This window comes from Melospiza georgiana, chromosome Z, assembly GCF_028018845.1.
Source record: "Melospiza georgiana isolate bMelGeo1 chromosome Z, bMelGeo1.pri, whole genome shotgun sequence".
NCBI lineage: Eukaryota > Metazoa > Chordata > Aves > Passeriformes > Passerellidae > Melospiza > Melospiza georgiana.
The window spans coordinates 29,257,572-29,382,209 of NC_080465.1; the positions used below are offsets into that span (position 1 = coordinate 29,257,572).

Here is a 124,638-nt window from a genome sequence, read left to right on the forward strand (position 1 = left end):
GTACTATGTACATTTTCCATTCATAAGTGATTATGGGACCTGGATTCACCTGAAACCAGATGTAGGAAAAGCAAGAGATCTCCCCATAACAATCACTTTGCCCCCTATGCTACTTAACTGCCGTAACAGAACCACAGCAGAGCCCAGACTGACTTCCTTTCCCAGGTAGCTGTTGAATTCCCATGCATCTTGCTTCCCTCCCTTCATCCTTTTCTACTCTGATCATTCTATGGCTTTACAGAAGCACTCTTCCCATCTTGCTTTCTGTAACCTGTTAATTTTGATCGCCTTTATTTTGATTTCACACACCACCACGGGAATGTTGGAATTTTTCCTTTGTTGGGTCACTAGATGGCAGAAGACACCCAGTAAAACCTCTTCCCCAGAAAATAGGTAGGGATACATGTCGCCTTTTTACTTATTGGGTGGTCCCCTTGGGGTTTTTGTTGCTCAAAATGTAATGTTAAATCCTTTTTTTACCCTGCTTTCAGGATTTTTTTTTCATATAAAAATGCGATATGCTTTGCCTAATGCAGTTTGCTTTTAAGGGGCCATTCTGGGCACCTTACAGCTCCACTTCCTGGACTGCCACATAGGCATTCCTGAAGATCATCTTTTCCTAAAATGATGTGTGCTGATTGCCCTACATTTCTTATTACCATTATAGGTTCTGTTTAGTGCCTGTCTGTAGTAACCTTAGAGAAAGTAGTAGAATGAATTATGGAATACATAAAATTTAAATGCTGAAAGAACTCACAGAAGATGGAGGTGTGAAGAGGGTGGTTGTGTCCTGCTAAAAAAATCCTCATTCTCTTTACCTGCAGGGCTAAATAATAATACAGGGCTAAAGGTTTCTAAAAATTTTGCATGGCCTAGAATAGCAACAGCAATAATTGTTCTAAAGTCTATTTTATTATAATCCCCACCACCAGTGCACCTCTTAGCTTGTCCTCTGCCTTCAGGATTGCTGGACACAATAAGGCTTTTTGCAAGCTGATATTGATGCCTGAAGATTTTAGCATTTTGTGTATATCTGTAGTTTTACAGATTTTAATGTGTAGCTGTATAGTTCCTAACTCTTTGTCACTTTAACCTAGTAACTGCACTTTCCAAGATACTATGGAATTCTTCTTGGAATTCTGCTTAGTCTTGTTTTTTAGACTAGCAAGGACACTTTGTTTTCCACTAGAACTTAAAAGACAAAACAAGAAAGCCCCTGCAACAACTCTATTGGGGCAGAATGCAGGGGAAATTACCTAGTGAAATGTTCTTCTAATTGGACAATATTTGATAGGTATACAAATCAACTAGGCCTAAAAAAATTGCAGAAGCACTATGTATGCATATTGCCGTATTGTGCACCTTGAAAGCCTTTCAATTAAGGATTTGCTTATATATAATCATTTTAATGCTGTTTGGGAAAGATACGTGTTTTATTCCAGGCAACAATAAAGTTCTCCTTAGTTGCCTTGTAGAGGTAAGGGGGAGCAGGAGCAATCATCTCACTGTGGGAGAGAGGGTTCAGACAAACATACTAGTAATGACAAAACCTTGAGTAGAAGTCCTAGAAAATGGTACCCTTGGAAAGGAGAGGGAAACCCATTGTGGAGAAAACAATGACAAGGCATCCTTATGAGATGTACTCATTTACTCAAGTAAATGGTTTGTTTCTGGAGTATTGATTGTTGCAGTGTCTGGCAAACTCTTTGTTTACAAGGAAGAGGGAAGAACAATGAGCCTTCCTTGCCTTCCAGAGGTACTAGAGCCACTGTTCAAGAGCTTAAATACTTCTAAATACAGCAAAGTAATCCACTTTTCAGAGCAGTAACCTGTTCACAGTGCATTGCAAGAGCTTCAACAGAATTTAAAAGGCTCCTTAAAAGATATTGGATGGGTATAGTATTCTCAATACCTAAATAAGAATGTCTCACCATTACTTTCACTCCAACTGTGAAAGGTTTCATCTAACAGGAGAGAGCAGCTACTGACTTTGGGCTGTTCTTCATCTCTCAGATCTATGACTGTTAATGGGAACTTCAAGAAAGGCATATAGAAGATAAGGGCACATATTCCTCAGGAACCATGCAAAAAACACTCTCAAAAAACTTGAAGGGCTCAAAGTCCTTCAACAACAATGTACTGTTAAGAGCCTAGATGGGTTTGGCTTTCTTGCATTAGCTTTTCTTCATATTTCCTTATGTCATTCTATAAAGCCTGGTGTGTATGTTTGTCAACAGAATGAACTGAAGCCCTTGGGAGCAGTGCAGGATGGGTGGTGGATTTGCTCTTACTAGTGATGCCTTAGGAGGCTGACCTGGAATGAAGACTAGACAGAGCTAAAAGAATATAGTAGGTTTTTATTAAAAGGCCTCAATGGATACACCTTGGGCAGTGCAAGAGCCTGACCAAGACTACACCCAAGATGGACCCAACATGGTCACAAAATGGACAACTGGTCACGGGGTCTCACACTTTTATAGGTTTTGATTCATTTACATATTGGAGTTAATTATTCAATTACAGCTTCAGGTTATGAAGTCCCATCCTCATCTGATCTCTTCAATTCACTGTTTATGCTTTTGTTTATGCTTTTTGAGCTTGAGGCTTGTAGCAGTTGTCCTTGGTCTCAGCCTGGAAAAGGATTGTTTTGTCTGCCTACCCTGTGAAAAGAACCTGCTAACACTTAATATGAAGTTCAGAGTTACGCACCAAGGCAACACAGAATCTGAAAAATAGGAAAGATAAAACTTAAGGTATCACAAGCATCACCCAGATTTGGTCCTTTTTTTTTCCTGGTAACCTCAACCTGACTGATTCCAAAGAAGATTTTTTCAAATAATGGTCAAAAGGAAACAAACCTAAAATGTTGATATTATCCACCACAGTATTTTCTCTATTTTTTTAATAGGGAAATTCTAGACTTTAAATAGAAGTAGATTTACTTTCCATAAGTCTGCTCCCTAAGGTTCCTTCAAACTATTCATGCCAAGGGGAAGAATTCCTTTTCCATACCTGAGTATATTGCAATAACTATAAAAATATAATTTTCTATCTAGCCATTGCTATTCTGATCTATACAGACTTTGTAGATCTTTAAGGATTCAATAGAATGCTAAAAACATACCAAATTTGTTTCTGCATTACAAGTTACCTTTACCCCCTCCTTATTCTTTAAACAGTCCCTAAATAGCAATAGGTGTTTCAGCTGCATCTAGATTTATTTCTTCTCTGAGACAAGTTCCTTGGTCTGCGTAAACATCTCCCAAAATCATAGAACACAGAAATCAGGCAAAAATGGCTTCTGCACTACGCTCATTTGCATGTGCTTAGGCAAAATATATTTTTCAAAGTCTTTGACTACCAACTAAAACTGCATTAGGTGACCACAACTGGTGAATTGCATTCTTTTCATGCTTTATGCTTTCCCAGACACATTTGTTATAGTTCTACACAAATCCAGTCAGGTAGTTTACTCATTAGCCATCAAAGAGAGAGAGAGCCTAATACCTGAGAACTATTTGACTTAGCTGCTCTAGTAGTCTATTAAAAAAAAAAAACCCAAAAAAAAAAAAAAAAAAAAAAAAACCAAACCAAAAAAACCTCCACATTATCTGACAAGCATGAATCTACCAAAGAAAGCTTCCATTGAACCAGATTTGATAATGCTGTCCAAAACAGAGGAGAATGTTAATTCTTCTCTTGGTTTATTTTGGTAGGGGAGATGGTTTTAAAAATAGAAGAAATCTTCCATTTGCAGCGTATCTTTGTAAATATAGACATTTCAGAGAAAGAAAGTTGAATCCTAAGGTGCTGATACAAGTGACTGAGGAACAATTATAGTGACTCTGGGAACCCTTACTGTTGTCTTTGTAAAACTGATCTCATTTATAATTCTTGGAAGATTCTCTTATGCTTACATGCCTGACATGGCTTCAGCTAGGGTGGAGCTAATTTGCTCTCAGCAGCTGTTACAGTGCTGTGTTTTGGATTCAGACTAAGAGTGGTGTAGATAACACACTGATGCTTTGGGTTTCTGCTAAGTCATGCTTATCCTGAGTCAAGGGCTTTTTGTTTCTTCTCTCATGCAAAGCCACTTAGGCCATACACAAAAGAAACTGAGAGGGAGCACAGCTGGTACAGGTGGCCTGAATTCACCAAAGGGATATTCCACACCAGTATACAAACTGGAGGAGTCGCCAGGAGTCTGTGTGTGAAACAGGGTCTGGCATCCATCATAGGGAGAGATTAGGGGTTGAGCATGCAAGTGGCTCCATGTTGCTTAATTTCCATCCAGGATTAAACTACAACAATGCCACAGAAAATAATGAAAAAACAAAAATCAAAAGACCTGCTACTAAGTGTCTTTTTCCTGATTATGACAAAATAAGACTATGTTGATGGTACCTGTTCTGTCTGATGGCACTGTTTCTGGCAAAACATGTTCTAATACACAGTTGGTATAATTCTGAGCATATTACTTTATCAGGGACCCTAAACAGGCACTAACCTCCTTTTTAGTCTACAGTATGGAAGGAAATAGACCAAACTACAGAGACCTTTTGATCCGATTTTTATGGAGCAAACAGAAGAACATGTGCCAAGCTAAAGGCATCAACAGACACTTGGGCATGCAATGGTGATCATAGAAGCACTAGCATAAAGTCAGTACAAATTAAGCAGCCACTAATGATATAATAGAGAGCACAATACAAATATGACAGGCCTCTTTCCCTAAGCAAGAGTATGAATGTGTTACACTTGTATATTACTTGTGCAGTGTAGTCCTCAACTGCTGGTAAAACCATATGCTGCAATCAGATAATCTCCTGCTTTTGACAAGATTTATTGGCCCACTGCTAGGTCTGTATCAGTCAGATCCATTGCTGGCAATCCAGAAGTTACAAAGGTCTCTTTTATTATTAGAGATGGGCTCGTGGGGCTTTGTTCACATTACAGAAAAACACTGCCTCTCGGTGGGTTGAAACTTGAGTTTTATATACATGTGTCTTCTGAATACACTCATATATAGCTGTAGAATCAGTAAGATTATTCAGGGTGAGTATTTTGTTTTAACCAGTCTTAGCTTGGTCACTTCCCCACAAGTATAGGTAGACCAGGATTGAGCACATATGACTCCCATGGTGCTGCTGGCATCATCTGTGGGGCCTAAAAACTGTCAATGAAGGCAAACTTTTCATAAGTGTTTGTAAAGGGAGAGGATGGGAGGCAATTTTGTTTGGAGGTTTTGTTTGCTTAATTTATAACTAGTCAGCTTGATAATGACCAAAAGTGAAAGAATATATTGATTTTGCACTATCTTGTTCAGCTCTGTGCTACATTGGTCCTATGACTGGTCAAAGAGGTGTAGATGGCTCTGTGCTAGATCTCCACTGTAAACCAATATAGGTGTTGCCGTTAGAGCTCTTCCGAAATCAATGTCAGAAGTTATGGAGCTGCCCTTGCTGGAGCACTTCAGCACACAAGCACAAAGGAAGTGGTATATTCTTTTTATGTGGCAAGGTTTTGGTAGTGAGGGGCTGCTTGTTTGACCTTTGCAAGAAAAGACAAGAGCTGTCCACATGTCAGACAGCAAGGTCCAAAATGGACTCACCACTGAAGTCCACATATTTTGTATATGAAAATACCTCCACAGAATGTCTATGTGCAGCTATGGAAAACATCTGGGTTATGAAATTGGTCTGAATGCCCCAGCAGACTGGACATGAAAAAAACCCCAGTAAATGAATTCCAAGTGATGTCTATTAATAAAGACTTAGAAATAACATAAACAAATCTAATGGAAATATTACACTTTATACTATCCCTCTGTCTCACTAACAATACAGAACAGGCCAGTTTAACAATATTATTTTACAATAAAAGGGGCTACATTAACGTCTGACCCTTCTAATTAGTGTGATCATAATCTATGCTATTTTTTCTTGTATAAACTTTAACAGTCTTTAAGGATAAAGTTCATTTTTTTTTCATTTCCACTACTTGAGTTGCAATGTGTTCTTGAACAGCTAAAACCTGCCTAAAACCTGGTAAAGTTTAAAGAAGGAAAAGGACATCTGCAGAGGCAGGCTTTTTTTCTATTCCTGTACGCATTTCTACAGAGCTCACAGAATTGTTAGGATTGGAAGGGACCTCTGAAGATCACCCATTCCAACACTCCTGCTTAGGCATTTCAATCATGCTGGCACCAGGGCTGCCCTGTGGTTCCACCCCCAAAAATTTTGGGTGCAACCACAATGGAAGTGACCAAGCTCAGAGCTGCCATGCTGCTGTGCACGTTTAGAAGAGTTTGGGGACAGCTTTTCAAGCATGTCTCACTTTTTACAGGCAACTTTTACATGCTCATCATCAAGCACTTTGCACACTGGCCAGAATGGCCAGAGAGGTCAGAATCCAGTCTTGTACATCTGATGCTGAAATGGGATTTGCACCTCTCCCAAACTGTGTACCAACAGTGTTCCCTGGGTGAGCTTGTCAGAAGGCTTTCCACAGGGTTTAGGCTTGTGAGCTGTGGTGATCTCTGTCATCAGCCAAGGGTTTTTTTCAAATGTACCTTCCTCATCAGCATTCTTCTGCTTAAAAATGGCTTTAAGGTTGCTTCAGTCTGTCAGAGCATTGGAATGCTGTGATTATTCCACAAACATATGCCAGGAAAGAAAATAATTTTAGAAAACAGCAAACAACCAGCAAGGATGGCATGGGGCATGCAGGATTGAACGAGAAACATTCCCCGGGTTGAGAATTTTGTAGGGCTCATCCATCAGTAGTATCCTAAAGTATCCTGAAGTATGCCTACTATTCTAGGTAGAGAGTACTGCCTATTCCTCTGGATTTCAGCTCTAACCAAGGACAAAGCAGCAATTCACAGGATTTCTGGAGGAAATGTAAAGCTTTATGCCATGGAATTTATGGTAATTATATGCTCTTAATAGATGAATGCTACAATTGAAAAGAAGTCTGAAATTTTCAGATTGAAGGATCCTAACCACTAACCCATCATGTGTATGCTTTTAAGCCGTTTCTAGTCATCATTTACTACTCAGATCTGAAAAATCTCCTCCATGCTGTTTACACTGTGAGATTGCAATGATCCATATGGCATTGGTGACATACTGACATATGTTGTAGCACATGTTGTGAAGGCTTCTGAGCATCAGTCTTTTCCTGAGGAGTAAGAAGGTGGGGATGCAGGAAAGAATGTGCATCTCCAAGCACAGAAAGTATGGACACCTCCTCCTACTTTAGAGTTTGTGGTTTTGGCAGATATTTCTTTAAGTCTGTGTAATATTTTTAAGATTTTCAAATCTCTTTTCTGTCCTTCATGTCTGCTCTGACCCTTTTGGGAAGGAGCTTCCCAAAGGTCAGTGAACTCACTCCCCACCATCCATGGAATAGGGACTTCCCTGCTCCTCTCTCCATTCTCCCTCTGACACTTGTCTGTTTCTTTTCTGTTCTCCCCTCTGTGATTCCCTGCGTTTCCTTGCCTCTCTTTTCAGAGGGCAGAGTGTGTTGCTGCCTCCCAGTTGACTGCTTTCCCTCTGGAGGACAAGAAGGAGGGCAAAGGGTGACACAAGGAGGAACGGGTGTAAGGAAAGGAGCTGTGGGACACATGGTGTGGGGTGGAATGGAGATGAGGGCTTTGACCACATGAGGAGCACCCAATTTCAAATTTTTCGGTTTTTCTTTGCAAAACAAGAACCTAAACACTGCTCATGAGCTGAGGACTGTCATACTCCAGTAGGATTTTCAGTACTCTGGAAAAACGCAGAAATACCTTAAATTTCACACCAGCCCAAAGGTAAAAGATGGCAGCAGTTAAGAAACCCTGGGAAGTGGACCTAAAGTAAAAAATTCAAAATAGTAGGAAATTAAAACCTCTGTATATTTTCCATGCAACCATTATTTTCTGAGACAGATTTTTCAGAACACACTTTGGTTTTCCATATGATGGCTGAGACCATCACTCAATTTTGTTAGTGTTCTGTGTTTGGACTTCCCAACCTGCCAAAATTATTATGTGTTTCACAAGTGACATATGACATATGCTGCTAATCAACCAATTTGTTTAAAGCTATATTTTTTCTGACACAGATGGTGGCAAAGGCTTAAATTTAAAATTAGCTTTCAGACAACATTTTAACAATGTGCATGTCCAGAAAAATGTGTAATAACTCCCATCAATGTTGAAAATTTGACACCTCCATCTCTTATTTGTGAATCTCATTGTGAATGTATATATTTAATTTTGTTGTCTGATATTTTCCACAGTTCTTGTGTCACCTGGTTTCCAAAAAATAATTTTAAATTTTCAATAATTAAAAACAGAGGGGTGACTGGAAATGTTTTTCAGAGCTGGAATTAATTTTTACTTTGTCAACTTCTTTATTTCCTGGATGAGTGTTTGTCTGTTTGTTTATTTGTTTTGTCTACCACAACACCTCTTCACACAGCTAGAGTGTATTTACTGTGATGAGAAACACTCTAGAAAGAAAGGCTTGAAACTGGCTTGTATCCACGGGCCAACCACTTTGTGGGAATGACTGCTCTCACTTTGAGCTTCCTGTTATTTAATTGTAAGTTTTCTGAGCTCGGGTTTGCAAAGCATCAGAGAAGTGACAAGGACAATATTTGAGAGAAGATGACAGAATAGTAAGTACACTCACTTTTCATCAAGTGTGTTTTCTGCAGTCATCATTCTCAAGCCCAAAGAGACCTATTACTTAAAACACCCATCTCTGGAAAACCCTAAGCTTCAATGTGAAAATGGAATATTCCAACACTCCAAATTTTGTGTATACTTTCACAGAGGCATGTTTGCTCTTTTGTCACCTCATCATCTCTGGCTGATAGAAAACTCATCTCTAACCTCTTCATTCTCTGAGAATAATGGGAATTTCATCTACTCTAGAAACTTCTGCCAACTTCTAAAATATCCTCTTTTTTAAACTATTGCTTCCTTGCTTCTTTTCGCTGGTTTAAGCTGGCTTTGTTCCACTTATGTGCTATGGATTCAGTTGTGTGCTGTTTCTGTAGTTCTCCACTTTTAAAAATACTTTTCTGAGCCCAGCAGCTACACTGCATTCTATTTTCTAGTCCCTTCTCACAAACCTGTTGAACAGTTCAGCCTTTCTGACAATTAAGCATATTAGGACCATCCAGTCACAGTCATTCCTAGGTTCTTGGCTTCCCTCACTCATTGTTGGATTTCATCCTTCTCCTGTTTTTCTAGTCTATTTTTGAATAGGGAACAGCTGTAAATATATGTAATTAAATGTCCGTGTAACTAATATCTGACCATAAAAGGGGGGGAATACCATGCCAAGCATTAGGAAGTTTTTCTGTCTACTGCTCTGGGAAAGAGTCACACAGTGTAGGGCCTGTTTCAAATGCAAGCAGAGTCAGACGAAGTCACAATAATTTCAGAGTACTTTTGAGTTTGACAGTAGCTGAGGATGTTGTTATATGTTGTAATATGTTATTGTAAAATGATGAACTAATAGATCTGTATATGTAAAACGTTGATTAAGTTACCTGTCATTTTATAACCTGAAGCACATGAATGGAAAAAACATAACGTATGTGAGTTCTTGAGATGCCACTGTCAGGGGAAACTGATGGGAAGGAGATTGCATGTAACAGATACTGTGTAGGCTTAGATATTTGACACAGTCTTTTCAAGGTCACTGTAAAGTGAGATTGAAAATACCCACAGTAAATATGTGTTCCTACAGGACTAAGCAGCTAACAAGTTCTCTTATATGATTTACATCTGAATTAATGAATGAAACCCTTGGATTTTTCCTCTTTTTCCCTGAAGAAACTTGGAAGAATGATATAAATATCTGAACAATGAATCTTTTAAAGCTTAAGAGATGCCTATCTAAGGATTTTCAAATGGAATTTTTTCAGAGCACTAGTTATATCTTATTGAAAGAGAAAAAATCATTACTGGGAGCTAAAGAGAAAAATCATTATTGGGAGCTGTAGTAATGTAAAATTATACTGAGGAGTTGATTACATGGCAATCATGACTGACTCTCAAGTGGTTTGCCACATTGGAACCCTGAGGGGCTGAATGCTTGTTACTACCCTCAGTGGCTGTGCAGTTCATGGATTTATGGGTTTTGTAATCTCTGAAAAAGAAATACTTCTCTGTTTTAGTTTCAGCTGGGATAGAGTTAATTTATTTTCAGCAGCTGTTACAATGCTGTGTTTTGGATTCAGAATGAGAATGGTGTCAATAACACACTGATGTTTTGGTTTTCTACTAAGTTGTGTTCATCCTGATTCAAGGAATTATTCAGTCTCATGCTCTGGTAGTGAGTAGGAGCACAAAAGAAACTGGGAGGGAGCGCAGCTGAAATAGATAACTTAAACTGGCAAAAGGGAACATCATGCCCAGTGTATAAACTGGGGGGACAGAGTATAACTGAGTTATCAGGAAGGGCAGCAGATCTGGGCGTGGGAACAGGGTCTGGATCCTTCAGTGGTCAGTGAGCAATTGCATTGTTTTTTTCCTTTTTACTACTACTATTATTAAATATTATTACTGTATTTTATTTTCAATTTATTAAATTTCTACTCAATTAATTAACTGTTCTTATCTCAACCTATAAATCTTACCTTGATTCTCCTCTCCATTTTACAGGGGGAGAGCGAGGAGGAGAGAGTGGAGGCTGAGCAAGTATCTGTGCAGTTCTTAATTTTCAGCAGGGCCTGAAACCACATCTCCCCTCTTCCCTCTAAAATGAGATTGTGAGCTGTAGATATAATTTCCACAGGTTGATTCATTTATCTTATTGTAATTTGCTTCTGCTTTCATTTTTAACTCCACTTGCCAAAGAAACTGAACAGTCTGCTGTCATTTGGGCTGAGATTAGAAAGAAAGGGGTGAATGGAAAAAAGAAAGTAGATGGAGTGAAAGAAAGGTTGCAGAACTGAGTAGGAGCATTGAATTTATAGAACCAGGATGACAAAGTGAAAATAAAAATCAGAGAAGACCCTATTAGGACATTAAATAATTCAAAACCCCAGGAAAGCAAGCAAATGCAAGTCACAATTAGAGATACCAATTTTTTCCTTATGCATTAAACCTCTTTCTATGGCTTATTTCCCTGTGAAGAAAAATAATTACAAAAGGATAGCAGATGATCCAGATTAAGAAAATACTGGGCCAGTTCTGGCCTACACAAAGTGGATGAAAACCTTCAGTCCCTTGCTAAGAGCAATCTGTAGATCTGCTAAGTAAGAAGGCCAGAAGGAGCTGCTTGTCTCAGAGTAACAGAAGTATCTTTCTAAACTATTAACTGGGAAATACAGTGAAGGGGTTCAGTGTTGATGCCCTGCCCTTCAACTTGGGGACATATTGATTATGGTCGATTAAAGTATTTCTTTGGCATACTTCCAACAATCTATTAAAAATGCCACTATAAATAGTATTTTTCACACTCAAGAAAAAGACTCAATTTTGCATCTTGAAGAGATAGTTCTGAAACTTCTCCAAACATTTTTTGAGCTCAAGAATTTGTTGAAATTATTGTTTCCTCAAAAACATTTTTTTTGTTTGAGAAACTTGCATTTTATGGGAGGAAAAGAATGCTTTGAATAATTCCAGGCTCTGTTTAAGGAACAAAAGAAGCTCTTTTGAAAAATCTAGTGCAATTTGCTAAAATGGATGTAGAACCTATTTACCACTGTTTCAAAGTTAAGACTTTGTAACCAAATATTCATGAGTAATGATTCTTGTTACTCACTTTGACTAATATAGGAAAGCCATAAATATGTTTATTATTAAATAAATAATGTCTGTTTAAAAAAATTATCTACTTGTGGTTTTCAGTAATGGCGAAACACAGATTTAAGTCCTCTGGAAATGCCTTTGCAGATAGATGACAAGATGTTAGATATGTACAGCCTCAACAAGGATCATGCCAAATGTCTTGGCTTGTCACCATGTTCAGGACCATGGTGAATGTTGCACAGTAAATGGAACTCAGATTTTCTTTAAATATTTTATAGAATTTATATGGGAAAACATCCAATCCAACTATTTTCCTATGATTCAGTGAATAATTGGTCTCCTCAACTAATGCTCCTCAACGTCAGCCCTTTGTGCATGTAGGCATGTGGGGCACTTGGAGGCTATTAAGGAATGCATTAATTTTATTTTTATGTGCATCAGAGTAGTGATTTTTCAAGTATATATCACCAGAGACCTGCTTAAAGGCTTTATCTTTTTGATTACTTCAAGTTATTTCTTTTATCTTGAATTTAAATGGACCTTGCTTTATTATCGCTGCTTTGTTTTCTAAGTGCTGCTGTTTTAACTGCTAATGTACAGCATATTCTACATTGGGACTGGAGACAATTTTTCTGTAAAAGCTATAAAATGGGAGATTTGTCCCTCCACTACAATAATTTGTCCTTGTGTTTTACAGTTCACAAATCACAATTTGAGATAGATCAATAATTGTTAGCATTTCTATAACATCCTACATTTCAGGAACTTAAAGCACTTAAAAAATCCCCACGACCAGAGGCCTGAGAATGCCCTGCAAATGTTACTAATACTGTGGTGTGTTATTTTCTCCCACATGCAGGGCTACATGAATTTACTTTAAAACTGGAAGCAGAACAATCAACTCTTTGTACTTTGGCTGCAGTACTAGAACTGGAACAGAAAATGCAGATGTGGTTGTCCACAGCCCCTGAACATAACCTAAAGAAGACTGAAGAGGTTCATTTGTGAGATTCAAGGGGAGAAGGGATTTACCTGGGTCAGATGAAGAGTTTTTGGATCAGGTTTATTACAGAAGAGTAGCAGGGTAAGGAAAAGCAGTTATAGGGGAAAAAATGCTTGTTATTTGTTTGAACAATACTATTGCAGGAAAAATCCTTGGATTAGACCTTTCTCATTATGTCTATAGGTTATCAATGCAATATGTATGTCATTTTCTAAGGCTCATCTCTGTTAACTATTTTTTGGATGCAGCTTCAAGTTACCTGGCATTTCTATTTACTTATTTAAGCTCCAAATGTTTCATTGAAAGCTTTCAAATGAAAGCTGATCCACTGACAAAAAAAAAATATGGCTGGAAAAAATCCCAAAAAAAACCCCCAAAAAAAACCCCAAAAAAACCCCAAAAAACAAAAGTAAAGGGAGGAAAAGGTTTTCTGGTTTTTTTTTTTCTTTAAATCCTTGATTTGAAACCAGCTGCTGAAAATATGAGTAATAGGGTCCAGAGACCCCAAAAACAAAAGTCCTTTTTTGAAGTCTGAGAGACTTGGAAAATCCAGCTGGAATAATTTATTTCATGGTCGCATTTCTTTTCTTTGAATGATTTAACATATCTGGAATGGAAAGCAGTTGATGAGAAATGTCAGCCCTAGATATGGCAAAAAAAAAAAAAATGAGGGTGTTTGCTAAACTGAACTTAGTGATTATGTTCAGGAAATTCACACTTTTGCACTCAAATATATATATTTGCTTCACCCCAATACAAACTATCCTCAATATCTGTTGCTAAGGCTTCTAGGGCAATAATTTCTGCAGCCCTTCTGCTGAACTGAGTTTTCCCTGGAGAATTTACTTGCCTTTGGGACTTGTGCTCCTGCTACTTTGCTGCAGGATGTAAATCAAACAGAACAAAGAGCAAATCTCCAAATATTTCCTGTGGGTCCAGTGCTTATACACTCCCTGATTTTCTTCTCTTTCAAATAGTACTCTAAGCTGCATCCATTATTAATACTGACATTGTTCATTCCCTCCTATGAGAACTGTAAGACTGAAGGTTTATCCTCTGTGTATTTGTTTATTTGTCAAACAGGGAGAGCATTCTCTCTGAAATATATTTTGTAACAATCATGCAGGCGAAGCTCTATTTAATGAACCTGCAACTGAGGGGGGACTGAGAAATAGATTACTAAACAAATAGCATCTTGCAAAAATAAAATTTAAAAAAAGGGAGGAAATTACCACTTTCAAATACTACACTTCCCAGGAAAATTCCAGCTTTTGATGACTCTTTGTCCAGTAAAATCCATTTACTAAGCCGAGAAAGAGTCTCTCTGCATGCTGTGGCTGTCTATTCCAAATGGCTGACTGCCAGCAGTTTTGCCATCTGATATAACAGCACAGAGAAAAAGACTGAGTGCATCAGCAGGACATGGGGATCAGAGAACCAAATGGCATCCAGAGCACAGTCTGTGTTTTCTGTGCAGTTTGAGAGACAGCACAAGTTGAACGAAAGCATGATTTCATTGGTAACCAAAGCATGATTTCATTGGTAACCATCTTTTATCCAATGGGCTATTTTTAAGCGCTAAAAAGGTAAAAGATGCGCTTGTTAGTTATAGCTTGTTAAATAAGGGCTTGAACAGCTCCAATCTTGGTCAAATAGTCCTTCAACACAAGAGTGAAGGAAGAAGACACAGAACTAACTAGGTTGGAAAATCACTGCATCCTATCAACCAACACCACCTTGTCACATAGACTGTAGCACAAAATGCCACATCCAGTCTTTCCTTAAACACCTCCAGGGATGATGACTCCACCTCCCTGGGCAGCCCATTCCAATGTCCAGCCACCCTCTCTGTGAAGAAGCTTTTCATAATGTCCAACCTAAAGTTCTCCTGATGCAGCTTAAGACTATGTCCTCTTGTCCTGTAAGTGATTCCCTGGGAGGAGAGACCACTCTTGACCTGGTCGCACCCTCCTTTCTCTAAAGAGACCTTACACATCTTTCTGATGAGGGCCTGTGACACTGTGTGTCAGCCCCATGTTGCACTTGCCTCAGAGCCAGACTTCAGCACAACGTGCCCACAACACTTCACAATTTTTGACCTAAATGTACTTTCCAAGTCCTTTTGTCTCCATCTGAACAGTAGCACAAAAGCCAGCAGAAACTTCAGCCCTACAAACATTATTTGCCATCACAAGAATTGCCCCTGGTAGGCAGTTAGTACCACACAACTGTTTTCTCACTTTGCACCCTGCCCCAGTGGAATGGGGCAGGAGCAAAGGAAGTGCATTGGCAAAAAACCTTTCAGATCCAGCTAAAAATTGTTCAGTAAGTGAAGGAGTGGAAGAAGAAAGGAATACATTGAAACAAAACAAGTGCTGCAAAACCACTCACCACCTCTCACAGGTAGACTGAAGAAAAATATGGCCAGTGTCTCTAAACCCTCTCCTCTTTATTTCATTGCTGCCTGTGGTGTGACACGGTGTGGAATATCTTCTTGGTAAACCAGCTTATCTGCCTTGTGTCCCATCTCAACATCCTGCACACCCCCAGTCCCCTCACTGGGGTGGCAGAGGGAGAAACAGAGAAGCCCTGGGTGCTGGGAAAACACTGCTCACCAACACAGCTGTGCTATCAGTATTGTATTGGCCACAAATCTAGAACCCAGCACTGTGCAAGCTGCTACAAGACCATTAACTATACCCCAAACAGACTCAGTAGTCTTGCAGTTTTTTTGTATTATCTCCACTGCAAATTTCCTTGACTGATTTTCCATAGCTGAAAAGGGAGACATCAACATGTGTTCTCTGACTATAATGGGATTGCAGTACAAACTGCTTTGGTTCCTCTGGAAGTATGGTACAAGTCCTGCAGCAGCCACAGGACCAAGGCCATGAACAGTAAAACCCATATCATACTCAGAGCTACTTACAGTTCCACAGAGAGTGAGGGATTGGAGTGCAGCGAATAAACCCACAGGTGGTCCCAATCAGCTCAAAAAAAATTAAACTGAAATGTGCTTTCTGCTGATAATAGCATCTCTAGACTCAGAAAGCACCATGTCATTCCCTGGAGGAGGTAGGCCCTGACATAAGGCAGACATTGCTGAACAGTCAGTCTCTAACAGGCAGCAAGCACATCTATTTTCTGTTTAACATAGTATCTTTTCTGAGATCACGCCAAGCTGCCAATGTCTGCACACTTTATCAGTGTCGTCCCCACACTGTTTTCCAAACAAGACAAAACCCAGAAGAGAGCATAGTTGCTGACTGGCGGTCCTACACAGGCATGGGTGGAAACATGTTTAAACATTAGAGCTGTTTCTCATGAGGAAAGCATCCTTGCAAGAAGGGCCCCAGTAATCTGGACCATTGAGGTGTTTTGAAAGGGCATTCAAGGTTACAAAATTTTGTGCCAAATACTAGCCTGTATCTTCACCGTACTGTTGGTCTAATTTTGTTTTCTTTTCATATTTGGTACGAATTTGCATTTTTTTTAGTGAGACATGACCATTTAAGGAGTTTCTGGAATGAAAGCTGAAATTACATATTATGAGGTGGCACTAATAAATGAAAGATGACCCATCACTAATAAATGAAAGATCACCTATCACTGAAGCAAGGCAATGCAGGAATATTCAGGCTCTAGAAATATGTGCTCAGGTAACAAATAATAATACTACTAATAATTACAGTTTGAGAACTTTTGTTGACATTCATCTTAAGTTTTATTTATGTGTCTGAGTTAATAGGACATAAATCAGTAAGAGTGGCATAATTCTGTCTTCAAATGATTGAATTTGTGTACGTATATTCTGCTGAAAGAGACAGAGACAACAAACTTTAAAAAAAATGAGCTGGTTTAAATATTGCTTTCAAATTCACTCAAATAATGCCTAGGCATCAATTATTTTATTTGTGACTGCCAGGTAGGTGCTTGTAGACAGTTTTGAATTTGTTTTCTCTTCTTAATCAATGAAAAATCATGTTAAAGGCAGAAGAAAGAGGATAATTTCAATGTTTCCATTGACCTAAAAAGCTAGCACCTGCTGATAAGAGAAAAAAATGGGAGTCTGATTTCTTAAGTACATCAACACAAATCACTTAAGATTGGGCCATCAAACACCTTATCAAGTTTCCATACTTTATACTTATGAACACTATTTCTTGTTAGTATGATACAAGACAGGTTTTCTAAAACTGACCAGTAGGCTATACTAAGGTTTTTCTATTTTGCAAAACAAATTGCTAACATCAACTATTCAAAATGTACAAGCCACTTCATAGTGTCACAGTTATAGTGGGATTTGTGACTTCAAAATGACAGATTTATAAACATAAATTCTCCCAATTTCAAACATGTCAAAATGGTTAAGTTCTTTGGTTAACTCTGGGAAATGCTTAGTTTTTCTTCAATCAAAGCCTAATTCTAATTAGTATCTGATCTTGGTTTTGTTTTTCTTGCAGATGTTTCAATCTGACAAGGAAAGGCAGTTAGTGCCTAACCTTCTATTCAATTATGATGCTTATCCCCAGTTACCTTTTCCTATTTATGCTACAAAACAAAATCCTAGTAATAGTTTTTGAAGCATTATTATATTCCTAAGAGCCAAAGTGAGGTCTATTTGAGTTTACTTTGCTCCTTTTTATTTGAGAGCATGTGTACATGCTGCATAATGTTGAAACACAACTACTGAAAGAAAGATCATCAGCCTGGGGTTGAAATGGTCTAAAAACTCCAAGTTAGCAATGTGTCTTGTATTTTCATCTTCATTGGCATATATTAAAAGCTATGCATACAAAACAAATTCCCCTTTGTGGAGAATGAACAATGTAAATGCAATTTATATCTTAAATTTGGAGTTGAAAATGTAATACAATCAAACATAAAAAGGTTTTCGTGAACTGAATATTCCTGAGGTGGTTTAAAATGCTTAAAATAAATATTGAGCAGATGACAGAAAAACTTGTCCTCCATATCACAAAAGCTGTTTTAAACAATAATTTAAGTGCCTAATGAATATTGACTACTCTGGGATTCTAAATTATTAATTGTGCAATCTATATCAGTGGCAAGCATTGGTGGAAATAGAATGCAAATGGGCAAGGCAAACATACATTATAAATTTTGCTGTATTAAGAAGTACTTGCCATGAAACAAAAGAAATTGATACAAAAGAGAGTTTGTTCTGGGTCTTCGGATTCCAAGTTTCCTGAAGACAAAGGTTGTGTAATTTGCTCAAAAAACCTTTCGTTTGAAAGGATTGTGTCAGTCGTACATGGTCAAATGCTTGTTCTCCAAGAGACAAACAGACTGTTTGGTTGTGAGGTTGCCACACTGTAGCTGTTTGGGATTGTGCCTTTCTTTTGACCATTAGCTGTTTCAGCTTCCAGGCTGACCCAAACATCAGAACTTGTTCAACTCTACCAGAGAGAACGAACCTGTCTCTATATTTTGTTTTAAAGTTAAAAAAAAAAAAAAAAAAAAAAAAAAAAAAAAAAAAAAGCTGGAGTGGGTGAAATAAGGTAAACATCTCAAACAAAATGTATACCAATTTGTTTTCTAGATAAATGAGGCAGAAAGAAGGAAAAAACCTCCTATCTCTGTAATTACAAGTTCTCCATGATTTTCTGAAGTGCACTTTAGTGTATCTCAGAGATTATAACATGCTCTTATGCAATTGTTCATCTTGCCTTGTTTTGGCCATTAATCCTTATTCTCAGTAATGGATTAGTTTTCATCTAGACTATAATCAAAACCCTCATGTTATTTTTCTGTGCACTGTACTTACTAAAAAATTGTGTTTTGCAACTTCAGCTTAATGCAAAGCTAGTAGCTGCATAAGGTTTAATCTTATTATGTGTCCATCCAACTGAATGTGAGTCCGAGGAAATCAAGACCAGAAACATGAGATCTGGGCTTAATTAAATTTAACCAAGCTACTGGTGGGATGACTTTTGTAACCTGATGATGATGCTTTCCAGGCTGAAGGTGCTGGGTCTACTCATAAAGGAAATTAATTTATTTGAACCGAGGGTTCTGCCATGACCACTGAAAAGATTAAATATAAGAGCTAGAGTGTGGGTAGAAGGTCTGTTAGGTGTTTGACCATCTGGCATTAGAATTTAGTGATGTCAGGGCTTGAAGAGAAGAAAACAATGCTTTTGAAACTCCTTCTGACCTGAAGGAGTGGTCCCCAAGGACATGGTGTATCAGCATCAGTTTGTCTGTATTTATGTACATAACTGGTGTTTCAAGCCAGGCTGTGTGGCATGCACTACCAAAAGCTAACAGCCAAGAGAGTTCTCACATTCTCAAGGTATTGATTATTGATTAGTATTGATTGGCCTGACAGTCAGGCTACTATTAAAAATAGGAAAGTGTTGAAAGCAATCAGTGATTTTTAAATAAATACCTTAGTAATTACCTATATTCAGTATGTTCACCCGAGTGTATTCATTTAAAAGAATTAATCTAATATTTTTATTGCACATTATAATCACAGAAGGTGCATGTGATCTGAAGGTGAAATCATTCATAAACTCTTAATCTCTCTTATTTATAATGGAAGACAAAAATTACCTGCAGAGGTAATTTTTGTACATTGGCAGCATGTTCTTATTTTCATGCACTCTTGCCAGGAAGCATAATGTTCCTGTTCCCATATTATGAAGTCTAGATTTGTTTCAGATTTCTTGTAGACATAGAAGTTATATAAGTAAACTGCAATGACAAACTACTCAATAGCTGTTTAGACTTCTAACACATCCAAGTCAAATCCTGGATTTTATGTAATCTGTGAAAAAGGAAGAGAAGTATTTTCTTTTGAAATGTTTAAAATTTTTAGCAGAAGGCTGTTCCTCATGGCTCACTGAAATAATTTAAGGCTTACTAACTTACTCTTCTGGTAAAACTAAAGCAGAACTTTGTGATTTCTCATATTGAGTTTGGATAAGAGCTATAGCAGCTTTTGAAAGAGCCTTTTAGTGCTCCAGCAGTGAATTAATTAATTGATTAATTAATAATTTTGGAATAGGGAATCTGCTTCTTGTTGAAGTTTTTTTCTGAATCACTGTTGGCTATCTTTTAAGTGGGATTCTTGTTGTACAGGTCACAGTATTTAGGAAAGTTCTGAAAATTCTAGCAAAGAGTATTTTCGAGGACTTTGTAAGTTTACTAACTCTCAATATTTTTAACTACTATTATGTTATGGTAACCATATACTTCTTCTGTACAGTCTGTAGCCAGACTGTAATACAGGAAAACTGAGGGAAATTAATTCTAGCAAAGCAGTTTTGTATGCAGCCTACCTTATTTCACTGGTACAAAAATAAATGGTAATGATAGAATGGCAACCAAGTGCAGTGAAACACAACTCAAGAAATATTACCAGCTGGGTCTTGAAAGAGTTTCTAGAGTATACATTTCTCCAGGTTTTCTCTTTCTGTCTCTGACCTCAAAGCCAATTTTCACAAAGGAGGTTATGTGGTGTAGCTCAGCAGCCTTTGGTAGCTCAGACCCTTTCTTCTCCAAAGAGCCTGAGAAGGCTTTTGCTGATAATCAAGAAGACTCTGGTATCCCCTTGTGGCTTTTTCAGTTAAGCATGGAAATAACTGATAGTGGCTCTAAAGATGCCTAGGACTGAGCCTTTTAAGATAATGACTATGAGGAGATGCCACGTGTTATAAAAATGATCCAGAGTGGCACTACAGAAGGTATCACATGGAGAGAAAGCTGGAGTATTAGTATTAGTCCTCAGTGTTGACCTCTAATCCTGCTGGGCTATTTCTTCTTGAGGTGAGAAAAGGGAGGGCCGAGATCACACAGGTCTGTGGCAAACAGGGTCATAATCAGGAGCTCTTGGTGACAGGAGGGCAGGATGCAGTGGGGGATACCAAAGAGCAAGAGCTCATCTCGGAGTTACAGCCTGTCATGAGAGAAGAGGACACTGAGGGTAGGGTGGAGGATGAACACCAGCAGTGTCACAGCAACTAAGTGGAGACTGGCAGACTATTCAAGGGTGAGAGCCCACTCTTTGACCCAGGGAGGGGGGCATGCTCACAGAAGGAGTGTGTGGAGGGAGAAAGAAGGGGATGTCATCATGTTTCTTTTAACTATTACAAAGCTGACAATTTTCCTTGTGCAAGAAGGAAACAGATTCTTTCACAGAACAGGACCACTAAGAATTAAGAGGAGTGTGGAAGATCAGACAGCTACAGAAGAGCTGAGCTGGGTAGAGATGCTGACCTCCTGGGCCTGGCACAGTGGAAGCCATGGGAGAGATAAGCTCGAGGCAAGAACAAGAAATGAAGACGTCATGTCTGGTCACTCTGACTGCTCTGAGAAGAGAAGATATAAGTAGGACAGTGATGGCACAAAAGAATGTAACCATGACTTGATAACCATAAAGATTGTGTTGCTAAGGGAACAGGGGCAAAGGGACCCAAGCGGAAAATTTTGTATGTAAGTTAGAGAACTAAAAATACTGGTGATTAGTGTAATAAAGTGAGTTTGCTTGCACAGCATGGTCTGTGTCCTTCAATCACTGCAGAAGTGCAAGAAAAATTCTCATGTGTCAGTTCAGCCACAGACTACATATTTCTTGCCCAAAAACCTGACAGGAAATCTAGTAATATTCTAGCGAACTATCCTAACCACTCCTCTGTGGCATGAGTGGCCTAGTAACCCAGCAGAGAGTGGCCTGATGCTAGGTTAAAGTGGCTCCTGTGAAGCAGCTGAAAAATGAGGCCATACAGGACCTCACTGGACCATATCCATGTAAGTTACATTCTTCCTCTCATCCCTACTCTTCACAAGGACCCTTGACCCTCTTTGCCTATAGAGAGCAGCCAGCCTTCTCCATCCCTACCTTCACTCATAGGACATGCCTATGGTGTCCTGGCAAATCACCCTTAGTGTGGGGACTGTTGGGACTGTCAGGATTACAGTTCATGGCCTAAAAAAAAAAAAAACAAAAACAAAAACAAAAAACTCAGAACCTTCAGAAAACAGAAATCCAAAGTTGCAGCACTACATTTCAGCTATAACTAACTATATATAATTTTGACATTGATTGTTCCCAGATATTTTTTGTATAAAAGATTGATTTGGAAGATGACTAATACAACTTCTCTCCTTTAGCTGCAGGATTTGTAATTTAATCACAAAATTCTCATGTCATTACTATTACTGTGTCTGTTCAAATTAAAAATTATTGTCTTTTATATAGTATGTAAATTTTTCCTGCTATATAATAAGAACTCTCTTTAAATCTTACAAATTCAAGCACAAAATTCCCGGCCAGCTTGATTTTCATTTCTTTTAGCTATAAGATATTACCCCAAATATATTACAAATATATTACCTGTAAGAGAGATGAAAATTTGAAAGTTGACACAGTGGTCTTTCAGCATAAATCATTATTAGAAATTAATTAGAGTTTACCTGAAGTAGAAAAGCTATATATTTATTGCTGACAGTGTTTAGCAATTACATCTTGGTTATTTACAACAACAACAACCCCCTTTTTCTGCCTTGGGACATGACATTGTGATTCAGAGTGTCTAACTGTTGAGGTATAGCTTTGGAATAAAAAATTAAGAATTTTTCTGTCATATCAATAATCCCTTACCCACAGGGAGAGCTGGGTAGCAGCAGGATAGACAGAATCCATAATGCAGCTAAATAATTTTATCATTATTTCCAAAATTGTTTACATGTAAGGAAGTTATACAGGATTGTGAATGACAGAAAAGGAGAGTTTCTCCCCATGGATAGGATCTGCTCTAGCCATGGCAAAACCCACAGGACCCTGCCTGATGCTGCACAAACGTGGGGTGCCCAACACCTAAGGGGATGTAAGGTTCTTCTCACTACCTATAATCCTCTTCTTATTCGTTTTATTAAATGCCTGTTTTATTAGATGCCTTAATATGTTGGGTTTTTCTCACTGAGATTCAGAAATATCCCTTCACTGACTCACTCTCACCTCACTCCACTTTCTACCCCTGTGCAGGACAACTCCTTGAGTAGCCAGCCAATATCTCTAGAGAAGATGGCTTGCTACTTCTAAAAGGTATATTTGTCATAAGAACTTATCAAATAAGACTGCCTCAGTTTTTCCCATCAGACAGCCACCCACAAGTTCAGCTCCTGACAGGCTGTACCAGATCCAGCACACATACGGAGGGGAACAGATCTACATCCCATCACAGAGCGCTTAATCTAGCCACTTCTTTTGCACATAAACATTTGTGAGTGCAACAAACCACCTTGCCCTCAAAGTTACCAGATGTGCTATATCCTCACTGTGCTGGATGCTTCAAAAGAAGGTAGAAATTGCCCAAATAGGGGTGTCCAATATTTTTGAGGGCAGTGATATTTTGGGAGCAGTCTTTGGCTCAGTAAATCTGTATGCACTCAAATGCATACAGATTTAGAAATAGATCTTCAGGTTTAGTAGTAGTTTAAATGCTGATTAGTAATACTTAAAAGAGCACATCTTCAGAAAAAGGGAACCAAAATTATTTTTTTCTTCTACATTTTCATGGGCTCTCTTGCTTTCCTGGCTTTCATTTAAGTAATTTATTTGGACGGTGCCAGGGTATGGTGGAAACCAGCTCAGCAGCCATTTCTAGTTTGGGCACTTCAGATGGCCAAGTACTGGCCTTCTAAACTGAGCTCTGTTGCTCTGAAATACTTGAGTGACTACATGAATAATGCTTTTCTTTAGAAGCTTAGCATTTACGTATGCAAGAAATTATGAAATTCCCACTCCAAAGCTGGTGAAAAAAAGCTTGCCTTGCATAGCATCTGTTGTGGTGCTATTTTGAAGCTAGAAGCCAGAAAGCAGTTAATAGTTATTGTTATTTTCAGATTGTTCTTCAGCTGGCATGATTTGGGCATTATAGGATGGGAGAAAGACATCAAAACAAAGTTAAATATGGGTGTGTTTGACTCTGTCTTCAAAAAAAAGAAAGATTTCCTGTAAGGTGTCTTTTTGTCAGGTCCTCAGGACCACAGCAAACGAGTAAACTAAGAACACATCAGTCTTGCTGACACAACTTCCAAGATTCGTGCTTGAGCTGAGAAATCCACTTTAGTTTGAAATTTGAAGGCACAGATCACCAGCTATCTTACAGTATATGATTTGCTAATTTTACAGGAACCAAAATCTGCCAATAAAATCCAATAGAATAATTATGTTGGAAGAGACCTACAGCTATCATCTAGTCCCCTTGCCTGACCACTTCAGGGCTGACTAACAGTTAAAACATATTTTATAAGGACATTGCCCAAATGTCTTCTAAATATTGAGTTTTGGGGCATCAACCATCTCTTCAAGAGCCTGTTTCAATGTTTGCCTACCTTCTTGGTAAATAAACATTTTCTAATGTCCAGACTAACTATTCTGAACCTGAACCTACCCTGACATGGCTTCCCATGCATCTTGTCACTAGATCCCAGGCAGAAGAGGTCAGCATCTCCCTCTCCACGTCCCCATGTTAGGAAGCTGTACAAATCAATGAGGCCACCCCTCAGCCTCGTCTCTCCAAACCCAGAGCCCCCAGCTGCTCCTCACAGGACATGCCTTCCAGCCTTTTTTTGGCTGGCTGGTGATGCTGTGTCTGCTGCTCCCCGGGATGGGGTTTGCCCTCCTGGCTGCCCGGGCACACACTGCTGGCTCACCCTGAGCTGCTGCCCACCAGCACCCCCAGAGCCCTTTGGCAGGGCTGCTCCACACACACTCCTCTCCCAGCTTATACTCGTGCCCAGCCTTACTGCATGCCAGGGGCAGAATCTGGATTTGTTCTTGTTTAATTTCATGCCACTGATAATTACACATTGCTCCAATGTCTTCAGATCCCTCTCTGAAAGTCACGCTAGGTTCTTCAGCCTGGTGGTCCCAGGGAGGCCACATATTGCCATCAATAGAGGATCTGGTCTGCAAACAGGTATTTCCATTCCACACCACAAGGAACTTCCTATACCACACCTTCCTGTTGTTTCTGCTTGCATTGGTCTTAGTGCAGGTCATGTTATATATCTTTAATAAACACAATATCACAGCATAGCTGGGGGGCTGTCAGGCAGCTCAGCAAACTGTGCTGCCTAATCCCCTGCTGAAAGAGGGGAGCTGGACTGCTAGAGCAGATTGCCCAACACCTCTGTCCAGTTGAGATTTGAATGAAGCCAGGGACACAAATGCTACAATATTTCTCAAAACCTCTTCCCTTATTGAAAAAAAAAAAAAAAAAAAAAAAGGCAGCATTTTCTTTTGCCCATTGTCCTTTTGCTGTATGCCACTGAGAAGACTGCTCCCTAATATTTGCTCCTCCCTCACCCATTGAGCTAGTCATTTAGCTTTAGAAGGTCATCAGGCTGGTCACATATGGTTCCCCTTCATAAATGGTGAACTGACTACTTCTAATAGTCATGCTGACTACTCCAAGTCAGCTTCTTGTCCTTCATATACACAGAAGTTACTTCCAGGATTATGTTCTCCATCAGATTTCCAAGGACTGAGGTGAGGCTGAGAGTCCTCTAGTGCCCTTCGTCCTCCGTTTTGCCCTTTTTTAAGACAGGAATGACACTTTCTCTTTTCCAGTCCCCAGCAATCTCTCCCACTTGCCACACCCTCTAAAAGGGAATGGAGAGTGGTCTTATAATGACACCTGCCAGCTCTCACCACAGTTGTGGGTGCAACCACCAGGCCTCATGGATTTGCATGTGTCTGCTCTGTTCAAACACCCCCTAAGATGATCCTCTGCAATACTGGAAGTCTTCCTCACTTCCAATATTCCCACAGGTCTCTGGTCCTGGTATTCCTGAAGGAAGCCTTAGTTCCAAAGCCAAGGAACAGGTGGATTTTGGCTTTCCTAATTTCATTCCTGCACATTTGGGCAGTGTCTTCATCCTCTTGAATTCTTCCCTATGTCCAAGTTCTGTTAATGAGTTCCTCGTTCATCTTTGTAGGTATCCTGCCATCTGTGCTTTAATTCCTGTCTATTCTTGAGGTCCTTGGGCATCAGCCAATATAGCTGTTGTAGTAATCTTGCATATTGTTAGTCTTCATTGCAGGCATTAGGGTTTTTTCATTTTAAATAAAGGAAAAAAGAGAAAATGATCATGGCATTTCAACACCAACAAAATTGTTATCCATATCACTATTAAAACAGAAAAAAAAAGTCTGCATTTCAGGTTTTTTTTTCTTTTTCTTTTTTTACTTAATGCAGTCTTGATTGCTCTTGGCTAAACTTTTTTACATATTTTTAAAATTTAAAGGTTTGTAGGATTGTAAGGTTTCATCTTTTAAGTTTGTGCAGTATTTTGAGCCTTGTAAAGTTGCCATTTACTAGTAAAATATATTAATCAAGCAGTAAATAAATAAAAAGTTTCCTTCCTGAGTCCTAGTTTTCCCCAAAACTCAGTCTTGGGCCAACTCTGTTTAGTATCGTCATCAACAACATGGGTGAGAGGATTGAGTGTACCCTCAGCAAGCTTACAAGTGACACCAAGTTGGGTGGGATTGTTGATCTGCTGAAGGGCAGGAAGGCTCTGCAGAGGGACCTGGACAGGCAGGATTGATGGGCTAAGGTCAGATGTTTGAGGTTCTACAAGTGGAAGTGTGGGCTCCTGCCTTGGGGTCACAACTCCCCCAGGCAGTGCTACAGGCCTGGGGCAGAGGGGCTGGACAGTGCCCGGTGGAAAAGGACCTGGAGCTGCTGATCAGCAGTGGCTGAACATGATCCAGCTGTGCCCAGGAGGCCAAGAAGGCCACTGGATCTTGGCTTGTATCAGCAACAGTGTGGCCAGCAGGACCAGAGAAGGGGCTTTTCCCCTGAACTCGGCACTGGTGAGGCCACACCTTGAATGCTGTGTCCAGTTCTGGACCCATCACTTCAGGAAGGTCATTGAGAAGCTGGAGTGACTCCAGGGAAGGGCAACAAGGCTAGTGAAGGGTCTGGAGCACAAATCCTGTGAGGAAGAGCAGCTGGGGGAGCTGGAGTTGTTTTAGCCCAGAGAAAGGAGTTTCAGGGAAAGCTTATCCCTCCAACTCAGAATATTCTGTGATCTGAAAAGATATTAAATTAAATGTTTAAATTCTCTACAACTGCCTGAAAGGAGGGTGTAGTCAGGTGGGGGTTTGTCTTGGTTTGGAAAGACAGGAGTCTGCTAAGGAAGGCAGGAGCGTCTCCTGAAACAGGGATTGTAAACCCTCCCCACTGCTCCGAATTGCTATAAATTTTAAATTAAGGGGCTCTCAGACAAAAATATGGGAGCAGGAAATAATAGTTCCTTAGTAGGGAAGGAAAAATTAAAAAGGATAAAATAAACAATGCAGTTTAGAACAACACTGATAGAGTCAGAACCCAACCTGACACTCTGTGGGTCAGGGTGTTGGTGGCAGTCCAATTGGAAATGTGGCCGCAGTCCTCCTGAAGTATCAGGTGTGGTTCTGTTGGAGCAAGGGGGTTCTGTAGAGAAGGATGGCTCTGTAGAGAAGGATGTATTCTTCCTCTGAAGATCCAGTGGAAGAAGAGGCAGCTGCCATTCCTCTGAGGAATCCAGTGGAGAAAGCCGGGCTGGTGTCTCGAAAACCTCTGGATTATATCTGTGTAGGAATGCTTGGCTCCTCCCTCTGGGCGGAGCATCTCACAATGGGATGCTATAGTTCTTATCAGCCATGCAGGGACATTCAATAGCCTGTTATCAGCAGATGTCCCCTCCCGAGGGAGGTGTGAATGTGGTCACTCAAAGGGAGAGATAAGGCAAACTGCTCACTTGACAAAAGACAATCTGCCATACAGGTGGTAATAGAATACATCTTGCATTGCAATCTGGAACAGGGTTACTACCTTTTCCCAGAACAAAAGGAAATTACCTCAAGTTAAACCAATGGAGGTTTAGATTGAATATTGAGAAAATGTTGTCAAGCATTGTAACAGACTGCTCATGGAAGTGCTGAGTTACCACACCTAGAAGTGTTTAAAAGATGTGTGGACATAGTTTAGCAGTGAACGTGGTAGTGTTGCTGAGTTGGCAGTTGAACTTAATGGTCTTAGAAGTCTTTTCCAACTTTAACAATTCAATGATTCATTATGCAGTATCAAATAAAAGAACAAGAAATGGAGAGATAGATGAGGTTTTTACGTCACTCCTAATTGAATTTAAATACTAAAAAATGTGATGTTGAAAAAAAATTGTAAACAGGAAAAGACAATATGTGAAATTTTAGATTTAAACCAATACTTAATGATGTAACTATATTTTTAAGGCATCTTGAAGTATCAATTTACATTTTTATCTTTTGTGCTGTAAGTACAACTCACACATTGAATTGATATTATTATCTTTGGAAGTATTGTTTTGAAGAACATCTGATGAGCAACAAAATCTTTAAGAGAAATTTACATTGTGCATGAAGAAACAAATTATTTACAATTAAGGATTAGGATTTGCTAACCTCTCTGCTTCCACGAGCTCAGAAATACCACAGAAAAATCTGCTGTTGCATAAGAGTATTACTCATTCTGGCCACCTGCTTTAAAGATTCTTTGCCAAATCTCTTTATGGTCAGTTTTGAACCTTGAAATAGGCAGGGATTAAGAAGCATCACTTCTTCAAAGGATTTTCATTAAAAAGGCGAGGAAAACAGTGTTTACAACTTCATCTCTTGATTTTCACTGTTTAATATCACATAGCACTTGCAGCTCTTTTTCTGTTCACTCATATAATACCTCCACATATTTAGAACTTCTTCAACCCAGGCCATCTTTACTTTTACAGAAGGGAAAAGAACCCAACTATTTGAGCACTCCCCAGAAACCCAGACTTGAGGTCATTGACCACACTAAAATGATTTAAAAGTTTTTAATGTTATAATGGCAATACCTTGCCCAAATGGTTTATCTGAAGTGTTTAATCTTTTTACCAGACAGGGACACAGCTGTGTTTCATGACGCAGATAGGCATAGCTCTAAAAATCTTTGGAAAAGAAAGAAAGACAAAAAAGACTTTCTGAGTATTTACTTATTTGTGCCTAATCTCTGTGTATATGACAGCAAGATAGATCCGTTTTCAGTGCTTGCACACCACCTTTGATATCAGCTGCCTTTCTGCTCCTATGATGAGGACAGAAAGGTGCTAGAGTTACAATCTACTGTTCTGCTCAGCAACAGAAACTGCAGTGCTACCAGTTCCTCTTCTTGTGAAAGTCAGAATTATTTTATCAGGAACTGAAGTGACAGCAGTACTTTGCCCCTTGCAAAGAAAAATGCTGCAAGGCAAGAAAGAGATCTAATAATGGAAAAGAATCAAAGAGTTAACAGATAATGATCAATCTTTCAGTTACTTAATCAGCTATACAATATACCATATGGGGATTCTCCTTCCCTTTCCAGTACAGTGCATTAATAAAGAGCAAACTTCAAACAAATACAACTAAGATGCACTCCAAGTGCACTCCAGGACTAAGTGGATCTTGTTAATGGAAGACAATGTAGTATAACATATGCTTGAGAAGGTTCTCTGTGCTTCTTTACAGTGGTTGTCTGGTTAACCTGTATGTGCATATATTTTAAATGTCATTGGCAAAAAAGTTGATTAAATGTAATGCTATAGTAAACAGGAGGCCACAGCACATAGGTCTACAGTGAAACAACAGATGGCTCAGGTTAAATCTATTTATTAGCAGTCACTTGGCAAGGAGACTGGAAAAGAGAAACAAAAGAGACAAACAGATGCCAGGTGTAATATAATAACACTTGATATAACAGTTCCACCAAAACATGTTTAATTTTCTTGTCTCTCTTAGCTTCCCACCAGAAATTCTAAGAGTCTACTGTTTCTAAATAGGAATCTTTAAAAATATGCAAAATGCTTACTCCAGGATATGCTAAATAGCTGGTTTTCTACTGCTGAAAAACAGGAACACTTTTGTTATTTGAGTGGAAAACCAAGGACAAGAAGCAGTGCAAAGTCATCAAACAGTGATGGACAGCTAGTTTGCCATGGCAAAGCTGGACAGCTTCACTGCGTTTCTGTCTGTTAACTGCTTTCATACTAAACTCCCTCCCCTCTTTGATTACTGTAACATTGCACTGTAGTTCCTTCAGAATTCAGATTCCATTTTCCACAGGCATTATTCTAGTTTTTGCTGTGAAGTTTCTGAAGGGATTAAAAATGGTTTTAGTGTTTTAATTTTGGCTTTAACCTTGAAGACCTAATGAGCAATACAGTCGTTTATGTGTTCTGAAGAAAATTATCCTGGTTTTGTTCCCTTTAAAGATATCTAAAATGTCAGTGCATTTGCTTTCTGGCAATAAAGCTGTTAACTGGGGTGTTGACAATATGGTGACCATCTCACTGTTTTTTCCCTCCTCTTCTTTCAAAGGTTTGGAGTTCATGAGAAACAAGCTAGCTTGGTTACTGTTAAATCAAACTCACCTCATATCCTTTTGTAAGTGTAACTTTAATTCTGAGTGATAATGAAGATAGTAACTGTATCCCAGCCATTGTCAAAGTGAATTTCTACGGCGTGTGGTATCACACTCTGTTATTGCTTCCAGGTAACGTGGCCTCTCTTTCACATGGCAGCCTTTTCAGACAGCTCCTTGTCAGTGCATAGCAAGAGCTGAAAAAACCCACAAAAGTCTCAGATTACCTCTTTTGCATTGTAAAAAAGATACATGGAATAATAAAGACATTAGGATGTGTTACTATCCATTATTCAGTTCTGCAGTTATTGAACATCTGGCATGGGGAAGATGAGATGCTTATTTACTTGCCATCTGTATTAATATTGATTTCCAGCAGGCAACACAAGCACTCCACTTTCATCTGTTTAAAGGAGGCAAGTGTGAAACAAAAATAATTTAACTAATATTAAGAGATACATGTTTAAATGTTATTTTTAATGATTGTGTATTACATACCTTTTCCTAAAGTATCATTTGTACAACATTTTTTATGGATTCGAAACAAGACTAACAAGGATTGTGAAAGGTCAGTTTATCTCAAGTTTACAAAATAACAAGAAGTATAACACTGCCGGTGAGTATAGCAAGATAAAAATAATTTTGTTTTGTCTATCTGATATTATCCAGTAGAGCTGAATCATGCTGATTTTCAAATATAATTAGGAAAAAAACCCAAAACACACAAGCAGCCTCTTCTGTAAATTATGAAAGCCTGATTAGCCAGAGGTTTCTTTGACCTCTGTTGGCTGTTGATTTGTTCTGTCTTTGGCCTCCAAAATTAACACCTTTCCATTTTAATGTGCACATTAGAGGTTTGAAAGAAACATATGGACATGTCATGTTTGGAAATCACCAGTAACTTATAAAGAAATCAAATGTTGAACAGAATTAAGAGGAATAGACAATGTTAAGAACAGCCATAAGAACCTCCATAAATTCCCATTTAAGACTGCAAATGAAATAAGTGGCACAGATGAAAATACTAAGTAGTAACGATTAGTTAGACTACTATTCATGAAATAAAGGAAGATTATGCATAAATTAGTGGATTATTTTTCTTTAATGTGCACAGGAGTGTGTTTTTCTCAGCATTTAATGAACTTATGGATGGTTTACTAAAAACAATGTAACCTTTACATACCAAGTAGCATATTTATCAAGAACATTGAACTTTTGACCCATTTAAGTCAAAGTAACCCATAATACTTTTCAAAAAGGAATGGGCAGAGAAGGCAACTAAAAGAAATTCTTACTAGAAACTACTGAGAAAGAAAAAAGAAAGACGTCTAAAGGAATATGTTTTAAATGCAAATAAAATTATGAAACCATCCTTGTTCTGTATCACATGAAAGAGAGGGATTACAATATAACTGGGTGGGGAAGTTGGCTGTAGTTGTCCATCATGAGATGCACATGTGCCCAAGAGTTGGGCTGCTGAAGAACGTTCCAACAATGGACAGGTGGATTTATCTGCCAAGATTGAAATGTTTCAGGATGAGCAGGACTGGCAACAAAAGGGTAAATTATCTCTCACTTGGTGTATATTTATATAAATGTATGCGCATATAGTTGGAGGGTGCAGGATCTGGACATGATGTAAATGGTATAGAATACAGGATGGATTAAATGATGGAGTTAATTTCTGCCATAACCATGAGGGAGTGGAGCCCTGTCATGACCAGAAGGTTGTTCTATGCCACCTCACATCATTGCTAGCAGTGGGGCAAGGGGGCCCTCCAGCTTCTGGGAAGAAGGGCGTGCTTTCCAGAGGGAGGAAAGCAGATGTTCCACTGGCAGATGTTTCATTGTCTTGGACTTTGTGAGCATATTACATGTAAATCATTGTCTCTTTGTACATTTTTCCCATTAATATTGTTGCTGTTACCGCTCATTTTCTTGTCTCATTGCTCCTTCCAGTAAATTGTTCTTAATCTCAATCCATGATCTCTGCCTTTTGTGCATTCTTTTGGGGTGTAGGGAGGGGAAGTGAGAGGTGGTGTGGTTTTAGCACAATTACTAAATTGGGGAACACTATTCCTAAACCACAACAGTCTTATTGTCCTGCATCCCAATTCCTATGTTCCTGTCCCCATGTTGAGGATCCCTCATAGAGGAAGATCCTGATGCCATATAAAGTTGTATTTGCACAGAAAAATCACATTATCACATTCTGGCCACCTTAGTTTTCCATTCCCAGTAGATAAACCTCTGCTTTTAATAAGCCATCACAATATTCAGTCTGTGCCCAGTGCCTGGGACCATGTTGCTTTCTGCAGTTCTCATCCTTTCAGTTCAATTTCTCATCCTACTTCACACAAGGTAGTGACAGCTGTGATTGCTCAGTTACTTTCTGCTGGGCTCATATTGGTAAAAAAAAAGCGTCACATGACCCTGAAGGACTAACAAATATAATCAGAGTCTGAGTTCTTTGTCACAGATCTGCCAGAGACTTCTGCTGCCTGACCATAAGCTGAATTATTTATACTTTTTAAGGTAAAAGAGTAGCTTACAGGGAATTCCAGACCTTTTTTCAGAAAAGTCTGTCGACTTCATTATTTGGAGAAATAATTTCCTGAGGGCAGGATTTACCAATATGTTCCTCCTCTGCTCTTCTGTGTAAGAGAGAGAGATGGGAAAATACAGTCCTTTTTGATTCCTACTTTTTCAGGAATCCCCAGGAAGATGTAAACCTGACAAGGATTGTTATACTTCTGCCTGTGAGACCAGTGAAGAAGACTAGAGGTGTATGGCTACAGTTCAAACATCAGCTTGAATCTCCAGCCAAGCCCTAGTTAGTTTTGGGGTTTGGGAAACAGATGAGACAGAATCACTTTGGCAGTCACTTCTGAGTGGAAGCTACATGGGCGGTAGCTTGGTCTCTGGGACAGTATATTGAAGCTCATGGAAAAAAAACCTGTTGATTCTGTTTACAAGGTGGTATTAACTTAGGGTTGTGGCTGCAGTCTTTAAGAAACAAAATATGTCACACTTCTCAGAGTCACCTATCAATAAAGAGGTAAAAAAATCAGTTCCACACCTCTCCTGGTTTTCTGCAAAAATTTAAAAAAGTACATATCTATATTCTTATGAGAATCTCTACACCTATGTACCTTCACATTTTCATCTACAGAAACCAACACTTTCATGATTGTCTTGGTTTTAAGGCCAGGTGTCTGCTAAGGAAGGCAGGAGCCTCCCTTGGAATGGAAAATGTAAACCTCCTCCCTCTGAATTATTAGAATTTTGAAATTAAGGGGGTCTCAGGCGAAGAGATGAGGATAGGAATAACATTTTTTTTTACTGGCGTTTATGATAAAGCAAACAAGCACCCACGGCTGCGGCACCGACACCAAACAGGCCCCGGGCCCAGTCCCGGCCTGCTCGGCCGCGGGCCCTTTCCCTGCGCTGCAGTTCCGGGCACGGCCGGCAGGGGCGCTGCTGCTCCCGGGGCGGGGCGGGGGCGGGGATTCCCCGCGCCTGCAGGGGGCGCTGTGGCGCGGGCTGGGCAGCGCGCGGGGATGGCGGCTCGGCCCGGCCGGGAAGGGAGGGAGGAGCGGCTTCGCCTCACAGCCCTGGGGCAGCCGATCCCGGTGCCCCAGCAGGGCTCTGAGGAGCACCAAGCCGGGACGGCAGGGTCTCGGCAGGCAGGCAGGGAGGGAGGGAGGAGCGGCTTCGCCTCACGGCCCTGGGGCAGCCGATCCCGGTGCCCCAGCAGGGCTCTGAGGAGCACCAAGCCGGGACGGCAGGGTCTCGGCGGGCAGGGGGAGCGGGGCTGCAGAGCAGCGAAAACTCGGAGCGGTGCTGAAGAAGCGGCAGGGGCAGTTATTTCCGTTGAGAGAAGATGAGATTGAAAATCTGAATAATTTTTCCATAAAATGCTATAACTATAATGCAATTTTCCTTGTGAAAATTCTTAAAAAGTTTTGGTTTTACTCCAGCAGAGAAACAAACTTGAGAAGTGTGACTGCTATAATGACATGGAATTCTAGCTTTTTACCAGCTGTAATAATATCATTGTTTTCCAGAGGATTACAAAACTAGATTCAAAATATTTATTCAGACTACAGTACTTTTTAGAAGCTCTTCTGCCAGGGCATCTCAAGAGCAATTTATTAAGCCTTGCAATATTCCAGCCATGAACAGCACACCTGCATACTACAGAAAAGACAGAGATTTAATAATTTCCTGACAAACTAGTAGCCTACCATCATGTATGCTGTTGTTTGACCTAAACACAATGAATATTATATTCTACAAGCTAATGACTATCATTAAGCACACAAAATACTACTGTTCACAAAAGAAATCTCTGCAAGTCTCAGAGGAATGTAAGTCAAAAAGAACCTTTATTTAGTAAGAGACATGCTATCTGTAAGTAGGAAAGTTCAAAATAATTTAGTTTCTTTTTTAAAAAAATAAGACACTTCAGTGTTGAATCATCACCTTGGATGATTGGTTCAAGGATCAGGAACACAGGTTGTGTTTTTCGTGGTCATTCCAGTAGCAAGAAAGAACAACAAAAGGAATAGGCAGTGATCAGTCCAACACATGGATAGGAGTCTGATGTAACTGGAAAAATGAGCTTTTTGACTGTGGGATGGTGTTTTTAACATCTGGTCTACCAACATCTGATGGGTTGCACCTTTCACAGAGAGGTAAATGAGTTCCAACACAGGAACTATCAGCACTAATTGGTAGAATCTGAAACAAGTCTTGAAGCAGGTAAGGGACAAAACCAGGCTGGCCAGTGGTAAGGAATGTGATGGCATGCCAAAACTTGAGGAACTGAGTGCTAGAGGCGTCCTTCAGTCTGCTCCAGGAGGTGTAACTACAATGAATCACACGTGAAATGCTTCTACACAATATATGCAGCATAAAGAGTGAGCAAAAAGAGATCAAAGCCTTGGTCCAGTCCCATCACTGGCATAAGTGAATGCCAGCTTGATGAGCGCTGTGAGTGTTGTGCCATGTCGGATGGTTACAGGATCTTTAGGAGGGATAGGTAAGTGGTGAAGGTGGGTGACATTGTACGTAATGGAGGACTGGGATTTATGGATCTTGTAGTTGTCACTGGCCCAGCTGAGAGCCTTTGGGAAAGGATTAGGGGACAAACAAATAATGTGATAATGTGGATGTCAGAGTGAGAATCTACTATACACCTAGCCATCATGATAATCCAGTGAATTACTCTTCTAGGAACTAACAGACGCCTGTAAATCAACTGTCCTTGTCCTGACAGGTGACTTCAGCTTGCCAGATGTTAACTGGGGAAACCACACAGATGGCACAAACAGGTCCAGAAGACTCCTGAACACCTGAATGATTGTTATGCATTGTGTGAGAGCTTTAGACAAGCCCCGCCTTAGGATCAGATTTTTGGCAGCAACTCTACATCCCTGTATCTAAATCACTCTGTTTTGCAAGTTCTTAAGGATGCCCAATCAGGACTATTATAAAATAAGTTATTTACTGAATAGAAAGGAGATTAGCAGATAAAAGGCCTAATTTACAGTTACCTACTAGACAGGATAAAGCAAAAAGAACTACTAGGGGATTACGTAAAACAGCACATGACATAAAGAAACCTGTGTTATAGCTAGCAAAAAAAATAACACAGATTAGGAGTCAATGTAACTTACCACTAGATTGACAATAGGGTACAATAGTGATGATAGTCCTTTCTCTCAGCCCCCAGGAGAATAATCACAAAGTAGGCATCCTGACTTCGGGAGAAAGCTCCACACATTTCAGGGAATGTATGGACTTCTGCTTTGTGAAAGTTTGCTGTAGCTTTTACAGTTTTTGAAGTGAAATGTCTGTCAGTCAGAAATTCCAGCTCATCTTTCCACATCTGCTTCCACAGCAAGATGTGTACTGTCAGCTGAAATACCTCACGACAAGGCACTGAAATAACTCACTACATGGAAACTGTCCTGATCGAGTTGTTTCACCAAGGCTCATCTTACGTGAGAGAAAGATGTCCTGAGTTATTGCACCAGCTAATAAGAGATAAGCTCTCCTGTGGTGGAGGGAGAAGCCCTGCTACTATGATAACTTCATGGTACATGTACTAAAGGAGCTGGTCAAAGCTCCTTGATGTGTTGCTTGTTAACAGAGAAGGTCTCATGAGTGAAGCACTGATTGGTGCTGTTCTTGGCCACAGAGGTCATAAAGCAATCAAGTTTAAAATCTCTGTTGTCAATTGGAGCAAAACTTCAGCTCTGGACAGGGGTGGAGCAGACATCAGGCTGCTCAGAATAGTAGTGAGGAAGGTCTTATGGGGAAAAAGTTTTTGAAGGTGCAGGGGCCCATCAGTGCTGGTCACCTTTTAAGCATCTCCTCTGAAGGGCACAGGAGATGACCAAAGAAAGCCATTGTTGTGATGTTTCTTGATTTCAGTAAAGCCTTCAATGTTGTCTCTCACAGGATCCTTCTGAAAAAAAATTGGGCAGCCCACAGCTGGATAAACACATCATGGCGTGGGTGAACAGCTGGGTCACGGGTCAGGCACAAGGGTGACAGTGAATGGGGCGACATCAGACTGGGGACCTGTCACTAGTGGTGTTCCACAGGGCCCCATCCTCAACCCTCTGCTCTTCAACATCTTCATAAATGACCTGGACACGGTACTGGAAGGGATACTGAGCACGTTTGCAGATGATACAGAAATGGGAGGAGCTGTTGACTCCTCCAGGGCAGGGAGAGGCCCTGCAGAGACATCTCCACAAACTGGGGGTCTGGGCAATCACCAGCTATGTGAAGCTCAACAGGGGAAAGTGCTGGATTCTGCATCTGGGATGGGGCAGCCCTGGATGTATGGACAGACTGGGAATGAGATGCTGTAAGCAGGGCCATGGAAAGGGACCTAGGGGTCCTGGCAAGTTGAACATGGGTCAGCAGTGCCCTGGCAGCCAGGAGGGCCAACCCTGTCCTGGGGTGCATCAGGCACAGCATCACAGCTGGGCAAGGGAGGGGATTGTCCTGCCCTGCTCTGAGCTGGGGCAGCCTCACCTCCAGTGCTGGGAAGAGTTTTGAATGCCATAATATGAGAAGGATCTAAATCTATTAGACTGTGTCCAAAGGAGCCTGCAAAGATGGTGGAGGGCCTTGAGGGGAAGCTGTACGAGGAGCAGATGAAGCCACTTGTTCTGTTCAGCCCAGAGGTGACAGAGGACAGACCTCACTGCAGTTACAACTTCCTTGTGAGGGGAAGAGGAGGGGCAGGTACTGATCTGTTTTCTGTGACAATCAGTGACAGGACCCAAGGCAATGGCCTGAAGTTGTGTCAGGATATTTGGAAAGGTTTTTTACCCCAATAGTAGCTGGGCACTGGAACAGGCTCCCCAGGGAGCTACGACCCATGCATCAGGGTTGTAGCACCAGCCTGACAGAGTTCAGAAAGCTTTTGGACAATACTTTCAGGCACATGGTGTGACTCTTGGGAATCGTGCTGTGCAGGGCCAGGAGTTGAATTCAATGAACCTTCTGGGTCCCTTCCAACTCAGGGTGTTTTTTGATTCTATTCTATGAGTCTATTATTGCAATCAAGAGATGCATCTTTTATTTATTAAATAAGAGACCACTATTACATCTGAAATGTGGACTAATTATTCTAAATGCATTGATCAATTTGTTAAGAGCTTTTAGGTAAAAATGTAGAGTCTTTGTTGCTGCCACAGTAAGATTTACCTCACATAGCCATATTCTGCTCACTGATAAAAATACCACCTCCTTTTACTTAATTTCAGGAAAACATCTCAGAAGTACTCTAGGCCAAAAAGGGATGATAAATGATTTGAGATAGAAAATTGAAGTCCATTGATTAGAAGCATTTTTTTATGTTTTACAATAAAAAGATGAACAACATGATTCATGGAGACAATTTGCAGACCAACTTCTTCTCTCTAATTGCTGCTGGTCTAATGTAGGAGCACACTACTAGAAAGTAGAGAAATCCATTTACCCAATAATATAATTGAAGCAGTAAAGAGAAATAGTGGATTTTTCCATTACCTTTTATATTAGCTTTGCTACATTCCACCTGTGACCCTTATTTTGAGAGTGCTATGCTCCTTTAAACAATTCTGTTAGCATAATAAAGTTCCACTTCAAAATTTTTCAAAGTAGACTAAGGACATTTCAAAAAAATCCATAATTAAGGACATAACCAATCTCACTAATTCCTGATAATCTACTGTAAAACTAAATTATCTGCTAAGAGGTCTAATAAATTCTCATCTTCAGGAGCAGGAAAGAACATTTTCTGTATTTCCTTTGGAACAAAAACTAGATGCTATTCTCTTCTGACTACTTACTCTGTGGTTGTCCCAGGGTCTGCAAATTTTGTTTTTAGTATTGTTTGAGGCTTTGGGGTTTTGTAACAGGAAATAGAGAGTCCTATTTAAATCAAGATAGGATTTCTTTTCTTTTAGTCCTGTTCATGGGATAATAGATGGCTTTTTGCTGCTGGAGAGATAGAAAGCATATCCTTAACTCCACTCATTGCATCAAGTCACAGTACACAAAATAATTATCTTTGTGTTCCAGATGTCTGCACTCAGAACCATTTCTATTAATTACTGGAACTGCATTAAAACAAATAACATTAGTAAAAACAACCCTGGTTCAGAAGTAGATTCTGTGCAATGCTTTTAAGTTTTTTTTTTTATTGAAATAAGAACTTTTGAAAGATATTTTCAAAAACACCCAGAAGGAAAATGCAAACACATTTGAAGTAAGTATTCTTCATTATTTCATATTGAAAACAAACAACATCAGTAGCAGCTTCCCTAGGAAGCTGAAATATTTTTATACATTGATTTCTGATCATCCCAATGAATGTGTGCAGTAAATGCAACGTGTTGTGACACTTTAAAATATTTTCTGTGTTATAGCAATACCAAATTATTTATGCAGGAATAACAGCTTGAATTCTGCATTATGCATAGAAAGGCCCCAGAAATGTGAAAAAAATGTTGCATCTTTTATGGTAAGATGTGTACAGAGAAAATAGGAGAACTGAAAATGCCAGCTTATTTCTTTTAATTGCAGCAGCTCTATTTATGAACATTAATATAACTAATAAAACTCTCGTTGCACAATGCTCTGTTTTAAAACATCAGAGAAACCTGCAACTTCCTGAAATCTGTATTAATGCTAACTGCAGTAATTCAAAACCAGTGTTAAATATCAGCTACTTTTCTAAATACTGATTTGAACACATATTTAGCTACTGTAAGAGCATGGCTAGCATAGATACATCAGTGTTATAGTATTTGCTGATATTTCAGCAGTACCTAGGGTTTTAAAACAGGCCTCACAATTACCCGATTGGGATGTTAGGGAAAAAGAAAGGAGTTCATAAATGTAAATTTTGCAAAGACACATTTTAATTAATATATTACACATACCTAAACACAGGAAGTAATTTTTTATAAGTGGTTAGTATCTCAAAAAGGGGTCAGTAGTTTTGATCTGTCTGTCTGCTGATAATCCCACTACATATAAAGGATTTACTGATGATTTAGACAAAATGAGCTAAGTAAATCGTTCTTGAAAGGACTTCTCCAAACCAAACAGAGCTCATTACCTGCTCCAGGAAAACCAAGGAAAAAGTGAAAAATAGGCTATGATGTCCTTTTTTAATAGCAGGAACTGGATTAACAAAAACTGTCAAGCAAGAACAAACTTGAATTTTAATGTCAGAAGACATTATGAGAAGTAATTTTCAGATTTCGACAATATAGGCATATACATCGAGCTGGATATATATCAGTATATATTGATACTTTAAGCAAATTTACTAAAGAAACAACTTTTGCAAACTAAGAGATACTGTATTTTAAAATTAGATGGTGACTTTGAAGACCGCAAAACCCACATTTTTTTAGTACTGGAGGTAGTTGTCAGCACTTAATGTCTTTGTGGATTCAGTTGTGGATTTCATAAAGTATTACTGCGCCCTGTGTGGGTCGCTGCTGGTGATAGAGAGATGGTGAATCTTGTTTCTAGATCAGAAGGCTGGATTTATTGATATATGATATATAATACATTATGACTATACCAAAAAGAATAAAGAGAGAGAAGTTTGCAGAGCTGCTAGGCTAAGCTAAGCTAAGCTAAGCTAAGAATAGAAAGAAAGAAAAAAAATCTATAACAAAGTTGTGGCCAAGGACTCAGTCCCCGGCTTACACTTTGTGATTGGCCCTTAATTATAAACAAGAAGCATGAGCCAATCAAGGTGCCCCTGTTACATTCCACAGCAGCTGATAATAATTGTTTACCTTGTCTTCTGAGGCCTTTGCCCTCCAGAAGATGCAGAAATCTGAAAGAAAGGATTTCTGTGAAGAAATGTCTGCGACAATAAAGGTTTCCCTTTCTGCTACTGTGATCATATCTTCTTTTCCATTTCTTGCTAATGAATTGTACAGGTTGCAGGCCTGAATTTAGAACCATGCAAAGAAGCTCATTTTTTATCAGAGATGCCTTAAGATACCATTGCTAAGGGACAGAAGATGGGCCAGAAGAAGTTCCCAGCATAAATAGGGCTCCACTGGCAAAAAGTGCTTTGGTGATTCTACATGATAGATACAGAAATTACACAGCTGTGGATAAGCAAAATTAGCACATCTATAGGTCATAGTCCACTTTTGTTAGGGTAAAAAATGCCTTTCAAATAAACCCAATTTTTTTGGGTCTAACTGCATCCACCCTGGGATGGCTTTAGGAATATCTCAAGTGTTGTTATTCCTCAAAAGGAAAACATTCTGTATTTTGACCCTTAAAAAAAGCTTTATAGCTGCTTCTAATTTTACAGTCATGGGAAAATGCATTTGAAGGGATCTATGTTTTTTATCTTTCTTCTCACTTATCTCTATGCTCATAGGCGCTGCACGTCCAGCCTGGATGCCTGTCCCTTTCTGCTATACCATCAAACTTCCATTTATTTTCAGCCCTGCCAGTTTCTAGAGTTTCAACTTTTAGCATCCGCCCATTTATCACCATCTTACAGTTCATGCTCAGACCCTTTCTCATAGCTGTACAAGTTTCTCACCTTAGTTATTCTTCCCTTTTTCTTTTGCAGGCTTCCACATAACCAAAAGATTTATTGTAGCATTCATGCTTTCAGTAAAGTATCTATAACGTAGTGTATACCTGAGTAAGATGGTAGTGCTCCTCTCTTCCAGCTGTTATGTGGTTACCTGAAATCAAATAAAACCCCAAATCCTTGACTTATGTAGGAAAGTGAGCATGGAGAAAAATTTTGAGAGTATACATCCTCAGGCTTGCATATCAGGAACAAAAACTTAATATTTTTGGGTTGCAATATAAAAAAGTAGTTACACAAGTAGTTACTTCTGCTTCTTGGGGCAGAAAGACCTCTTCCTGCTATTGTTTTTCTATTGACTTCTTATTCATCACTGAGAATACTAGAACAAGAAGGAAACATAAGAGAAAGCTGCTGCATTCTGATAATCTTCATCTTGTAAAATAATCACCCAAAATTTTCTTCAGGATTGTGAACCAAAAGTAGAAAACCAGATTTTTCTGGACAAAGCATTTATTCTACTTGATTTCCTGTGTTCTGAAAGGGCAATAAGTTGGAGACAGCAATAAGTTACTGGGGTAGCCAACCCCCTGAGGTGGAAGACAGAGATAGAGAACAGAATGAACCTCCCACAGTCCAAGGAGATATGGTCAGTGACTTTTCTAGAATACTTAGAACCACACAAATCTATGTGGCCAGATGGAATCCACCTGAGGATACTGAGGGAGCTTTTGAAAGTGCTGTCTGAGCCACATTCTATCCTTTATTATTAGCCCTTGTCAAATGAGGCATCTTAGATGACTGAAGGCTGGCCAATGTGATGTTCATCTACAGAAGGGTCATAAGAAGGATCCAGGCAACTTTGGGCCTGTTAGTCTGACCTGGGTCCCCAGGAAAGGCATTGAGCAGATCATCCTGAGTGTCATTGCATGGCATTTGCAGGACAACCCATCAGGAGGCAGGTCCTGCTTGAACAACCTGATCTCACCCTATGAAGTGGGTGATCCACTTAACAAATGAGGGAAAGGCTCTGAACATTGTCTGCTTTTTCAACATTTTTCACAGCATTCTCCTGGAGAATCTGGATGTTCATGTCTTGGATGGGTCCACGGCTCACTGGGTTAAAAATTGCCTGGATGACTGGTCTGAGGGCATTGTTGAATGGAATTACATCCAGCTGGTGGCCAGTAACTACAGGTGTTCCCCAGGGATCAGTATTGGGACCATGCCCTTTTCTGTCTTGATCAAGGATCTGGATGAAGGGGGTTAAGCACATTTAGTAAGTCTGCAGATGAATTAATTTGGGTAGGAGTGTTGATCTGCTGCAGTTTAGGAAGGCCCTGCAGAGGGATCTGGACTGAGGCTGAGAACAGCAGTATGAGATTCAACAAGTATGACAGTGGTGTGATCAGCAGAACCAGGAAAGAGATTGTTTCCCTGTATATTGCCCTGATGAAGCTGCACCCTTGTTTTGGGCACCTCACAACAAGAAGAACATTAAGGGGCTGGAGTGTGTCCAGAGAAGGGCAGCAGAGCTGGTAAAGGGTCCGGAACATAAGTCTAGAACCTGAGGAGTGGCTGAGAGAGCTGAGGGTGTTTAGCCTGAAGAAAAGGGTAAAAGAGAGAAAAGAGAGAAAGCAGGGGAAACCTTATCACTCTCTACAGCTCCCTGACAGGAGGGTGCAGCCAGGTGGGTGTCAGCCTCTTCTCACAGCCCACCAGTGACAGGACGAAAGGTAATGGTCTCAAATTGCTCCAGGAGAAGTTCAGATTGGATGTCAGTAAAAATTCCTTCACTGAACAGGCTGTCAGTTGAAACAAATTACCCAAAGAAGTGGTTGAGTCACCATCCTTGGATGCATTTAAAACATGTGTAGATGTGGAACTTAGGGAAATGGTTTAGTGGTAGATTTGGCAATGCTGGATGCATGGTTGAACCCAATGATCTTGAAGGATCTTTTCCAACTGGAATGAGTCTATTATACCAAGTAAAGCATTATTTCATATCTTAGGGTTAGAATTAAGGGTTAGGGATTATGGAGTTTGGTTTAGGGTGTTACAGTTTTGTGTTGGGTGTTATTCAGTTTGGTTAATGTTTCCTTGTATTATGTTTTATGTTTTTACTATTACTTACTTAGAAGTTCCAAGTGGGTGTAGAGAAACAGTATAAGACCCTTCGGCTGAAAAAACACAATTACTAAAATAGTACAAATGATAATGAATTTACAATTCAAGAACAAAAACTGGAAAGAATATGAGAAAAAGTAGTATAAGCTGTGCACAGAATGGTAAAGTCAGAAACTGGAGGACAGGATTACATTATTGTAAGGTTTCTGTGCGATTGAGGTACTTGTTTTTAACAATATACTAGTTCTGTGTATTTATTTCTCTAACCTAGTGAAGATTTTCCTTAGCTAGCTCTATCTATCCTCGCTGAATTTATCAGTTATCAAAAAGATATTTCAAACAATACTGTAATAGGCATTTCATGTAGCTTTGCTATGAATTCCAAATTATTATTAATTAATATTGTGATGATTAATGTTACTTATAAATGTTCAATAAGTGTTTTAAATCAGTTTTCATACTTTGATTAACTTGTGTGGAGATTTTTGTTTGCTGGGTTTTTTGGTGTTGTTTTTACAGTTTAAGTAATACTAATGATGTGTGGATTGTGGCATAAACTGTACTTGTATTAGATTGTGCACTTACCAGGTTTTTTAGAAACAACTTGACTAAGCTTTGTGTGGTAACTGAAAGATGTAAGAATTTCAGAAAACTAGGAATAGATCTTATATTCATAAAATAGTTTTTCTTTGCACATAAGCGTTGCAGTACCTGAATCAGTGATGATAGACAAGAAGTACATTTTAACAACATTTTATATTCACTAAAACCTCTGATTATCTGTGTCTGATTGTCTCATTTTCTTGATTTCCAACTGTTGAGTGCAAAGATACAACCTGTGGCTGAGGATGCCCACAAGCCTAAGATTGCTGAAAGAATCCAGGAGATAACTTTCCTCTTGCCATGCTACCCTCCATGCCTAGTACTAGACATTTTCAGATAAAATACTCTACTACATGGGTTATTGATATAAATCTTTACAGGCTTTCTTTATTGCTGGTTATTTATTTAAAAAGTAATAAAATTTTCATGTGGCTGCTCTACTATTCCACCATAAGTTAATATTTGAATTCTTGTGTATATGTTGTTTACAAATGGTTTTCTATACACCAGAAGTGTGGAAAATCCCATTTTGTATTTACTGTATCATTGATATACTTTAGTAATGTATTCTGAGAACTCATTGGGATACATGGATTGAAAATTCTCATTTAAAGTTGAATAGTTGTTTAGCAACTTTAAAATTTAATTAGAACCCTTTCCTGCATTTCATTATGAGGTTATTTCATAATTACTCAGTAAATAGGTCCTACCTGTTTACTAATGCAGAAATGACAACTCATGACACAGCTGAATTACAACTGCACAGCTGGAGAAGGTACTAAGAGAAATAACAGATAAATGCATTATTTAAAAAACATCGGGGAAAAGTCAGCATCAAGAATCCTTCCTCAACCTTCACCCATTCTGCCCTTCACTGTTGTAAATAGTGCTACAAAATTCAGCATGGTTGTCTATATTCTAATTAGAACCAGTTCATTATTTACTTACGCAGCTTAGAGGAACTGGGATATTGGTACCTAGAAGAAAGCCATGCTTCTAACCAATGGAAGGATGGGTGAAATGCTGCAACAGACCCTGTACTCACTGCAGTAAGTTTAGTCCAGTGAGTGAACAGGATGGTGTAGAATTGGGTTCAAAACATACAATTTCCTTTGCTTGCGTGATACCTGCATTGCATGCTCCTCTGAATTCTGACAGGAAAAAAGAAGTTAGCACCATGATTCAAGACTGTTTAAAGGTTTATTACAGGTAATGTTTTATTAGGATAACAGTTGGACTGATGATCTTAGTGATGTTTTCCAGCGTAAGCAATTCAATGATTCTGTGTTACTACCTCTCAAAAAGACTGTTGAAAGCGAAGGAAGCCAACCCACCTTGTCGTTGATCAGCATTGACTTCGATTTATTGATTAAATCAGCCACTTTATATAACAGTGTTAATTAACTTCATGCATATTGCAAAATCCAAGCTCACGATAGGTTAACAGAGAAAACTCTAACCCCTCCTTTTGTTTACAATACCTGTGGTTTGTCTATTGAAAACAGGATCAGTGTTCTCAGAGAGCCCAAGGACAGAATGTTTGCCTGTTATGGGAAAACTGTCTGAGAATCTTATTGTTTATAAAGTGGTGCTTGAGAGAGCCTAATTGTTTATAGAATCAAGCCTGGGAAATGCTTTACAACTACCTTTTACTTTTCCCTCTGCTCTATACCTTCATGGCCTCTTTCTTTAAGCCATGCTAGAACCAGACTCTCCACAAAAGACAAGCATTTTGTTATTACTGTAACCTTATTTTTGTACTCATTCAAAAAACTACAGTATATACTTTAACACTTCTGAGAAATTAGAGTTCAGTGGAATACTTATGAGAAAATAATGATTCACTGTGCCTTCCTTTCTCTTTCGGTAGGAAAATTTCAACAAGAAACATACTGTAGATACTAAGCCCTGTCAAATTAAGCAATTTATTCCAATTATTTTGTATACCTTCACTAATAGCTTTAATCATTATTACCATGATTTTCTCTTTTCCCCTTCTTTATTATTCTTTTTTGCTCCTAATAAAGACATTCTTTGTTTCATGAAAGAAAACAAAGGATACAGTAAGCTCTTTCCCATTTTGATATTCATAGCTCTACCTCTTAGCTTCCTTCTCTTCAGTTCTTGACTTCCCTCTTCATATATTTTCATCCTGTTTTCTTCCTGCTGACTCCAAAGGCTGCCTGTCGCTATCCTTCAGCAGAACAGTGGTTATGGCTCCACACACAAAAAACTGGCACATGCATTCTCTATGTCCCTCCCCTGCTTCTTTCCACCCCTGCAGCATTTCCTCCTTTTTACCTCAGGGAACTAATTCAAGCTAAAATCCAGCCCAACACCTGCAGAGAACTTTTAACCCAGCAGCTAATGGTGATGGTTTTGATTGTTTTTAATGCAGACATAGAAGATGGCATGCAAGCATGAAAACTGGGCCAGGAAGGATTTAATACCTTCTTTTAGTGGCCGGTATGGTTTATACAGATCTAAAGCAAATGCAGAACTAAGCTATGAAGTGATCAGGTCATTTTTTTAGTCAGCCAAATTCTACCTAAAATTTTAGGTGCAACATGGGGCATTTTTTTATTAACTAGGGTTATTACGCAACTTACTCTAAAAATGACACAAATTATATCGGCTTACACATCTTCATGCCAATACCACCATGTCCAACAGTTCTCAATCTGTGTCAATTGTACCACAAATAATTAATTGCACTAAACCTGTTCCCCATAAAACCCAAACATGTTCACTTCCTGTGCCTGAAAAGCATGAGGTTACCCAAAGCATCTGAGAGGTTCACAGGCTTCTTCTGTAGAAACAATATACAAATTTTTGATTTAAACAACGTTCCAAATGGGTTAAAAGACCCATAGAGCAGCATGAAGCTTTTGGCAGATAAGTTCTGCCACAAGAGTGTCCAATAAAAGTTTTGGTACTGTTATTGGACACTCAGTGCACACCACTACAGCAGCATCAAGCACACCATATGTGTAAAGCACATTGTTTCCTTGCCTAGGACAGCAACCTTAGTTTATTTAAATAGACTTTTCTACAGAAACCAAATAAAATTAAAACCAATATATGATGTTTAGGCTTTTTTAATGTTGCTTTATTTAAGCTTTTGTTTTTCTTCCCTCCAATCAAGTACAGAAGAATCTTGCTAAAATACACTTTCTTTAAGAGACCTGACTTTCTTTCCAACCACCTTTCCTTTTTCACTAAAAAATTCTCCTCCTCTAACAATCCCTTTCACTCCCAAAATGAAGTCAGAAACAGACACACCATTTCCCACTACCAGAATATACTTCTGTCATGATAAAAATTTGTTTTGCTTACTTCCATCACAAAACATCTTTCTTAAACATTTAAATGCTTATTATAATACATTATGAAAGTATTTCTCAGGAAGATGTAAATTACACTGAAGACATACTACTGGATTCTTAGATTCAAAACTATTCACAAAATAATGAGTCTTCATAAATAACATAAACTGTGGATTTAAGTCAGTTTGTTAAGATTATCATAAGATTAATATTTTTTCTTAGCACATATTTTCTTGTATGTACTATTCAAATTTTCATGTAGATGAGAAAGACGCTTCTGTAAAGAAAGCTTCCCACTACAAAGAAGCAGCAACAGAGGCTTTAATATTTAATTTCTATCTACAAGCTAATGGTTTTGTAAAAGTTCCATCAATACATAGCATATGGTTGAAACATGTCAGATTCGGTGTCACATGGATAAATTACTAGCAAAAATATGGAAAACGTATAAATATGTACACATGCTGTGTTTTGTATACTTGTTTCTGTCTTTGCAATGTGATTAACAATCACTACTTATGTATGGAGAAATAGCACTGAGCTGTCAATACTTACATTTATGCTACCTCTTTATTTTTGTACATGTACCCAGGGCCTAATTTACTGATTCATTACTATAAAGGCCATTATGAAGATATCATTAGATCAAACTAACTCCCAATTCTATTTTTCAAATAATAGAAATGGAAGAATGCTCACTGAATCAGGAATTTTAAATGCATTTGGGAAAATGACAGTCGCCTAACCTTCTATCAAATGTCACTTGATAGAAGTAAACCAGACTTTTAGGGCTTTTTGGTCTCTTGATTAGTCATCACCCATCACCAATATTAGACAGTAGAAAAAGAACTTGGCTGGAGATTGAGGATTATTTCACACTGCCTTTTCTTATTTTACATTAAAAGATTATAATTCATATTTTACAACACTGGTATTAGAAAATAAGGTCATAGATAAAACATCATGTTGATTTTTAAAATATCATGAGCATCAGCCTCATGTTCTTTCATGAACAGGCCCTGTAAGTAAGACACCTACTTTTCTCCTATTTTGTCCTTGCCTACACTACCCAATGTGATCCCATAGCACTGAACGGCTGATGCTTGCCTTTGTATCCGACCACCTCTAAAACAAAAAGTAACATCTATGTGGAAGTGCTCTTCCATATACTAACATTTATTTTAAAGTAATATATTATTTATACAGGCCCTTACTGCACATAAGCTTGTCAGAACATTCTCAGCAGCTCAAACAAATTTTTCAGTATTTGCATTTGAGTCACCCATTTGAAAATAAAAGGTTTAAGACAAAAGACATGTTTTCATAAAAAGGTATCTAATGAAAGATAATTTGAATGTTTTAATTTGCAAGTAGATCCTTATTTACACTTTCTACTTAATTGGACTTTCTAGTTTGGAGAAAATGTATGAGGGAATTACACTAACAGTTGGTACAAGGGTGTAAATTACCTAAACATATGCTTAGGCAGTCAGCAGCATTAGAGGCTGCTGTATTTTTTTATGATAAATGATAGATTTTTATTTAATTGCAATAATACTTGCCCAAATTTTATATATAGTACACATGTGTTAAATTATGATTGTACAGTAATTATAAATATAACAAGAGATTGTCCTAGGAGCAGGAAAGTCAGTTGTGAATATTTAGGTTGAAATTACATTTATTTCCTAAATCCCATTAGTGGAGCACAACGCTTTAATTATCACAAATCACAATCTTTTCCATCACAGATTCTTTCAATATAGGTATATTTTCACCTTAGCATTTATATGTTTATTTTAATTTGAAGAAATAAAATAAGTTTGTGAAGGTTGTTATTCTGTCAATAATTTGAAACTGAGAAAAGACTTTAATCTTCTGCAGTTAGTGCTACTATTGCATCATTCTTGGACTGTGATTATCAACATCAATAAAATAATTCCTTGACTCTTTAAGCAGAAATAATAAATCTGCTTTTCATAGAATAATCATAGAATTGCCAAGGTTGCAAGAACCCTTTAAGATCATCCAGTCCCACCATCCAGCATTACCCCTGCAATAACCTCTAAATCACAAAACCACACCACCTTGAGTATCTCCAGGGAAACCTATTTCCTGACCACCCTAACAGTGAAAAAGAATTTTTCTAATATCTGATCTGAATCTCTCCTGTCTCATCTTAAAGCCATTTCCCCTGCTCCTCTCCCTGCTGGCACAGTAGAGGAAACCAGCCCCCACCTCACTACACCCTCCTTTCAGGGCATGAGGTCCCCCCTGAGCCTCCTCTCCTCCAGACTAAACAAACCCAGATCCCCCAGCCATTCCTCATAAGACAGGTTTTCTAGTCCTTTCACGAACCTTGTTGCTCTTCTCTGGACACTCTCCAGCACCTTTTTAAAGTGAAGGTCCCAGAACTGAATACAGGACTCAAGGTGTGGCCTCACCGGTGCCAAGTGCAGGGGGACAATCACTGCCCTGCTCCTGCAGGTCACACTATTCTTGATGGAGGCCAGGGTGCCACAGGGCTTCTTGGCCACCTGGGCACACTGTTGGCTTATATTGAGCTGGCTTCAACCAGCACCCCCAAGCCCCCTGCTGCTGAACAGCTCTGCAGCCACCAGCCACTCCTCCCCCAGCGTGTAACACTGCATGGGGTGGTTGTGACCCGAGTGCAGGATGCAGCACTTTGCCTTATTGAGCCTCATGAAGCTGTCCTTAGCTTGAGTCTCTCCAGGTCTCTCTGTAGAGCTTTTTCCCCCCTACAGAAAAGACTATGCTCATCCTAGAAGAAAATTCCAACCTACCAAGTATGCAAACAAAAGTTGTTTAACATATCAAGGTGGAATATACCAGCTTAATTAACTGTATTGGATATCTCTGAAGTTTATACAAGGAATTAAGTGAAAAATCTAAGTCAGTGTGCAGGGAGATGCTCATTCAGCTTCGAAGAAGCATTAGCTATGGAGCATTAGCTATGCTCCCAGCTCCAATCTCCACTTACCATAAGGTGTTCAATGAGGCTGAGGACTAGATGCTCTCTCTCAGTCAATTGGTTTGGAATTCCTACTGCTTTTTGAATAGTCACAGAATTGAGGCAAATTTTCTTTACCACAATGACTCTGTGAGAGCTCCCCTGGTACACAGGGAAATGGCCTTATCCTGAAAAGTCTCTAGTCTCTTACTCCTTCTAGGAATATCTCTCTCAGTTCACCCAGCTCAGCTCATCTCTCTGGTTTCTGTTGTATTACCAATTCAGATGGTTTTTGGAGCCTGCATTTTGCCCTTTTTTATATTAACTGAACTTTGTTGAAGTCAATGTTTGTTTTGTCCATGAAGATAATGTAAAAGATGTTTTGGAATTCACTTGCCACAAAGCAGTAGGTTATATATTACCATGGCTTTTTAAGTAGTATCATCTAGCCAAAAATGTTCTTCTGGCATCTGCAGTGCCACTACAGTAAAACTATTTTAAAGCTAGCATTAATTGTGACTTGTATTACAGTATGAAACCTGTAATACAGCCTAAATAACTTACAGCTTACAAAGGCAACACAGATACTGGAAGAAGCAGGTGATGCATGAGCAGATGACAAGAAGCCTAACCTTCCCAAGCCTACTAACAGTGTCTGTTGAAAGGTATTACAACTTACTGTGAGTAATGGGACAGGGAATGTGGCGATGCTGACCAGATGTTGAGGGCTCAGTGACCCACATCATGTCGTGGCTAACCTGAGCAGGCAAGGTCTGTCCTCTGCACAGCCAGTGTGGCCTTCAGGCTGTTGGGCTGTGCAAATCTCTTGGTGGTGGGACAAGCTCAGGCAGCACATTGGTGGAGGAGCCAGTAGGCAGCTCTTGTCTTCACAAAACTCTCGTACCAGAGCTTATGCCACCTGCACGGCCTTGCCTTCATCTGAAATTATTAGTTCTAATAACTAGTTATTGGGATATTAGGACACAAGACAGATGATGGACTTTGGACCTGGTTAGCATAAGAGATTTGATAACAGGATGCCTTGGCAAGAGCAAACAGAACTTTGAGAATTAAATCAAGATTGCAAGAAGATCAAATCAGACAGATTTACTGAAAAAAAGAAAATTACATCAGACTTCTGCAAGCAAGAGATGTTTAAAATGCATAAGTTTGTTTATGTGACTTTTTACCCAATCATGGTAGTAAAACATTACTTGTGTTCCTAAAATACTATATGAGCAGTTGTACTCCACAATAAATTCAGACTCTTTGACCACCTCAGAGTCTTCCCTGTCTGTCCTTATTGCTGATAACTTTTGTTTTAAATTGTATTTTAGAGTCAAAGCATCTTTCTTACTGAAATAATATGTATCAGCACCTCCTTGTAGCAACTGACAACTCTACCCTGCAAACACATAAAACTCCCCAAGGGACGAGAGGGGGTGCTTGTATTCCACAAGGACATTCTGGATGACACTGGAAAGATTACAGCAGTACTTGATGAGTGGTAAAAGGCAAGTGCCACACCCATGTACCAGGAGGAGGATGCAGGGAATTACTAACTTGACAGTCTGACCTCAGTCCCAGCAGTTAGAGCAAATCTTCTCTGAATCCATACCTAGGCACATGAAGGTGATGGTATTTTGAAACAGTCAGCCTATGTCAGGCCTACAATGTCATGTCAAGCCTACAATGTCATGTCTGCCCAAACAAATTCCCTCTAGAAAGAGTTGTCTGGTTGTGTAAATAATGGGAAAGTGGTAGAGAAGCTTCCACACATGGCAGGGAGGACCAAGAAGAGAAAAGAAAGCAATGAGATATAGAGAACTAGTACAGCACATGGACACATGGACTTGTAGAAATATAAGTGCAACAAAGACAAATACAAATTACTTCATCCTTGCAGAAAAAACTCCATGCAACAGTATGGGCTGGGAAACAGCCACTTAAGGAGCTCTAGAGTAAGAGCTGTGTACACCTGTGTGCAGCTTAACAGAAGTCAGCTGTGTGACCTTGCAGTGGCAATAACCATCAGAGGCAGCAAGCAGGTCTCAGAAAGAAGCTGCCTTCTGCTTTCAGCACTCGTGAGGCTGCATGTGGAGTGTTGTGTCCTATTTAGCATTCACCAGCACAAGAACACTGCTAACAGTGAAGCAGGTGACCAGCAGACACTGCCAAGGTGGTCAGGGAGATGGAGCACATGCCATTTCCTGGGAAGGATGATAGCCAAGTTTTTTTAGCCTTAAGAAAAGAATCAGAGGCTGAACAAATTCTAACAGCCACACGCTGCAATTTCACCCTGTTAGAAAACCCAGTACAATAAGTTGTTTTTAAGGAAAAAAGTGACAGACTGTGCAATATACATTTAGATGAGCTGGTGATCTGCAAGGAACTTACAAACTCTTCTGTGGAATTCACCAGTTGCAATGTCAGTTTACCTTCATCCTCTCATTTGCTGTTATTACTACTGATATTCTGTTCCTTCTAGGAGCATAACACCAAAGAATTGGATCTAAAATGAAAGGTGTTACCTACATGTTAAAGTCCTTTCTGCCTTTCCCCCTCAGATAAATACCATTTAATTTCCCTTGCCACCAGATAATTCAGAAACATTGTACTATAAATCATTCTTTCCTCCCTATAGCAAAAAGCTTAAAGTTATTACCTTTTTATTCAAAACAGGAATGTCTGAGATTATTACAGCAAAACATCAAGAAATAGATCTTTATATTTAGAATCAAATGTTATGTTTATGGTTCCATCTAAAAATGTTGCATTACCATGAAAATTTCTGCTTTTGACATGACCTGAAATATATAATTCTTCTACTGTGAACTTGCATTACTGATCAGTCCAGAATTTCTTTTAGGAAACCCCTTAACATTCTTCACTCATACTTTGAAATTACATTATGTCAACTAGCTGATGCTTCCTGAGAGTGCTGCCTGCATTCAACAAGGAGGTTGCTGGGTTATAATAACATGCACATTTGTGGCCAAACTAATATCCAGTAGGATTAGACTAGTTCTCAAGCTGTTTTTTCCAGCCTACTCTATTTGAAAACCTGCCACATTTCTTGGTCCAGCCATGGCCTTGTTCTACAGTTTGAGTGAATACTTTGAAAAGAACTAGGGCACAGCAAAGTTTCTGAGAGCTTTCTGTGTTCTACTAGCTTCCCTTAGTGACAGAGCTTTTAGAGGACATTCTGATGCAGGTACCTGGCACTGCCATAGCACATTCATTGGTTTCATTTTCTTGAATAACGATAAGGCAAGAATTGACTTTCATTGTTAACAGGGTAACATCCATGTCTCTGTGTGAGAATATATATTGACACTGAATTAATTGGATATTTTTACTGTGACCTGTGACTGGCGTTTTTCAACAAAAAAAGGAGCTTATTTTCACCATTAAAAGGAAAACATTCTTGAAGAACACAGACTCTGAAACTGCAGTCAGATATGCTGCAAGTGCAGAAGTCTACTTAACACCTGAAACAAAGATAACAAGAAGAAGTTAGTTGGTGACACGCTGTAAACAAGAGATGACAAAGTGCAAAGGCTGCCTTCTGCCAGAAGGCTACATGTAACTTGTGAGAGCAGCTGCCATGACAAATGCCTTCAGCAGCTGCTACAGGAGTGCTGTTGCACTTTACAGAAATGTGGCTGTTCCTCTTCTGGGGTGGCAACGTGTGTTGTGAATTCAGCCTGTAAGAACAGTCGTTATGTGAAGGGCTCTGACACACACCACTGCCAGGTACAGTGAGGCAATATAAGCACACCATGCAATACACACAGCACCAAATCATTATGAATGTTAAGAGAAAAGTTGATTCTGAGAGTGGACAAAGTGGATAAGGCAAGAACCAATGACTGCTATGCAGAGCTACACAAACCATTTTCTGTTTGACATCAGCTCTTAAATAAGCATGCTCTCTCAATATAACTAATTGAATTCCTTTTCTTGTTGGTAAAAACTATGCAATATTTCTCATTAATTCTAAAAGCTTGAACACAGATCTGGAAGCCTTATACAACAGAAAACTGTAGTGAACTATCTGCAAAGCAGTCATGCTGTAAACAGCTTTATTGAGATCTTCTTGCTTGCACTGGACCACAGGCATGACAGTGGCTTTCCAGAGAGCACATGTTGCAAATGAAGACAAGGACAATGGAGGAGAGGGAGAAGGTCATACAAGTAACATTGCCTTTAAGGTGGGAAGGTGGGGGAGGGAGGAAGATAACAGAAGGCACAAGCAGTTATTGTAGCAGAGATGGCTAAATATTAATGCAAATGCAAAAAAAGAGGGGCAGGTGTGACTTCATCACCTAAACCAAACACAACACGTAATTTGATTTTGCAGTTTGAATAACATGACTCTTGCTTTGCACAAGCAGAATAAAATCTGTGGATAATTTGTGCCATCTGAAGTCTGAAGACTTCTATCCTCTTGTGTGCTAAAACAAAAACTTCACAGGAAGTTTCCTAACTCATTATAGGAGAAATATTTCCACAAAACAGCACTGAAGGTTTACAGTCAGCTCTATTAACTTCTGCAAGGTTTACATGAAATGGAACTTGGTCAGTTTCCTACTAACAAGCAATTTTTTTCTGAAACTGTGACTCAAGATCCAGTAATGTAGGTTCCAGACAGGCAAAAGCTTTTGCTGTTACAGTTTTAAACAATGTACTGCTCCCAAAATCCTCAGAAAATAAACCCAGAGGTGGCTCATGTGGTTTTTAATTTCCTCAGGTTCTCTTCAAAGTGGGAGGGACAAGGAAAGAAAGGGACACAGGGATGGTTGTTTTTATAAAAAAAAAGCCTAAACCGCCTTACACCTCAAGCATAAAAACCCTCAAGATGTCCCATGCTCTACCTTCCTCCATTTTTACCTTACTTGGCAAATCATCTCTAGTTTTCCTTGGAGTCTTCAAGCATGGTTCTCAATTTGGGATTGAGCAGTAAGCTATACTGACAACTTGTCACAGCAAATCTCAATGGCCTAACAAACATTGTTCAGAGAAAGAAAAGGCTTTGAAAAAATATAATGACAGGTCAATAAAAAAAAAATCCCTCTCCCAGCCACCAATTTTACATTCTTTGCAAACACTGCCAATGCTGGGCAGACTGCTCCAGTTACTGGTTCCCCTATTCCTGCCAGAATATGAATTCTTCAGAATCTACACGGAAAGAACCCAACTCAAGCCAATCAACCAAAGGAAAAAACAAACAAACAAAAAACCCCAAAACAAAACAAACTAAAAAATGGGTGAAGGGGAAAGAATAGGAAGAAGCTAACAGAAGAACGAAAAACTTACTAAAATAATTTCTTATACTCTATACACTCAATAAAATATTTCTTTTTCTTTCAAAGTGAATAAGCAGCATCCACCAAAATTTAAATGAAAACTTTAATATATTATTTTAGAAGCAGAAATTTTAAAAAATCAATCAAAATTAAAACCAGCAATAAGTATACTATACAACATGTGCACAGCAAAATATTTGACTACACGGTAAAGGTTAGTCAAGTGTTGTAGTGCATTTTTAAGTTTCTCTTATGTTCTCCCATTTTATGTATTGTTCCCCCTTTGTACCTTGTAAAATGGTTCTTCCCTCCCCAGTTTTCCCGCCACAGTTCTCCTTACAGTTATGTTGCTATGGTTACCCCTGCCCCCCCTCAGTCGTCAATCGCTCAAGTTATGTAACTTTCCCTCCCCTATTCTACCATATAACCAAGTTTTTCCTCCTCCCTGGGCCCAGTCAATCACCCCCCACTCCTCCCAGCTTTCGAGAACCTTCTTCTCTTTGGGGGTTGTGGTTGGCTGGGGTCCCGGGGCTCCTCCTTAACTTTGTGTTTATTGGATATGTTTGTTTGTCAGTTATGTTATGCACCTCCCTATATGTTTTCCCATTGGCTAGCTGGGCTTCCCTCCCTTCTCCACCCCTTCCCTTTAAAACCCTGCCTCTCCCTTTGTTCCTGGCCATTTGCTGGTCGGTACCCTACCTCCTTTGGTACCTGCCATCCTTCAATAAACCGACGTTAACCCCCAGCAAGTGGTCGCTCCCTTTCCTCGTCTGGTCCAGCGCAAATAACCCAGTCCGCGATCCGGCCCAGCCCGAGGCCACGACGCCAAGGGGGGCTGGCCTCAGATGCAGCGGGGGCGTCGGCCGATACCCCTCCAGCTAGCCGGACTTTGGGCCTCATACGCCCTCGCGCAGTCAAGTAACTATAAGAGTTAATGAATGAGTTCCCTCTGGTTTCAAAACTACTAGCAATGATTAACATTAATGTGACAAAAATAAAATCCCCATATGTTATGGTAATTTTCTGCTAATAAACACCTTAAAACACCTGGCTTTCTTTTAAGTTATTTGTAAAAAAATAGAGGGTTTTTAAATCTCCTTTTTGCATAGGACTGGATTTTTTCTCTCACACCTGAATATTTAGAAGACAATCTTTCTTTTCTCTGTACTTTAGGTTTTTGCACAATGAATATAGATTTGAGTCTAAAGATTGGCATAGGCGGAAGGGATTGTACTTGATTTAAATTTATTAAAACTGAGAGTCTCCTGCACCTTTCTTTTAAAAATCAGGTAAGTGCCTGCAAAAGTAAAATAACAGTAAAAATAAAAAAATAACAGTAAAATAAAAAGATGGTTTGTTCGTTGTTATACATTTAGTGACAAATTCTGCTACTCAAGATTGCCAGTCTAGAATGCGCAGGATTTTGCAGAATGAGAAAGTCAAGACACAAATATTCAAAATCTTTTTCCAATACTGTCACCACACAAAGCAATCTGCCCAGCTTTGCTCCCATGAGTCATCTCTTTGTCACTTTTACATTATAATTCCTGATAAAAGACACACCACTTAACTCCAAGTTTAACTTCCAAGAGTTCTTCAAGGGAAATCTGACTTTAACATTTCCTAATCTATAGTCTGGAATTTTGCACATATTATTTATTCAAACGTTTCTTCAATTGTTCTAGATGCCTAGCATCAGGATCCTGGAGAATTAATACAGTAGCTTTAGACTGAAATGGATTAAACTCAATGGTCATCAAACAACAAAGATCTATCAGCTGTTTTTGACATTTCTCTAAACCATCCTTAAGTTTTAGACGTAAAGCAGGATCCTTTTTCAGCTTATTAATTTCAGGCACTGAAAAGCCAATGAAACTTGTTAGAATATCATCAGCAAAATCTACTTCAAGATAAGCAGAACCATCAGAAATTTTTGCCTTTATACCCCAGGACCCATTGCTTTTTGTGAGGTTTCCGGTGAGAGTGACAATAAAACATTTAACTTTCAGAATTGTAACAGTTTCTGGGTTTTTTGCAAGGAGAAGGGAAATATATGTGAAAGGTGGAGAATCTAAATCTAAATGTGTCTCTACTGCCTTGCAAGGAAAGGTCTGTGAATCATGTCTTTGCTGATCTCCTTCTGGATCCATTTTTAAGGAAAATACAGGATCATCATTTAATACCCTGCTGTCAGAAGTGTGTTGGTGTTTACATCTGCTCTCATCTAGGTCTGTATAATTCTGCTCCTCTTCAGGAGGAGTTTCCAGAGAAAATGCTGATGAACTGCAGGTCTGATGTAAGCCCTTGTGCGGCAAAATGTTACTAACGTTATTTCCATCTTCATCAAATGTCGTTCTTTTCATGTTCTTTTCATTGCCGATAGCTTCCCTGGGCTTATCTCTTTCATTCACATGGTCTTCTTCACCAGTGCTATTTAAAGATGAACTGCAGGAGTTTCTAGATGTATGTGGAAGTCTGCCAGTAATTAAACCCATGTTTCCGTTCATCTCCACTGGTGGCACATCTTCCATCTCTCTTTGCATCTCTTCTTCCAGAAGAAAGTCATCTTCTAAAGGAAAGTCATTTAAAAAGCCATCAGCATATTCCATGGGAGGTGAAACTTGTTCATTTGACTGAGGCAAAGGACTCCCAGATTTTTGTAGCAAAACATTTCCATTATGTGCACTCAGTGAACCTGAGGCAGTATTAAAATTGTTGCTTCTACTACAGTATCCACTTTCTAAAGATGTTCTGTTGTTTAAAGTAAATTCATTATTTTCATCAAGGCTGGCTAAAAGCTCTTCATCTGAAGGGCCAAGAGTTTGTTCTAACTCATCCACAGGCCTTGAAAAAATCTGTTCATGTCCAGCTTGTCCAACAGAATTAGGATTTTCAGCTTCTCCAATTAATCTAGCAAGGACTCTTTCCTGACAATAATCCTCAAGAAGACTATCAACTTCACCGCCCAACAGTTTCACATTTTCTGGTTTAAGCAGAAGAACTCCGAGACGATATACAATATTGCCCTGTACAGTGATTTTTGTTCCAGGAGGAAGACTACTGCAGAGAACGGGCACTGGTTGATACTCCATGCCCTGAATTTGATGTACGCCATCTGTTAATTGTAGCATCAGCATTCGAGTCGGCTTTGCTTCCCAGGGCTTCTGAAATGTCTGAGTACTGGCTGTCACTTCTTCATTTACAGTGCTTTTCCCTCTTAGCTTCTGCAACTGAGAATATGCTGGCTGGCTAACATCCACCAGTGAATCAATCTGTACCGAGAAGCAGCCTGATAACTCTCCCTTGGGAGTATTCAAGATGCAGTTAGGCAAAATGGGATATTCCAAGTCTCTCAGATCAGTAAGAAGCCATTGCTCAAATACCTGCTTGTTAATCTGAGCTTGACTTAAATTACTACCACTGTTTTCTTCCTGGATCCAATTAATACATGCTTCCAGCCATGTTAAAGGAACTTTCACGTGCCATGTGGATGAAAGCCAGGTTTCCACTCTTGCTACAATGCTAGATGTAGACATTTTCTTTTATGGTCAGAAACTGAATTCCCTAAAATTGAATCCAAAAAGACATATTTAATCTTTTGACAAAAATTGAAATTATTACAAGTTTCATGTTTATATTGCATAAAAAAATTAAATTAAAACACTTCTACAGACAAGGAAATTCATAGGCATTTCCAACATTTAACGTTTCAATCAGCATAAAACGTATGTGCAATTATCAGCATAAAAGTTATGTGCAAAATATAAGAAAAGCATGGAGACTTATACAAGCAACCACACTTCTTTTCTCTTTATTAAACTAGAAACATATAAATTAAACTATTTTCTTATAGATTGAAAGTGAATGGACAAAAAACCCAAACCATAAGAGCAGTAGGTTTGAAAATATATCTCCTCTTCTTTTATGGTTTTCTTTCTGTTAACACACAGCATACTTTAGAAATTGACCTGAGATGTTACTCTCCCACTTCACCAGCACTGTTAGGAACAGAAGAGGATCTATAGAACCAAGCTGAGGTCTATCAACACCTATGTCACCGGAGTGACTGACAACAGAAAGCTGGCTTTGAAACATTGTTATCTGGAGACCCAGTGCAGGACTTGGCTGCATAAGCACCAAGCCTTGGCAGCCATCAAGGACATCAGTGGCTAACTAACTCCTTGTTAGTTTAGGAAGTAGTTCTGCACAAACAGAGTAGAACAGAAGTATTTCAGTTGGAAGGGACTCTGATACATCATTTAGTCCAACCACCTGACAAATTCAGAGCTGACCAAAAGTAAAAGCACGTTAGTAAGGTTATTGTCCAGATACATCTTAAAAACTAACAGGTTCAGGGCACCAGCCACTTCTACAGGAAGTCTGTTTCAGTGTTTGATCATGCTCTTAGAACTAGAATCATTCAAATTGGAAAAGACTTCCAAGATCATCGAGTCCAACCTCTGAACACTACCACCATGCCAACTAGATCATGGCACCAAGTGCCATGTCCAATCACTTCTTGAACAATTTCAGGGATGGTGAGTCCATCATTGCTTAAACACCCATTCTGTGAAAAATTCCTGATGTCCAACCTGAAATTCTCTTGGTACAACCTGAGGTCTATTTTAAAGACTGACTCCCAGATTACAACAATTTCTTTTCAAGTAAATTGTGGAGACCAGTAACGTCTCCCCTGAGCCTCCATTTCTCCACCCCTGCTCCCTCAATCACTCCTAACACCACTTACTCTCTAGACCTTTCACCAGCTTTATTGTCCTTAGTAAAGAAATTATTCCTATTGTCAAGACTGAACTTCCCTGATGCAGCTTTGAATCATTCCCACATCTGTTGCTGGATGCCAGGAACTCAGCAGCATTCCCTCTCCAGGTCCCCTGCCCAGGGAGCTGTACAGAGCAATGAGGTCACCCCTGAGCCTCCTTCTCTCCAGCCCAGACAGACCCAGAGCCCGCAGCCCCTCCTCACAGGATGTGCCTTCCAGCCTTCCTCCAGCTCTGTTGTCCTCCTCCAGACCATTCCAGGACCTCCTTCCCACCCTTCTCAGAGCGTGGGGCCCAGCCCTGCACACAGGACTCAGGGTGAGGGCAGCAGGGCTGAATCCAGCAGGATGATCCCAATCCCAGCTGGTGATGCTGTGTCTGCTGCCCCCCGGGATGGGGTTTGCCCTCCTGGCTGCCCGGGCACACACTGCTGGCTCACCCTGAGCTGCTGCCCACCAGCACCCCCAGAGCCCTTTGGCAGGCTGCTCCACACACACTCCTCTCCCAGCTTATACTCGTGCCCAGCCTTACTGCATGCCAGGGGCAGAATCTGGATTTGTTCTTGTTTAATTTCATGCCACTGATAATTACCCAGTGCTCCAATCTATTTCAGATCCCTCTGCAAGGCTCCTCTCCATCGAGAATGTCAGCAGCACCTCCCAACCCGGTATCGCTAGCACACCTGCTAATGGTGCATTCAAACCCTGCATCCATGTCAGTACTACAAATATTGAAAAGATACCAAGTTGCCTAAAAGCGCATGTATCGTGTTGAATCCCTCAGAAAGGGCGACCGAGTAGCTCAATCCCTCTACAGGATACAAAGAAAACAGAACCTACACTAAGAATATTTAAGAAACACCAGGTATGGGTTCTAATGTGTTTATTGGGGTATTTTTGGCATTTTGACCTTTAGAATGAACAAAAGAACACCCTGCCTCCAAGCTCTCCCCAAAAGATTCACCATTCGGAAGATACCGCCCAGTTAGTCCAAGCAAAGCGCCAGCTTTCAACAAAGGAGGTGAAAGGGCTGAGGGAGGAAGGGAAGCAGAGGCGGAGGGAGGAGGAAGACCTGAGTGAGGTTAGGCCGCACCTTGCAGCTCCTCGGAGGGGCCGGGAGCTCCAACTCACCGGGGCGGGCGAGCGAGCGAGCGGTGGTGGTAGTGGCGGGGCGGCCGCGGCTGCCGCCGGCCTGAGGGACGGGGCTGCGCCCAAGCCCGCGCTCCCCGAATCCGCCGCGAGCACCCAATAGCCAATGGGAGGCGGGCGTCGAATCATCGCGAGAGTCTCGCCACAGCCGGCGCCGGGCGGCACGCACAAGGCGGGGTTTTAGGGGACGCCATTTTCTCGCCTCTCGGCCTCAGCCGCTCCCGCTTTTCTGGGCCGCCCCCTCGCTGCCCGCGCCGCTCCCAGCGCGGCTCCCGCAACCCAGGTAGGAAAGGCAGGCCGGCCGGCCGCAGCACGCGTCTAGCGGCGCCACCAGTTCCCCGGGCCCGTCTCGTCCTTTTCCTCACGGAGGGCGGTGCGGGTCGCGGCGCCGCCTCCTGTGCTGACGGGCAGCGGCTTCACCCAACGAGGCGGCGGCGGTGCTGCACGGGGGGCGGTGGCAGGGCCAATCGCGGGTGGCGCTGGTGGATGTGCGCGTCGGAGTCCGAGGCTGCTCCCCTTTCTTTCCCGTACGCGGCGGGGCCGGCGGCCGGCGCAGGTACACGCAGCCCGCGGCGCCGTGCGGCCGGGGCCGACGAGAAGGGGAGGGGGGTGGGAGAAGGACACAGGCCGGGTAGGGCCTTGCCTGGGCCGGTAGAGCCGCCGATGGACTCCGCTCTGCGGCGCGGCGTGACACAGCGGTGCGAGACGGCCTGTATCTCCTGTCGTGGGGCCTCAACCGCCGAGGGCTGCCGTGGCCACAGGGCTTTCGTGGGGTTTGCGGTAGAACGAGGAAAACACTGCATGGAGGACAGTGGTGTTGGGCCACTTCGGCTGTTGCTGAGGGGCTTAAGGTGGCCTCTGTCCCCGTTGCCCCGCAAGGACAGCGCGCGTTTCGCAGCACCAGCGGGTGCGCTCCAAGGGCAGGGGCGCGGCGGCCGCTGCCGGCTTCCCGCGCCCACCCCAGGCAATTGTGCCCAGGGAGAGCTTCTGCGGGGATTATGTCGAGCGCAGCGAGGGCGCTCCGGGCCGCGGCCTGCGCGGAAGCGGCCCCAGAGGCCGATGGGGGGGGGCAGAGGCTTCGCATCTCGGCCGCGCCGCTCTAGGGGGAGGGCGGAGTGCCCGTGGCGCTCGGACTGATCCTGCTCCGCCCGCTGCGCCGCGCTTGGAGCCGCCGGGCACCTCCTTTGTGTCCGCTCGGGCCGGGCTGGGTAACGCTCCCCGCGGCCGCGTGGTGGTGGTGGCGGCGGCCCTTCCGCTCCCGGCTCCGCCTCGCAGCGGGCCGGCGGGCGCCATTTCGGAGGGCGCCATTTCCGTTGTTCCTCCGCGGGGGTGCCGCAGCAGCGCCGCCGCGCTCGCCCCGTTCCCCCCGCGCTGGGCGGGCGGCTGGAGGGGGGGAAGAGAGGGGCAGGCGAGAAGCGCCGCTGCGCCTTGCTCTGACGTTCCTCAGCTCTTAGGTCTGTGGTCGCTGGTTCCACCCCTCGTGTCTGCTTTAGCCCTTCGGTGTTCGTAGGGAACCTGACTTTATTAGTTAGGTGAATGTCCTCGATTTACCTAGCTGAGCAAAGATTACTGAGAACACATGACGTATGGGGAAGCTTGGAGAGACTAGGAGAGACTAAGCCGTGAATGGTAATTGCAAGTGATCACAGTTAGCTCTCCGCTGCCTTAGAATTCTTGGCATAATTGGAAGTAGATTGGCCGGTGTCTGAAGGGGCTGTCCATGTCTTCCTTACCGTCCGTCCACGTAACAGCGCAATTTTGGCAGCGTCTGTCTGAGATCCCGCTTTTACTGAACTTGTGCATGCCCGTTAGTCCGCTTCAAATACGTGGAAATGCCGGCATGTGTTGGGAAGACAGAGCCTGCTTTTAGCCCCTGCAAGCCGGGCAGCAATTACATAGCTGTCTGAGAGTACGTTTAATAAATTAGAATCAGCTTCTTCCCCCACCCCCATTGCCTCTCCGGAGATTATGGATACAAGAATGAGTGCCTGCTGTTTGTTGAGGCAATGGAAGTTAATAGAATGCAAAGGGAAATATGTGATTGTTTGGCTGTACTTGTAAATCACGTTTTCAATGATAGTAATTGAATATTTTGAATATTTATTTATGCTTCTCTCTAATGTGATTTAGTCGCTAAAAGCAGATCACAGACTGTTTCAGAAAATTGTAGTGAAGTAGAGGAGGTTTTGGAGGGGTGTGCATGCAGTGGGTTGTATGTAACTGCAGAGGGTGATTTTTTAAAAAAGACGTTATTTAGTGTAGTTGGAAGTTGTAATTTTTATTTTATTCATCAAATATAGTTGAGAGGAACACATGCTCAAATGCGTGCTAGTAGAGAATTTGTAAAACAAATGCTGATGATTGCTGTAACAAGAATTTTTATTAAGTGAAAATAGTGTTGGGCTAAATAGCAGGACCAGATTTTGGTGTAGTGCCCTTTAGAAAGAGAAACCAAGGCAGATATCTTATAATGTTGAGATTATGTGGTTACTTAAAACTTGTGTGTGCCCAAGAAGTGTGATTCAGACATTAAGGGTTTATGTAAGTCTACAGATTTCACCTTCAACTTCTCTTCGTGGTGTGTTTGGCTTGGCTGTGGTTTTTCTTTTAAAAGGAAAAAATTTGCAGCAATAGTTTAGGTCAACCCTTTGGTTTCTCGCTGTAGCAGAATCAGACTCACAACGTGGGAAGACTCACAACTGATATATGCTGTTTTCATAGGCTCTTGAAGCAATAGGCTGTTGGATTTTGATCCCGCCCAGAATACTTGAGTTTTTGTCAGCAAGGATATATAACAGTGGTAAGTTCTAGCAGCAGGCATTTATTTTTTTCACTTTAGCATGAGGTACAGTTTGTTTTTTGACAAAAAAAATGGACTGTCATTATTTTTCCACAGGTTTTGCTTGCCTACACAAGAAAAAAAGGCAATGGAGACTGAACAACAGGAGGAGACCTTTACCAACACAGAGACAAATGGTAAATTTTTTAAAGGACTATTCATTTTTAGAAAGACTCTCTTTAAAATTTTAGTATTCCAAAGAATTTTATAATGATTTACCTTTACTATATGTTTGCATCAGCAGTAATTTTGTGTTCTGCGTTAATTGTCTTCTATTTTAATTAATGTATCTTTACACATGCTTTTGGAGCATAAATCTATAATCTTTCTTGTTGATATGTTTTAGACATGAGAACTGAAAGTTATGACTAAATGTTGAAACATATTTCATAAGTGTATGAAGAATGTGAATATGAATGGTATAGGGCGTACCTGTTAATTGCATTTTGTTCATTGTAACAGTTACATGCAGGAGTACGAATATATGAAATATTGCTAAGAGCTTAATGGAAAATTTCTTGGGAAGTACCAGGAACGTTTGGGCATTATTGTTGTTGATGCGTGCAGTTTTTTCCCAGAATATTTGAAGTGCTGCTTTGCTGTTATTTCACCAGTATTTCAGTGTCGTACAAACTACATTTGAGCTTTATGCCTGAAAGGTTTTCCCCAATTGAAATTATAAATAAATACTAAGTGGGTGATGCTGCATTCCTTTGGACGTGTCTAAAATGTCGTGAATTTCGTACTGACTGTGTGCAGCATTTTCATTTTAGCATTTTCAGTTGTTAATTAGTAAGAAAGCTGTTGACGTGAAGACTGGTGTCTGTGCTATGGATGCTCAGAATAGAGCATTAACTGTAATTAGTTTTGCGCTAATAGGAACAAATGTATTAATAGTACAGAGTATGACTTTGGCATGTGTTCCACTTCATTTTGACTTAGAAAGTTAAATAAATGTTTATGTTTCCCCCCTATGGACCTCTCTACAGGCAAACGTCCTGCAGAAGATATGGAGGAAGAGCAGGCCTTCAAAAGATCTCGGAACACTGATGAGATGGTTGAACTGCGCATCTTGCTTCAGAGCAAAGTACGCTTTTATACTTTCTTCATGTGTAGCATTGCTCAAGATGGTGGTGACAAAGTGTATGGTGAGATGGAAGTGTAGAGAAATTATGTGCTTTTTTGGAAATGAGGTAACTTATTAGATTAATTTTCAGTATATAGGAATGGTAGTTGTAGGTGTATTGCAATGGAATTGTCCTCCAGGTTCTCTTAAAAGGATAAGTCCCTAAGGATCAATACAGGGTTTATTAAAAATATATATTTGCTAAGAAGTAGAGCAGTAAAGAGTCTAAGATATGTTTACATTTGAGTGGAGGGTAGCTATTTTGGGGGTAATGACTGTATATGAGTCTTTGAAAAAGAAGGTTTTTAGAGGATTATAAATAAGTGCTTTTAGATTAAATATGTGAGATGAGAACCTAAGATTTTAGTAATTCTCTCAAATAGATCTACTAAACTTGTTCAACTATATCAACAGGAAGAAATGTGGGAGTAGTTTGTTACGGATTGCAGTGATTTTGTTGACAAGTATAAATAATTCAAATTGCTGTGTGTGAATTTGCTCTGGTGTTTCCAGTTGCTACAGAGGATTTATATGTTCGGAAGTACCTCAGTCTTTGGTGTTGGTGTGAAAGACTGTTGCCTGAACTCTGTGTGGCATTTCTGACCAATAGCCAAGTTACATGGAGTACCATTTTGCATGCCTTTAACATAATATCTAATAAAAGCAATATTTTTTTGTAGAATCCTTGAAAGAACCTGGTAAAAATGTGGTTTTCCAATTCCTACTTTTTTACTATTTGTCAGTTTATTCCTGTTAATGTTGGTGGCTTTAAGGAAGTTGGTGGCTGTTAACATTAATTTCAGCCTTTTTCAATTTATATTGCTCTGAGAAATTAGTTACTTTACTGATGTGCAAAACAGTATTAGCACTTGAAATTATCAAATGTTTGGAGCTTAAAATGGAACTTGCAAACATATTCCATAAGGGGAAAAAAAAAAAAGATCAGATAATGGAGGAAGTAGTTGACCTGCATTACACTCATTTAGTTTCTTTTTTTTAATAGATCTAGGCTATGAGAAGTTCAACATGGGCAGAATTGCCTAAAACTTCTCTTTAGAATTGAAATGTTAATGGCAAAGCTGAGTTACCTTTCTTTGTGTGCTGTGTTCTCTGGTTGTAAGAGCTTTTGGTAATTTTTTGTAATGCCAAAGTGATGCGTCCCCCCACCTCTTGGGCCAGCCAAAATAGATCTACTGTTCTTAGTGTTGAGTTCATAAACTTTGTTTGTACTGAGTTGTCATAATGTAACTTCTGAAAACTATTTTCCAGAATGCTGGAGCAGTGATTGGAAAAGGTGGCAAAAATATTAAAGCACTTCGTACAGACGTGAGTATATATGAGTTTGAACTAATTTAACACTGCTTCTTTCAGAGCACTACATCGAAAACTTGATTGCGTGCATTTCTAGAAATGGGAGCAATTCAACTCTATAGACATCCAAGTTACAATCCATTTGTATTGATTGTCAGAGTAGATAACAGTTCCTCAATTTCTGTTTCAATTAAAACCCAGCCTGATGCACGGGATGAGAGGTTTATGTTAAATCTCTTCACTTTTTAATAGGATTCTGCTAAATTACACACTTGAGCTTGAAGTGAGTTACCATCCTAATTAAAAATATTGACAAAACTTAAACTCTTAATAGTACCATTCCCCATCAGTGCATCAGTTATAGTACTGCTGAAACCCTTGCAGGTGGCTGGCTTAACCCAGTGATAGAGGAATTCTTTAACTTCCTTCAAAAAAGCAAAATGAAGTCATCCATCTGTTCCTTAACAGCTTGCACATGAAGCACAAAACCATTAATATTAAGGTTTCTTGCTTTAAATATGAGTATAAAACACTAAAGGAGCATTGTATTCTATTACTTGGAAGTATTTTTAAATGGTCATGACTTAATGCCTGTTCACATTTTACAGGGGGGTTGACTCTGGTGATTAGACACATGCTCAGCGTTAATGTTGTGTATTTTTAAAACTTGGCAACACTTCTTAAATTCCATTCGTTTACACTCCTGTACTTAACATCAGCTGCAATTTCAATGGTTTTTCCAATCAAGACTCTGTTCAGCACAATATTTGGTGGTATATCATTACAAATCAGTTCCAACTAAGTTCATAAACTACTGCAACTAGAGTTGAGATTTTAGTTGAAATGGTCAGGAATCATACATATGCTCACTAACTTTGGCAACTAGTTGTTCCTCTTTTTTTAGGGTTTTTTTAGTCGGGTTTTTCTGTTTTGATTTTTTTTTTGGTTTGCTTTTTGAGTAAATCAGTATGTCACCTATGTCCAGATAATTTAGATCGGTCTGGATCACAAACTCCCGATTTGCCCAAGGTTCTAGTACTATCAGTCTCGACAGTTTTCGCATCTACCCTCATCAGCCAGCCTGCTACTGAAACGTCATTTATTGAAAGTAGTAGTTTAGTCAGTAATAGTTTAGTCAGATCAAGTGACTCATTTTTAAAGTCCATACTGTTAGGCCACAGTCGGTGTAGCAATCCGTTATTGTGTTAGCCTTCAGAACAACTTAAGCTTGTTTCGTTAATTGAGAGTAATGAGTATAGTTTGTATTAAATTAAAATTTATTGCTTTTCCCCCTTTTCCCTCTCCTTGTTTTTTTGGCCATATATCTCCGTTGCCCATGTACTGGATCGACTTGCCCCTGCGTTGCCCACCATGACGTTGGCCCATCCGCCCCTGAACGCCCATGTGAAAACCCTGGTTGGCTATGCCCAAAAATGTGCTCGTTGCCAAACGGGTACCATACTTGACAACTTCCGATTGAATACCCATGCCCAATGCCAACATCCACGAACGCCAATGACCAATGCAGTACAATGCCAGTGTTTCAGTCCCAGACAGCAGTGGCCCCGAGCGGTATGTCCCAACAGTTTATGCCTCACTGCCTGAATAGAAAGAGAGAAATGTATTTTATTACCTGCCTTTGATATAATTAAATAGTATCCCCTTATAGACGGTGTATTGTTTTTTTTCAAGTTTTCTGTCTTATTTTCCCCATTAAGTCTTTTTGTCACTGAACTTTTACGTGAGTTGCCCACCCAAACAATCCACTAATTTTATTTCAATGGAAGGAGCACAGCTTCAAGTGTTGCATATTTGCTGCATTGTAAATCAGATTGGTTCAAAATAGTCTCTCGCTCTGTCTTTGTGGCCCACCTTGCTCCCCTCAACATTGCCTGTTCATAATTATTTCTGATGAAGTGCTAATTCCGGTTCGCTTTCCTTCACTTCTCATTTGTTTCGTCTTTTTTTTGTCTTGCATTTTGTATTTGTTTTCTTGGAGGCCCCATTAGTAATCTGAGTTCCATAACCTTATTCCACATACAACGTTCACCACTTGTATATCCTCACATTTAAAATGAGAAGGTGTGCCAGTTCTACGAATGTAATAGCGAGGGTATCCTAATTAGTGGTGGCGGGGAACATGAATATTCACTTCTACTTTTCAGTTCTGCGTCAGTTTCTTGCCCGCTTAATTTGAGCCCTTCCAAAAGCCCATTCTGTCTTTCTCTTTCTGCGAGACCTACCTAATCTTAAATTTCTCATGCATATATACTGGGCATAAACAAAGATGCATGTGTTGTAAATTGAGCAAACAGGTTTACTTTAAATGGGGAATACTTGTAATCTCTTCTTTGTAGTAAATCTTGTTAAAATTTTGTGCGTGATGATAAAAATAATTTACTTCTATTTTTCTTTTCTACCTTCTCCATATTGTCTGTCATTGTGGCTTCCAACAGCATCTTGAGTATAAGTGCAGATATAGAGACAATTGGAGAAATCTTGAAGAAGATTATCCCTACTTTAGAAGAGGTATTTATCTTGAAATTTTCTTCTGTTTTGAATGAAAAGATTAGCTTTTGAATGAGATTGTTCTAGAGTATTTGCTACTTTTTAAAAACAGGAGACTAGAAAAGTGAAAAATGCCAAAAGCGTTTTAAAGAAGGGTTATGGCTGTCATGTTGGCATTTTTTGGGTAGAGGGCAAAGTCTGTCATTGTTTATTAAACTAACATTTTTGAACATGTCCCATTTTCCAAAAAATAAGTGTTGCACTGATGCCTTCTTAAGTCGTTATAGCAAGTGGTGCAGTGTAATTTAATAATTAATGTAAAAAATAGGGAAAAATGATGCTTGACTGGTGGTGAGGTGTTCAAATTGTTGTGGTTGTATCAAAAGAAATACACAACTACAGTTCAGCAATAAATTAAATCACCCCATTCTGTTTATAAAGAAGAAAGAAGCTTAAAACGCCAAATATTGAATTTTTGTGAATCATCTTTATTTGCTTCTCCCTATATGCATCGTATTTACAGTATCAACACTACAAAGGCAGTGACTTCGACTGCGAACTTCGGCTCCTTATTCACCAGAGTCTGGCAGGAGGCATTATTGGTGTCAAGGGTGCTAAAATTAAAGAACTCAGAGAGGTACTTGCTTTCTGTTCTTCTGAGATTTTATTTTGTTCAATAAGCAATGTTTTCTGTTCATAAGGGGTACATCTAAGTATCTGCTGTGTGATAATTCCTTCTCACCGTGTTGCATACATGCTTTTGATGTTGTGAGGCAGAGCTGGAAGTTGCAATTTTCTTGCAGACCCTCAGAAGTAATGTCAGTGGTAGAGCCAGGACTTGGTTAAACATATTTTTGGTAGAGTACTGTTTTTAAAGAAAGTATTTTTACTTCATTTTATTAAAATTATATTCATTTCTCCTTTTAGACCAAACTGCTGCATAGTGTAGAAGTATTTGTGTGATTGAACACACAAAATAGCTCAGAATGAAACCATCTTCACAGTAGATTTACTGTGGAAAGACTTCATGCTGCTTTTCTGTTTTTTAATTCTAACTCCTGGAAGACCATATGTTTTTTTTAAGTGAAAGACTAAGATATTAAAAACTTTATGGTCGCTATGAACTGAAAACACATGGTTGTAGAAACGGAGACGACCCATCCGCTGATCAGCATCGAACTCCGATTTATTGATCCATCAGACACATTTTATAACAGTGTTAATTAAGCTCATACACATTGCAAAACCCGAGCTCATCATAGGCTACAGATTAAACACGAATCCCTCCTTTTGTTTTCAATACCTGTGGTTATTGAAACCAAGATTTGCTTTCTCACCCTGATATGAATGGTTCTCAAGGCATCCCTGTCTGTCACTTTTACTTTCCCAAAACAGCCAAGGACAGAACGTTTACCTGTTATGAAAAAACAGCCTGAGAACTTCGTTGTTTACAGAAACAGGCTGTGAGAATTTGCTCCTCACAGCTGCCTTTTACTTTTCCATCAGCTGTATATGATTATGGCATGTCTGAACAAAACTCTATAAGCCATTTCTGAGCAAAATTCTCCAACACATGGTTGAGTTTCTTGACATTGTGTCAGGCAGTTTCAGGTCAGTTCAGGCATAAGCCAATACTTGTTTGCATGGATTAAGAAAGACAAGACAACTAGACATAATCCTAGCAACATTGCTGTCTTAGCATTCAGAGCATGTTTAATTTGGAAGCTAATACAGTCTATAAGCTCACAATGGTTATGTGATCCTTTTTCTAATACTTAATTAAATGATGCATCATAGGTGCATCATAATTAAAATAGGAGAAAATTGATTTTTTTTTTAATCGTCATACAAAACTTAGAGCAGCAAGATCTTTAAAATATGTAATCTTGAAATTTTGTGTGATAACTCAAAAGCAAGCATGAAGATTGAAATGAGTGGGAACTTAATTGTCTTTTGAATCTATTTTTAAAATATTGTAATGGTTTTATAAAGTTTTAAAAAACATATTTGATAATCTTGTTGGTTTTTTTTCTTCTTTTGCTTTCTGCAGAACACTCAGACCACCATTAAGCTCTTTCAGGAGTGTTGTCCTCATTCGACTGACAGAGTGGTGCTTATTGGTGGAAAACCTGATAGAGTTGTTGAGTGCATCAAGATTATCTTGGATCTTATCTCTGAGGTAATGTTTATTAAATTTATTCTTTCACTGGCATTCATGAATGTTTTGGACATTAATGGGATGAAAAATGTTCTAGTTTAAATTTAGTACCTTGTGCTTTCCCAGCAGCAAATGATGGACAGTTGCAATCCTTGGGATCTGTTCCTATTGTTTAGAATTGGGGTACACCTCATGAGCAATTTTTGGTAGTACTGGGCCATTTATGCTTTGCATGTGATCAGAATGAAAAATTCAAAGAGGAAGAAAAACAAAATGTGTCTGCCACATCTAAGTAGTTTTACTGTCATAGTTAAGTTCACAGGAAGCACATCAACATCTCCTTTCTTGGCAGCATTGTGAAATCAAGAACATGTTCCAAATGCATTGTGTTAGTAATTAAATATGCCAGTTGTAGTATAAATATCTGATTTGGGGTATTGTTTTGTTTGTTTATATTAGTCTCCAATTAAAGGACGGGCCCAGCCTTACGATCCCAATTTCTATGATGAAACGTATGACTATGGTGGCTTCACAATGATGTTTGATGATAGAAGGGGACGGCCAGTGGGCTTTCCAATGCGTGGAAGAGGAGGTTTTGATCGAATGCCCCCTGGTCGTGGTGGACGACCTATGCCTCCCTCAAGAAGAGATTATGATGATATGAGCCCTCGCAGAGGACCTCCACCACCTCCACCAGGTCGTGGTGTTAGAGGTGGCAGCAGAGCTCGTAATCTTCCGCTTCCTCCTCCACCACCTCCTCGTGGCGGGTAAGTTGTTGGATAAGTGCATTATACGAAAACTCATGTTGTATATCTGAGTCATATTCATATTTCCAGTGATCTTTCCATGCGTCCATGTTGGTAATGATTAGGCAGGATTGAGCCTGTATTAGACAAGAGTATTTTGAAATATACTGAAATTTAATTACTTGCTGTGATGTGGTAAGTTGCCAGGACTATGGTCAGTAGTTCTGGAACTTCTCTTGCTCAGTACTTGGTTAGAGTAGGTTGATACTAAGTTTATGCGAGCCCTGAATGGGAAAATTCAGATAAGAGTAAACAAGCTAGCTTATAACGCATGTAACACAATTAAAATGCTACTGTCTTTTTTGTTTTAGAGATCTAATGTCCTATGACCGAAGGGGCAGACCAGGAGACCGTTACGATGGCATGGTATGAGTTTAAAATTTGCTCTGTTGTGTCCCTAAGCACAGTTAGCATGCTGAACTACGTGCACTTTTTGTCCATACAAATGGTCCTCCTGTGGATTAATATTTGAGGTGTTAATTGTACTCTTTTGTTTTCTTTCTTTCTTCCTGTCATCAAAAAGATTCAGTGATTTTGATTGTGTTCAGGTCTGTAGGGTTTCTTGCACTGGCCCTCTTTCAGATTTTTTTAATTAGTATGACATTCATTCTTCTCAGTTACTAAACTGTTCTTATCTCAAGCTGTAAGTTTTACTTTTGATTCTTGTCCTAGTTCCACTGGGGGTTGGGTGGGGGTGTGTGAGCAAGCAGCTCTGTAGTGCTTAGTTACCAGCTGCTCTTAAATTACAACAGAGGTGGATCTCTAGAGTAGCAATATTCTTTTCTCCTCTGGCTTTGTTGGGCACCTTCTTTAAGATAGCAGGTAACACATTTTTTTTTCTTCAAAATTAATGTAGAAGATAAAAATGAAAAAGCTATGAAATGGGCTTCACATGAACTCCTTGGAAGTAAGAGTTACTGGACCTCCAGATTGCAAGAATGCCATATGCTTATTAGTAATAATAAAAGGAAAGATTTGCAGTTACAAATATTTGCAGTCACAAAAAAAAACCCCATTTCACATGCTAATCTACATGCTAAGAAACTGAAAGAATGGAGAAGTACCTCTCCAAGATTCCTTATCTGTAATTACATGTTTTCAGGGCTTAGGTTTTGTGTTCTTCTGTTAGCAGCTTATAAAGCCTGTGCTAGAGTACATAAACTTAACAGCCTGCCCTTCTTTGGGTGTTTGGTTGAGCACAATCTTACTTACCTTGACTCTTGGGCAGTAGTGTGTTCTGATTTTGTTCTATTTTTATTCCAGTTCAGCTAGAAAATCCACTTTAACTTAGGCTTTGCCTGTCAGGTTGACCTTCACGTTATTGTCATGAATTTCTATACACAAGTGGAGTAATTTCTGCTAGCTTGGTTTCTTTCATGGAAAAAAAAAGCAATTTCATTTCTTTTCATAGTGTAGCTGCTTTTAACTTCGGCTCCTTTGTAACCAAGTTTTATAGCCATTAAAGTGAGGACTACTTTGCAGCAAAGATAGAATTTAATTTCTAGTTTTAATTAATCGTGATCCTAATAGCCTAAATTTTGTAGGCAGAAATTTCCACACTGAGCATGACATCACAGTTTAAGTGTTATGCCAAAAAGTAAAGTCCTCCTGTGCTATGAGCAGCAAATAGAAACTGTTGTGTAGCTAAAAGTTTAAATGAAACCAATATTACTGTGGTTTGTGATGGAAAAAGCTGCCCTTAAAGAGTAGAAATGCTCTTATCACATGAATTCTATCTTACATAGGTGTAATGGAAGGCAGCAATTGATGAACATCTCCAAAATACTGGGTAAATTTATTGTACAAAACCAAATTTTTCGCCAGTTCTCTTTTTCACGAAAGGCAGAAAGATCGAACAGTTGACAGTCTTTAAGTCTGGATGCTGAACTGTGGTTTTTACTGTTGCAGAGATACGACAGAGCATTGACAGCTTTGTAAATGCTGAGATGAGAAAAACCCATTTTTGATTTTAAAAGATGCGTAAATTCCTCTTGCCTGTACAGATTTAATCACTTAAGATGATTAACTTGTCTGTTAGCCTGGCTTAAAGTTGTAGTATAAGTACTGCTGTTTAAATGCTCATTTGACTTACGGTCTGTTCTGAAGCTTTTTCTCCAAAGTACAGACTTGTTTATCAGCATATAGAAATGTAACTACTACAGTGTGTAACACTCCAGATCAAGTCCTGTGTACCATAAGGGATATGGTGACCTGAAAAATCATGAGTTCTCTGTATTTTTTAACATACTCATTATCAGGGGCATGTAAAAATTAGTAAAGGAAGAATGTATGACAACTCTTCTATTTATTCGTGCAGATGCTGGAAGGAAGTAACAAAATTTCACTTTCCTAGGTCACTCTTAAAAACTAGAAAAACTTACTACAGAAGAATTTGACATCAGTTAGGACTGCATGCAGGGTTTTTTCTTATATATAAAAGTTAAACTCTTTGCCTTATCCAGCCCATCTGTCATCTGGTTTCTGTTGCAGTTCTGAGTAGTAACTAGCCCTACTCAGTGCTGGTCTGCAACGTAAAATGTTATGTATGCTAAGACACTCTGTTTCAGAAACTCATTTTGCACAAATAAACATCACTTGTTGAAATGGTAAAATTCTGAAAGAAAGAAATGCCATATATCGTATGTTTTAGAAACATAGTTAAGTTTCTAATGTAGTTAGGCAGTGGTAGACTGTTAGTCTACTTGCTAACAGGATGAGGTATATGATAGTAAAACATAAGAAGCAGTGTCCTTCCTGCTTAACCTGCAGTTGGCATAATCACTTGCAATTACTTGTTTCAATCTTACTGAACCTTTTTCTAGTAGATAGCAGAATTAATACATGTAAAAATGTAAAAAGTTTTTCTGAAAGAAAAAAGAAGGCTTAAGTTTTGCCTTGCTTCTGAGTGAGAGGAAAAAGTTTCTGGGCTTCTTAGTGAGAGGAAAAATCTGCTAATACCATAGAAAGAGAAGGAAAACAAAAGTTGCCGATTTAGAGTTGCCCCAAAGTAAAATTAAAAGCCAATGAGTTTTGAAAGTGATGTAAATCACATAATTTCAAGCCTTTGTTAATGGTATAAGGGTTTCTTTATACCACTTTGCATTCTGTTTGGCTGCAACATTCTCTAAAAGTTTGTATGACCTGAATTTCCTTTCTTCCTCTTATGTTGCATCTGGAAGATGATGCAGTGTCATGTGGATGCCTGTGATGACATGCAGCCACCAGAGTTGGTGAGTGTTTTCAGCCTGGTTTTGAAAACTGCTTTATTGAATGAGTTCAGTGATAAAGCAAATTTAAGAGATCTTGAGTGTAGTCCATGGCAACTTGCACCTATTAAAATTTATGAAGCCATTCTTCTGACTTTGAATTTAGGGGCAAACGTAATGGTGTGTCCTTTGATGGCAGGTAATGTTAATAGAAATGTGGAATTATGCAGCAGCCTGGTGAGAATAGGGGAGCTTCTCTTTTGCCTCCTTTACACAGTATTTTCATTTGGTTAAATGGTAACTTTCTCCATAACTGATGCACTGTAGATTTATCAATTTATGATTTATGTTTTGTTTTACTTCCATAATGTTGTGGGATTTTATTTCAAGCGGCAAATATTTAAAGTAGCTTCTCACTTATTTGTGAATCAACTATGTTTACCTATCAATCTATTTGAAAATGTTTCTTGACCAGATAGGTTTTGGGATGTTATCACAGAATTATAGAATGATTTTGGTTGGAAGTAACCTTAAAGATCATCTAATTCCAGCCTGCCATGAGTAGAGAACCTTGAACTAGACTGGGATGCTCAGGGTTCCATTGAACCTGGCTTTGAAAACTTCCAGTAATTGGGAGTCTGCAGCTTTTCTGGGCAACCTGTTCCAGTGCCCCATCACCCTCACAGTGAAGAATTTCTTTCCAATACTTAAACTAAACCAATGCTCTTTCAATTTAAAGTTGTTGCCCCTTGTTCTTCCTCTACATACCTGTGTGAAAACTCCTCTCCAGCTTTCTAGTAGGCTGCCTTTTGGAGCTGGAAGGCCGCAATAAGGTCACCCTGGTGCCTTCTCCTCTCCAAGGTGAACCGTTCCAGCTCTTAGACTCTCTTACAGGAGAGGTGCTGCATCCCTCCAATAATCCTTGTGGTCCTCCTCCAGACTTAATCTAGTTGATCCATGCCCTTAATGTTGGGGGCCCCAGAGCTGGGTGCAGTACTCATATTGGGATCTCAAGGCTTGACCTTACAATGCAGCCCAGGGCACGGTGCTACTCCGGGCTGCAAGTGCTCATTGCTGGGTCATGTCCCACCTTTCACTCGCCAGTGTCCCCAAGTTCTTCTGGGCAGGGCTGCTCTCCATCTGTTTCTCCCCTAGCCTGTGTTGGTACTGGAGGTTGCACCAGCTCAGGTGAAGCACCTTGCTCTTAGTCTTGTTAAATTAAATGAGGTTTCCTATGCACTCACTTTTGGAGCTTGTCCAGGTTCCTCTGGATGCCATCCAGTCTTTCAGGTCTGTCAGCAGCACCACTCAGTTTGCATACTTGTCTGCAGGTGTACCTAATCTGTTTGTGTCATTGATGAAGACATTGAATATCACTGGTCCCAGTGGAGGCCAATCTCTGAGGGACACCACTTAATGCCTGTTAAAACTCGAGCCATTGACACTGCCCCTTGGATGTAACTGTCTTTATTCAATAAGCAGTTTACCTGTGGAATCCATCCCTCTCTAGCTTGGATGGAAGGATGTGGGGGCAATGTCAAAGCCTTTACGGAAGTCCAAGTACATGGTACCTGTAGCCCTTTTCTTGTTCACCAATGTAGTCACTCCATTGTAGAAATTAGAGAGTACATCGGGTGTTGCCAATGTCTTGAAGATGGCAAAATGCTGCCAAATTAATACTTTTTTATTAATTCATGTGAAAAGTCAGTTCTTACCTTTTGTACACAGCAACTGTTATAAAATTCTATTATTTTGTACTGTGGAGAGGCAGATGTGATCCAGGAAAGGTATTTTCTTTAAAACAAGTTTGTCCAAAAAGTATCCTATGGCAAATACCAGCAGTAATATGCATGTGTATGCAGTAAGCTATGTGATCAGCCTCTCAGTTTAACCTTTAGCAGAGTCCTTCATTGTCTTGTATTTTGGACTTGTGAGCTCTGTGATGTTGTCTTATCATATATATTGCTTAGTAACATGATTAGACAGTACAGGTTGCTTAGAGACAGAGGATAAGCTCAACACTTTGATCTGAATAGCTTTCTTTTCGATGTAAAAAAAAAATATGGTAAGGAATATTTTTTGGGAAAGTTGTTACATTATAACTTCTATGGGCCCCTCCTTGTGAGTGGATGAACTTGACTGACTACCAGGGGCCTACTCAGCTGGTCTCATGTCCCTTCCCTAGTAGAGTGACAGGAGAAAGTAAGACAGAAAAGTCTGGCTCACGATGGAGACAGGCAGATCACTTGCTAATTAACATCATAGGCAAAACAGAGTTGGCTTGAGTAGGTTTACTGCCACTTTGAGTAACATGGTGAGAAACAGAAAAACACCTTCACCCACTTCCTCTTCTTCGCAGACTTAGCTTTCACTCCTTCATTCCTTTTTCTGCTATTTCTCTACTATTTCTCTGCCGTGAATTGTGCAGGGGTGGTAGGTAATGGTAGGTTCCCGGTCAGTTCGTCATACCTGTCACTGCTCCTTCCTCTCTGCGCTATTCCCCTTCTACAGTGTAGGGTTCCTTCCATGGAATGATACAGCTGGAGCTGCTCAAATGATCTGTTTCCAGTGGACAGCAGTTCTTAGGGAACTGTTTCAGTGTGGGTCCCCTTTGTGTGGTGCAGTTCTTCAGGAACAGACTAATTTGGTGTTGGTCCTCCCACAGGGCACAGGTATCTGCCTGTGTGGCTTCCTTCTGGGCATTTCTACTTGGTCTCAGCATCCTTCAGTGGGCTACAGTGTAATGATCCTCTCCAGTGTAGTTTTCTCCATGGGCTGCAGGGTAGTCTCCATGCCAGTTCTGGAGCACTTTTTTCATCCTTGGTCACTCTTGCAGTCAGTGCACATTGGGTCTTTTGTACTCTTTTCTTAAATGATATCACTGAGATTTCGTCAGAAGTTGAATTTGAGAGAACCACATAGATTTATTCTTTGCTTCTGTAGCAAAGTATAAATACATGGTTTTGCACACTCAGAACACATTAGATGAAATGAAAACCTGATGTCAAATGCAGGTTTACAAATCCTAAAAATAACAGTGCTCATTACAGTCATTTACATTTGGTGTATGGTGGTTCAGATGTAACGGAAGTAATTATTGTCGTAATTGTTTATTCTAAGATGTAAAGGGTTTGTAGCATAGTCAGAATCAAAGGTGTAGATGTAGTAGGGTGATTTGCTGGGCAGACATCTAGCCCCGGAACTGGAGACTGGAATGTCTTTTGAGCTGTATTTGTAGTATTAATAAGGCTCTACTTCTGATTTTGTATTCTGATGTTTAGTACAGAGGTCACAAGTAGATCAGCATTAGCAGCTGTCTGCAAGAAGCTGAGATGGTGAGACTGCCTTGGTATACTGGCATGGCAGAATTCTTTGTCATTTTATGTGTTATTCTTAGAGGTTTTGATAGGGCAGGATAAGAATCACAGAATATCTGGAGTTGGATGGGACCTACAAGAATCATTGCATCCAACTTGTGGTCCTGCACAAGATGGCCTTTGGTCCAAATTGGACAGAGATTAATGAGATCTCTCCCACCCACCCCTTTTGTTTCTGGTCTTCCATCTTTGCCTCAGGATGCCCTTGATGGCATAACACTGTTGTATTTATATCAGATTGAGGGCTGTGATGTTTGATTAAATGGGCTCAAAGTTAACAATATAATGCTTAAGGTAAAAATGTGTTAATGAAACGTGGCTGTTCACATTAATGTTTTTTTCTCTTTTCTCTTACAGTTTGAGGGTGGCTCTGGTTATGGTAAGTGTTCATATAGAACCTTTGCATGTAGTTCATTATATAGTTACTAAAGGGCTTGATGCATACACTTAAATCAGATTATTCTTACGCAGGGGGGCGCGGTTCATATGGAGATCTTGGTGGACCCATCATCACAACACAAGTAACGATTCCCAAAGATGTAAGTAAAGTTGAGTTGCTTTCAACTCAGGCTTTCTCTTAAAAAAAAAAGTCACAGCCATTTTTCAGACTGTTTAAGTAAATCAGAAATACTTAAAATGCTTGATTAAGTACTTCTAGTACAAAACAAGTGTTTCTAAATTGCCAGCAGTGTAACAATTGACTGTTTGGTTTCTGTCTTCAGAGACACGTTAAAGAATTCTACTTGTGGTTAATACTCAATAATAGATAGGGTCCTTGTAACCCATGTTTTGCAAATGAGAGCTGGTTCTCCCAGTTTAATCTCACCTGTGTTTATACAATTAATACCACAGGGGATATTTTTAAGCTATAAAGAAAAAAGCTCCCATTGCAGCACTTAAAACTGAATTTGTGGAAACTACTCAAATGGTGGTGTAATTTTCTAACTTTTGGAAAGGCAGTTGTATCAGGAAATTAATGTTTTTGCTTTCTTCCTAGTTGGCAGGATCTATTATTGGAAAGGGAGGCCAGAGAATCAAACAAATACGTCATGAGTCAGGAGCTTCGATCAAAATTGATGAACCACTAGAAGGCTCAGAAGATCGGATAATAACTATTACAGGAACACAGGACCAGATACAAAATGCACAGTATTTGCTGCAGAACAGGCAAGTTAAAGTTTATTGTTGTCCTTACTGTCAAATTAGCATGTATATTATAAAACTGCTGTCCTCTGTGAATCACTTTTTTAAGAAGGCAGGTTTTAAGTAACTATTTGAACCTAACTTCTCTAGTGGTAGTTCTGCCTTGATTCTCTTCTGCTCTCCATTCTAATTAAAATGAAGACACCCTCAAAACTAATCTTGCTGGAAGACATCTTAACCAAGCAGTCCTCTCATTTCTCTGGTGAAAACTGCTGCAAAAAAACTACTTTTAATAAATTTCATAGAGCCTGTAGAAAATATAGAAGATTTCAGTGGATGTTGGCCTAGTTCTGTGTGGAAGACTAGTGATTTTGTTGTTTTTAGATAACTAAATTGACAACAAATCGCAGTCTGCCATATGGCACAGACCATGCCTCTACAGGACAAGTTGAAATCGATTTGGGGCTGTTATGCAGCATTTCACACCTTGCTGACAGTACTTTGCCTTTTCTGCCAAATATTAACAGCTACAGATAGCATTTGCTGTATTAACATTCTGGCTGCTATAGCAGTTTTAATATCTTAGATTACTAATATTTAACTATGCCTGAAATACACTAATATAATTGTTAGCCATTGACATTTTATAATTATGTATTTTTAAATGTGTTAGTAATTTGTAATTTAATATGCTTTATGAATGTTGATGCAAGATGTATGGTCCATCATTCTAATACATGCTTTTTTCTTTTTCTTTTATAGTGTGAAGCAGTATGCAGATGTTGAAGGATTCTAATGCAAGATTATTTTTTCTTTTTTATAGTGTGAAGCAGTATTCTGGAAAGTTTTTCTAAGACTAGTGAAGAACTGAAGGAGTCCTGCACCCTTTTTTTTTTATCTGCTTCTGTTTAAAAAGCCAACATTCCTCTGCTTCATAGGTGTTCTGCATTTGAGGTGTAGTGGAATCTTTGCTGTACACCAGATGTAATGTTTTAGTTCCTTACAGATACATGGGGGGGGAAGGGCGCACGAGACTAACATTGAAATTTTGAAGTGGCAGAGAGAATGAATTCTATTTTTGTTCACTGTTGGTGGTAAATTGTACTGTTTTTCTGTAATTGTTGTGAACACCCTGCTTTTATGTACACTGTATCTTACTTTGAAGGGGGAGAATATGGTTGGTCCTATGTCCCTGGCATTTGTTGAGAGCAGTGTGCAGAATGAAACGCATTTTTATAAGAAACATTTTAGGATTTTTAAATAAATTTAGTGAACTTATTCTTGGTGGTCATTTTTCTTCAGGTCTGCATAAGGTCATAACTAAAATCGATACACCTAGTTTTTATTGTTTTTTTTCCTTATAAATTAAAGTTGCTGTTAAGCTTGCTCTTCAGTTTCCTTGATATGTAGATGGAGTTATGTGGGATTTTTTGACAAATTAAAAGAGATCGTGTGAAAACAATAACTGCTTTGCTGTGGGGGCAGAAAGGTGAAAATACGCAAATGTGTAAAACTTGACATTTTTGCAAGTGTTTGGCCCTCTTTGCAATACCTATATATATTGGTGACAGTATATAAATAAAATACTTTAAAACTTTGTGATGTCACTGAGTAAACAGTTGTAAAGTACACCTGGTTTTAGACAGCTTGCTTCATGCAGAGTTGCTCTACCATTACTGAAAAAATTATACCTGTTTCCTGAGCTTTTGTTTGTATGAGGTAGGAATCGCAAATTGGCGAGATGAGATATAACTATGTAACTTGTTTTCCATTGTATGCAAAACTTCAACTTGTTTCCCAGATGTATGTCAAGTTCCGTAAGAATTGTGAGAAATTAAAAAAAATACAACGCCTCTGGATATCTCATGTAATACCTTGGCATTTGTATTTATAGTTTAAAGTTTTAATTTCACTTCCTGAATAAAAACAGATGAAAAAGTTTAAAGGTGTGTGGCACATAGAGATATGATGAGTCCAGACTAAGTGAAGATTCTTTCATTGTCTTTGGTTGGTTGTTTTGTGGTGTCTCCTTCTCTTCCCCCGATTTGTGGTCCATGAACTTGGCCTTTTTATTACAGCTGCCCTTTAAAATGGCATGGTGAAGGTGAGGAGCCTGAAATGTTATGCATAAGGCTGGCTCCCCTGGCAGAGTGGTACTGAATTCTGTAGCAGGAAGTGCCATTACTCTCGTTAAGTCAGTGGGAACTCAGCCGGCTTGATACACAGCTTGGCACCTAAATTCTAGAGTAATCCAGGCTAAGGTTTTGAGCAAAATGCAAGTTAACTAAAACAGGCTCAATTTCTCTGGGTGCTTCCAACTTACGTATGTATCCAAAAGGGGTTTTGGACCGTCTTTCATTTGGTTCTTCCTGTATTGATCGAGGAAAAGAGCTCAACAACTCAACAGCACATTTTTGTTCGTTCATCAGTTAGGTTTTTTTTCTTTTTATCCGTCTCTTTTTCAACGATGGAATCTTCCGGAAAACGTGTCTGCTATGAAGCTGAGTCTGCCCACGGCTCGAGCCTGGCAGGATTTCAGGGGCGACTCCCCACGAGCGTGCCGGCCCAAGCGGTCCCGGGCCTGCCGTCCGTGCTGGCCCCGCCCCCGGGCTCCGCCTCCGCCCGCGCCTGCGCGCAGCGGCAGCAACGGGGAGCGGGGCGGGGAGCGGAGCGGGGCAGCTGCCCGTGCGCGCCCCGCGAGAAGCGCGGCGGAGAGGCTGACATCGGCAGCGTGCGTGTTTCCTGCCAAGCATGGAGGTGTTCCCGTCCCCCCTGGAGTCCGCCAAGTTCATAGCCGAGCACAGCAAAGATGTTTCCGTGGACGAGGAGGGAGCGCGACGGGTGGCGGAGAGCCTGTTCGACAAAGCCTCGACAGCGGAGTTCGGGCTGGCGGGGTGGAAAAGCCTACACGAGCTGAACCCCCGGGCCGCCGACAAGGAGGCTGTAGACTGGGTGTTCCTGGTGGACACCCTCAACTTCTCCTTCTGGTCCGAGCAGGAGGAGCGCAAGTACCTTGTGAAGTACAAGGATAAAACCTACAGTGGCTACTGGTCGCTGTGCGCCGCCGTCAATAGGGCCCTGGACGACGGTCAGTGAGCGCCGGGGAAGCGGGGCCGGGCCGGGGCTGTGGGCGGGGGGCATCGGAAGCCGAGCGTCGTGTATTAAATGAAGGCAGCGCCTCGGAACTGGGACACGCTCTTGGGAACTGCTGCTCGCCGTGTCGGTAGCTGTGTGTGTGCAGGCGTCCCGTTGAGCTTGGGGAAGGGAACTGGAAGTGCTTTCAAAATACCCTTGTACTGAAACTACCTGACTCTTGGCTGTATCTGGGCTATTTCTTCCATTCAAGAGACTTTAAGGATTTCTGGTAGTCAGCTGTGTGTGACTTGGGTTATTTCACATGTATTCTTAAGTTAAGTTTGCATATTTCCATGGCAAATGAATAAATGAGGCATAAAGTGAGAATCCTCTGGACTAATCAAATGCTAGTGTCTAAAGTAAATCTGAAAACCCATATGCCCCTCAAACCAATATTTTAAAACCAGTATTTTAAAGTTTTGCATTTAAACCCAGTACTTTAGCATTCACTCTTTTTGCTGTTCTCAGAAAAATACTCCCCAACCGTTAGTAGATATAGATGAAGGTTTTAATTAATTTTCTGCATAGTTATTTAGTAAATGAAGGGGGTATTAGCATTAAGACACTTTTTGTAAACGCACAGCATGATTAGGATTCATGGGAAAACAGGCCTATTCTGACTAAACTAGCTATATACTGACTATATTTGCTAGTGTGCTATGTAAACATCACACTTAAAATATGAAAACTAAGCAGCTGGGGAAATGGCATACAGAAAGTAACAACAGTTCTATGGTTGTATATTGGAAGTTTGCTGTAGAGGAAAACATTTTATGCACTCATAATTTTAATTGTGAGCAGCTCTGTGGATGTGGTTATTGCTGAAAGCAAAGGTAGGTTTAAGAACTGATGGACTTCTTAGATCTTCCTATAGAAGTTCTTTCCTTTAGCAGACCACTGTACTAGGTCTATATGTTATGTTATGTGATAGCCTAACTATCTTATTTTCACTTTTCTGAAGGAATACCTATCACCAGTGCGTCCTATTTTGCCACCATGACGCTTGACCAAGTTAGGCACGTATTTCGCTCTGACACAGAAGTGCCTTTGCCCTTGATTGAAGAAAGACACCGGGTGCTGAACGAAAGTGGAATAGTTCTGTTAGAGAAGTTTGGAGGGTCCTTCCTCACCTGCGTTAAAATGAGTGAGAAGAGTGCTCAGAAACTGCTACATCTCATACTGGAAAATTTTCCTTCTTACAGAGATGAAGCTGTCTTTGAGGTAAGTTTATTCTAAAGCTCTGGAAAAAAATCCTACTATTTAGTAACAGTAAAAGACACTTGATAGTCCACAACTAGTCAGGACAAGAGTCACTTTCTTTTTCCCACCGGAGGAGTACCTTTTTTCTCATATGCTGTTTCTTTATCACTTTACTGTAATTCAATTTGGTATATTCTGAGTTCCCAGTTAGATCACACTTCCTTTGTACTCCTTAAAAATGCATAGTATTTGAGATAATTCCTGCCTGAAAAATGGGAATCCTTTTTCTTTTTCCCACTTGCCTTGTATTGCTGACAACCTTCCTCCCACCATCTTCTTTTTCTTTTACCTTAAGACTCTCTGCAGCTAATGAAGGAAATGAAACTCTGGTAGAGTTAACGCACAGCTACTGGGACTCCACCCTCTAACGGCTGTTGATTCAACAGGCATTACTCAAATTGCTACAGATTAGAAGTAACCCACAGTTTTACAAATGTTGATAGTATACTGAAGCATTTACTGACAGAAACTGATGGGAATTAAGCAGAGATCATATGATATTTTTTGTCTCCCAGTTTCCACCTATACAGGCATGTTTTTCATTTAACACCTGTGACTTTGTAGCAGCTCATGTGCTCAGTTGCATGTGAAGTAGTACTCTGCTGTTACATCATTAAATCTAGAAGACTTTGTTAGTGACAGTACAGCCTATACTACTGGTCTGTGCAGTCTTTTCAGCTTCTTGGAATACCAGTCACTGAAGCTTTGAACCTATTGCATTTATTGCCCTTCAGTAGGAGGTGTCATTTTATTTTCTTCTGTCTCCTGCTGTGAAGCAAAATATATTTACATAAAAAATCAGAGGTTCTTTTGAATTATTCTTTGGAGCTACTGGTTTTGTTTATTTGGGTTTATTTGGGTTTTTTAATGTAAAAAGTAATTTTTTGACAATTTTTATGATCAAAATGGGAATATTTTCTAAGTAAAGTGATATTTTCTTATTTTTATAGTGACTGTACTCATTGATGTTATATCTTTCATGAGATGATGATGAGTGCTTTATAAAGCAAACGTCCTTAAAAGCAGCAGCAGACTACAGAATGAAAAGCAGATCCAAAAATGATCCCAGACCGTAAGCACTGACTTAGTAATAAAGCCTGTTGCATGAATATGGAAGCTTTTTTTCTGCTTTCACTAAGCAAGATGTGTATTTTGAAGGTGATGACATGGATCACATTATTTTTATGGCAGCAGGTTGAGCTCTCGCAAGTAAGACTTCTAAAGGGTTAGGAGGGAACTGGAAAGATGGTGAAATATCCAACAGCAAGCCAGTGCTTTTCAGTAACTCTCCAAAGGAGAAATATATATAAGTTAAGTCATACATTAGAATCATACTATCAGACTGCTGCAGCTGACCTTCTAGGGAAGCTTCTAAAATTAGCACAATTTTTTGACTGTATCTTTTTCCAAATACATATACAAAATACTTTTAATAATTACATATGTAATCCCAGAAATGGCCAGTGTTAGTTTCTCTGAAAAAGAAAATGCAAACCAAGACCAAAATCCCCAAAACATTTTTTTCTCCTTGGTGGATAATTCATATTTAGATGCTGTGCTGTGCATTTGATTCCCAACAGCAGTTTAAGTTTTAGACTATATTGTACTCATATATCAGGGTTTTTGTGCTCTGACAGAGACTTAGTGGAGTCCTTTTTGATCTTCTCCTATATTGTATGTTTTCATCTTTTACTTACCATCCATTACCTGGGACTGAGGTTGTAAAATTCTCATGATCCTATTCTTTGCTTTTTTTTTTTTAATGGCTGTGCTATCACATTTTTCTCTTTGCCAACACCATACTCCTCCTTTCTTTTAATGTCAGTAGGTCATAATTAGGTATATTCCTTAATATTAGCACATTGTACTGCAGAGAAGATGCAAATGTTCCTGTACATGGTACTATTTCCTGAAAGGCAAAGTGTTGCAGAAAAAAAAAGATGAAAGAGATATAGTTGTATTGCCATGTTGAAAAAAGTTCCATTTTTGATAAATGAACTACCTTTACAGTCTTTCACAGGCAGAATCAGAGACTAGGTAAGGGTTTAAAGGACTATACCATAAGTGGGTCCAGCCTCCCTGCTCAAGCAGGGTCATCCCCAGAGCACTTGGCACAGGATTGTGTCCAGAAAGTTCTTGTGCATTTCCCAGGAAGGAGACTCCACAGTCTCTCTAAACAATCTGTGCCAGTGCAGTCACTTCCACAGTAAAGAAGTTTTTAAGTTCTTCCAATTTGACATGTAGTATCATCCACCTAGTGATTTTCCCTGCTTTCTGATAAATAGTGGGAAAATTTACTCAAAATGCTTCATAGTCCTTTTCACATTGAGATTTTTGTATAAACTTAATATGTTCTGTACAACAAAAACGTTAACAATGAAACAATGAAATTATAAATTTATCTGCTCAGCCATGAGTCCCAGACAATATTTTTTTCCTAATTAAGCTATAGCATGAAATGAAAGGCCCGTTCTAATTCCACCTTCCTCTTCTCTTGGGAAATGGTGTGGTGCTAGAGACAATCACTACTTTACTACTGGAAAATTCCTAACACTATGAAAGAATCACACCCTTGCTTTGGGACATAGGAGCAATGATAAAATTTGGTCTGTTAATTATTTACTTCTTGTTACCACTTCTCGTGTGATGTTTAAGGTGGTGTTTTGTTGTTTAAAGTACAAAATCATTTATGTTCTCTAGAAGAAAGTTTGTGCATTTATGTCAAGTATAGCATGAGGCATATGGAAGGCAGGAGTTTTGAGGATGTTTTGGAAGTTGTTCTATGAAATGTAGTTGAACTTCCCAGTATTTTTGGAGAATACCATTCAAGGACAAAAAATATGATTTGCTGTCAGGAATAGTTGCAGCATCTTGGCAGTAAACAAAGAGGAGCATTCATTAAAGTTTTCACCAGAATTCTATTTCTTTAAGAGTACAGATAAATGGATTAACAAAATGTTTTAATTGTCTAGTACAATACATGCCTCTTATGCCTCTCTTGTCAAATTAAAAGGTTGGATGTACTGCAGAGTTTCTGAAAATTAATGTTGCTGTTGTTCAATTACAGTGTTTACCAAATGGCAGTAAACAACTCTGAATGTGTTTTGAGATCCAGGCATATTCTAAACAATTTTTATTTGCTGCAGTAACTTCTATTATGTTACTTTTTTATTTCAGTTTATTTTTGAGCATTCCACATAATCCATGGTTGCATTTTGATATTGTTTAGATTTCAAGATATTTAAGAGTGTTGCAGTTTTATTCTGTTCTAATTAACTAATGTCTGCTTAACAATATGAAATGGTTAATGGTTATTTGCTATATTTATTGATCAGGCACTAAAACAATCCATAAATTCCTTTCTTTAGAAAAAGAAGGTGTCTTTCTACAAACGGGCACAAATACTTGTGGCTGACACATGGAGTGTTTTAGAAGGCAAAGGAGATGGCTCTTTTGATGATATATCCAGTCTGACAATATTTGCTGACTACAGAATTCCACAAGTTCTTGTTCACTTAAAAGCAATGAAGTATTCTGAAAAATTAATGAAGAAACTACGGGAAGGTTTGTTCTGTCCTTGAGAATATCAAGTAATCTTACTGCCCGATATTGTAGACTAAGGCTAGTTCTAAAAAATGATATATTGTCCATGTAAGGGTTATGTGTCACATTTTTCCCTCTAGGGATTTCTTAGGTACTGGGAGGAACTTTTTCTCTAGCCATGATCTTGAGTGAGATCTCAGGGTTACTTTTTTTATAAAGACCTAACTGTTTTGTGGATTAAACATTGATATGGGAGGGATTAAAGAGATTCAAAGATAATTTGAGTTTCTGAATGAATTTCTGAAAATCTGCTGTTGCAAAACCACTTTTCAGAATGAGAATAGTTACAATTTTTGAACTTTACATAAAAGAAACAATGATTTTTGTCATTAATTCAAATTTGTAAAAGCATGGGAATTCCCCTGAACTGCTAGTTAATAAGCAAAGTAGTAACAATAATAATAATAATAAAAAATAATTATATAACTACTATTATAATTATAACATATATATGATTTCATTTTTTAACCATGATTTCATCTTCCCAATACTTACTAACCATGAATTTTAGTGAATAAAAATAAGCCAATCTCTTTTGCACTGTAAAATGACTGTATTTAGATGTAGAAGTGCTATTATGCAATTTCAGGAATACTCAGGAAGAAAAACAGATTAATGCAATCGCCCATGAACTTTAAAAGAATGGCTGTACGTGTATTTGTGTCTTTATGCATATCTATATAACTAAATAGCCATCATAGACATTCTGTCCTTCCATGAATCCTAATGAGATGATTACCATTTAAACAATTCCACTGTTTTTCTTTACATTCAGTTCCTCTGGGGGGTTGTTTGTTTTCAATTTTAAAATCTTAGACTTCAGTCATCCTGGTAGAAAATATACTATGAAGTATGATAATTATATACTAAAAAGAATACTATTATAAAAGACTATCTTTTTTGTCACTGTAAGCAAAGAAATGATCATATGATTTGCAGTACACACTGCTCCTAAAGCAGTTCCTTAGAACACTGGCTGTTGCTTGAATTGAATGGGAAGGAAGCTTCTAAGTGCAATATGGTAAAATTAAAGTAACCATTAGAAAATGTGTAGCAACACTGTTAACAGTTGCTGGGTAAGTCATGAGAACTAGAACCCTGCAACAGAATAAATGTGAAGGGGAAAAATTCACAAATTTAGTCAGTCCTTGTCCTCCTGTCTGCTCCATATAAATGGATTGCTGTCTCTTGTGTCTGCAGGAACACTTTTCCAGTCTGGAGACAAAGAAGAGGTAGAGATCCGTGGCTGTTCTATTTGGTGTTGTGCATTGATTTGTAAGCACCTTCAGGAGCTCTATCAGAAGAAGGGTCAGGACATGCATGGAAAAATCAATGCAGTTTTACTCGATTATTATCTTTGGGATTATGCCAGAGATCACAGGGCAGAGATGAAAGACATCCCGTTCCACCGAGTACGGTGTATATATTACTAAGTCTAGTCCAACAGCTCTTGTATTGCTGCCATATCTTTTGAACTTGCTTTTTCATATGGTGATTTGTCATGCGCTGATTTGGAACTGTTAAATCAAATGCTTGTTTTCTAGTGATGTAGTAACAATGTGCCTTTTCCCTATTGTTTTATTACCTTTTTATTACCTTTCTTTTAATCTTTTGCTTGCCCTGACTGGAATTAACAGTGTAAACTTTGCAGGCAGCCCATGTTAAGGTAGGGTTTATTACTCCTGCTTTGACCTTTGTATTGGTGTATGTGGCTACCTGTGCGCACAGCCAGATGTGTGTGCAGATCCTGTGGTGTACCTTGGTGTACCTCAGCCCCTCCGTGTTCCTGCCTGTCCCCTGTCATACCTGCACAGAGGTGGCAGGTGCTTGGCAGATGCTTTACTGCTCAGAGATGGAAGTGTAACCTGTCCAGTCGTCCAATAAACAGTGTGGTGACAGACGTGCCATGAGGGTGTGTCTGTGTTTTTACTGCTAGGGGTGAGATGGGGGGGCTCAGTCCATGCAGTGAGGGAAGTGGGAAGGGAGGGGAGGAATCACAGAATCACTTAGGTTGGAAAAGACCTCTGGAATCATCAAGTCCAACCTGTGACCGAACACGAGTTGGTCTACTAGACCATGGCACTGAGTGCTATGTCCAGTCTTGCCTTAAACACCTCCAGGGACTGTGATTCCATCACCTGACTAGGCAGCCTGTTCCAATATTTAATCACCCTTTTTGTGAAGAAATTTTCCGGATGTCCAACCTGAACCTTCCTTATCACAGCTTGAAGCTATTTCCTTTTGTACTGGCACCTGTTGCCTGTGAGGAGAGGCCGAACGCCATCTTGCTACTCCTACCTTTCAGGCAGCTGTAGAGAGCAGTAAGGTCTCCCTGAGCGTCCTCCAAGCTGAACAGCCCCAGCTCCCTCAGCCGCTCCTAACATCCCTTGTGCTCCAGACCCTTCCCCAGCTCCGTCGTGCTTCTCTGGACACACACAGCTCACCGTCCTTCCTGCACAGGGGGGCCGAGTCCCGGCAGGGCGGGAAGAAGGGCGGGGATTCGCGCCGGTCCTGCCGTTGGGGGCGCTGTGCGCGCGGCGGGCGGCCGGCATGGCGGCCGTTGCCTAGCGAGGGTCGCAAACAGCGCGGGCTGCCCGCCGCCGCCTGCCCTCGCTACGGCCCGGCGCGACACGGCCCGGCCCGGCACGGCACGGCAAGGCACGGCCCGGCACGGCACGGCACGGCACGGCACGGCACGGCACGGCACGGCACGGCACGGCACGGCACGGCACGGCACGGCACGGCACGGCACGGCGGCCTCTGCGGCTCTAGCGGCTCCCGACCCTCACGCATGATACGATCCCGGCCGCTCCTCAGGTTTGGAGACGTTGCAAACACGGAAAATCCGCTGGGCCGCGCGCAGAACATCCCTGCAAGCGAAAAGGTTGCATGTATGTTTGCCTCTGCCCTGTGGGAGCCGCGGGCGTCGACACCCGAGTGTCTCTCTTGCCTTGATGTTTTGGGAATGTTTCATATTCCCACGTTCTTTTACAAAGTAGATTCTTAGGAAATACGGTTTCCCTGCCACACCCGGGACATGATTTGTTAACTTGTTTGTTTAGGAATATAACTTTAAAAAGAGAGTAAGAAATATTGGCACTTAAGAGCAGCACTTGCTAGGGGGCAAAAAAATAATGCACCCATTCAATTATCATGCAAAACGTGTTTTTATTCTGTAGATAGTATATTTATGTATCTGTTTCTGATTGGCCATGTCCCAAATGATACAAGTCATTCTCATGCTTTGCTTATTTGTTCCTGTGCTCAGTCAATAGAATGGGGCTTTTCTTTTTTCAAAGTTCAGCCAAGTCTTCGAATTAAAAGGAGTAAAATGAAATGCAAAAGCTCTTCTCTTCACTGCCATGAGATAACACTGTTTTAAGCTATTAGTTTTCAGCAAACTTGAATTTTTGGAGCTTAGCTGATTTCTGCCTGTTCAGTAATACAGCTTTCTTGAAGACAATGTGTGTGAGAGCACGAAGTTCAGCAAACTTTACCTTTCATGACAAAAATTCTCAGAGTTAGCAACAACAATGCAAAATATGTGTGTGGGATCCCATGCAGATTTTTGAATTCTAGTGAAAAACAGCTATAAAGAAAAGCAATTCCTTAATATTTACAAGTGTACTCCTGTGCAATGCTTATGCTGTAAGAATGAATATGCACCAGGCAGGTAAGCAACCATGTATGCTAAAATTATAATTACTAAAAAATAATTACATATGTGCCTAAAGTTTCAGATCAAAATCGGAGGAATGTTCTACATGTAGTAAATAGATAAATTTAAAACCACACTTCCTTGTGCTTGTTGAGTTAGAAATGTTTGGTGCTTGATAAGTGGAAAGACGGTATGTATATACAACTAATGGAGAAAAAGGTTTTGTTTGACTGATTTGTGTTGCCTACGCAATATGAATGCAGGAACAGGAAAATGAGAGGATCCATTGTAAGCCTTTGCTTTACCAACAGTGTTTATTAAAACTCTTACAATATTGTTGCTTTGTATGACTGTGTTATATTCAAATAGGAAATCAGGCAACTTTAAGTCTGCTAACCTGGAAATAAATAGTTGCAAAAATAATTTATTAATTGATTATATAGTTATTAATAGAGCAGCATTTATATCAGGTAGTTTTCAAGATTGTTATGTTGCTTACATGTTCCTTAGGAAATCTCGGCTTTTCACTTCAGGAGATATATTCTTTTGTATTATATAACATGGAAAACTTTTTTCTTAGTTGCAGACAGCTGTGAATGAAGTGAACAGAGCCGTGATGACAGATTTCTTCTTGACTATGTGAATACTGAGTGGGAAGCACAGTGGTGGAGTCTGGCATGGAGGAGATCCCAGTTAAAGTTGCAGTCCGAGTCAGACCTCTGCTTTCCAAAGAAATACTTCACAACCACCAAGTGTGTGTCAGATTAGTGCCAAATGCTAAACAAATTATCATTGGAAAGGACCATGTCTTCACTTTTGATTTTGTATTTGGCAAAAACTCAACCCAAGAAGAAGTTTATGCTGTTTGTATTAAGCCTCTTCTAGTGTCTCTGACTGAAGGATACAATGCTACAGTGTTTGCCTATGGACAGACTGGTTCTGGGAAGACTTACACCATCGGTGGTGACCACATTGGTAGGTTATAGAAAGGTTTTTGGTTTTTGGAGATTTTTTAATTGGTAAAGAGTGCATTTATGCAAGTTAAATATTTATTACATAGCAGATAATGCTGCATAGTTTTAAGGATCAAGGCAAAAACCTGTAGTAAAAAAACCTAAAACTTCCAATTGTTTATGTGATAATTAAGGTTCTAAAAACTTCTCCATAAATTAGACTATACCAAAAATATCTAAGAAAACCCCAATTTGTTAAGTGTTCTTTCACATTCCACATTTTAACATGCAGTTTATATTACAGCTTTTTTTTTCTGAGATATAGTGGTTTTGAAAATTTTTACTATACTTATCTTACCTTGCAAATGTCTTCATTAGGCACTTAATTATTTACTTGCTCATTCTGTGTTGGATTTGTTTGCTTTTTTGGGGCTTTTGAGAGAAATTTCTGTGACATCTGAGAAATTTATGCTTTAATTTTTCCAAATTGATATAAATAGAGTATTGTAAATATTTTGGCAGAGTCTTCCTTTTATTTAGAATCATAGGATCACTGGACTGTGTAGGTTTGAAAAGACCCCTAAGATCTTAAAGTCCAACCATTAACCCTACATTTCCAGGTTGACAACTAGGCCTATTCCATTGGATGACCACCAGTGAAGAAATTCTTCCTAATACCAAATCTAAGCCTCCTCAGGTGCAGCCTGAGGTAATTTTTTCTTGTGCTGTCACTTTTTGCCTGGGAGAGGAGAGTGACCCCCCTCGCCCCAGTTACACCCTCCTGTCAAGTGGTAGTAGAGAGCACTACGGTCTATCATGAGTCTGCTTTTCTCCAGCTTAAACAGCCCCAGCTCCCTCAGCTGCTCCTCCAGACCCTGCCTCAGTTCTGTTGCCCTTCTCTGGACACACTCCAGCTCCTCAATATCCTTACAGTGGTGGGCCCAGAACTGAACACAGCGCTGGAGGTGTGACCTCATGAGTGCCCAGCACAGGGGGACAATCACTGCCCTGGTCCTGCTGGCCACACAACTGCTGGTACTCCTCAGGATGCCACTGGCCTTCTTGGCCACCTGGGCACACCTGGCTGGCCTGTGATCTGCTGCTGTCAACCAGCACCCACTGGTCCCTTCTGGCTGAGCACCTTTCCAGCCACTCTGCCCCCACCCAATCCATGGTGCTTAAGGGGATTGTTGTGCCTCAAGGGCAGGACCCCACAGCTGGCTTTGTTGAACCTCATACCACCGGTCTCTTCTGCTTATTGTTGTAACTTCACTTCCATTCCCTTCACTAGCAGGTATTTAATGTTCCTATAAGTACCATTGCTAGCTAAATTGTTTTGGTAGTGGATGTCACAGTCTAAGGCTGATCATAGCTCTGCAATTACACCCTTTTAGTTTAATGAATATATTTACTAAATTAATACTTAGATGTGAGCAACCTGTTAGTTTTTTGGTAAAAGAGATTCTTTTTGTTGTCTCATAGGCAAACAGCTTCCATAGTCTTGGATAAAGAACACAGATGATTAATGGAAACATTGTCCTATGCTGACTATGTAAAACAAAAGTACAGTTTGGCACCAGTGTTCCATGTTTATGAAAAAATAGGAAATTACTGGTAGTGTTGGTCATAAATCTTGTCTCGCTATGTTACTGATGATTTTGCTTTATATAAGTAGAATTTATAGTTTCTCAAACCCTTGAGATGTCATTGCTAACCATATTGAGTAGGGATAAAGAAGAAATCTGTACTCTGAGGAGTATAGTTTTAAAGCAGAATCCATATTTTTCATAACTTTCATAACTATAAAATTATGTAATTAAAATCCTAGTACTGGATTTGAATCCTAGTACTGGATGCAAACAAAGTTTCTGACACACACACGAAAAAACATTACAAAAATTCTTGTGAACGATGAGCTCTTCAGATTCCTTAGTGAATTGCATATTAAATATTGCAGGCTGCTCTCAAATTTCAGTCTTTGTAATTTATGTTACAGAATGACTGCAGTTTTCTGTGGCATTTGTGCTTATATTTTAGCATCAGTTGCAGTGGATGAAAGGGGCATAATCCCACGGGCTATTCAGGAATTATTTCATCATATTTCTGAACATCGTAATATTAACTTCCGTGTGAAGGTATCCTATATAGAGGTTTACAAGGAAGAACTTCGAGATTTGTTGGATTTGGAGACCTCCATGAAATATCTACATATTCGAGAAGATGAGAAGGGAAATACAGGTAGGATTCCAGCTCTCAAATTTGGTGTTTTGTGTTTCAGTTTCTGTCTAAATTATTCTTGCTTTCTCTTGAAAGTGCTTATTCACTACTAATGAATAAAAGGAAAAAAATTATTAATATAGGCTCAGTTTAGCTGTTTGGAAACAGTTTGAGGTTTAGATGCTTGTCAGCAGTATAGATGTTCTATTAGATAGATGGAAGTGGCAACAAATGGTAAAGTAAATAACACAGTTATTGTTTCTGCAAGTGCTGTCTAGAAACAAAATAGTATGCGATTATTCACTTGAATAAATATTTTAAGATTAAACCATTGCTTCTTCCTTCAAAATTACAATTGTTAAGTCAATTATATTGTAAATATCTGCTCCCCTTTTACAATGAAATGAGTGGAAGAGACCACTTCATTAAGAGAAGAGGAAGTAGATATTCTTAGAGGCTTTGAGATTAATACTTGCCCTGTAGGTATCCTGTTCACCCCATGAAAATGCTAGAAGAATCCACATCAGAGTTATTTTTTTCTCAAAGTATCTAATCTGGTTTAGGTTTGGATTTTTTTTTCTTTACATTCTAATTGTTGTGTTTAGTCTAGTATTCTTAAACTGTTATATTAAGCTGTCATGGGTTTTTTGTCTGTAGCTGGGAGAAAGCACTAGTTCAGCACAAATCTTGCAGACAGCATCATTGCTTCAAAAGGATCTCACAATACATTTTAAATTATTTATTTTCTTCGGTACAGTTAGAGTAAGCTTCTTGTTCTAGGATGCTTTCCATCTCTCATTAAAAGAAAAACATGATAAAAAAGATTATTAGTAAGAGTACTTGGTAGAAGTACACTTACACTTTATTAGATTACTAAGAGATACCTGTCCCAAAGGCCCAACTATCTGCACTATTCAGAATAGAAATTATTTTCTTAGTACAGGCTTGGAATAAGTTTTACTAAAAACTTTATAGTTCTTAGTCTTTTTTTTAACTGGCAGAATATCCTTTGAGCTGATTTTGCTCATATTTTTTCTAGGTAGCAGCACGCTGTAAATTGTAAAGGTAATGTGCAGTGTGCAATGTGTAAATGAGTTGTGTCTTGTGTCTAAGATACTGTTTCAAATGTTATGGCACAATAGGCCCCTACATTAAATATCTGCAGGTTTCAGATGTGTTGTATCTCATGCTTTGCACACATTGTGTCTTCAATTTCTATGGCCATATGCTATGACTTCATAGGTAGGGCATAGCCATAGCAGGCTTGTATTTTCTCTAATACACTATTATAGGTATTGCTGTAAACTATTGCTGAAGAATTATCATTATAAACTATTGCTATTTAGAATTTATTAAATTATTCTTACTTTCATCTGGTTTGGCGTTTGAAGTGATTGTCGGTGCTAAGGAATTCCAAGTAGAATGTGCAGATGAAGTAATAAGCCTGCTGGAAAGTGGCAATGCAGCTCGTCACACAGGCACAACGCAGATGAATGAGCACTCTAGTCGATCTCATGCCATTTTTACCATCAGTATTCATCAGAGGCAGTCTGCAGAGTATCAGAATGCTGCACAGGATTCAATTTCTTCAAAGTTTCATTTTGTGGATTTGGCAGGATCAGAGAGGGTAGCAAAGACTGGAAATACTGGTGAACGCTTCAAAGAATCAGTTCAGATCAATAGTGGTCTCTTGGCCTTGGGAAATGTCATCAGTGCCCTTGGAGACCCAAAAAGAAAAAGTGTACATATTCCATACAGAGATGCTAAAATCACTCGTATTCTGAAAGACTCCCTAGGAGGAAATGCCAAGACTGTTATGATAACATGTATAAGTCCATCCTCACTGGACTTTGATGAATCTTTAAATTCCCTCAAATATGCCAACAGAGTAAAAAACATTAGAAATAAACCAGTAGTAAATTACAACCCAGAAAAAGACCGAATTGATGAAATGGAACTTGAAATCAGATTGCTTCGGGAAGCTTTGCAGAGCCAGCAGGCCCGTAATCAGCAGTTACATGACTTAAATGAAGAAAAAGCCCGTATCAGTTCACTTGAGGAGCAGCTCACTCACCTTCAGGCTCAATGTTTCAGTTACAGAAATTGTGTAGATGAAGCCTTACCTTTTCTGGTTGATTTGTATGATGATGTTAGCTTAAGAAGAAGTCAGCGGGACAGGTTGCAGAGCTGGATCACTATGGTACAGAAAGTAAGGAAGGAAGCTCTCACCATCCAGGAGGCTGACACAGGCACTGAGACCAGCCCAGTACCACATCACATTACAATACTTCAGCTGAAGAGGGAACTAAAGAAATGCCAGGTATTTAATTATAAGTTGTTTATTTAAATGACTAAGTAAAAAAAGCAATCTGCCAAAATTTGAGCTATATTTTGAAAGATGGATAAAATTGTCACCTGTACTTAATTTGACAATTAAATTTAATTTCCAGCTTTGTAGAATACTCTTTGGCCAATCTCTGGTATGTAGGTGTTTTGTAATGGATGTTTGAATACACAATCAGTGACAACAGAGATGAGTTGAAGTAATGTTATATTTTCTCTAGTCAGTTTCAAGATGATTCTTCAGGCTGAGCTGTTTTATCTGTTAGATATTTGGTTTTAGCTATGCTAGTATGCTAGGTTTGGCTGAGATGAAGTTAGTTTTCTGTATAGCATCCCCGAGGGTGCTGTGTTTTAGATTTGTGACCAATACAATGATAATAAGACAGTAATGCTTTTGCTCTTTCTGAACGGTGTTTTGTACAGTGACAGGCCTTCTGTTTTTCTGCCTGCAACCCCCAGTAAATAGATCGGAGGATGCATGAATAGTTGGAGACACAAACATGAAACAAAGCAGATGACCTGAACTAATCAGAGAGATTTCATACCACATAGTGTGATGCTCAGCAATAAAAAGGGAGAGGAGAAGGTTTAGGGAGACTTAGCTGTATTTTACCCAGAACTGGCTCAGCATTACTCAGCCTTGGGAGGTGGTAGGCAATAGCTTTTGCATCATCTCTTTTGTTTTATTTTCTTTCTCTCTTGCACTTCATCCTCACTTACCGATCAGTTTCTATCTTGACTCACAAATTTTCTTGCTTTCACTTTCCCTTTGCTCTTCCTCTGTCCTCCTAGGAGATGGGGGTAGGGGGAAGTGAAGAGAGCTCTGTGTGCTTAGCTACTTCCTTGGATAACCCACAACAGTCTATTTTGGAACCCAACCTGTGGCTCAAGGCTTTCAAAATAATAACAGATTTGATGACAGTGTGCTAGAGTAAACTTGTTAATACCTGTGTGGTTGAGATGTTTAAGGACTGTTGCAGGTTATGAAGCTGCATATTTGCTTTGGGTGCTGATTTGTATGTGTGTGTGAATATTTAGATGCTTGATTCCTTTCTAGCTGTAAAAAAGCCTCCAAGAATCATTAATGACTATTTTCAGATTTTGCGATTTTGTTTGCTCTTTATTACTTGGTTTTCCTTTGCTTGGGAGTGCTATGACAAAACCACTGTCCATCAGCGTAATCTGGTACTTGGGTCTTACACTGTGGATGTCCCAGTACTCCAAGAACCACCTCATGGATAAAATCAGCAACTATATTTTACCGTCTTCTTCCCTGAGAGACATTTTGCAGAGAGAGAGGGAAAAGCGGGTACCTATCCCTTCCTCTCCTCCAGAACAGTTTTTTATAGTTTTGGTGTAGTGGCTTCTGAGTTCCTTCAGTATCCTTATGTAATCAGACTGTTCATACTAATGTGTTGTGATCCCAACTTTGATTAATGTTCATAAGGTTAAACAGCTATTTGGGGTTGCCACATGATTTGAGCATGCCAGGAACATGCTCTAAGGTGATTGATCCCTGGGGTGTCAGTATGTCTGGGAGGAGAAGGGCAGGAGCACAGGGCCATTGCTACCTCTGATTACTTGTGATTTCATATCTGAACAGGCTCATTAACCCATCAAACTAATACTTTATTTGAAGAAACGAAGGTGAAACACGGTGACTTCTATAGCTGTGTTGGATGTGCCCCATGCCTATAAATGCAAGAGGGCCTGGTCTAAAAGCCCACAAACAGGCTTGTAGTGGTCTGAGACTCAGAAGATGTCTTGGTCTGAGGCCACAGAGACACTAAACCAGAGACTGAACCCTCAACTGTAATAGCTGATCTTGTAGTAAAGAAACAGTGGAAGCAGAGATCAAGTTAATAAGACAAGAGGCAGCTCATGCTCAGAGGAGGAGAGAGGAAGAATCAGAACAGGTAGCCTGTTCCACAGCCGGATAGGAAAGGAAAGAGACAGAAATCATGAGAAGCGGAAGCTACCTGGTCCCTATCCATGGCCTAGCTGCAAGATAATGTGTAAAGATTTTGCCTGACAAGATGAACTAATTGCTACCTGGTTGCTCCAGAGCTGGAATAGTAGGGCTAACAGTCTGGAACTAAAAGGAAGGGGAACACAGTAGCTGGGGATTGTGGGACTGACAGAGGGATTGGAAGAGGGTCAGCCACCTCCAGCTTCCAGAGGTGACTCCTATTGAGCATGAAGACAAAGTACTCTCTTAAGGAAGATACTGTCATCCAGTGAGGCATGTGGACTGCCACAGAGGAATATATTTAATGTCTGAGGGAATTAGAGATGGTGGAGGTGATCTTCAGTGACATGGACAATAATCAGGCCTTGAAAGATCCAAACAATGTACAGTCCACACAATCTGAGTGGCTGAAGTCTATACAGAAAACACAGACATCATATGACAGCAACCTAGTAAGGCTGAATTAGGCTTACTCTGTGGCACCAACTTTGTATAGAACAGTTTCCCAGCCCTAGAGATTTACTGAAAATCTCTATTCCCTCTCCTTGATATGGACCTGCATCTCAGCTGTGGAAAGATTGTTACACAAGGTCTAGCAACTCAAAAGATAATGTGGATAATCTCTTTAGCCCCTTGCTTGGGCAGGCCAGCATATTGACTAACTTGACCAGGAATTACTCTGCTTAAGGGAAAGGGGGCCATGAGCACATGACAAATCCCACCCTACAGTTCTATCTGTGAAATGGATATGAGAAGTGGGGCGGTGCACCTATTTTGGTCCTGGAACTTTGCACAAAAAGCAGTCTGTACATAAAGGGGGAAGAGGCAGTGGTTTAAAAGGGTCTTCCAGGAAGATTACTGTTCCAGTTTTTGTCAACCAATTCCTGAGATGCAGTAGACCGCTTCCTCTTTCTGGTACTGATTCAGTGGACTTACAGCTCTGTGGGTTTGAACTCCATGCTTCTACAATGTGTTACAATCTGCTCTATTCACAAAGGAGGAAAGGAAGTGGCGGAAGGAAGGAAGTGGCGGAAGGAAGGAAGTGGCGGAAGGAAGTGGCGGAAGGAAGGAAGGAAGGAAGTGGCGGAAGGAAGTGGCGGAAGGAAGTGGCGGAAGTGGCGGAAGTGGCAGAAGGAAGGAAGTGGCGGGAGGAAGTGGCGGAAGGAAGTGGCAGAAGGAAGGAAGTGGCGAAAGGAAGGAAGTGGCAGAAGGAAGGAAGTGGCGGAAGGAAGGAAGTGGCGGAAGTGGCGGAAGTGGCGGAAGGAAGGAAGTGGCGGAAGGAAGTGGCGGAAGGAAGTGGCGGAAGGAAGTGGCGGAAGGAAGTGGCGGAAGGAAGGAAGGAAGTGGCGGAAGGAAGGAAGTGGCGGAAGGAAGGAAGTGGCGGAAGGAAGGAAGGAAGTGGCGGAAGGAAGGAAGGAAGTGGCGGAAGGAAGGAAGTGGCGGAAGGAAGGAAGGAAGGAAGTGGCGGAAGGAAGGAAGTGGCGGAAGGAAGGAAGTGGCGGAAGGAAGGAAGTGGCGGAAGGAAGTGGCGGAAGGAAGTGGCGGAAGGAAGTGGCGGAAGGAAGGAAGGAAGGAAGGAAGGAAGGAAGGAAGGAAGGAAGGAAGGAAGGAAGGAAGGAAGGAAGGAAGGAAGGAAGGAAGGAAGGAAGGAAGGAAGGAAGGAAGGAAGGAAGGAAGGAAGGAAGGAAGGAAGGAAGGAAGGAAGGAAGGAAGGAAGGAAGGAAGGAAGGAAGTGGCGGAAGGAAGGAAGTGGCGGAAGGAAGGAAGGAAGTGGCGGAAGGAAGGAAGGAAGTGGCGGAAGGAAGGAAGTGGCGGAAGGAAGGAAGTGGCGGAAGGAAGGAAGGAAGTGGCGGAAGGAAGGAAGTGGCGGAAGGAAGGAAGTGGCGGAAGGAAGGAAGTGGCGGAAGGAAGTGGCGGAAGGAAGGAAGGAAGTGTCGGAAGGAAGGAAGGAAGTGGCGGAAGGAAGGAAGTGGCGGAAGGAAGGAAGTGGCGGAAGTGGCGGAAGTGGCGGAAGGAAGGAAGGAAGGAAGGAAGGAAGGAAGGAAGGAAGGAAGGAAGGAAGGAAGGAAGGAAGGAAGGAAGGAAGGAAGGAAGGAAGGAAGGAAGGAAGGAAGGAAGGAAGTGTCGGAAGGAAGTGTCGGAAGGAAGTGTCGGAAGGAAGTGTCGGAAGGAAGTGTCGGAAGGAAGGAAGGAAGGAAGGAAGGAAGGAAGGAAGGAAGGAAGGAAGGAAGGAAGGAAGGAAGGAAGGAAGGAAGGAAGGAAGGAAGGAAGGAAGGGGCGGAAGGAAGGAAGGAAGGGGCGGAAGGAAGGGGCGGAAGGAAGGGGCGGAAGGAAGGGGCGGAAGGAAGGGGCGGAAGGAAGGAAGGAAGGAAGGAAGGAAGGAAGGAAGGAAGGAAGGAAGGAAGGAAGGAAGGAAGGAAGGAAGGAAGGAAGGAAGGAAGGAAGGAAGGAAGGAAGTGTCGGAAGGAAGTGTCGGAAGGAAGTGTCGGAAGGAAGTGTCGGAAGGAAGGAAGGAAGGAAGGAAGGAAGGAAGGAAGGAAGGAAGGAAGGAAGGAAGGAAGGAAGGAAGGAAGGAAGGATAGGAAGGATGACAGATTAAGTAGAAACATACCACCCCTCCATGCGTCTTAATGATGTCTCATAGATCCTCTCCATCTGGTCTTCTTGGTGGTGAGGGTCCCTTGCTAAAAGCATAGTATCCAATGGATTAGCATACATTTGGGCCAAGTGGGAATGCCCAGGTGCCTCCCCTGAGGGGGGCCATGTTTGACACTGTGCCTTGAAAGACTTTGGGTCAGCTGCATCATTTTGTATTGTGAATAGTCCTCTGGCACAGGGTCACGGGAACCCTTCATGGGGCCTTTGATGAACCTTGATGCCCCCTTAGCTCCCGCTCATGTGAATGTCCCATAGATTTGATTTTCTGGGGTGGGGGGCCCCACAGCTGAGCTAATATGCACAGCAGAGGATGGATGTTCAGTGCCTCTGACCAGAGGTTTTCACATGCACCCAAAACCCTCCTCCCCCACCCTTTAGTGGGGGATAGGAAGAATCCAGGCTTATCTGTTGCCAGGTTTCTGCAAACCTGGCAACAGATAAGCCTGAGGCCATGGCCTCCACCCTGAACCCACTGGGCTTGGCTCTTCTGTGACTGCTCTCCTAGCCTTATCCATTACTTCCCAGGCCTGAGATGCTTTAACCAATTTTCTTTTTTTTTTTCACTTTTCTTCTCTCAAGTAGCCTTAGTCAGTTTAACTCACAGAGTTTCAATCAGGAGGCACATTCACTCTGGGCTTTGGTGGTGCAGCTTCATCATACAGTTTTGCCATAACAGGCAAAAAATTGTTATGACAATGTTTAAGCCATGAGTGATAACATTTCAGTCTCTGACACCATGGAAGGACTGTGCTGGCCTGTTGTAGGATCATACAAATATTCTTGTAGCACAACCTGGGTGCCTGTCCTGAGTGATCACTGTAGCCAGACATAACCCACATCATGGACTAAATAAACTCAGTGGACATTTTATAGGTATTTTACAGGACTAGTCTATAGACTAAAGGAATGATATCTGTGCAAAAGTCAAAGGATGAGAAGGGAAGAAAGGATAGTTAATAAGGTTGCATTGGATACCGTGGGGCTTAAGCATGACGTAAATGGTGTGGAGTGTTAAGTGGGGGTTGTACTAAGTCTGGCCAAGATGGAGTTAATATTCTTCATAAATGCTTGCAGGATGCCATGTTTTACATTTCTGACTAGTACGATTCTGAAAGAAGACCAGTGTTTCAGGTCTTGCTGCAGAGTGCTTGCACAGTATCAAGGGACTGACTCTGACTGTGACACCAGTGAATAGATAGGCCGGTGTGCCAGGGACAGGAGGAGCACAGCCAGGCAGATGACCCAAGTCAACCAAAGAGATATTTCACATCATTTGACATACTCAGAAACTGAAAGGGGAAGGAGGGGGATTTAGTTATGCCAGCTGTCTTTTTGCACAGGAGCTAATGGGAATCTGCCCTTTCAAGGCAGAGAGTGATTGGTTTTGCAGTAATTAACCACCTTTATGTTATTTTCTCTGTTCTTTCACTTCATCTTCACTTACTGTAAAATTTCTGTCTTGACCCACAAGTTTTCTTACTTTTACTCTTCCTTGGGACTGGGGGCTTGGAAGTGAGGGAGTGTACTCAGTTAGGTAAGTTAGTTTTCCCCTTAGTTAGGGGGAGAAAGACGAGAGAGAGAGAGAAAGACAGAAAGAGAATTTTCCTATCTCTGGGAAGTGTGTACTTAGGTGCATATCCTCAGCAGTTGTCCTGTGAACCCAGAAATTGTTTTGAATCTTGGAAGATATTACTTTGTCATAAGCATTACAGATATAATTACAATACAGATATTTTCAAAACTATCAGTGAATTTACAGATGACCCAGGGACTAAGTTTTGCAAGTTTTGTCTAATATTATCTAATACTATGTATGTAATATGCTAGTCTGTAACTAGTTACTAGTCTGTAACTAAAAGTTACAGTTTCATCTCTTATCTCTTAGCAATTTCCTAAACTGTATTTCTCACAAAACCTCCTATATTTCCTTTTCCATTACTATGCCTTTAGCTAACAGAGTTTCTGAACTTTTTGCAGATTTCTTTGTCTAATCTTTTCTAACATTTGCTTTTGTGTTAAACATCAACTTTTGCTTTTTGGTGACATCATACTTCTTTATGGTTTTCCAAAAAAGGTGAAAATTGCAAAACATCTGGGAGTCTTAGCATGCAGATACCCCATGAGTATCCTGTCATATCGCTAGTGCTGGTCAGATGTTTCTCTCACAGTAGATAATAGTCCTAGAGACAACCTGTGGGGAGAAGAGCTCTCAGCCTTCTGACAGCATGTCTCCTAACAGAACTGACACATGATTAAATAAATAATTCTTTTTGGAAACATCCCCATATGCATTTAGGGACTACTTATGCTGGATGTGCTGAGTTAAAATGTTGACTGTGAACATCAAAAGAAAAGAAATGCAGGTTATTGTACAGTGAAAATCATCTCAAATCAAAATTAATAACAGATTTTATTACTTAAAACAACTATACACCAGTTGGATTCTGAGTGAAGTTCTGATGCCAGATGAATAGCCCAGAAAAACTAATTTGAGTTTGGTCACATGTGGAAGGAGGCAGTGCTCCAATAAGTTAGAATTTTGTAACATCAACCCATTTTTAAGTTTGCAACCAAACTGATAAAGCTATAGATTATTATCTGGCAATTGCATAAATAAATTTTATCTTTTCATTGTTCTCAAGCAGTCTAAATCACAGCTTTTTTTCTTCCTTCTTGTTTTTCTTCTGTGACTTGTTTTAAACCTCTGTTTCCCTGGTTCAAAACAGTATGAAAGCTGACCTTAAACTTAGCTTGAACTCTCTTTCCCAGGGAGTATGCCATCCACAGCCAGGAAGAGACGGTTAGAGGAAGGCTAAAATAAATGAGACACTACAGACTCCAGAGCAGGGTTTGCATGTGGACAGATTTAATAACTAGTAGAGGACCTGTTCTTGTCTGTACATACACATTTCTTTGCTAGCAGCTATTGTTGCTTGGATAATGCTGTCTTACATGATATTGAAATACCAAATTGGCTGTAGCTAACACCCAAACTCATTCATATGTCCACCACCAGGACTCTTGGAGAAAAAAATAGGAAGAGCAGGAATGAGAAGGTTTGTGGGTTGATGTAACGTTTCAGTACTTTGTCTTTGGTTTCTGCAGGCTTTCTAGAAGACTAATAACATTTGGAAGTCTCCATCCATCAGTATAAATTCATTCACAAGAACATATGAACAAGCATTCTTGTGTTTTCTTTAATATTTAAACTGTTATCCAAGTTGCAGATTGAGGACAGCTGTTCTTATTTTTTCATTAGAGAAGTATATTAATCACAAGATGCTGTGATCTTGTAGCTACATATAACAGCATACTAAAGATAATAATTGAATTTAATATATACTTCAATAAATTAGGTTTGGTTATGAGTACATTATCTCCTTGGGAAGAATGAAACTTGTTAGAACAAAATCAATAGATGAAACAGAAGTGAAGAAATAGCTGCTAGAAACTGCAGATAACCACTTAGACAATTTGCTGTACATACTTCAAGACTTTGCAGTGCTGGTCATGTCTCTTAACAACAAATGAGGTTTTATTTTATTGTAGGAATAATAATGCCCCTTTTGCCTAGCTGAACTTTTCTTTTATTATGCAGCAGGTACTAGTTATGGATGAAGAACTATTTAGCCAGAAGAATCATGAAGTGCAGATACTGCAGAATCAGATAAAGACATTACTGCAAGAAAAGAAAGAACAACAGGAACTTTTAAAGGAGGCTCAAGAAACACAAAGATTACAGGTATTTTCCCACTGGTCGGCATTGAACCATCCTTCTACCATGTGAATGCATTCAACAGTCCCTCAGATTTTTTTTTTTTACTTATTACCAGTCAATACTGTGGACATTTTGTTTTAATTAGAGCTGTTTCACAGAATGAGTTGGGTTCTTCTAGTGGATGTATCACAGTAATATGATTTCTGGAGACTGTATATGAACCTAGCTGTGCCAGAAGCCTCCTGCATAACTAGAAGTGAACCATTCATGCTCTCCATGCTTCCTGAACCATAACACACAACCCTCTCCCCAGATTTGTATCATTGTTAAGGAGTTCCAGGACAATTAATAGATTAGGATTTGAAAGACTTTGAAACATGCTTTAGAATTGAAAAAAGACTGTATGGATCCTATAGAATGCTTGAATTGAAAAGTTATATAGAAACTTATTTTGTTATAGCTTTATTAAGAATTAGAGTATTGGCTCCTTTTGGCTTTATAAGACAGAATTCCATCCTGACGTTCTGATCATTTACTATTAGAGAAAACTGAGTGACACAATGGAAAGTGAGGTAAAGACAAAAAGGCTGCTTGCCTCTTTCCTTCTGTAGATCTTGAATTTGCTAATGAAATTACGGTGGCTAGTACATGCATAACGTGCACCTAGAATAGTTAATATTCTGCTGGTGTTGCCAGACATGCGGATTACAGATAGTTTATTATATGAATTTTTAAAAGAGAAAAGCGTAAACATGGATAGCTAGTGCTCTTCTCCTTATCATACTTTTTCTCCTTTTTCCTTTTCCATTCTGATGGCTTGGGGAGAGTCAGTGCGTTAAAGGTAAGTAAACTAGTCATGATATTTTTCTTCCCTCTGTCACTTTCTTTCTTTTCTGTCATTCTGGCTAAACTTTTTTTAGCCTGAACACCATAGTGTCAACTGATAGTGTGATAATGCTTATTTACATTTTGGAGGATACAAGGTAGCTGTTACAGTGTAGATAGAAGGTTCTTTCCGTATCAGAGACAGGAAGGAAGCCTGAGAGCTTTCAGGCAGAATTTTGGCATTTAGTTCACTAAACTGCCACTTCTGTTTAAGAACGTATAATGCAAAGCAAGTGCTTCTGTCAAATATTTTACATTATGCTCACAGGCATATGTAATTTAATGGTCCATGATAGAATAAGGACTTCTAGAGTAGCAGGTATGAGGTAGGAGGTAATAAATGTTTATACACATATGTATTTATGAAATGGGTTACATTATTACACTGTGGAGCTGTATGTGCAATTGTATCAGGGATAAATAGTTTCAAGGTGGATCAGTTGGCTGTTACTTCTTCCAAAATGATAAGAAATATGATATTCATACATATATTCGATTTTCTATGACATAGGAATAATATGTATTGTATTCCAACACAATGTCAACATGTAAAGCATTGTTTGTGTTTGGAAGGAACTTTCAACTAAGACAACAACATAAAGAATTAATAAAAATGTGTTACTCAAAGTAGAAGAATGTAGAAGGTATCGTGAGCTATATTTCAACTTCTCTGTTGTTGCTAGGCCATATTCAAAAAGAATCAAAAATGATAGAGTGAACTGATAATGGATATAATCTTGGCCTTATGGACAAATTGGTTTAGATAACATAAGTTATCTAAGTACTAAGTACTTTTGAACAATGTATGGAGAATGCTGTAGGAGAAGCAGTTAAGGTCTCCAAACTAGCATTATCAACACACCTGAGGCTGGGTGGAAGAAAAAGTAGGAATGAACCTGGGATCATGTACATGTTTAGTTTATTAATACAAGTAATCTTTAAAGTGGAATTGTACAAAGTGGAAGAGGAAGCCCATATACATGTTTAATTAATAAGACTCAGACCATAAGTTTAATTTGAAAATATTTGTTTAATTCTCATTTTATTTCTCCATATAAAGCAAGCATGAGCTCCTAATTATGTCATTCACTTCTCACTAGATGCCTGGATAGGCTAACGTAGCTAAACCGGGTGTGCTGAGAGAGAGAGATTTCAGGTCAGAGTCACAATTTAATAGAAAAGTTAATTAAATGTAATGATACACATTAAAACTGCCTGAGACCCACAAAGCCAGATTACAACCTGCCATCCTGTTGGCCAAGGTGGTGGTCACAGTCCTATCAAGTGGTGATTGCAGTCCTGTTGAAGTGATGGTTGCAATCAAAAGTGGTTGTCCTGTGGAAGTTCTCGGCCTTGTCTGGATCTGTCCAGGTGTGATGGGGGTCCCAAGTTCCCAGTTATGTATGGTCAGGTTCAAGGGAGAGTATTCACCACCTCTCCCAGGATGGACAGTTGGGAATGATGTAATCCTGAAAGTCATAGGATATTTTTGGGAATCCTTGGTGGTCTAAGTTGTTACAGCTGGCCATTATGGTGGTGCTGTTGGGCCATTATGGGCCGTTGGCAAAGGTGACCCCCTCAGGATGGGGGAGTAATCGGTGGGACTGTGCTGGTGTTTCCCCAGAAGGAGTTAGCACTGCAGAGTCGTTTGTGAAGAAAAAGAAACACTCCCCTCCTCAGAGGGTTTGGCTCTTCTCCCTTATCTCATTTAACACCCAGCTTGTAGCCTGAGGTGTCAGCTGGGCAACTGCTGGGCATCTACTGCAAACCCATCATTAACAGTTTGTCAGAAATGGCATAGAATACTCAATTTGGTTACACCCCACACTGGCACTCTCTCTGCAACCCAGGATACTCAGGTAGGTCTTTCTGAACAAAAATGTGTCTAAACTTTATTGGATTGGGGAGTGGGAGGGGATTCTGAGACTGATGATATGTCATAGAATTCCCAGTTTGCTGCAGAATTTGCCAGTGCCTTGCACAATAATTTAGGGTCAGCGGGTGATTTACAAGATTCATGACCTTTGTGAGGAAGTTGAGAATATGGTACAGTGCTCAGTTTTGCTTTTGCTTTATTTTTTTTTTCCTCATGAGATTGAGAAAATGGTGGAACAGCACATAGTCATTGATCAGCTAAAATTGAAATTAGAGAAGTTCACAGATGTGAAAGCTTTAGATTTCCCAAGTGCTTATGAAGATGGGCCAGCTGTCATGGCATTTGCTAGGAGGGGCTACGGTGTCCCAGTAACAAAAACCCTGCCTTCAGAGACAGAGATACAAAAGGTAAGGTCTACCCAGATTTTCCCCCTTTTACTTTGTAATGATTATTGGCCAATCATTAGATGCAACATGATAATATACAATGTCTTCCTCAGATACTGATGTTTAACTTCACACTGAAAAGCTAGTTTTGTAACATTTGTTAATGCCACAATTATCCAAAATGTTTAGGCTTAAAGTTTCCACCTACAAGTTCTATGGCTGTCATGTTTTCACCCCCCAGCTGGTTTTCTAGGGGTTTTGAGGGTTCGAGTATGAAACATTATAAAAAATGAATTTTATTCTTACCAATATGTTGAGTACATGGGATAATGAATTGCTACCAGTGACCTCTTTCATATTTGAAACAACTCCTCTAGGCTCTTGCAAAATGTTTTGTTACAAAGGTACTCAGAGTTATTATAGAAAACCTCTGTAATTGCTTACAAGCTCAGGTGGTGAAACATTTTTTAAAATATGAGTAATGAATTGCTGAACTATTGCAAGTGTTTTTACCCATCACTATTTTTGTGTGCTTTTTGACAGGGGTATACCAGCCCCCCCATCTTGTCTCTGGCCCAGATAATGGCAGAATTCCATATTCGCAGGCAGATTATACTGACCAAGTTAGAAGATCAAGATAAAGTCCTTCACTGCCACCTCTCTGATCAGAGTGATGAAGAGGAAGACAATACAGGCAGCGAAGAGAAAACCTCATATAAGTAATTTTTTTGTTGTTCTTTAACTTTTGTTACAGAAAAATGTATAGCAAAGGTAGTAGTAGTGCCTAATCCTTCCATAATACTTACAGTGAACCTGTGGGACCATCTGGGCATACTGCAAAATACGTTTAATATATGTAGGTTTAGCAAAGATTGCATAATCCTTGCTTGTGGGTCAGAATCTACCTTGAAGACCGGGAGATTGGGTGATGGTGTGTGTGGGACTGGTGTGGATGAGGAAGAAGGTAAGAATGCTTTTCTAAGTCTGAGCTTCTTCTCTTTTAAGATCATCTACTTTGCATGATGCTTAAAGAAAAAAATCGCTGTGCATTTGCAGAGTAGCGTGTTTATTGTTCTGTCATAGGTGTTCCATAAACCGAACATGGACACAAAATCATACTTCTGTGTGCTTCCTTCCTGATGTAAGTGACATGAAATGTCCAGTAGACAAGTCTGGTGTGTCCAATAAATCTGCGCTACAAACCGACACAACTACAGGTATGATGGGAGTCATTAGAGCAAATCTTACTACAGTATCAGAATATGCAATAATGACTTTAGCACATGTAATTAGTTTTCCCAGAAGAATATCTGCAATTCTTACAAATATTTTTTGGTTATAATTCAAAGTAGATTTTCCAATTTCTGTTTTTCTTTCCCATTCTGAAACTGATGTTAGTAACCTCTAAGTAATACCTACTAGCCAGAAAGGAGTTCACTTATCAAAATCTAGTCACATATAAACCTTTAGGACTGCTTCAATGAAAGAAATGGATGCTATTATCTCACCAAAAATACTGAAGTGGTTTCTGGAATATTTTCCAGACTTAGGGCCTTGAAATGCAAGTGCATAGCATCCTTTTTTTTTCCTGTTTACACACATGGCAGGGTAGAATACCCTGCTCTCTTCTCTCCTTTTGATTCTTGTACTTCATATGGAAGAACGGCACACAGTCGATATTGCAGAGCACTACCTTTTGAATACGGCATCTATTCCAGATTTTATAACTCTATTTTGCTTTGTTTTTTTCAAGGTGAAGAGATTGACAGCCTCCAGAAAATCCATGTTTTTAACATGCAGAAGTTAAAGAATTCAGAGTTGAGACTTGCTAAGGCTGAGCAAAAAATAAGAGAACTTGCACTTAATATCAAAAGGAAAGAGGAACTTATTAAGGAGTTAGTAAGAACAGGTAACTGTCTACTGTAGGAATACTGGATACTGTAGGGAATTAAGATGTTCTGAAACAAAGGAAGAGACATTGAAAATCTAAAGTCCTGTATGTCTTAGTTTTTATATAATTATCTTAAAAATACTTTTAACAACCTAAAAATCCATAGATTTTGCTAATTACTTGCTGTAATCACTGAAAATTTTGATTACAGCCTACTCTACTATGAAGATTGATTGTTAAATATTTTTTGTGCTTTGTTGATTATCACTTTTATCCAACAGTAGTGTAATTTTTAATGTATGGTCAGTGCTATCTCTTTGTAGATGCGTATTTGTGACATAGTATCTGGGATTGGAGAAAAGATACATCATTGTATCTTCTATGTTCTATAACAGTAGAGAAATGGGAGTCAGAAGTGGAAAAGGAAAAAAATCAGTGACCCTGGTAGCATACATCCCTTACACATCTGTCCTGATAGAGAAACTAGCCTTGTGATAACAGGAAGGATCTCTTTCCTCAGCCCCCTCAATCACACTCTTCTCTTTTGTTTGCCTTCTCTTGAGGTGGTCTGAGAAAGGTTCTGTGCCATCCCAGATTGCCCGAATGGGACAAGTCACAGAGTAGAAACACAATCCAAGATCATATACTAATTATTAAGCTGAAAGTTGAGTAAAAAATTTATGGCATATTCTTCTGGGGGGAAAAAAACCGAACAAAATTATGAAATACAGGATAGTCATTTTGCCAAAATCTACAGTAGGCATAAGAATTTAACTCTGAGACTCAGATGGCACTTTATTTGGTGGCATGAGGTGACTCATGAAATGTTCAGATTTAGGACTCTCTTTATCTCCATTTCAGAGTTAGAAAGGAACTGCAGGTTCCTTTAGTGTTGGAAAAATGTATCAGAAATTACTCACTTAGCCAGAACAAAGTAAGTAATATTTCCACTTCAGAAGTATTACATTTCAAGTGATTATCATGTTGGTTTTAAACTATTTGTATATGCTGTCTTTAAGGTAAGGATGCTCAGTCTGTAAGCAGGCAGTATTCTTTGAAGATAAGTATACTGGAGCAAGAAATTGAGCAGGCCAAAAGAGAACTGGCTGAAGCACAAAAGCAGCTTCAGGAGCTGGACAGTAAGGAGCTGAGAGATATTCCTGAGAAAGTCATGTTACTGAAAGAGTGCCAGAAGAAGATGGAGGCAGCTAAATTGAAAGTGCAGGTATTTCTGATCTGATTATTATGATTTGCAAATCTCTGTCTCACTGTGTGAACTTTAACACTCTGTTTGTAAAATTTTTACCTGTTTTACATGCTGGAAGCTGGGCAGATTGAAGTAGCTAGTGAGAAACTTAATACTATTACAGTCAAAATGCTGGTTAACATCTACTTGGTTAGAAACATGAAATACCTTCTTGGTATGTAAGACGCTAAGAAAGTATTGAGAGATATGAGATTTCCATACATCATTGTATATAGTCCAATAGAGGAATTTATCCAAGAGAGGGTATTACAAATCTATTACTTGCCTTAAATAAAATCAATGTTTTATGGAAATACTATATAAATTGTAGGTCTGAGGAAATCCCTGTGATGCCTTGCAAGATCAGGCCCACGCAGGCATATTTGTTTGACACTGACCTTCTGTTTTTAAGTTCTGTTGTATCTAAGTTAGTATTCTATATAGGACCAGCTTAGGTGCTCTGTGCCTCTCAATCCTAGAATGACAGGTCAGAAAATTCCATACAGAAAGAGGGAGTTTGCTTATTGACTTGAGCTCAGGACCAGCATTCTGACGACCACCATTCTGGCACCAGCATTCTGACACCATTGTGTCTCTGCAAATTTTCCAGAACTGTGGTGTCTGCTAGATTTTAGTACTTTTACTGTATTGCCAAGCATAAACTGTACCTTTTCATGTTTAATTCAGCCTATGCGAACTCCACCAGATAGCTCAAAACTACAGTAATAACAAGTGATTGTTTGGGCAGAAGTTACTAAATCTTGATTACCCTAAGAATTTAGTGAAATAAAGAATGAAGCTGAGTCATATTTCAGTTACAAGTTTTCCTGCTCTTAAGCTGAAATTTTGAACATTCAGACCTTACAGAAGAAGCAGCAAGATACCAAGAATTTGGCTTCATTATCTAACCAAAGTGAGAGAGAAGCAAGAGACCTTGAGCAGAAAGTGGCTCAGATGAAGCATCAGCAATCCCAGATGCAAAAGAGACTGTGTGAGGAGAGTGAAAAGAAGAAGCAACTGGAAGCAGAGCTTCAGCAGGACCAGCAACAAATTAAAGTAGGATTCTTCCTGTTTTCCTATGACAAAGATTAGGATGAATAATTTTTGCCCCTGCTTCCCCAATAAACTAGACTACCAGGCTTTCCCTTATTTTCAATAATGCCTTAATGAATTTCTTGATAAAAGCACCAAAGAAATTGTCTACAAACAATTCACATTAATCTCCGTTTTGCCTTTCTCTTTTAGTTTTTTTTTCCTCATTTTATTACCTGGTGTCTAGTTCTGAATTGTAATTTTATAAATAAATTTAGAGTCAGTATTTCAGATTATACCTTGGGGAGACTGTCACATGAAATGTATTTGACTGACTGATGTAGGAAGAATGGTGCTTTTTGTTTGTTCAAAGGAACTTCAGCTTAAGATGGAGCAACAACAGAAGATACTCAAAATTAAGGATAAAGAAATTGCTGCTTTTAAAAAGAAGAAAAAAAACTCAGCGGGAGCTCCACAGAAACTACAGGTAGTTAATCTATTCCAAATATGTGTATCCCCTGAAATAAAAAAATCTTTCTTCATCTTTAGTCATCTATTTTTGTAAACCATTTGTATGAAGAGCATTCCATCATAGTTTTGTCTTTTTTTTTTCTGTCTAGCAAAAATTGGGAGTAGAGCCTAGTGGCTCTTGTACTGTACTCTTTTTGAATGAAAGAAAGGAGTGCCTTTAGCGTCTTCTCTTTTTTTTCCCCTATAATTTGTCAAAAATACTGATTCAGAAACCTGTGAATTCAGGAGATTTGGTTATCCAGCAGGTTTGAGGGTGACCTTGATGTGTTGGGTTTTAATTGTTCTGTGCGTTGTTCAGGTGTTTTATTTTGTTTGGTTTCTACTCTGACATAAATTACAGTGGTTTCTGGTTTTGATTGTTGATAACAGGGTTAGAAAAGTATGTATCCTATGTAGCAGTGCCACCTACATTATTTCAGATGTGGACACTGAAATATGAATTACCCTAAGTCTTTAAAGGTGAAAAGAAATTTTAGAAGTTAAATAAAAGAAACTTTTTATGCCTTAACAGGAATATATCCTCTGATAAACTCTGGCTTCAGAATAAATTTATAATGGACCATGTTTGCAGGTCAACAAAAAGCTGGTTTTGGGCCATTAAAATGCAATGAGGATGGGCTAGCTGAATTTTCATGGTACCATCTAAACCTAGTTGCTGTGTTTGGGTAGATGACATCTATTTATGTAAATAGTTTAGAAAATATATTCTTTAGAAAAGATACAGCATCTGATACAAGCTTGTTTATATGAGATGTAGCAACATAATATTGCTGAGGCCTCTTTTAAATCAGTCCAGTTTCTGTATTATTCTGAGTAAGGATTCTGTGGCAGAATTAATACTGACATTAGAAATGTTAATGTCTTCTACAGTTTTATCAGTAATTCTGAAGAAAGATACAGCATAAACATAACATTCTGAGTCAAAATATCCTGGTTAATACTTTCTGGATATCTCTTGAAACTTTAGAAATTAGAAGAGCAGAAGAAGTGGCTGGATGAAGAAATGGAAAGAATTCTTCAACAGCACCAACAGTTAGCAGAACTAGAAGAAGATTTAAAGAAAAGAGAAGCCATTGTAGCAAAAAAAGAAGCATATATGCAAGAGAAAAGCTACCTGGAAATCAAGAAACTGAGATCTAGCCAGGTGATTCAAGAAAAAAACCCACAAAACTCACCACAGTCATAAGTTAGTCAAGGCTAACTCAAAGACTGGTGGTGGGGGAGGGCAGATAAGATAGCAGAGGGGGCTCAAGGGACCTCCTGTGTCTATACCACTGTGATGCAGGTATTATGTAGCTTGACCAATTGACATTTAAATTGTAATTAACACAGACAATCATTTTAATTCACTTTTTCCCCCAAAAATTGCAACAATGAAAGAAACCCCAAAACCAAACAGTTCTGAACTGTGGAATTGTTATTGAAGATAACATAATATATTTAATATAATTAATATAATTTAATATTATTTTTAATATTATTAATATTATTAATAATAATATATTTAATAAAATTTAATATTGAATATATTAAATTATATTATAGGATTATTTGTCTATTATTTATGAATATGACCAAATCTTTCTGCTTTCTAGAGAAAACAGCAGGGAAATGTCTTGCAATATTTACTTTTCAGCAGAAAGAGTGAATGCAAAGTATCATTGTCACATATAAAGACTAGTGCCTTTAATTTTTATTATGTAGAAAACTACATGTTGAACTTTTTTTTTTAATGATAGTTGTCCACTTAAAGTAAATGAGGTCCCATTACAAGAAACAAGCAATTTTTTCGAGTCAGAATGTGACAGTGTCACTTACTTTTTTCTTACTGGAAAGGAATATCTCATTTTTATATCTGTGGTTGTTGTGCTTTTTTTTAGGCTTTGAACAAAGATAGTATGAAATTGTCTACACGCTTAAGTATTCTGGATCAGGAGCTGTGTGACAAAAGTATGCAGCTTCAGGGCAGCACCACTGACAAGTCAGACATTTTGGAAAAAATTCAGGCTCTCCAAATGGAAAGGGATCAGCTGCTCAGAAGGAGAAATAGTATGGATGAGAAACTGAAAGATGGTAAAGTGTTGTCAACTGAAGTAAGTAAGCACCTCTGAGATAAATACAGGTTTTAGGTATTGTTTGATAATAAAGAATTCCAGTCAGAACCTAAAATGTCTCCAGATATCAGGTAAGCTAGAAATAAGGAGCAGAAGTTAGATACTTTTGTAAATAGCAATTTTAGTAGAGGTGCTATGATAGCACCAATTATGTACCGGTGAATGAAGTTTAAGATCAGAGGAACGTAAGTCAGATTGTGTCTTGCCAAAGTCTATTGGTCTAAGAGTCATATAATGAGAAGTAAGGGAAACAGAAGTTAATCAGTTTATCACAGGGAGGTATTTTAATGTCAGGATACAGAACAAGCGAGGTATTCACATAGTCATGCCCCTTGATTTTTTTCATAGAATCTTGTGAAAAAAGCAAACTTTACCTGAAGGACTACATAGTCCTACAGTGAAAATAAGTCATATTACCTGGATGGCCCATTACTTGGAGTTGATCAGTATCATTATGTTGAACATAAAATAAATTCATAAAAAATGAACTGATTACCTTTAGGTCTTGAGAAGCCATATGAGACTATGGCTGAGTGATACTGCTCTGGAAGGACCCCTACTTGTCTCACTCATCAAAGTCTACTGTGCTTCAGGCCAGGCGTTTCTGCCACTTCCATACACAAATCATGGTCACCAAACTCTTTACTGATTGATTGATTGATTAATTCATTAATATAACAGAAAATTACTACATAAAAAAAATAAAATAGCAGAAGTCAAACTGTGGTGAGGATGAAGGAAGGATTAAAAGAGAAACATGACTTCTAGTTTTGTGATGAGCCAATTGATCAACCTCTGTGTTGTGACAGGAAAAAATTCTAGATTTGCACTCTACATCTTGTTTTCCCCTCCACTGTCTGTGCTACAACTAGTTCATCTTACCATAAAGTTTAGGTTTACTCTTGAGAATGAAGTTAAAGATGTCTTGAAAGATTAATTCTGAGTTTTCTTTTAGTAAAGATCTCACTCATGTGTTCCTCTGTAGGAAGAACATATTCTTTTCCAGCTAGAAGAAGGAATTGAAGCCCTTGTAGCTGCAATTGATTACAAGAATGAAAGTATTCATAATCTCCAGCACTTACTTTGGTCATCTTCTCAGAATCTTTCACAGAGCAAGCATAATGTAATAGGGAAACTAGTTTCCCTGTCTGCTGCGGAACTCAGAGCTATCATCATCAGTTATTTCAACAAGGTTTGTTTTGGCTAATGAATACTATTTTATCCCACTTCCTATTACTATTCTAGATATTGAGATGGTGGCAGGAAATAAAAATAAATTTAAGAAGCTTAAGCTTTTGGTTAATATATCTTCAGGTTACATAGATCTGTGATTAAATTGTTTTTAATTTTTATGTTAACTTAAATAGGATACTTGTGGGTTAACTTTGTACATCTTGTTTTAATAGATTAGCTAGAAATGTGCTACAAATCTGGAAATTACCTTGCCTTTTTCCAGTGCTCTGTGTTGCCAACTTAAGGAGAAACAACGTGTTTAAATAATGGTCTTGTATTCAAATTCTTCCTGAATGCAGAATTTCAGAAAGCTTCATAAAGCTCAGGCTGCTATTCTTATTGTGTTTTTCCTAAATCTGGTTGTGTTGGGTTAACACAGCCTGGCTTTTAGAGGGGGCAGAGGAAGCCACAGAAGCAGCTTCTGGGAGAGAAAGCTGCTCGAAGCTTCTGCTATGTTCAGCAGAGCCAGTCTCTGAAGGCTCTGACAATGGACATATTGCTGGCCCAATTAGAGAAGTTGGTGATGCCTCTGTGATGACATATTTAAGAAGGAAAAAAAATGCACACGGTTCTTTTCTGAGGGCTGGGGGGGCGCCGGGGTGGCCATGTGGCTGCTGTGGCCGTGTGGCCACTGCCACCTCAGTTTGGCCAGCGGTGAACTGTGCCTGCCTCGCCACTTCTACTCTGCTGTGCCACCGACAGAAAGGCAGGGGCAGCAGCAGCAGCTTCTCTTTCCCACACAGCCACAGCTATCTTGGCACAGTCCACACGGAACTGTGCCTGCCTGGCCACTTTTAGCCAGCAGAAGGGCAGGGACAGCGGTAGTGGTGTCTCCTTGCTGGCGCCTCACATCAAGAGAGGAGCTGAATGGTGCCAGCCCCACAGTGGCTGGCATTGCCCATGTGGCCAACAGTGAGGGGCATGGCGAGCACTTCCCCAATACTGAGCCAAGATGAGATCAGCCTTTTAGCACTGCAAAATCCCATAAGAACTTTTCAATGGGTAGAACTTGAGACCAAACAAACCTGCAGACAACAATTTTCTTCTGAGTCAGATAAAAGGAGGTGAAGACACATGAGGAGAACAACATGGTGACATTAAGGTCAGTGGAAAACCTCCTCCAGGAAGAGGAGGTGCTCCAAATATCAGAGCTGAGATTTTTCTACAAGCTGTGGTGAGGACTATAGTACAACAAACTTTCCCAGTATTCCATGAAGTGCATAGGGGGATGCAGAGATCCACTCACAGCCCATGAGAAAAGGTGCTCATGCTGGAGTAAGTAGATGCTGAAAAGCTGTAATTTAGTTGGAAACTTGAACAGAGAGAGAGGATAGAGAAAGAGAGCCCTTGCTTTCAAGCTAGAACAGTTTATCCTTAAAAGACTATACCACATGAACTAAAATGACCCACACCATGCAGTTTTGGGAAGGCAGCATTAACCATGGGAGGGACTCATGTTACAGCAGGTCAAGTGGGACTGCTACTTGTGAAAATTAAAACCACACTAGAAAATCTCACAGAGAATTGTCTCCTGTGGGAAGGACCCTACCGCATAGTAAAAGAAAATCTTTTCCCTAAGTGAACTAAAAAAAATTTCAAGTGAAAAAACTGAGCAGAGCTCTCACACCCTGTCTCTCTGTGCTGTCAGTGGGAAGAAAGGAGGGGCTGGAGGGGGACAAAAACAGTGTACTAAAACTTTTATTTTAGTTCTCATTATCCTCTTTTAATTCTGTTCATACATTTTTCATTATTCCATTTAAATTTGAGCCTGTTTTGCCCTTCAAGTGTTTTCTCCTGGTCCTTATCTCAGCTCATAAGCCCTTTAGTTTTTCTTTCCTCCTCCTCTGCTAAACTGTAGCAGGGAAAAATGAGTGAACAGTTTTTTGTGAGTGCCCAGCTTTTAGGCATATCAAACCACAACACCAGTGTAAACTGATACTTTGCAGTGTGTGCAGCTATGTGCTTAGGAATCATACTGACATCTGGAAGCATAAATATTAAATGCATTATGATATGGTGTCTTTGTGACCTTGGGTGAACCTTTGGTAATTTTGTAAAAAAGTTGTCTGTGGGATGCAAGTTGGAAGTCTGGAAAGCAATATTGTTTCAATTTAAATTTTGCATAGGATATTAAAAAACTCCACTAGTCCATGTGATCAAAATGTATGCATTTTAGTTCTGAAGAGTCAACCTGTAGCAGTGGCAAGTCTATTTCCAGTATAAGCTTAATTACTTGTAGAGATGCAGAGCTATTGTATGTTTTAATCTATTAGGCTGAAGGGTAAAAGATTTTCTTAAAACCTCTTGATAAATCAAAATAAGTGTGTTTCTTTCTAAGATTGTTGGCCTGCGTGAGTCTGAACGAAAATTACAAGTGCAGATTGAAGAACAGGAAATGAAGTCCATACACCAGAAAAACATGATGCGTGAATTAGAATCTGCACTTGAACACATCAAGTTGCAGTGTGACAGGCAGCTGACTCACCAGCGCCAAGAACATGAGAAAAGAATACAGTTTATACTGAATAATTTCAAAGGTATTTTTTTTGGGGTGGGGATTATACACCAAGTATTTTCTTTGGTCATTAACAGAGAAGTATTGTATTCCAGCTGAAAAAACGAATAAGGTTCAGAGATATATTTTGGCTGTCACTAATTCTATTGCTATGTAAGATGTCAAGGATAGACACATGATGTCCATACGAATGCAAAACAGATTATTTTTTTAAAGCAGTATCAGAATTGTTGTATTTTCATATTGAATTTGCTGATATTGAAAAGTCATAAGATACTGGTTCTGTTGATCTTTATCTTCTAAATACTATTACAACTAAAAGGTGGGATTGGCACAGCCTTTTTCATCTTATTTCATATTAGTTAAAACATGCACATTGCAAGCAAAATGCCATCAAGATACTCTGCCTAGTTGGGCATCTTGATTTTTGACACAGAGACTTGGTCCTTAAACTGATTTTATTTCTCGTAGAACAAAATAGTGAAGGTATTGCAGAAACCCTGAAAGGGTATGAAGTAAAAATCCAGCAACTGGAAAAAGATTTATTTTTCTATAAGAAAACCAGCAGAGAGCTGAAGAAGAAATTGAAGGGCCTTCTTGGAGAGTCATCTGTATAATTATTGTCATCCAGTAAATGTAAGCATATTATCTGATAATGTTTATGCAATTGTCAGTAGACTGTTTGAAGAGTGGTGAACACACAGAACTATGTCAGATAGCTGTAAAACATCATATTTTTTCTGTATTGACTGTTCTTCAGGAATATATTCTACCTCTACTGCTGTTTCAAGTGAGAGACATTTGTTTATAGCTGTAGCTGTAGCAGTGGTGTGCCAATGGTTTAAATTCTTGTTCTGCTTTCTCCAGATTCTAACAACTTCAGCATCTACAATGTCAAACTGTTATGGTTAAGGCAAAGGAATTTTGTTCTCTGAAAGCCTCTGAAATCTATTGTCACTAACCACTTTGCTATATGCCATGCATTTGATTTCTTAAGTTTCTGGGAGGTTGTGAATGAAAGTGCCACACTTCCAGTTACTAACTTATTTTAGCTACTTACATACTAAAGCTGAAAGAGCATTACACATTTGAAGGGGAAAAAGAAGTGGTCTCTCTTACGACTCTGTGCTTGGACATAAAAAAATGCCAACCAACTGAACAAAAAAACAACAACAACCAACTGTTAGTATAAGTTTTTAATTGTTTCATGTCCTTCTTGCCAGAATCCAGATGTACAACAAAGCTATTCATGGGAGGAGAAAAGAAGGTTCCGTTTCATCACTGTTTCTGTTGTCTCATACCTCTCAATGCCACCACAGTACCTCACATACCCAATATAGCCTTCTTGGCCTCTTGGTGTTTCTTTTTAAGGCTCAGCAAGACTGGTTCTTCCTCCCAATGGATGCTTCTGTTTCTTTCCACTCAGTGCCATGCCTTCCTACAGAGAGATGCTGATCTCACACCTCTACTCCCAGAGTGAATTAGGGCTCGGCCCTTTCCCTCTAGGCAAGACAATGAGCCTGCACATTCATTACTATAAAGTACACCATCAAACTGTGAACATGAAGATTCCAGAGACTGGATAATAAAAGAGGATGGGAAAGACTATTCTGTGTCTAGTATACACAGAAGCATGTAGTTTAGGATATGTATCTATGTGGGCAAACACTTATCCTTGGCAAATTGTAGCCGTGGGAAGAAGGGAGAAGGTCCCTGTAAACTTCCAACTTTTTTCCAATGCATATATTTGCAAATTTTATAAGAGGTACTCCACATCTAGTTATTTTTCTTTTTAATACATTATGAAACATGTTGCTCTACAATGCAATAAAACCATAATTTGTTACTGGGCTTTAGAAATAATAAAATCCCTGTTTGTATGTTGCAGTCAAATTTGTTCAATGTCTTTTTTGTGTTGTACTAGTATAGTTGCTGACTGTTTTCCAATACATTAATAATTTCATATTTGTCATGGTTCAGTTGTTTTTAGACTGCCTACTAGGATACATGACAAGTTAGAATGGTGAGCCTTGTATTAGCAGCACCTTCTCAGATGAGATTAATGGCAAGTACCTCCTATGTTCTTGTAGATGGCGAATATTTTTAATAGAAAAGGCTGATAGGTGAGGTGCTGATAACTTTCTACCATGTGCATGCAGTAAAACCATGTTGCCTACCTATGACAGGCACTCAGAGAAGTTGTAACTTTTAGTTATTTATCTGCTGATAATTTCATTTTAGATAACAGTATTGGTGTTGTTATCCAGTCAAGAAGAAGCAGAAGTTACTTCTGATGAATTCAAGTGAAAACAGCTGTTAACAAAGTTCATGTCTTTACTAACTACATGTAAAAGTACTTTTTGAAGTATCAGAAAATTCCCACTCTGTCAGTCTGCTCAGTATACTTTAAGCAATGAATATAAATAGTAATAAAATAATTTAAAATAATTCTATACTGCTTTACTAGATTTTGTTTCAGTGCCAATTCCTCGTGGAAATTTTTTGGGTTTTGCTTTAGATACTATCTAGACAATGGTAACACAGACTGAAAACAGGGAGGGAAGGCAATTTTCCTTAGCCACTGTAGTGGCAAAGGTGGCTATTCACTGTGGTGAATAGTAGTACTGTGTAATTATTAACAAGCAAATCTTTTCTTCTGGGTGGTGAATCAGATTTCCAATTTCAGTTATATGTAATAGGAAAAAATACAGCAAAGTTCAGATCTGTATTCTTGTTATACTGCAGCTTTGAAGGAACTTCTCTTAAACCTGAGAAAATACTGATTTTTTTTAACTACTTCAGTATTGAACTTAATGTACAGAAATATTCCCAACAATATGTAGCTCTTAAATGCAAGAAAATCTGAATAGAATTTAGGAAAACAAATAGGTTGGAAATAGGTTTTGGATAACAATACATTTTGGATGCCCCATTCATGGAAGTGTTCAGTGTCAGGTTGAACAGGGCTTTGAGCACCTTGACCTTAGTGAAAGATGTCCCTGCCCTTGGCATTGGACTGCCAAGACGGTACATAACAGACTGAGATTTGAAAGGTCCCTTCTGACCCAAAGCATTCTGTGATTCTAAAATTTTATGGTCTGTGTCTTGTTTATACCTACATGACTTTCAGCTGGAAAATGCAGATCCCAACATGTGCAACTATCACAGAAAAAGCTCTTCTATGCCTGTTAAGTGTTAAGGAAAATGCCATTCTCCAGAGCCAGCCTAGTAATAAACAATTCCTCTGATACTACAAACACAAAGCTCAAGCATTTATTTTGTCCCATGATAACTCTCAATGCAATATAGCTATAAAAATGCAGAACTGTTTTTGTCTTTGTGCAGCACTCACTGTGGTACTAAATCCTGGGATCTTACTTAGTGATAGTCGCTGAAGTTTAACATTACAGAATGTTAAACTATGAGTAGGAGCTGGCTGATTAGAAGATTAGATTAGAAAACCTCTGTCAGTTACCTGGGAAAAATGCAGAGAACACAGAGGGAAAGAACCAGAGAAGAGACCAAAGAGTAGACAAAGAAAAATACCTATAAGTCTAAAGAAGACTTTTTTTCCCACACACGGTAGCACTAAGCCTTTTCCAAGTAAAGTATGTTTGAAGAGAGCACTTTGGTGGGCAGCAGGAGATGAAAGTGGGACGAAATTCTTTATTAATAAAAGTACCATGAACCTGTAAAGCTGTTACAACTTATTACTGACTTCTGAAAACTAGTTTCATGAAGATGCTAACAGTGAAATAAGACTTTTCAAATAAATGAGACAGTGTAACTAACAGTCCATATTTATTCAGATTTCATAATAATGCTGAAAGTCGTATTGTAGACCCACCAATTTGTTTGTCCTACCTTTGTTTGTGTGTTGTTTCTTTGTTTTCTGGCCAACTCTTTGAAAATAATTTTCAAATACGGTATCTTTGTATTTGATGGTACTGATGCCACTGTTCTAAACTGTGGACCCTGTGACCACACAGGATAAAGTGTGCGTAATTATATCCTGACAGACAGAACACTACTGGGTGGAATGAAGTAATCTGGCTTGTTACAGTCTGATTCAAAGTAAAGCCCCTTCATTTGGAGAGGTGCTATAGTTTCCGTTATCTCCAGCACTACAGAAAATACTTACAAAGATTACAAGAACATGACTTTCATTTAATCAAATCAGTGGTGCCTGTAACTTGGAGATGTGACTTCTTTTCCAACATGTTTGTATTTGTAGCAAATTTTGAATTAGGAAATCTGGGATATTTATCTTTCCACAAAAACTAATTAGTCTGTTTCAAGGTACCATTAAATTGCTAGATAATTTTTAGAGAGAGTAATTTGATTATTCTATATTATAAAATATAAGTCAAAATCCAAAAGACTGATTACCTGCTATTCTATGAATTTATCTTCCTTTAAGTTTTAATTTGTACACCTACCCCTATTTGACAGATTGAGTTTGATGTTCTTTTTCTTTCAGGGCATTTATTTAAAGCTTTGCCCACCCCCCTGCCCTGTCATCCCCCACTGTAGAACTAACTTGTGTTGTTTCTTGTGCTATTGAGTTTGACATACTTAAAAATTAGTTTGTATTATGCTTACTGATTAACAGGAGTTCTATTTAAATGAAACCAAAATTGAATGCTACAAGTGCCTGTTGATACCATCATAAAAAAGTCCATACAAACCAGTTTTTAAGTGTTAAAGAAACACATACGTTTCTAATTTGGATAATGCTGAATACAGTTCTTATGCAACACAACTCCTTTCCCAATTCCCTACTTGCTGTATTAGCCTGTCTAGTATAGAATTAGTCTTAATTACACAGAAATTCTTCAATCAGCTGATTTTTTCCTCTTCTATGTTGTTCTTACTCTTAAATTCTTTCTATGTCTCTTGGGGGGCAAAAAAAGCATTTTCTCATATCTAGGTCCTTTTACATTTGTAATGACTGAATGTTCACAAAGACAAAGCTTTTCTTTCTTTTTTTTTTCTGTTGCACTTTGTTTCAGGAAGGATACCCCTCTTATGCTTTCTTTGGAAAATTCAGCAATTGTTTCAATATTATTTCTCACAATGAGTCACTTTAGAATGTCACTGTATGTAAACTGGCAATAGACAGCTTTGTTATTATTTTGATTTCCTGTACAAATGTTCAACACTATTTTGTATCTGTTCTAGTTACTTTGAAATAAGCTGTAAATTGTGTCACAACACAATAAAACCTTTCTTTTTCAAAAAGTTTAACTAAAAAAAAAAAAAGAAATCTAACCCTCATAACTAAGGGTGAGGTGAGAAAGCTGGAATAAAGATGAAGAGCAAAAGACTCTCATTTACTGAACACTGAATTCAGACTGCACAGATTCAGTGCTACCTTTAAATACGCAGTTAAAG

General features: G+C 39.5%; 4 protein-coding genes across 11 annotated transcripts; 3 read left to right on the forward strand and 1 right to left on the reverse strand.

Annotated features, from left to right (window-relative positions):
* Positions 1 to 56,891: 56,891 nt before the first annotated feature.
* RMI1 (RecQ mediated genome instability 1) lies at positions 56,892 to 61,559 on the reverse strand. Its single transcript, XM_058043684.1, has 2 exons — positions 61,492 to 61,559; positions 56,892 to 59,185 (listed from the first exon to the last, which is right to left on the reverse strand). The coding sequence occupies exon 2, from the start codon at positions 59,155 to 59,157 to the stop codon at positions 57,274 to 57,276; it is 1,884 nt and encodes a 627-aa protein (XP_057899667.1). The 5' UTR covers positions 59,158 to 59,185; positions 61,492 to 61,559; the 3' UTR covers positions 56,892 to 57,273.
* A 155-nt stretch (positions 61,560 to 61,714) lies between these two features.
* HNRNPK (heterogeneous nuclear ribonucleoprotein K) lies at positions 61,715 to 81,966 on the forward strand. 8 transcript variants are annotated; one of them, XM_058043692.1, is made up of 16 exons: positions 61,715 to 61,830; positions 64,269 to 64,347; positions 64,444 to 64,523; positions 65,376 to 65,473; positions 66,782 to 66,838; positions 68,352 to 68,395; positions 69,280 to 69,352; positions 69,855 to 69,968; positions 71,382 to 71,510; positions 71,949 to 72,256; positions 72,607 to 72,661; positions 75,475 to 75,525; positions 79,236 to 79,257; positions 79,335 to 79,417; positions 79,876 to 80,045; positions 80,845 to 81,966. In XM_058043692.1, the coding sequence occupies exons 3-16, from the start codon at positions 64,475 to 64,477 to the stop codon at positions 80,873 to 80,875; spliced, it is 1,284 nt and encodes a 427-aa protein (XP_057899675.1). In that variant the 5' UTR covers positions 61,715 to 61,830; positions 64,269 to 64,347; positions 64,444 to 64,474; the 3' UTR covers positions 80,876 to 81,966. The 8 variants fall into 8 exon arrangements, with proteins under 8 accessions (XP_057899675.1, XP_057899668.1, XP_057899672.1 ...); XM_058043685.1 differs by having other exon boundaries at positions 64,444 to 64,522; positions 65,363 to 65,473; positions 80,784 to 81,966; XM_058043689.1 differs by having other exon boundaries at positions 64,444 to 64,522; positions 65,363 to 65,473.
* Positions 81,967 to 82,683: 717 nt separating this feature from the next.
* Positions 82,684 to 89,917, forward strand: QNG1 (Q-nucleotide N-glycosylase 1). Its single transcript, XM_058043693.1, has 4 exons — positions 82,684 to 83,109; positions 84,118 to 84,377; positions 87,785 to 87,980; positions 89,220 to 89,917. Exons 1-4 carry the CDS (start codon positions 82,773 to 82,775, stop codon positions 89,450 to 89,452), a joined length of 1,026 nt encoding a protein of 341 aa, XP_057899676.1. The 5' UTR covers positions 82,684 to 82,772; the 3' UTR covers positions 89,453 to 89,917.
* Positions 89,918 to 90,804: 887 nt separating this feature from the next.
* Positions 90,805 to 121,689, forward strand: KIF27 (kinesin family member 27). The gene is made up of 18 exons (XM_058043695.1): positions 90,805 to 90,910; positions 92,258 to 92,652; positions 94,668 to 94,868; positions 96,239 to 97,167; positions 105,416 to 105,559; positions 108,515 to 108,703; positions 109,226 to 109,401; positions 109,766 to 109,899; positions 110,436 to 110,591; positions 111,593 to 111,798; positions 112,678 to 112,875; positions 113,225 to 113,338; positions 114,350 to 114,526; positions 115,263 to 115,475; positions 116,482 to 116,688; positions 119,068 to 119,266; positions 119,716 to 119,880; positions 120,468 to 121,689. Exons 2-17 carry the CDS (start codon positions 92,355 to 92,357, stop codon positions 119,859 to 119,861), a joined length of 3,687 nt encoding a protein of 1,228 aa, XP_057899678.1. The 5' UTR covers positions 90,805 to 90,910; positions 92,258 to 92,354; the 3' UTR covers positions 119,862 to 119,880; positions 120,468 to 121,689.
* The last annotated feature ends 2,949 nt before the right edge of the window (positions 121,690 to 124,638 follow it).

Coding starts and splice junctions, on each gene's coding strand:
- RMI1 (XM_058043684.1), bottom strand. CDS start 59,157: ATGTCTACATCTAGCATTGTAGCAAGAGTGGAAACCTGGCTTTCATCC.
- HNRNPK (XM_058043685.1), top strand. CDS start 64,475: ATGGAGACTGAACAACAGGAGGAGACCTTTACCAACACAGAGACAAAT. Junction 72,662..75,474: donor GAGACCGTTACGATGGCATG/GTATGAGTTTAA, acceptor TGCATCTGGAAG/ATGATGCAGTGTCATGTGGA. Junction 79,258..79,334: donor TGAGGGTGGCTCTGGTTATG/GTAAGTGTTCAT, acceptor CACTTAAATCAG/ATTATTCTTACGCAGGGGGG.
- QNG1 (XM_058043693.1), top strand. CDS start 82,773: ATGGAGGTGTTCCCGTCCCCCCTGGAGTCCGCCAAGTTCATAGCCGAG. Junction 83,110..84,117: donor CAATAGGGCCCTGGACGACG/GTCAGTGAGCGC, acceptor ACTTTTCTGAAG/GAATACCTATCACCAGTGCG. Junction 87,981..89,219: donor AATGAAGAAACTACGGGAAG/GTTTGTTCTGTC, acceptor TTGTGTCTGCAG/GAACACTTTTCCAGTCTGGA.
- KIF27 (XM_058043695.1), top strand. CDS start 92,355: ATGGAGGAGATCCCAGTTAAAGTTGCAGTCCGAGTCAGACCTCTGCTT. Junction 115,476..116,481: donor GTAAAGTGTTGTCAACTGAA/GTAAGTAAGCAC, acceptor GTTCCTCTGTAG/GAAGAACATATTCTTTTCCA. Junction 116,689..119,067: donor TCATCAGTTATTTCAACAAG/GTTTGTTTTGGC, acceptor TTTCTTTCTAAG/ATTGTTGGCCTGCGTGAGTC.